The sequence below is a fragment of the Mytilus californianus genome, unplaced genomic scaffold, assembly GCF_021869535.1.
Source record: "Mytilus californianus isolate M0D057914Y unplaced genomic scaffold, xbMytCali1.0.p SCAF_1, whole genome shotgun sequence".
Taxonomy (NCBI): Eukaryota; Metazoa; Mollusca; class Bivalvia; order Mytilida; family Mytilidae; genus Mytilus; species Mytilus californianus.
In genome coordinates, this window is record NW_026262581.1 from 51988011 (window position 1) to 52110147 (window position 122137).

The 122137-nt window shown below is 32.2% G+C and overlaps 3 protein-coding genes and 1 long non-coding RNA gene across 7 annotated transcripts; 2 read left to right on the top strand and 2 right to left on the bottom strand.

Annotated features, from left to right (window-relative positions):
• Nucleotides 1-29047: 29047 nt before the first annotated feature.
• Nucleotides 29048-76297, bottom strand: LOC127720964 (fibropellin-1-like). 4 transcript variants are annotated; one of them, XM_052227701.1, is made up of 13 exons: nt 76060-76297; nt 74765-74919; nt 72834-72966; nt 72399-72550; nt 70560-70684; nt 69987-70109; nt 64295-64756; nt 62831-62980; nt 61664-61735; nt 59851-60013; nt 58641-58830; nt 58127-58221; nt 56940-57550 (listed from the first exon to the last, which is right to left on the bottom strand). In XM_052227701.1, the coding sequence occupies exons 1-13, from the start codon at nt 76102-76104 to the stop codon at nt 57247-57249; spliced, it is 2169 nt and encodes a 722-aa protein (XP_052083661.1). In that variant the 5' UTR covers nt 76105-76297; the 3' UTR covers nt 56940-57246. The 4 variants fall into 4 exon arrangements, with proteins under 4 accessions (XP_052083657.1, XP_052083661.1, XP_052083667.1 ...); XM_052227697.1 differs by lacking the exon at nt 56940-57550 and adding an exon at nt 29048-31043 and having other exon boundaries at nt 61664-62980; XM_052227707.1 differs by lacking the exon at nt 61664-61735.
• LOC127721052 (uncharacterized) lies at nt 41430-48410 on the bottom strand. Its single transcript, XM_052227738.1, has 4 exons — nt 48307-48410; nt 47593-47747; nt 43678-43810; nt 41430-41605 (listed from the first exon to the last, which is right to left on the bottom strand). The coding sequence occupies exons 1-4, from the start codon at nt 48349-48351 to the stop codon at nt 41450-41452; spliced, it is 489 nt and encodes a 162-aa protein (XP_052083698.1). The 5' UTR covers nt 48352-48410; the 3' UTR covers nt 41430-41449.
• A 7071-nt stretch (nt 76298-83368) lies between the features above and the next one.
• Nucleotides 83369-100816, top strand: LOC127721063 (monoacylglycerol lipase ABHD6-like). The gene is made up of 9 exons (XM_052227750.1): nt 83369-83427; nt 87888-88030; nt 88910-89069; nt 89863-89979; nt 94665-94797; nt 95257-95435; nt 95734-95788; nt 96300-96400; nt 97421-100816. Exons 2-9 carry the CDS (start codon nt 87912-87914, stop codon nt 97583-97585), a joined length of 1029 nt encoding a protein of 342 aa, XP_052083710.1. The 5' UTR covers nt 83369-83427; nt 87888-87911; the 3' UTR covers nt 97586-100816.
• A 226-nt stretch (nt 100817-101042) lies between these two features.
• Nucleotides 101043-107987, top strand: LOC127721074 (uncharacterized). The gene is made up of 2 exons (XR_007991062.1): nt 101043-102210; nt 105746-107987. It is a non-coding gene; the product is annotated as an uncharacterized LOC127721074 (long non-coding RNA).
• Nucleotides 107988-122137: the final 14150 nt, after the last annotated feature.

Genomic DNA, 122137 nt, shown 5'->3' on the forward strand with positions numbered 1-122137 from the left:
TAAGTGGTTTTTGAGTAATAAAATTTTCAAATTTTATAATCAATCCGGTCAGTGTCATCTGCCAAAATGTTGAGAAAATGGATGAGGGGTAAAAAGAAATGATTTTACCAAAAATATGTACATCCCATATCAATTTTTTCTTTTTAAAATTCTTAGATATGTATTCTTTCAATCATTTATAACAAAGAAGTTGAAATGATATACTTTTTCTTCTAAAAACAAAAAAAAAGAGAAAAATCCAAACTTACAAAATTGACAGCATGGTCAATTTGACATGAAAAAGCAACAAAATTTTATAAATTAAAGATATAATAACTTTCTCCGTACTTGTTTTTATTGTATTATCAGATTATTAAATATAACAATTTTTGTATCAGATGTATTATAAGCCTTTAATAGGTCATTATATCAGCCTAAGAGCCGAAAGAGCGAGGGTTGACATCGTCTGAGGGTTGTGAATACATCTGATATGAAAACTATTTTTAAATCATATACTTCAACTTCGAAAAGTAGCATTGCATGGACATGTTTTACTTTGAAAAAAAATAAAACAACCTCAACTTCGCAATGTAAATATAGATTCTTACATTGGTACCAGTTCATTATCAGATTCAACAATCGAGATAGTTAAGTTTTCGAATTTTAAAGTCCGATGCTCGGTGTATTTTTGTACTGACATAAATATATTTAAACATTTTAGGCTGGCCTGATTTATGAAGTTGTACAAACAGTGCGGCTTTAGTACAACTATCATAGAATCGATTCTTTTAACGCTATGATTTTCATTTTTATAATATATGCAAAGAACCTCCTTAATTATGTTTTGTCTTTCATTCTAATATGACGTTCTTCAAACGCTTTGAGAACACACCCGTGGTAAAATATGAATATATTGTTTGGGCTGTTCGGATCATACTCCCAAGTCATATTCTTTTTATGAATGAACTACTTGACATCATTGAACGATGACGTAAGAATATAAGCATTTTTATTGGAAAATGCCCGATTGTGTAACCGAAAGTCATCAAAACAAGGAAACATTAACAAACGATGATAAAATGTGTTATAAGCCTTTTTTTTTTTACATATTAGTAAAATTATCATTTAAATTCATCCAAACCTATCTAAATACGTTATTGCAAATAGTTTAAGCATGTCACTAGTTCAGTTTGCTCCGTTCTTTTACGTCAATATAACAGTATGTTTATTTACGGGAACGGCAAATATTTGCCTTCACCTAGAGCGCTTCGATCCAAAAGAATTGCCGTATTTGTCAGTGGCGGATCCAGAACTTTTTGTAAGGGGGGAGGGGGGGGGGGGGCGCTGACAGACCTAAGGGGGGCCCGCTCCAGTCGCGCTTCAGTGATTCCCAATATAGTCAACCAAATTTTCCCCACGAAAGGGGGGCCTGGGCCCCCAGGCCCCCCCCCCCTGGATCCGCCTATGATTTGTCCTATAAGAACAGAAATGATTCATAGGGGCTTGAATTTATACTGATTTTACCACAGGTTGGCTCTTTATGCCGATATTTTACCCCTCGCTATCGCTCGTGGTAAAATATTTAGCATAAAGGGCCAACCCGTGGTAAAATCAGTATAAATTCAAGCCCCATGAATTATTTCTTAAATATGCTACGTCGCGGAATCAAGCCTTCAAGGTCATAATTATTGATTTTAGCATCTTCTTAAATCCATTTAGCATATGCTAAATTGTATTTCAGCATATGCTAAATGCATTTTAGCATATGCTTAATTCATTTCAACATAAGCTTAATTCATTTAAGCATAATTATCCTAATTTCATTTCAGCATATGCTAAATTCAATTAAGCATATGCTGAACATTTCAGCATATACAATAATATTGACACGGAATCAAGGTCATAAATATTGAATTTAGCATATGCTAAAATGAATTCAGCATATGCTAAAATAAATTCAGCATATATACTGAGTTATTGTTTCTTGTTTTCATTGAAAACGTGAAAAATTGTGTTTACCGTAATTTTCCGACTGACGGCGAACTGGTTATAGTTTATTGAACAAGCGAATCGGTTTATGTCATTTAATCTGCACGGCTCGGATGGCCTTTTTGACTCGAACGAGGTAGGAGTTCGGGTTAAAGGGTCATCCCGACTGTCCATATTTAACAACATATAACGATTGACTTGGTAACCCAATAATTGTATTTACACATGACACAGGCAAAATCTCTTTGTTTTTACTGTGCTATAATCTGGATAATGCACAGCTAAGGTAAATCTTAAATCAGTGTTTCAAGGTCAAACTAGATAATTATTTCTTTTTTTTATAATTTCTGCCAAAAAATTATATGTACAAATATATTTTAGAATATCCAAATACTTGAAATCTGAATTCAATTAGTTTTGTGCTCAATGGAATTTATTACGACTTTTTTCAATATTTATTACTTTTTAGTGACCATTTTGGAATAGAATTTAACGAGCTTCATATTGAAGGAAGTACGAAAACACGAAAAAAAAAGACTTCGTTTAGATGCAACATGTCTTCAAGATTAATCCCCGAAAATATACAATTGAAAAGGGGGGAAGGGGTTAATATTGAAAATTGAAACTTTTTTTTTAATCTGTTTACTTTGCACCATAGATTTAGGCAGATATCTCTTCGGTTAATCGTCCTCTGAGCACATTCTTGAGGGGAAAATGTGAATAAATCTAACAGAAATAATTAAAGATTTGCTATTAAAACGCAATTCTCCGAATAATGTTACAATTTAGAGGAAAGTCTGAATATAAAAAAAGTTAATAATTTAAAAGTTACCAACCTTTTACTACTTCGAGGCGTATTTTTCACTTTCTTTACCATGAAAAAGAACTTTCCCAGGAGCTGTGGATTTAATATCGTCCGCATATTTCCAAAACGTTCATTTAAATTGATGGCGTCATGTGTGAACATTGCGATAAGCGATGACAACCTTGAGTAGTTACTACTATTACATTTTCATATAAGCCCGCTAAAGACGATTTCATTTCATACATTGCATGCTTTTATCATACCATAAACCTTATACATTACGTACTCTAAGTTCTTTTATCTACATTTTGATTACATCTCCTAATTTATAAACCCCATCACCGGTTGTCGTATGTCATATCTAATTTGTTTTCGTTATTTGGAAAATCGTGTCTAAATGACAGAGTTTTGAATGTTTCACTTTTGCGTCTCGGGGCGATTTAGAGCATGCCATTTTGTGTAACCACTTGTCTGTTGTTAAAGACTATAGGTTGACTCCTCAGGGGTCTTTCGGTTAATTTTGTCGTTGTGTTGCTATTTCATTGACGTATACAGAACACCTCCTTTTATTCCTAATCAAATTTTTGTGGATTTTCAAATAAGATTTGTCTATCATTTCAAAATAAAAATGGCCTTTTAATAGCTATAAATCAGCAAACTTTTTTCGTTTTATTTTCTTTCATTCTAACCAAAAGCAACGAACAGCAACACAAGGTTATGCATATGGCAAGCCGTTTTACTATTAATAGTTTATCAGATATCTTATATAGTTTACAAGATATCTTATATAGTTTATAAGATATCTCATATAGTTTATAAGATATCTCATATAATTTTCTTTATAAGATATCTTATAAGTTATCGTATAAAATATATGAGATATCTTATTAAATATATCATATCTTATATATAAAAAAAAATCATCAGATATCTTCTTAACTTTCTAAGATATCTTCTATACTTTAGAAAATATCTTATAAACTTTAGAAGATATCTTATAAAATATATAAGATATAGATATCTTATTTATTTTATAAGATATCTTATAAAAACTAGATTATATAAGATATCTTATATATTATATTTTATATATTATATATCTTGAAGTTAGAATAAATAGTAAAACGGCTTGCCATATTTGCACCTCATGCGATATATGCTAAATGTTATTTTTGTAATGTTCAGGGGTCATTGTAAAGATTCATTTTCTAAAACATAGTTATACATTACTTCCTTCAGTCACAAAGAATCCCTAACTAATGAAGCTCTGATTGTCTCAAATAAGAATGTCGGTTATCATTATCGAGGACATAAAAGTATGGTTACAGTATATATAGCCGATCTACACCGATATTATTAGTTCGAACCGCGCACTTGGCACGATCTTATGATTGACTAGGATTGACAGTTTCCCTGCCGATCGTCAGTGGTTGTCTCCTGTCCCTCCGGCTCCCTCAACCAATAAAAACTGGTTGCCACGAGATATCTCTGAGTGTTGAAAATGACGTTAACAACCAACGATCAATCAATCAATCATAAAATATGTATAACAGCCACTGAAATTTATCAATTTTAAAAACATTTTGTACAAGTTATTATTATGCCAAACAGGACAAAAATTGAAAAAAAAGTGGTTCAAACAACAATAGACTTTACTGTTGACACAGGCATATTTTTCGGCTCTTGTGTAATTTCGATAGTATAAAGCGAATCTTGATTTTTAAACAATTTAAACGAGGGAGCCTATCAGCAAAAGTTAAGCTTTCAACAAAGTGGAAAATCTTGATTTATTGTCAAAAAATTATAACTTTGTATCATATACATTGTTTTGTGATCTTGTTTGAGCTATGTACCTACCCATTTATATCATCTAGACATATTATAAATTTGTGATCGCAATCAGAGCTTTTTATAACCCAACCCGTCCTGTCACAAAAATTACCGCCAGCATCTAAACCTCGTCTGTTCTGGAAACTGACCAAACGGAGCCATATTCGATCTCCTACAAAAAAATGTTCTATCAGATATTTTTTATTCACAGATACCAAAGAAGATCCCATCTTCTCATCTAATTCATATAAATATAATTATTTTGGTTAGCTCAAAATCAAAATGTGTTTGTAGAAAAATCAAAATAATTTAAATTTCTTAGATGACTTCATAGAACCCTATTCTTTACAAATACCCCCGTGAATGTATCAATCTATCAATAAAATATTTTCACTGTAATTTTCTCTCTAATGTCATATTCACATTGTAATAGTTTGTGTCTGTCGTATATATATATATAGGTTTGAACGTTGTTTTCAATTTAGACTTGTTTATATATATATATATATATAGAAGTCTATAAAAAGGACCAACCAGCAAATTTACTATGTACCGGATCGTCTAGAATAGACGATACTGTGCAGATAAGGAAAAAAATTATATAAGTCTAGAGATTTGCACAACGATACTAATATAAGATGGTATTATACGAAGATGTTGTCAACACGATTTATTAACAACATCTTCGTATAATACCATCTTTTATTTGTATCGTTGTGCAAATCTCTAGACTTATATATATATATATATATATTTAACGTCTTATGAGTTTGAATGTCCCTTTGGTATCTTTCGCCTCTCTTTTAATCCTTCTGTTGTTTCAAACACATTATGACGTTCAAAATAGATATCAGTTAGCCTCAGAAATCTGTTGATGGTAATATTTTGGTAGGAATTAGAAAATTCCACAATTAGAAGCTTAATTTTATTCATTAAAGTATGACCAGTTAAATTAATTTATCTTAAACTTTCCAATGCAAAATAGCTTATTTACTCACTCTAATAAATAAACACAAACACGAAAACAAATACGTCCATTTCATTTTGTGGAAACACTTTTTAGTAAAAAAAACTAGACTTCTAAGATTAAGACCGTGCACATTCAGTAATGCCCCTTAACGATTAAGTGTATTTCCTTCCTGTTTTTATACTACCGTAGTTTTAAATTAGAATGAAAATCAAAACTTCTGTCTTGGGTTAACACGCGTTTAGTACTACTATTCTTATTTTCTACATAAGAATAGAGGGACAGTACGTTTAACTTACTGTTATTGTAAGATGAAAGAAAGAACACATCAAATGACTAAATATTATTTGAAACATTGTATAAATTTTAATTGAATAAAAACAAATTTATACACCAAAATAAAGAGTGAAAAAATTAAGATAAAAAAGTGTTCAATCGGCGAAGTGCCTGCGAGTAAAACAGTTGACTTCTTGTTTAACAGTTCATTCAGATATTTCTTGAAGTTATATTTCAAAGTCGACATATTGTGTTTCGTAAGGAAAATCAAAAATGCGTTTACTATAATTTATATTTGTGAGTAAAATTCACTTTATTTGTTAAATCATGTAACGATAACTACCATTTAATAATAAAAATTTCCATTACTTCCATACTTTAGGACGACTTGAAGGGTCATACCTTTTTCAATTTACAATAAAACTAACTTTTCATCGGTTATCTTATTAGTCACCGGACCATACGCGTACTGTTGAACATATGAATATATGTTCTGGACCATATGAGAATTCGGACCATGCGCATATACGTATACTCATATGATCTATCAATACGCGTCTGGCCGGACCATATGAGTATTTGGAGTCTATATGGGTTTTTCTTTGTATGCATGATATTTGTTAACCCATGATCAATGCTCCTTTTTCATACTTGTGTGCTTTTTTTCAGCAAGTAAGAAAACCAATAACCTTTTATTTTTCCAAATAAAACATATTAAGTAAAGATAATCTATGTAAGAATTATAACTTCTTACACTGAAACACACAACATTTTTTGCAAACCCAAAACGACGTTTAATGACATATTTTATCTCTGACGTACCTATTTTCTTGCCTTCGCTAATGTCAATTGAAATGGTGTTTTTTGTTATCTTGTTACTTTTTCGTCCTTTATTAAAATAATTGAATTATACTGTAGGTGATTAGACGGCTGCTTTCTAGTAGGAAAGTGCGCCCTACGCCCTATATATTTAAATAGATCGACACATCAACTATAAGAGGAAAACAACGGAACAACAGAAACATTGAACTGCAATAAAAACAAACGCCAACATACATAAAAAACGGACTATTTGATAACAACTGCCATATTCCTGACTTGGTACGTGACATTTTATAAAAACTGACAAAATCTCCAGAAGGATATTCCATGGAACACACAAACCGAGTGCTACAGTGTTCTGTGGACACCTCGGAAACCCGGGCGACGTCCTAGCCGATATGTTCTATGCATTGTTGTCTATCGTGCATAAAGGAGAGTCTCGATGGGGTTTACAGAATAGAGAATAATGGACCAAACCTACAGAAAAAGGGACAACAAATAATTAAAGAATAGAGAAAGAAAGGGCCAAACAAATTAGAGAATAGAAAACAACGGGGTGCTAAAATATAAGAAATAGTGGGTACAAAATATAGAGAATAGAGAAAAGTTATCTAAAAAAAGTAAAGGATATAGAAATGAAGGACCTAGCTCCTATCGAGACCCTCATAAAGTAACCAAGTTTATGTTTATTTACATTTATATTGCAATCAAACGGAATCTTTGTTTCATGTTTCGAAAATTGTTGCGTTTTGAATGAATTATCGTTTAAAATTTGAAACAATTAATCATTTTTCTATTCCAGTCAATTTAAAGTAGAAATAATATTTCACATTGCGTTATAAAAGCGTACAGAACTATTAAAAAAACAACTTTTATTTTATTTGTATAATATATATTTGTTATAACTTATTTTGTTGATTGGTAACATGAAACAAAAATTGTAAACGATCAAATACAACCAGTTCAAATGAAAATTGAAAGTTCACCATTTTAGCACGGATTATAGAGAACAATTTCTACTTTTCAACTCGGAGCTTAGATAAAAATGAAGTATTTTCTATTGCCGTATGAAAAAGGAACATTTTGTTATTATTTTCAAAATACAGATGGAGGCATAATGATCGATAGACTATAACTACATATGTAATAGTAAAGAGTAGTACGACTTGCATGCTTTGTAGATCGTATAAAACATTGAGATCCTACTCAGTCCTTGTGACCTTAAATCTATGCCAAAAATTTTAACTTTAAGTTGGTTTGATTTATTCCAATCCATTTTTAAGAAGCACAGCTAAAATACAAACGGAAGGACAAGTTGATCTCCACAGAGATTGAACCAAAAATCGTCGGGCTCTAAATGTGACGACATTTGATAATAATCTTTAATAATGGATATTTTTTTAAGGAGTTATGCATGCACGTGCCTTTGGTTCAAAGTTAGTTCTTATGTAATATGAAATGCAAAGTCGAATACAATTTTCCATTCCTTTAGTTCTACTGACTTCTTGTACTCTGAAATATAAATATAGACCAGTAGTTATTTCGATCGCCATTGATGTGGCTTCTGTAGACGAAACGCGTGTCTGGCGTACCAAATAATAAGCCTTGGTATATTTGATGAGTTTCACCGATGTTCAAATCTCATAATTCAAATTAGAAGACAACATTTTTAATCAAGGCAAACAAAGACTGAGGAAACCGCATGAACTCCAAAAGGATTGAGTCCAAGTAAGTAATAGTCCCCTGATATGCATGGATCACTTACTATTTGAACACTCAGCCAAAATGTCACAATAAAAACGATAGATACTGAATAAGTGATCAGTGAGCACACATGTTTATAGAATAATACTTAAATTGAAAATGATAACATTAATTATAGAAATATATTGACAGAACAACAGGCGAAAACAACCATCAATGCCCGATTCATCCTCATTCAATAAAAAACTAAAAGTTCGAAAAGCCAAATACATAGTTCGTAATCAATACCAAATGGGGATACAAAGAACAGACAAAAGTTAAACCTAAGGTAAATCACGCCTTTAAAATTACAAATGATTGAAATGTTGTTTTAAGTAGTTTAATTTTTTCATTAACCTCACTTTTTAGTGTACCTTTTTATTAGTCGTTCCAGCCGTGGCGGTAAAAAGTGGATCACCTTGAAGTTATGTAGAAATGTAACATAACATACAGTTGACGGTATGTGTTTAAACATGCCAAAAAATCGTGTAAGTCAATGAAACAAATGACGATGAATCCAAACAAATTATCTTTATTTATGATTGTTTACGTCCAACATGTCTAAGAAACCCCAGTGAGCGTGAAATTCAGAAAATTACAGAGACGAAATAATGTGCCCATTTTTAGAGACTAGTCTGACGAACAACTAAAAACAAATTTCAAAAACTAGTACTAGCATCTTTATCAGATCTCAGATTTATCAAATAGAGATAGTTTAATCAAATTATCTTATATAATAATTTAATTATATTAATTTTAAAGTTTTAGAGTTTTGTTAAAAAAAAAGATTTTCTCTTAGATAAAACCACACCTATACTGAGAGTAATTAAACCTTATTTGGGTGCTTCTTGTTTGGCATGTGTTTTTTTTGAAACTTTATTTTCCTAAATTCCTAAATAAAAACTACATAGGTTTCAAGGTTACATACAATAGTTATATAATTATCTTTTTAAAGAGAAAACTACAGCCAACAAAATCACTTAAATTGTTTAACATTATATTAGAAATATATCTATTATTATAATTTGGAATATATTATATATAATGTATATCAAAAAGGGATAAAAAATTAAAGAAATTAAAAAAATTGTTCTTCTGATTAGTGGTGAATTATAAAGTATTACCTTCTGCTTGGGGCAAACTCATCAAAAAGATCACACCTGGTAAGAGAGTATTAAATTCTAATTTGTACATTCATTCAAAATTGCAACATCCTGTTTAACTTAAATCGCAAGGCCTTTTGAATCCATTAGATAAGTAATACACGAGTTTAAGAAAAATAGTGCTTTCTTTTTACCTGTAAAACACACATCGACTGAGGTAATTAAACCTTATTAAAGTGTTTCTTGTATGCCATGTCTTTAATTTTGACAAAAATTATTCTAAATTTAATTGAAATAAATTTTTACTGTAACTTTGGAACACATTTCCTTTTTTAAAAGGTTATTAAGGATTGCTATGGAAGTTCTATTATCATGATTATATTAAATTCTTGGTTTAACAAAACATAGGTGTCATTTTTTAAATTTATGAAGTTGCTTTATATACTATTTTATATATATTTTAATAAAAAAAAAATGTTAACTGCATTATTAACTAAACTCAACTGACACCATAAATCTATACTAGGCTAAAGTTAATGGTGAAAATTGTCCAGTCACCATAAAATATATCTGAAACATTCAGAAAATTTGGAATAACATTGAAAATATTAGTCTTAATTCAGTTTTGAGATTATTTGATCAGCTTGTTTTATTTTTTTTTAAAGGTGATATATATATGTAAGTGATGATGAATATGGTGTCGAAGTTATATTATGTTTATTGTGAAATTTTGGTTTCAGTGCTATATTGAATACATTTTTTATTTCAAATTGTTGTTCAAATTTCTAGCCAGGGGAAATAGCTGTTGTTAAAAACAGTTCCTAAATTGATGAAATACAATAGATAGATACAAAAAATAGGTCTAGGTTGGTTAAAATTTGGTCAAGTATGGTTCAGACTAGGTCGAGTATGGTTCAGACTAGGTCGAGCATGGTTCAGACGCGTATAAAATGGTTAAGTACTGGTCGAGTAAAGGTCAAGTACAAGTTCAGACTGTTAAGTATGGTTCAGACTACAGTCGAGTACTATCAAGTAAATTTCAGACCAATTCAGACTGGTCGAGTAAAAATCAGTACAGTCGAGTACAGATATAGGCCATTTCAGACTTTTACTGGTTTGTAGTGTTGTAAATGTTGAGTGGAAAAAGAGAGACTAAAGATACCAAAGGGATATTCAAACTCACAAGTCGAAAACAAGCTGACAATGCCATGGCAAACATATAAATGCGTTAGCCTATAATGTTTACCTGTGTTAGCTGATATATGTATCATGGAATATATATACATGTACTTTTGCTAAATGTTACTGCAAATTAATCCTCTAAAGCATTTTCAGTTGTCATTTAGAACCAGTTGACTGGTTTCATTGTTTCTGTGTTTTGACTAACAAAAAACATTCCAACTATGCCATTGGTCAGTTTTAAATTTGATATTAAACGTGTCAGAATGATAAAAAAAATGCGGAATTTACAATCTCACTTTCCTACTTTTTTCTAATAATAAAGCTTTTTGTACATACCAAGAGCCAGTTTTGAGTTGATATCAAATCCTTCTTTTTTCATTCCGCTTGCCTGTAGACACCTATTTCATACCAGGGCATATCCGACATACCACCTCCAAAATACAACGTGAGCCGTACCTGTATGATAAATATTAAATATAATGAATTGATAGCTCATGTCATTTTGTTTTATTATGAGGCCAAACTTAAAATATATTTTGTTTCCCCTTCCGGACCCAGATTTTATTTAGTGGGTAGGTAGGTAGGTAGGAAAAATATTTAAATTATATTTATGAAAGGAAATGTACCAAAATGTCTTGAAAACAACTATTTCAATTTGAAACGTCAAAACAAAACTTTTTGAGTAGGGCCATTTTTCTTGGGTAGGTAGGGGGAGGGGAAACAAATAAAATTTTAATCTATGCCCGACTTGTGTTAAAAATAAACAAGGATGTGTCAACATGACTCAAATATCCCTTTACCTGTAGTAACCAAAAAAAAATATCTACAAAAAATTTTTGGACAGCACCCCTCCTAGGAAACGCATTTTAAAATTTTACCCCCTCCCATTTTCATCCCAGATCGAAGATGTGTAGAAAGAAAAGGAAGAGAGGCTATTGGGGTAGGTTACATTTATAAAATATGAACCATATACCCTCTCCGTTTTACTAATAGGTGATTCTTACCTTTTTATTTAATAGAATTCTGAATACCACTCTTTTAACCTCATAGTTATCAATAAGGTTAACGTTACATGCCATCATGCATACATTTGTACCTCTGAGCACTGAAAGTGCCAAACTTATTTCTTGCTCCTTTTAGGTGTTTCATATTTTAAGCAGTGTAATAACAGCCGGTGTCAGAAGCTAAGTATTTGAGCATCACAGCTCTGGCTCATCCACATTTTTTATAGACAGGCCATTCTATAAAACGTTTCATGAACCAGCTTGATTTTTGGCTGCGCTATCGCTCTACTGTGAATTTCCTACGAGGGTTTGGATTGAGACAAAAATTATAATGAATATATTATGAATCCAATCATATTCCTACAAACTTCACATGGTTTTAATGGTTTGCTAAAAAAGGAAGGGTGCTAAAAATAGTGTTTACCTCATTTCACCTACTATATCCTTCAGATGGAGTAGGGTGTTGCATCTATTGCAGAATAGTTGTTCAGCTAGTACCTCTAACTCAACAACCCTCCGACCTTCATTCCATAAAATGTTTTTCGTGTGCCCGATCTCAGTAGAAACTGTAACATTGGAGGATATGTTCTCAACTATCGGTGTCTCTTCGATTATTGTCGGTTCCAATGCTCCCCTCGTACCGTAATCATGGTCTCCCCATTGAATACACGTACCTCTTTCGTTCAAAGAGTGCAGACGTCTAGATCTTTTGAATTTATCGTTCTTTATAAAGCGACCTTATATAGTTTTGGCTCTTCTTTATAGGTTTCTTTTGTTCATATAGTTCCCCAAGTATTTTTACATCCCCTGCTTTCAAATTAAGGTTTTGAGCGTTCCTTGTGACAGTAAGACTAGAAAGGTGCTTCGGACGCACCAAATTTATAAAGTGATGATGTCTTTTATTTAATACTGCGATACAAGCTCCACTGCGAAGCGCGTCTAGCGTAACAAGTTATAAGCCTTGTACCTTTGATGAGTTTTTACAACTACTGGGTCGACAAATAAAGTACGAAGTTGAAGATCATTGAGGACTCAAATGTCCGAAAGGTTTTTCCAAATACAGCAAGGATAATCTATTCCTGGGGTAGACAATCAAAGTTTTGTAAACATTTAATTTATGATTATGACCATAGCAATGGTAATTCATGTCACACACAAGTATTGACTACTTGGCTGGTGAAACCCTAGGGGAGGAAACCTCAACCAGCAGTGGACCGGACCCAGTGGTTGTAAATATACTCAACATAGAATAATATCATTGATATGTTCATTTACTGTAAATTGACGGTTTATAAAATGTTGAATTATTAGGAGCACAAAGATGTCCTTAGCCATACTATCAAACTTTTCTGAATTTTTGACTTGCAATGTTCTTCAACTTCGTATTTCATTTAGCCTTCGACCTTTGTTTATATTCAAGCGCCTTATGAGGCCGAAACGCGCGTTTGGTGTAACAAATGATGAACCTACCGATCTTTGATGATATTTTACATACCTATTATTGTTATGGATATTTTGTTTAAGAAATCCATGAAACTTTCTGTGAGACAATATCTCATTTTCAAATTTGATAAATCGTACGTGAATAATGCAAAAAGTAGGTAAGCTTATACTCATGGTGAAAGACTACAGAGTTTTCATCTTTAACTGAACTCTAATTTTCGAAACAATGAATTTCCATAATTTGTTCTTTGAAAGTGTTTTGATGTTCTTTTTTGCGATAATTGGAATAAATACATTTATAATAACAATATATGTTCTGTTTGTTTTCTTAAAATGAAAGAGAAAACATCACTATCTATATCGACATCTTAAATGAAATAAATCTCAAATATATTACTCTACGTTTATCATGATATATTATTGTCCATGAAGATATTTACATCTGATAGCGTTGCATATGAAATTTCAAAATGTGATAATCATGATTCACTGAAAAGCATTAACATTAGAATTCATTAAATTATCCTGTTCTTCTTGTGTTGCTCTTTGATAAATGTAATTTTCAAAAGCCAATGGCTGTTCTACTTGTGTCTGGTCTGTTGGCAATGTGTTATCTTGTGGATGAAATTTCAATTGATGTTCTGGTGTTGCACTCTGGTAGATGTCATTATCAAAGGCTAATGATGGTAACGTTTTCATTGCTCCATGTCCTGGCTGCCATTAAAATGTGTTGTCCATATATAATTGTCCATCACTAACATGTCGTTGCTTCTTCCTACAGATATAGAAATGTAGACATTATATTGATATATGTTGTGTTATCATTCTGTACAAATTATAATTTGTATTTTGACTTTGTACAAATTGTAATTTGTCCAAAAAGTGTTTTTACAAATTATAATTTGAACAAAAGTTTACTAAAATTCACTTACTGCTGGTGGACTATCAGTCCCCGAGGGTATCATCAGCTCAGTCAGTACTTCGGTACTGACATGACTTATAACAAAGTTTTCTAAAATTGTCCGTTTATAAATTTTGAAATTATAAAGAAACTAAGATTTCAACTTCCGCAGGCAAAGTTGACCTTAGATGAATTTGGCTATTTGTTTTAGGTATTTTTGTCATATAGCTCTTCAACTGTTTCGGTACTTATACATCCCTCGGATTTCAAATGTTTGGCATTGAGCGATCCTGATGAAGGTAAATCCAGAAAAGCGCTTCGGACGCATGAAATTATTAAACGTGTTGTTTTCAATTTTTTTATACAATAATTTATGATATGGATTTGGTTAAAAAAGCATTGATGCACACTATAGAATTTGTATTTAATGACAACACATTAAAACTAATTAACGAAATACAAAAATAGTTCTTTATCATTAGTTTCGAGTAGTTTGAGTGAATTATGGCATCAGGAATTGCACAAAATCTTCTGCTTTTTACATTCACATTTAAAAGTGCTGCACCCCTTTGCATTTACATGAAAAAAAACTCTACCACCAGTTTTTAAAAGCTTTTTAACTGCTTCACGTAGCGAAAGTTGAAGCTCAGGAACCGTTGCTGAGAATAAAAAAAAATCATATCAGCTTCAATTTGGTTGCTAGACAAATATCCTGTTAAAATTTCTACTGCTGTTCCAATGCGGTACCTAATATCTCCAGATTTAAAAATCATGCCTAATATATTTCGAGGATCAGTTGGGACACGATCATACTGAGGAATAGGTATAATGACATTATCCCCCACAGCAAGTTCTGATAATTTCCAATTCGTTTTCTTGGTAAGATATTCGGCTTGCATCTTTTGGCCAGAGAGTACACGCTTCCCGGCACGTATGGTCTGTATTTCAATTAAAGTGTCATCCTGATTGTCATATATAAAATATATAAAAACCATCATTCCTATCATGTTAAATTATGTTAAATTATCATATATCCTTTGTACAAATTATAAGTAAATTGTAGTCAAATTTTTGGACAAAGTTAACATACAAATTATAATTTGTACTTTTTTTGGTGTACAAATCATAATTTGTACAAAATGATAACTTGTACACAACACAATCATTCAGATGAGTATAGAAAGAAACTAGAGAAAAAATATTTAAATATTTTACGCCAAGTTAAACGGCAAATAAACCCTCTGATAAACATGTCAACAATGACGTTGTATTATAGAGAAATAGTCATCCATTAATGACGTTGTTCATGACAACGTTTAAGTCTTGACAAGTCCAATCTAAACAATTGATTAAGAAGGTAGTACATGTACAACACGGTGCCAGTTGGAATCGTTTAATGGTAAGTAATGGCATTGCTCTTTCCTAATTAAAAAAAGTATTTATATTATTTTCAATTTAATATCATAGTAAATAAGAGTTGTAAACAAACAAATTTCTCAAAATAGGTTCTTCCCATAAAAATAATGTTAAAAGTATAACAAAACATAACATAAGCAGATAATGAATCAATTATGCGAGAATAGCACATGAACATAATTATATATTACTTTAATAAATAACAAAAAACATCAAAAAGTAGGAAAACCATAAATAGAAAGAAAGAAATTGCAATTTATGGACTACTGGTAGTTACCGATTATATCTAAGTAGAACAAAAAGTATCTAGCTATGAAGACAACCAATCCAACTTCAATCATTAATAAATACCAATTGTCCTTAAACCATGCCTGGAATAAAAAAGATAAACTCATCAAAGATACCAGGCTTAATCTTTATTTGAACTTGGCAATCATATCTCATCTCCTTATTATTATATTAAAAGTTATACTTGAAATTAATACTGTGGATTCATTATTATTCGTTGGATACCAATTTTCGTGGGTTTCGTGGGTACAGGTGAACCACGAATTCAAATGTTCAACGAATTACAAATGTTAATTTGGCTTTGTATGCAGAGATTGGCAAAACCACGAAATCAAATATCCACGAAAATGCAAGTGTTCCTCAATCCACGAAAATTGATACCCACGAAAATAAATGAATCCACAGTATTCATATTCATGCTACAAACTGATTTAAAATGAAACAACGGAAAACGATAACTAAAAAATGTAGAATATCATTTCCACTGGAACAAATATAACAGTATTTATTCCTATCGGAATAAACGGTATAGCATATTTGTCCCAACAGGAACATATATTTTGGCATTGCTTATAACAAAGCTTGCAAGGGAACTTGTTAGGCGGAACAAATATACGTTGACAGCATAGTACACAGTGCATGTTGCTTAAGTGGAATTTTGGAGGGTGCTTTTTCTTTTTATCTTCAACAATTAAATAACATAATAAGCGGAAAAACTCCTAATTAAAGAAGCTTACTTTGTACTTTGAAAGGCCAATACATTTCAACAAAACACTAAGAATTTGCAGAAAATATAAGTATAATAATATAAGTTTGCACTTTTGTCGTTCGACAATGGCTTCTGGTTGTCTTAAGCCAGCAATACTGCCATTGTATAACTTAAATGGAAAATCACTTTCACCATTTGTCATAAGGCTTCTTAAGTCTTCTGAGTTTTCTCCGCATACTTTTGTACCGTTGATTGATAAAGATGAAGACACATTGGATACCGTGTCTCTGAAAGAAATCAAATACAATCGATAACATTTCGTTCTGCAAATTACTTTTGTAGCCATTAAACATATGATTAATGCACGGGAATTCAACTTCGAGTTTTCGGCGAGAATTTTGTTACTTAATCGTAAGATATCTGTGAAGTGCATTGTGTCTAGTTGTCATTTCATCTTTTTTTTTTATTTTGGCCATGGAGCTATATGTATCGTTTGTCATCCGATTTAAGATCTTGTACTAGCACTGACCATTCGAACTTTTAGAATTAGTGCTAGTTTGTAAATTAGCGCTTCGGACGCATGATTGTTCAATCAAGGGAGAGCAAAAGTGTGGAATACTCAACTTAAAACATATTTTTTTTTACATGATTTATAATATTTTATAGCTTACTGTGTGATTTAGTTGTTGGAATATTAATATGTTTTCTTTGAAATACTGATTGCATTAATGATTATTGTGCATTTAGATTTACTCTCTTGTCATCAATCTGCAGAAACATTCAGCGCTGTCTTTAGTTGATAATGCAGGTTTTCTTTCAAATGTGCATTTTTTAAGTTCTTTGTTTTACACATTGACAAACTGTCCAAATGTTTTCGCAAGAGAGGGGCTATTAATTGGTTGACAATTTTTGATTTTGCTTAAAACAGATAACTGTATGTTTAAAATACTGATGGCAGATGACAGCAATTTAGATTATCTTAAATGAGACAACAGAAAACAGTGAATTTAAAAATTAAAAAAACAGTTAACAGGGGTCATTTTTTTCACAATAACAGTTAACAACAATAATTGACCATATATGCAAGGTTTTTCTATTACAATCATGAAATATAAAAAAAGTAAAGATTTAAAATTTAAGAAGCTAAATGATAACTGTGAATCTGATTTTTTCCCAGTATACATCAGAACATTATGTATGTTAAGTAACTGTAAAATGAAGACTCTTTTTTGTTTGGGCATTTGTTAATTTGATACATTGTACCTTCATAGATATTCTTATTCTAGAAAAAAAATGAAAACAACACATTATAAATTGTATGCGTCCGAAGCGCTTTTCTGGATTTACCTTCATCAGGAACGTTCAAAGCCGAATATTTGAAAGCCAAGGATGTACAAGAAACGAAAAAGTTGAAGAGCTATATTACCAAAAAGGACATAAAAAAATTTAGCCAAATCCATCTAAGGTCAACTTTGCCTGAGGGAGTTGAAACCTTAGTTTCTAATAACTTCGAAATTTATTAACGGACAATTTTAGAAAGGTTTGTTATAAATCATGTCAGTACCGAAGTACTGGCTACTGGGTTGATGATACCCTCGGGAACTGATAGTCCACCAGCAGAGGTATCGATCCAGTGCTGTAAGAAAGAAAACAACAAGTTATTAATTTTATACGTCCGGAGCGCTTTTCTGGATTTACCTTCATCAGGAACGCTCAAAGCCGAATATTTGAAAGCCAAGGATGTACCACAAATTTCACATGGCTTGTAATAATAAAGCATTCCAGAAATTTTAAACTTAGTTTATAGTTTATTTTTTCCTTTGACTGAGTAAATGAAATAAACACAAGAAATTTCATCCATCCGAAGGAATTTTCAGGATTCACCTTTATCAGGAACTCTCAAACCCGCAAAAAAAGACCTAAAGAGAATTGATAAATTCATCTAAAAAGAGAAAACTTTCCTCCTCATATTCTAAGAATTTACGGTATATTCAGAAATTATTGTATGCATTTATTGTTGCAATTTTTGAAGAATGGACAAACAGGCACGGATCTAGCTATTTTGTAGAGGGGGTTGCAAATCCCCGGAACACCATGAAACGTTCACATACTTAAAAAAAAAGGGGGGGGGGTCCCTGGATCCGCTTATAGACAATAATCCGAGATTTAATATTGCGATTTCAGGAAAATCTACATAAAGATATATGTACCAGATATCAGAATGAGAGTTCTTATTATTGTCATACTTACCCAGTCGAATTATTTGCATTAATAAAAACCTTGCAATAGTTTCTGAATTTACAGAACCCTGTTTTACATGATAGTTCAAGTAAAACAAGGGACACTTTTTACAAGGTTATTTTTCAATCTTTATTTATAAGAAGGCTTGTATTTGCTTTTCGCTTCAACTGATTTTATTTTAACTCCGGTAAAGGGGAAATAACTCTTATTTTCGAAACACGATTTTTTCAAAAATACTCCATTTTACAGGTATTTTATCAGCAGTTTGATTAATATAAATATTTGAATATCATTTTTGGTCATTAAAATGTAATGGCGGTAATATAAAGATGTACGTGAATTATATTTTAGCAGTTTAAAACAATATTATACAGTCTTCGTAAATATACCAGACATTTGATACTGTCTCTGGTCCAAAATTGTATAGGCTTACAACAATTGAAAGATTTCTTTTTAAATATCTCGAGAAAGTGTGCGTTCACACACAAAAATCAATAACAAATAGTAAACGGACGGTTGACAAAAAGCGTACCTTCATAATCCAAAGATACAGAATCTAAATGTACAAAATAAGATATTTTTATTCCAACTACAGGGCCCATGATGAGCACATTAATTTATAGCCATGTTTTTTAAATTGAGCAATACAAATAATTAAACAATCATACATAATTATGAACATAATCAACTTAATTTTATGATTTCAGGCCACAGCCAGATCAGAGTCATAAGCATATATGTTAAAAAGTATACGAGAGTGATTGAAAAAAATTTTGAAGATATCACTTCAATTGATTGCCCGAACTTAAACAAATAAGTACTATTCTTACTCAACAGTGCAATTTAAAAACAAAAAGTCTAATGTTTCATTGCCACCCTTTTCCCTGTGAAGAATCGGGATAAATTAGCTGCTTTTTTTATAATTTAGATCTATCAAAGCAATGAAACAACAACATTTCAGAAAGGTTCAATCAGAGGTTTTTCACGACACGGACCCCCTTTCTTTCTTTGTTTTAGATAAATGGGGGTTCATTTCTACAGCACCTGTATTTCCCGACAGGTAGAAATAATTTAAACAGGCTAAATACCAGTAAATTTTACTTGAGGAAATAAAGTCCAACATCGAATTAAAATCAGTGGTTTCACGCTCACTATATAGAAGGTAAACTCACAAAGTACGTGAAACTTTACTGTGATTAACCTGATTTCGGACCATTTTTCCCAAAGCGTGTAAATAAATATTATACAAAGTTGGTAGATTCTCAAATTTTATATACTTTTCTTAAAGCTAAATGGGATTTCATTATTAACCAGCGTTTATTGCAGGGTCTAAATTATATAATATAACGTTATATACATGTATTTTGATCTTTAAAGGTACAGAAATGGATTTTCACATCCTCGTCCTTTGATCTGTTTGATATGAATCATCGGTAATCATACCACATTTCGGACTGCATGTTCATGATGTTGTTATACTATACATGAGGACCAATGAATACGATATACGAGGGTTTGGATGGGGTTTCAAGAATAGAGAATATTGGGTTAATACTTCAGGAAAAAATGGGTCAAACAAATAAAGAATAGATAATACGATAGTAACCTGTAAAAAAGATTGCTCCCAGGCATATAGACTGTTCAAAGACGGAGATGCAATGGATAGGCAAACATACCTAGTTGTATTCTAGGGCAATATCAAACTGTGGTCTATATCTAGGCCCGCGATTAATTTTCAAATCTGGAAATGGTTTCTAAACAAGGAAATCATTAAAGCATAGTTAATTGAATTGCGTAGATAACCTTTTCGATATTTTCTTAACATTTGTTTTGGTTTTTCAAATTTGTTTATAAATTTTATGCATAATATACATTTCACAATTTTTTGTGTGAAATATTGATCACTTAACAATTCATCACTTACTTTTTCTTCGAGACTCTAAGGAACATTTTTGGTCGAATATTGATCATTTGACAATATCTTTCAGTATCAGATAACGAACCTTAAATTGTAGTTTAAAAAGCACTCAAACGGTTTCAAAATAGGAGACATAATGATGAAAGAATTAACTGTTTTCATGTTTTAGTCTAACAGTACCTTAATTCATATTTGACAAACTCGGACTTTTTAAGAAATGGGACAACATGTTTGGAAAACACTTGTGTTTTAGTGCTTTCCCCACAAAAAAAATTCTCCAAAATTACCTAAGGAACAGAAGTACATGCATCGTGGAAATAACGTTAGAATTGACAAATTGTACATCTTTTAGTAAATTGAAAATATCTTAAGTTTCAGTATCAAATTATAAGAATTGTACAACTAAAAGAGCACTTTCTAACCGAGCCTTAAAATGTGCATTCCATCAACAGTGGCACCAAATGTGCATTTCGAAAATTTAACCATTTTTGAAACAAGTAAATACCAGCAGTTACGTGATTGTAAATGATGAACATTGAAGGATTGATATGCGTTCATCTTTCAGCAGCAAAAGTTACATGTTAATTTACTTAGGACGATTGAATGTTAATTTTTTACGATAATCTCATCATTTATACCAGGATTAAAATTGTGTTCATACTAAATCGGTACAATAAATTGTATTTTCAAAACATGTCAAACAAATAAGCGTTCATAGGAAAAGTTGGCCCCTTGCACATTGTACTCCTAGGTGACCGCTTTGCTTAGAGACAGCAGCAATTTTAAGTTCGTCCTTTGAAATTAGATCGCTGCCAGAGAACATTTATCTTGATGAAACAAGAGAAATGGTACTTAACATGTTTTAAATGCTATTGAAATTGTCAAATTTTTAACGTTTTAAAAATATCCATGGAGTGTGATAAAACTGTAATTACATTTCGTCAGAACTGTTTATTATTCTAAAACAGGAATATAGTAGAATGCAACGAATAACATAATAAATGAAAAGGACACAGAAAAGTTTCTTGATAAATCACTTGACATAAAACAAATATCTTATCCTATTTATCATTTCAATTGAACTTGTGCTATCGTTGATATGATATATATCAACATAGATCATTACTGTCCATTTCAAGTTTTTTTCTATTTGCAAAAATAAACAACACATCATTGAAGGTTTCTTGTAAAGAGCAAAGACCAATAAAGGACAATTTAATCGTCTCTCTGCCAAATATTTTGTTCTTTTTGCTTTTGAGAGGGGGTTACGTCAATGTTAAGTGATTCGCAGATGTAAATAAAAAAAATTATATCAAACGCTGTAATATTTGGTTTCTTTCTTCAACCTCAATACATTGATAAAAGGATAACATTAACACGTACATACTATTTTCGGTAAGTATGTGTTATAGAAACATGATCGAAACGGTTGATAGGTTTCCTTAATTGCTTTTAATGCAAACTAGCAATTAGTTTCTTATTTTGATTTTTTTACAGTTGAAATAATATAGTATGCAAATCAAGAGTTTACATGCCTTGCTTGCAAACTTTGTTTGGTTGTTTGCTTAGGCATTGTAATTAAGATTGACACTTAAATTCAATGAGTGGGCTGATTAACAATCTGTTTACTATATAAAAAGATTTGATTGGATAATGGATATTATATTATTTCCAGTCAGGCACTTAAAGGGTATACAGAAAAAATAATAGTTAGATAAATGTGAACCAATTTTGAAAACTAATTAATAATAATACTATTTTTACAGTAAAGCAAGATTTGATGGTTTGATTGTTTTTATTTGATATGATAATGAAAAGTTTTACTGCATACAATTGCTTCATTCTTAATATTGGAAGATGAAACTTGTTCCGCCAGTAGGATAAATAGGAAACTTCTTAATACAGAGTTCTGTACTTTTGTTATTAGACCTTAGTATGTAACCAATTTAAATTAGATGTAACTCTTTTTGAAACTGTTTACCGTGCACGCATCTTGTAAGATTGTCAATCAAGGAAACTTGATACTTTCTTCTGTACTATGTTAAAAGGACCTCACCTGTGCTTGCAGTGGCGGATTCGGGGGGGGGGGGGGGGGGGGGGGGGCGGGAGGGGGGGGGGGACTTAGAGGGCGTACGCCGGAACACCATGAAACGTTCACATAATATGATGAAGACATAATCTTTCAATCAGTTTAATTGAGGTCTGGAGCTGGAATGTCAGTAACTGCTAGTAGTCCTTTCTTAATTTATGTATCATTGTCATTTTGCTTAGTTTCTTTTGTTACCTATTCTGACATCGGACTCGGACTTCTTTTAAACTGAGTTTTACTGTGCGTATTGATGTGTGTTTGTTTATTCTACATTGGCTAGAGGTCTAGGGGAGGGTTGAAATCTCACAAAACATGTTTAACCCTGCCGCATTTTTGCGCCTGTCCCAAGTCAGGAGCCTCTGGCCTTTGTTAGTCTTGTATGTTTTTTAATTTTAGTTCATTTATATGTTTCGGAGTTTAGTGTGCCGTCGATTTTCACAGAACTAGTATACATTTGTGTTTAGGGGCTAGCTGAGGCCCGCCTCCGGTAGCGGGATTTTCTTGCTGTGTTGAAGACCCATTGTGGCCTTGGGCTGTTTTCTGCTCTTTGGTCAGGTTGTTGTCTTTTTGACACATTTCCCATTTCCCCATAACCCACGAAACACCCCCTCTCCGCTAATGATTTCCACTCTCCACATAATTAAATTAAGGGCCTATGTTCTATTTTGCTTCATGCTCAGGAGATATATGACATTGTTCTCGCACTTTTTTCGTAAATAATATTTTTCAATGAAAGCTCATTGTTCCTAACGCTACACACGAATTGATATCAACTAGCCATTGTTGAAAAAACACAAGTGTTCCATATCATGAATTAATCTATCTAATCCGGATGTCGGAGCGACAAGCGTTCTAAATCCCTGTGATATTTTGAATGTTTGGCCGTCCAAATAACACAGAATAATGCACCCTCTATTCCTAGTAGTCAAATAATCACAAAATAAAATGAAGTAACATTAAGTGCTATACATAGTCCGAGATTAAAATTAAATGACGCAAGTCCGCCGAGTTTAGCCAAAGAAATTCTATTAATATCATAATTAGCCAAGATCATACTAATTCGGATCAAAACAGAACTCTTCGTTCAGTTCATCGTAAAGCCAAGAAGCCAAGATTTTAGCCAAAGTTTCATTCAATAGTAATGAAAAAATAATAACATTCCTTTGCCCTTTCAGGTTTATTCATACGTTTGTTAACATTTTTATCAGAATTAAACGGAATCTTTTTGACATGTGTAGATAATCTGTGTGTTTTGATTGAGTTCTCATCACAAAATAGAAATAAGTTGAAAAGGCAAGACGATCGATTATATATATTATTCTCTTCCAGTCATTTTGAGGTAGAAATTATCTTTCACACTTGATTCATGTACATAGATTCGGTTTTATTTTCTACAAATCCTTACAGAAGTTATTTTTATTATTCATTTTTTGGTTTATCTAAGCAAGGATTATAGAGAAGACATTGTAATTTTCTTTTTAACCCGAGTGCAGGATCAGAAAGAACTACTGTTTATTGTCGCAGTTGATAAGCGAGTCCATATAAGTTAAACAAGCTTTCGTTGGTTGACATGAAACGTTTTGTTAAAATTCTCAAATTTAAAAGTTTATATAGTTTCTTAAGGATAAGTAGATTACAACAGATTATAATGGAAAATAAGTAGAATAACAAAAATACCGAACTCCATGGAAAATTCAAAACGGAAAATCCCTTAACAAATGGCAAAACGATGACGTATGTGATGACATCAATCCAAAATTACGACTTGTATGATTTTGGATTGACTAAAAGATGTAGATTATTGTCCTTAAAACGCAGACGACTGGGATAAGTCCCCAATATCATCATTTTTATTTCACTTTTTTGTAGTTAATTTTTAATACAAACTTTTTTTATTCTATTTCTACTTTTGTTTGCTTTTATTCATTCATGTCATTTAACAGTTCTTCGTTTAAATATAAACTCATCATAGATACCAGGATTAAAATTGTGTACGCCAGACGCGCGTTTTATATATATTTGACTTTATGACAATAGCTGCAATTTTGTGATGTGTAGTTGTTGAGAGATCGAATAAACGAAACGATTTTTCATGAATCAAAAGTAATAAGATACATTTGATATAGAGTTCATCTGTAGAGGGGTCTGCTTGTATGTCTGTCTCTTTCTCCGTTTTGGTTATTTTTTTCAAATCTCAGCAAGAGACTGGGCCAATATACAAGAACATTTATCACTTAATTCAAAAATATCCCTGACAAAAACTTAGTATTAATGATAAAATAATGACATTTAACACAGATATGACATTTGTTACCATGGACAATGGGTCTTAAACAATACACTTAGACTGTGACTTTAAATTTCATTCTATGAATTCTATTCTTATTCGTGTCATACCCATATGTTTACTCGAGATCACCCCCAGTTTTTGGTGGGTTCGTGTTGCTCAGTCTTTAGTTTTTTTGTTGTGTTTTATGTACTGTTGAATGTCGGTTGGTCTTTTTCTTTTTTAGCCATGGCGTTGTCAGTTTATTTTCGACTTATGAGTTTGAATGTCTGAGTTTGGTATCTTTCGCCTCTCTTTTACTCGATAAAAACATGCAGCATGAAACTATGGTTCAGTTCGTGAAGTTATTTATTTTTGAAAGAACTAGTTGCCGTCGGATTGATTTCTTTCAATGATCGTGTCCCAATCTAACTATTGCATATATAAAAATAGAAAGTGACCAATTAGACAATAAAAATCATGAGTCGCAAGAAAACGAACAATATCGTGCTAAAAACCGCAAAATGACGAATAGACTAACAGCGGCCCCTAAAACAATACATAGAAAACTAAATACACAGTAAAATGAACGCCACTAGATACTGAGGGTGATCTTAGGTGCTTCAGAAGGATAAGTAAATCTTTTTCATTTGTGCAAATCTATAAATCTGTTTAACTTTTGATAACTTGTGTCAAATCATATTTGTTATATATATAATACCAAAGACAAAATATGTTGAAGTACAAGTAGGATTGTGACCTTGCTCTACAATCTAAATTTTTAAAAAGAAAATAACACTTCATAAAGTTTCGTCATAATTGAAAGACAGTGACATGAAAGTACATGACTACATGAAGAGCCATGCATATACATGACCAAATGATAAATGGAATAGCAAAATCCATCTGAGGTCACTTTTCCTGAGAAAGTTGGAACCGTAGTCTCAAAATAGATTCAAAATTTATCAACGAAGAATTTGTGAACGGTTAGCTTAACCTTTTTGGCGTCACATTACATAGTAGTGCGCTATAGTAACCAATCATTCAAATTATCACCATCGAACATGATGAAGCACACTTAATACATAATTGACACGATGTTTACTTATGAACCAAGGGTCTCTAGAATTAGAATAAGTTTGTGACTTTGACCTTAAGCTTCATTTACGATACATTTTCTAGTGGATAACAATTATACAAAGTATCATCATTTCAAACTAAGAGGTTCTTAAGATATACATCGGAAACGATTTATAAAAATGTGCCCATAGGGTCTGCAATATGAAGTAACGTTTGTGACCTGCACTTCAGACCAAAAAAAATTGCCTTGTTGCCGCACGTCTTAAATTGATTAAACTATGATTATTTCCAAGTCATTCTCACAATGCACAGTTGAAATACAAAAAGTTATCTTTAATTTATATACATCTGTTTCTATTTAAAATTACATTATGCAATACAAATATAAAATACAGAAATTTTTGTAAAGCTGCTTATTTTTATTAATACTTCTGTATACACGTACAGGAGGTCATCTATGATATAAGGACCCAAACATATGAAACAGGGATTTTAAAACAAATGACACCGAGAGCGATGGTATTATTAAACAATCAAATTATATTTTCACTTTTAGTTATTGCTAAAAAAACAATTTGATTGTTTGATTCGAGCGTCACTGATGAGTCTTTTGTAGACAAAACGCGTGTCCGGTGTACAACATTGTAATCCTAGTATCTATGATGAGTTTTAACAAATATAACGTAACTAGATTTGTTCTGGTAAATGGAATAAAGAAATTAGTTGTAATGTTGAAAATGGAAAGTTTGCCAGTACAAATGCATCATACTTTGATAAACTCTGGTACAGTCGCTTAATTGGAACTTTCAAATATCACCCAACTATGGTCTGGAAGGTAATCCAAGAAGTTCAAATTTGCTCAAATTGTAGTCTAACTGTCTGTTTTTAAGGGTCACACCCTTGAAGTAGCAACTGCTTCGGTTTTATGTAAGTAAAATTATTTAAAAAATTTCAGTTTCTAAATTAAGTATTTTTATTTTCAAAACAATATTTGCAACTTGGATTAATCCAAAAATGAAAACCGATACCAATGAAAACACCTTATCCACACTTCTTTGTACAAGATATCTCCATTTCTTGTTCATTTTTCGACATAAAAAAGGGAGACAATTTGGAAAATGTGTCAAGCAACTTTAATCTCGTCAGAATATTTGATTTTGGGATATAATTGTAAAACTTGTTTTGTATATGTAAATGTATTAACATTAGAATGAAACTGAACTAAGGTAATTTACAGTCGGGCCAATATGCACACAGTGTAAATTTTTATACATGCATACATTTGTGTTACAAACACAATAATTGAAGATGTTCGTAAGTCTTTCCTCAAAGCATTATACTGTAGTTTATATAAAGCTAAGGATCTGGAATCATATAATTAGATAATCTGATTATGTATACAATACGTATTCCTTCTATGTGATCACCTTTACTCACAGGAATAGATTACCTTAGCTTTATTTGCCAAAACCTTTAGGAACTTTGGGTCCTCAATGCTCTTCAACTTCGTACTGTATTTGGCCTTTTTTTAACTTTTTTTATTTTTCGAGCGTCAGTGATGAGTCTTTTGTAGACAAAACGCGCGTCTGGCGTATAAAATTCTATTCCTAGCATCTATGATGAAGTTATTCACAGTTTACTCGTATGAAATAAATAATAAATTTGATAACAAGCCTTAAACGTATGGCCGGTCTGTAGCAATTTGAGAAACACCGAATAAGATAAGGCTATTGTATATCAAAGGATTAACAAGTGGATATTTCAACCCTTAAGAAGAAAAAAGAAACTAACATTCACAAAAGGTTATCTGAAAAAAAGATATAACTGAATATTTGCAATGTTAATATACACTGAATTTGTAATCTGTCACAAACGTATCCTATATATAGTTTTTAATCGAAAAAAAAATACACAGCTTTCCTGTTTCAAATGTATTTGAAATTTAATCAAACCATAATGTTTAAATTATACTGGTAGGTAAAGGTATCATTTGAAGATTTTGAAAGAATTACTGAATTATGCCCTGTTCAATAATCATGATAATGTACAAGATAGACATTTACGGTTTGAAATATGAATGTCCAGTTGATAGCATGAAGTTATACAAAAAAATTTGCTTCGCTCGCACGATGTTTTAACGCACTTAGTTCGGAGTTCATGTGATTCCCTAAGATTTTTCTCATGGTTTTTGTATCATCAAAAATGATTTACAAGTTTTGAACATTGGTAAACTACTGGTGCTCTTTTAATTGTTTTTGTTGAAAAAATATTTGCATAGAAAATTATAAAGGTTCCCACACACTCAGACAAAGTCGACCTTTTTAGGGTTCCTTATGGTCATATATGTACTTGAATATTGATACAATCTAAATTACATGTGTTTGGTTTGAGCGTACCTGATGAAGGTGGTTCCAGAAAAGCAATCCAAACTTGATATTGTCTTGGTAATAATGTTTGCTGTTTACTGTTTTTCTTTATTTAGTACAGTTCTGGCAAAAATTGCAAAACAATGGTAAAAATCGTACTTATGGGGGAAATAAACCCTAAAAGGAGACGATTATGACATATTGACACATTTTTAGATAGTAATAATCGTAATTAAAGGGTACATACTCATACAAGGAGTTGATTTACGATATCTGCAATGTCTCTTATTTGTAGATCTTGGAAAATCGTCATTCAAGGGAAATCACTTCGATAAGAAATCGTCTGACAGTTTTGGTGTAAATAGACAGTAGGTAGATCTCAACATTATGAACATTTCTACCGCTGTCAGATTTAAATTGATTTATCTGTTTATGTTGGTTTGCAGGCGAGATCATTGGACATATTTTGTAAACTATTATCCAAATGATAATTGTGGCCAAGTTTGGTTAAATTTCGCTTAGTAGTTTCCGAGGAGAAGACTTGTGTAAAAGTAAATGGATGACGACGACGACGGACGACGACCACCAAGTGATGAGAGCACCGCCAAAAATGAAAGTGTTTTGTGTGTACTATTTCTTTAATAATCAAAAATGGACATATTCATAATTACACAAAATGTTCAGATTCTTCTAAAAAAAATGTTACAAAAATATTTATAGAGTGTTAACTTTTGTTATGGTTGTAAATGAGCATAGTTACAATTGAAACCGTTGTACATGGACATGTAATATGGAAGAGTAACACAGTCACTGAAAAGCTTCGTTTTTTACAAGGATTGGAGAGAACTCCAAACTAAAGTAGCTGTTAGGAACGAATAAAATTTAATCACATCTAATATTTGGAATAATAAACAAAAGGTTGGTAATCAAAGCCCTCTGTGCAAAAAATGGACTGTAAAATTAGCCTTGGTTAATTAATGATTTGATTAACAATGATGAACATTTAAGAATAAGAATCAGAATTGTACTTGTTTAAAATCCAAACAATAGGATTGTTACTATAGAAAAACATATAAATAACAAAACGATTATACATTTTACTTATACTGCTAACAATGATAATTAATATATCACATTCTTCGCAAGATAATATAAAAACAAATTTGTATTCATTACTCATTGAATTAAACAGGGAACAATATTAGAAATTTCATTAAACATTTTGATCCTATGTTTATTCAGTTATGTACATGTTATGATAAAATCGAATTCATCTTCCAACTCTTTATGACATGAGGGACATATTTTATTTTCTAAGTCTGTTTTATTGTATCGAGCACGTTCAATAGCTAGCATACTATTACTTATTCTTATTTAATGAACTGGCAAGAATTTCGAAAAACAAATACAATTGGTTCCAACTTTCTTATATTCCAGAATGTAAAATGAAAAGTCTTGATATTAAATGTAATCAGATTTTTAAGCCTTATGGGCCAATTATACGAAATACTATTACAATATTTAAAATGTACTAAATGATCAATATGTACAATGTTCTAAAATATAAATCAACAAATATCTCATCACAGAAAAAGTGGTCTTCAATCCTAAATAGACATAATATTATCTGGAATAAAGTGTTTAGAATGCCATTTTACATAACTTGAATTCAAAATTACAGTGGCCAATACAGTATCACTTACAGAATTTTGGGGACATATGAATTTCTCTACAAAATAAAAGTTATACAAAACAATAAATGTACTTTCTGTATTGACTCAATTGAACACATTTTCTTGACTTGTTCAAAATTATTTGACGTATAGGAAGAGCTTAATGGATGGATATATATACAAAAATGCAAATTGAACTACCACTTTACTTAGAAACAGTTTAATTTAGGATCTTCGAAAAAACTGAAAAAAAACTACATAAGAAACCTCATTATATTGTTAAAATTTTATATATACAGAACAAAAATACAAAGCGGACAAGTAAATATAGTAACTTTAAAAATTGTCTTAACGAAAATTTGTTAATTGAAAAAAAAAATCCTGTTTTTATAAAACAATAAAGCATTGCAAAGAACGTACTCCTGCTGGAACCTCTGGCTCCGACTAAAAGAATAATTATACAAGTATCATCACAATTCAGACTGCCTGGGTTTTTTTACCATTATTATTTATCCACAAGATTGTCAAATAATTAAAACAAACCAACTTTATGTATTTGTCTTGATTTTGCCGATGTAACTATAGACTGATTATCGTAATTATAACATACCATATTGATACATGCATTTTTGCCAATAAATAGATTACAAAAAAAAAGGAAAAGCTTCGTCAAAATTGTCAAAACTCAACAATTCTGTAATTGTCTTGTTCTTTAGGTTGCGCTATGATGAATATCATGTTCAAGAGCTAAAGGATTGGCTGTTCTGGTACTTGTTTCTGGTCAGTTGGAAATATTTTATCTTACTGACGGAATGTCGATTAATGTTCCGTTGAAGCAGTCTGGTTACGGACATTATTAACGGCTTGTGATTGTAGTGTCTTCGTAGCACTGTTGCCTTTGAAATGAACTGTTCATATATACAATCTTAATACTGGAATGTCGTTGTTTTTTACTAAAAATATAGAAAATATGGACATTATATAAAAATAGAATGCTCATTAATGTAGTTAAATATGGCCGTAAAAGCGTTGACCGAAACACTTATTATAAAAGCTTCATACAGATATTTTGACGCTTTTAGAACCCTAAAAAATTACCATACCAATAAAAAAGTATACCATTCTTATAGTTATATTCAATTCTTAAACTATTACGTCCCGAGATAAATATAGTTTACATTGTGTTTTAAATATTCCTTTGAACTGTTGTAACGCTGTGATTGGTATTACTATAAACCAATCCAATCGTGAAATTTTGATAGAAACATTAAAGCTATGTCATTATAATTATATCTTTATAAATTTGAAGATAATTTTTAATAAAATAAATAACGAGTAAATTGTAACAATAGAAAAATAGAAAACGCAAAATGAAAACAGCAAGAGAGTTGATCGCAAATAAATGTTACAAAAAACGAACATCATCAAAATTTTGATTTTAAATTACATAAAAAAAATGTTCATTAAGTAAAAAATAAACTTAATCTACGGACTATATATTTTACCGATTATATCTAAATAGAACAAAAAGTACTATAGCTATCAAGACCACCAATCCAACTGCAATCATTATTAAATACCATTTGTCTTCCAACCATGCCTGAAATCATTAAAAGTTATACTCAAAATCATTATTCATACTGCAAAATATGTTTACTGCTATTGAAACACCAACAAACTTGTTATCATAAACCATGTAATATAACTTTCTAATAGAATACAAACAACTTTGAAATAGAAATCACAAGAGAACTACACAGAGAGTGTTGCATGAATATTGATTAACATAAATGTGAATAAATGATAATAGACTGATTGTTGGCTTTGAACGCCCCTTTCAGCACACTGAGTTATATCATGGCAGTCTTTTTTCTATTTGTGGAAGAGCCGAAGTACACAGAGAGAACCACCAAGCTGATCTAACCCAGTGTTAAAATATTTTTTTTTCCATCTATCTTCAAAGATAAGATGCCACAATAAGCGAAAACACGCCTATAGATTCTTATTTTCTACTAGACATAAAGCAAGAAACAATCAATTAGTCTTAGTTTCTACCTTTAAAGAGCATACGTTGTAATTTGCGGAACAAAGAATAAAGTGTACATACCTTCTTAAGAATTTTTTCCCGTTCTGCTATATCTTCTGGTTGTGTAAAGTCATAAATACTGCCATTGAATATATTAAATGGAAATTCACTTTCATTTTTCTTTATAAGACGTATTAACTTTTCCAAGTTTTCCCCGCACACTTTTGTACCGTTAATTGATAAAGATAGCGAAACATTGGATATCATGTCTCTGAAAGAAATAAAGCAACATGGTGGATGAAACTTCGCTTAGATTGACAGTCTTTAAACCATTTGATTTAATATGTTTGTTTGAACTTAAACAATGGTAAATGGTACAGAAATGAACTGTCCACACTTTCGGAGCATATCGGTTGACTTTTGGAATATCAATTGTAAAATTCTTCATTAACATTTCATCATCTTTTCTGTAATGGTGTTGGTTTTTCTCTTTGATATGTGTTTTGCCATCTCGGTATCTTCTTAAATTTTAAGATACGATTGATCTGTTAAAGTGTAAATCAATGGAATAATTTCAGTTTTTATGAAAATTATGTGAAATTAACAAATTTTAAAACAAACAGAAATATTGAAATTTTCGATTTTAGAAAGATCACCAGAAAAGGCAAAAACAAACAACAAACGATGACATTATAACAAAAAAATGTACTTATGTTTCAACATATCATAGTTGACTCGTTGAACCGTGCTATTCAAACGTTCCTTTTAAGGTGCTCTTTCTTAAACAAAAGATGTGTATTCTCAAAAATAAGAAATTGAGACGTAAATAATTTATTCATATAAACGTATTGTATCAAATTCAAAGTACATTAAAGCAATTTAAAACAGTCTACACAATGTAGTACGGATACTCAACGTTTAGGGGACAAAACATTATTAAATATCAGTAATTTCAGAACCAATGGAAGTCTTTCAAAAAAAAAAAAAAAAAACGACTGAACGAAACGTATTCATGCATAAAGGTAATACACTGCTTTCAACAAAATACTTTTTTATAAACAAAAAACATAGTTTATATACCCTTTATTGGTCTCTAGCAAATCTGCGGATTCATCTATATTTAAAGAATCTACATCATATCCTGTATATTTATGAATAAGCCATTTTATCTTCGAAACAATCTTCTTTCTAACGGCGGATGTTACATTTTGGTCCAAATATATCACAAAATTGTCGTTAACGCCTGAAATATAATTGGAAAAAAAAAGTACAAGGAAACTGAAAGGTACAGATGCTATTTATAGTTTAACGTAAGCTTAAATTACAAAACTTTCAACGTTTTCTCACTCTGTGTTACTTAATAATATTTCAAAATCGAATGCGCTCTGGCGTCTAACGGCCCCAGCAAGTCGCCAAAAAAAGCAAAAAAGCTGTCAGACGTCGGAGCAAACTCAGACAAAATTTTACTTGCTCCAGTTTAAAAAGTGAAAGAAAATAAAATGAAACAAAATAATTAACATAGTCAGGAAGTATATATACATATAATGCATAGATATTAAAATGTTCTAGGGAAGTTTCCATATTTTTTTTAATCAAAAATATATGGAGAACATACCGTTACATACTATTCCGCTGTCTTCAGTTTGAAATGGTAGTATTTCTTGTTCACAGTGTATACCTTTGAATCCGGAATGACAGTTGCATAAGAATGAATTATTAGATGATGAAATGCATATTCCATTGTATGAACAACTGATGTTTTGACAAGGTTCAATTTTATCCGCGCATATTGGTCCCACATAGTATTGAGGACAAAGGCATTTGAATTGTCCAATTTCATCAATGCATGTTGCATTTCTATGGCATGGTTGTGGAGAACATTCATTTATATTTTTTGAACAATCTCTTCCCGTAAAGCCATACAAACACTGACACAGGAAACTTCCAATAACGTTCAAGCAAGTTGACCCATTTGCACATGGATCCTGAAAGCATTCATTGATTTCTTCACATATTGCTCCACTAAATCCCTCAGGACACGTGCAGCTAAATTCACCATCATTGTTCTTACATTCCCCTCCATTTTTACAAATTTTGTTATCACACTCGTTAACATCAAATTGACATAATGTTCCATTCGAGGTTTCAGGACATTGGCAATAAAAGCTCCCATAAGTATTGACACACATCCCGCCATTACGACAAGGATCACTGTGACATTCGTTAATATCAAGATCACATACGTTGCCTTTATAACCCTCTGTACACTGACACGTAAAAGCACCGTTCAAATCAAAACAAGATCCGTTATGAAGACACGGATTTCCTGAACATTCGTCGATCTCCTTATGGCAAAGCTTTCCAGTATATCCCATTTTACATTCGCAATCGAACCTACCGTCGAAGTTCCTACATTCTCCTCCATTTTTACAAACATCGTTCTCGCATTCATTTACGTCAGATTGACAATATATGCCATTCCAAGAACCAGAACACTGACAATAGAAACTTCCATTTGTGTTGACACAAATCCCGTCATTAAGACAAGGGCTGATGTTACATTCATCTATGTCAAGATCACATACGTTTCCAGAATAACCCTCTGTACAATGACACGTAAAAGCACCGTCCAAATCAAAGCAAGATCCGTTATGAAGACACGGATTTCCTGAACATTCGTCGATCTCCTCATGGCACAGCTTTCCGGTATATCCCGTTTTACATTCATCTATGTTAACATTACACACGTTACCAGTCCAACCATCAGTACATTGGCATCGAAAACCACCGATCGTGTTTTCGCATGTTGATTTATGTTGGCATATATTACTTTCACATTCATTTACATCAGTCCCACATAGATGACCACTCCAACCCTTACCACATTCGCAATGAAACTTCACGTCGTTAGAGTCCATCACACATGTGCTGTTATTCAAACAATGGGTTTTCTTGCATAAGTCAGTTAACGAGTCACAATCTTCGCCACTGTAACCATATGGACACGTGCATTTGTAATTGTTTATAAGGTCTACGCATGTCCCATTGTTCTTACAAGGAAAACTGGCACACTCGTTTATTTCTTTTTCGCATTGTCGACCTAAAATAATATATTTTTTTTTATTTCAACATCGATCATGTAGTTGACAAGATAAAAATAAGGAGATGTGGTATGATTGCAAATAAGACAACTATCCACCAAAGTTCAAATAAAGTGGATATAAGCAATTATAGGCAACCGTACGGCCTTCAACAATGATAAAAACCCATACCGTATAGTCGGCTATAAACATGTTAAAGACCCCGACATGAAAAGTATGAATCAATTCAATTGAGAAAACTAACTAATTTATAACAAAACAATTTACGAAAAATAAATATGACAGACATGAACCAACGACAACCACTAAACTACAGGCTTCTGACTTGGGACAGGCCCATAAAGAATATGGCGGGATTAAACAAGGTATACTTAATTTTTGAATGGTCAAACATCAGCCTTTATGAATCTCAATAGTTAAGTTTTGTCACAATAATGAACAATAACATAAAACTTATCTAATAGCTGTTGAGGTATTATAGCAATGTTGAGGTATTATAGCAATGTTCAGTTAGCATATTATGGTCCGAAACATGACACTAAAAGTTAAACCGTGCAGAACTTTACGAAGAGTGAGACTAATTAGGTATTGAATTAATTCTAAATGTGATATGAAACATACCTGTAAAACCATCGTTACAAACACAACGATATGTTTCCCTGGTGCTGTAGCATGTAGCTTTGTTTTTGCAGGGTGCACTAACACAAACATTTTTCCTAATATGACAGTATGTTCCAGTCCATCCTGTAATATTGTTGAAATTGCCAAAAAATGTAAAGGACCTATATGCAAAACAGAACTGAATTTTTAATCATGTAATGTTTTCTTCTCTCGATCAGTTGGAAAGGAATTGTGCATTTTTATTGCTTGTTGGAGTAACGTGCTAATGATTTTTTAATTGCCTCAAAAACTCGTGCGTATTATTTCAAATGGATAACATTATCACATGTTTTATGATGATCTTAACATTTAATTGTCGTTATCTGTTGATTTTTTTTTACATAAGTCTTTTACTTTTTTTACTGGATAACGGACTAATTAAATTACTAAATATTGATAGGTATTAAAAAACTCAAGATACCAAGCTTATAATTTGTATGCAAGACGCTCGTTTTCTCGTCTACATTAAATTCATCAGTGGCCCTTGACTCAAGACAGTTGGGAGGCCAAATTAGTTACGATGTTTAAGGTCCTATAATCAAATCAGAATTGAATCTTTAATCCATGTAAAGTTTTTCTATCGATCAGTTGGGAATCGATTGCGTATTTTTGTGACTTGCTAATCATAAATTATAAGTATTCTACCCAAGGAGGATACATAAAGAGTACATAAACCGCTTGCTATTCTGACAACTCTTATAATCCTTAACAAATGTTAACTGTGCGCAAGCTTTCCGCATAAATTCATATCAAACAACTGTTTTCTCCGTATGCCTTTATCGTTTACTTTATATGTACTAAACGACATGAGGACATCAACACAACAATTATTTGCAAGAAAAATTGTTTGCAACATTATATGACATATTTTGGAATCAAATACCATTTGTAACATTGATACAAATACCAACCTGATGTACACCTTTTGGCACCGGTTATCCGGTTACACGTGTATTTTGAAGATGGTACGCAATAAATGTCACATCCTCTGCCATAATAATTTGGATCGCAATACACCGTCATATTTACAGTCATACTACAATGAAAAAACAATGAAATGAGAAGAAAATGGGTTAAATATTGAACTGATCTCATAGTTTGCACTCCATATCAGTTTTTGGAAAAGGAAGAAAACCAACAATTTTGAAATGTGTCTCGTTATAAGAGAGGCGTAAACTTTTCAATATGTCTTCCGACGTTTCTAAATGAAAGTACCAAATTACTTTGATTCTAAATAAATGGCTTGGTCATGATACCATTTGACTTCAATTTCTAAAACAGAATAATAAAGTACTCGTATCACACATAACTGTTTTATTTAAGTTTTTATAATAAAAATTGATAAATTTTGGAAAATGTTAGTATTGTGGCCTATGGAAGAATAAATACTACCGCATTCCCTTTAAGAAGATAGATCCAATTACATATCGAAGGCATACTGATTGGGCAATGTACAACTTACGCTTTTAATTTACAGTATTATTCATGTACTTTCTATTTAAGCAAATTATCACTTTTATTTTTTTTTAAGATTAAACTCTCAACCTTAAGTGGAACAGGAGCAGCTTATATTTAAGGAACACCTAAGTTGAGGCCCGATGTTCGGTTTAGTTCAGTTATTTGTTTTCTTTTAGTTTTTATATATGGGTTGGTTTTTTTTCTATCGTCTTTTTCTATTTGTCATTGTATTATCTGTCTTCTTCGGCTAATTATTTAAAATATTCTGATTGGTACTCCTTATTTTGTTGTAATTAGGGAAAGAATTACCAAGTTTTTCCCAAAGATTTAATATTATGTTTGAAATCAAAAGAATACTTAAAACTCATATCTTTAACTGTTATGTAGGTGTGTCGTTTTCTTTCCATCCAATAAACCTTGTAAATAAACCTTGTCAATGAACCTTGTAAGCACAACTCCTCCTCCAAATTCTTTGTAGATTATATAATATAATGAAGTATAACAGTTAAGTGTCTCATATTTTATTTAATGTAAATCTATATTTATTTAACCTTGATTACCGGCAGCCTAATGAATATTGTTGATTCTCTTCAACAACACACATACAGTCACGCATACATGCATACAAACATGCTGGCATACATTCACAACCAACCAGATAATCAGGTACCTGATGATTTAAAAGGAGTTAAGTTAGTCATATATTTTATTTCTTTATGGTCAGGATACATACTTCGTATTGTAAACGAACAATAACTCAATATCTCTAAGTAGATCTATCATCTTATGCTCAACTTCTTTGAGGTGTAATACCACCAAATCATAGCACGCCACGTGACAACCGGTTTCATACGAAAAAGTGTCGAAAAAATTATTCCCTTGAATTTGACAGTTGTAGGAAGTTAACCCTGTATTTCATTGCAGAACAAAAATATGAGTCGTAAACATACAGCTAGGGTGCTTCAAAGTACCATTCTTTTTTCATTTGGTGTTTCTATCAAATATTTTTGGAAACTTGAGGTTACGTGGTTATTAAAGTTTGTACACAGGAAAAAAAGGGTGAAAATTTGATCGATTAACTTCCAGTGATGGTTATTATCTTATATGCAATGAAATATTATGTGAAATTTTGTCTGTAGTATACTGGACAGGATAAAACTTATCTCATGCCCAGTATTTTTTATTAGAAATAAATTCTGCACATTTTTTTTGAAAAGTGTCAATTTAACAAAGACAAATAGGGGAAAATCAATGGTGGCAGTACTCCTTGATATCATTTGAAGATGTACAAGAAAGAATATAGTGTATTTTCAAATAATTTTATTGAAAAGAAATACACTTCTCCATTTTTTTTCTTCGAGAAGGCTATATATAGCAGTTTTGTTAGACTAGTAAGATTCAAAACATAAAATATGATTAAAGGAAGTTAAAACGCTTGATCTAAAAATTTCATCTCCTTTTTTATCTAAAAAAAGAGACGAAAGTACTGATAAAAATACAAAATACTTGTTTAAAGTGGTTAAGGAAGAAATTAATAGTCCTTAACATAAGTCTACATCTAATATAACACTATTTTATATTTTTTGTTTACAGAGAAGTCACTACGCACGTTAAGCTTTCGTGCCTACTCATGCTCAACTTCTCTCAGATCATTTTAATATGCACATGAACTTTAATTTTTTTTCATTCTGTCAATTGCAGTATATATATTTAAATATCCAAGTTTCGTTCTCAATGCCACTTAAACCAGGAATCCCGCCTGTTTTACACCAGTTTCACTTTTTTCATCACTTTGCTAAAGACATGTATTTTTTACATTGGTGTAATCTAATATTGAACTCATATAAATTTGTACATAAACATCTGCAAAGCTCTTTTCTTGTAGATTACGGTATTTAAGACAACTGTTTCCGCTTTCACATTGGGTTATATACTAAATAGAAGCGTGATTGTAAAAAAAAAAATTTTAAAATCTCTCATAGCATGAAGAAAGGATTGTACATAGTTAAAGATAGTTTACAATTATTCCAAATGAATCATTTTACTAAATTCCTGAACTAAACACGTCATTAATATTTTATAGTAGGTCAAAATAAGTAGTAAATGTGTGGTTTTAATATCGTATTCATGGTGTGGCATTCGTAACATCATCTCATTGTTAAGTCAACAACCGTAAACGCTTATTCTCCTTGTTTTTTTAAGGAAAAAGCTTTGATCAATACTTTCCCTCATCTTTTTCTTCCAGTGGACGTTAAGCAACGTTAAGCAACCAACAATCGATCAATCCGCAAGTCCCGTATCTTGTAGGTAATATGCGTTTTTCTATGGAATTTACCTAATGTTTCTGCAGTAAAATTTCTTGCATGCCCAGCTTCTGAACGGGTAGGTTCATTACATATGGATTTCCGCCTTCTCGTGTCCAGTTATTGTACAAATACGTTCGATTTCTTTGAGCTATTTATGTTAATTTCGAATGTTTTTGAGTTCAAAAGACTATGATCATTGATGTTTAACCCTTGGCTATTATTTTATTTATGTTTCCAAGTGAGATAAGGGAACTGTTTGTGATATTTTGTTTTCGTTTATTGTTGTATAAAACAGGCAGTTGGTTTGACTATTTTGACAGTTTTTGCAGTTTTGCATTCGAAACCCTATTGCACATATGTAAGGCAAAATTCAAAAACATAAATAAGGATATTTGATATGCTTAGTCTTGTGAAAATCTGAGGGATATAATCAATTAGATATACCATACTTCTTTTTTCTAATCCAAGGGGCAAATAAGGCCGACTTTTTCATATGTTTTTCTTTACATGTGATTTTGTCCATTCATGGATACTGACCAGTGTTACACATCGATCGATGCTGTTTGTTACAGTTTCAAAGGTTGAAATGTTTTATATTCGTATGTGTTATCAGATCATTAATGGGTGAAATAGATTTTATATGCAGATAAGAACATACTGGTGATATTGCACCTTTTATCAGTGACTGTAGGGGAGTATCTAGGTTGTGTGATGGAATTCGTAGTTTAATCTACCGCTATAATTAAATATATTTTTCATCATAAGGATGAAATTGTGTATGCCCTGTCTACAATAGTTGATGGCAATATAGGTTTTGGGTTGTTCGTGCGTCTGTTTGTTCGTTCGTCCGTCCCTAGATAAGCTAATTTTTTGGTTAAAGGACGGTTTAAGTTGTGGTGTAAGTAAGTTTTAACATGAAGTTGTTGTAGCATCAGCTTGAAACATTGTACATACGTTACACGATGTGAAAGTTGTAAAATATACTAAGTATGCCAAATAGAGTTTTGACTTTATTGAACATGAATTTCTGATAGGGTGAGCGGTGTCCTAGTAAGATGTTTTCGTAAAGACAGTAGTTGATTTTTTTTTATTCATGTAAAGATGTGTTGGCTGAGTCAATAGGTATGTATCTATCCTTTACTGCATTCCCTATAAACATCTGTTTCTTTATAAAACTAAATGACTTTGACACTTACTTTCTTCCTTTTTGTGATCATAAGTAAAATGTATTCATAGCTACCAGGCTTATAATTTAGAACACTAGAGGGAGGTCGGTTGTGACTACACTCGACTCGATAATTACTGCAGCTCGAATTGGTGCAACGGTCATATTAAATATTGAAGAATCGACCATTTAAAACCCCCCAAAAAAACCAAACAAAAGGCTGTCAAAAATCTAGCTTAGGCTATCTATTCCTGTGTGTAGAAAAATCTAAGAGTTTTAGATAATTCAACTTTTTATAAATAGTAAATATAACTTAAAATGACACTAATTATATGTTCAAATATATCATGTCAGTACCAACGAACTGACTGCTGGGCTGGTGATACATTCATGGACGAAACGTCTATACTAGTAGTAAAATCGACCTAGAGATAATAGGAGCAGAAAATTAAAGCAGTTGGGTTTTGTTTGCAAAACAATTCAGTGATTCTTAATAAAAATTAAAGTAAAAAGAATTATTTAGAATTTAAGTGTCAATTGAAACATATTTTTGTATTTTTGCTTTTTAGGAAAAAATGTGTAGCTTCGGGGGTAGGGGAAGGACTGTTCTTCCAAAATTAAATGGCAGCTCCCTAAGGGTATCTTACCTTACTCTGTTGGAAAGTTTCAAAGTTTTAGGTTTTGCATTTGTTTCATTGTAATATGGTCTCTCCATGATGTAGTGTCCGGTCATAGAATCTACATAATCATCTTCTAAAGTATCGTGGTCGTATACATCTATTTTTAATTTACAAGATCCCTAAAATAAAGAGTGCTACTTAGAAAAAAATGTTAAGCAGTTTCATAATGTATCATTTGTTGCTAAAACAAAAGTAATGAGGGTAAATACGAAAAACAGAAGAATACCTGAATAGACATTTGTAGGAATGATTGACAAAGAAAAGGAACTTTGTATAAAAAACAATTGTATTAGCTTTGTATCATTGTTTTCCTTAAATCTATTTTATAAATTTGGTGCAAAACATATAGACAGTGATCAAATATTACAAACAAGTTCATTGAGATCACTTTCTGCCTCCCTTTCTATAAAATGGCGAATTTTAACATGATGCGAGCACTCAATACTTCCTCTGTAATAGAACAGCATAAGAACAAACTGTTCAAAAAGACACAAAGTGCCGATCTAAGAGTATTCGCATTTACTGAAAAGCTACTTCAAAGTCAATTAAAACTAATAAATATATCATGTTTTCCAAGACTAAAATATCAATCAGCGCACGTCCTACATATTTAGTGTAATGGCGTCATAAAAATTCAGAGAAAAGAATGACCTTATGCAATGCCAAAACATAAGGATCTACAGGTGTAGTTAGTGTTCAAAATGGTATAGCAATACATATTTAGTAATGTTTTCATTTATTAATAACAACATCGATGTTAGTACATGTACCAATAAATACAATATTCAAAGATCTTAGTACAGTAATAACATATTAATGACCTTTATGAATAAGTTTATTCAAATGATCAATAAGTTCACATTTTTCGTATCTAAATTTACGGAGCCCCGACTCTATAAACTACACCAACAACGTATAAAACAGATCGGGGGTCGGTTGGTTGCCTGTTGCAAGGCAAAATTTCTACCCTGTCCAATATGTCCCCTTTTGCAGTGACAGTCAAAATGTTCTGCCTTTCATTCTGGACGACCTACATTTAAGAACCTATAGTGTATCGGTTGTAAATTTGTCCTCAGTCGGAATATGCATGAATTATTTACTACTGGACATTAGGCAAGCAACGATCACTCAATAAAACTAATTTCTTGATGAATATTTAAAATAAGGCTATATGCATTTGCTGGTATATTCTAAATATAGTTTAACAACTATTTGATTCTAAATGTATAATTGTTGTTTCAAAAGAGCTTTTAAATAAAAGTGGTTACCGATGTAAAAAACACTATTGATGTCAGAGTTACTTTTTAATTGTTCTTGTCTCACTAATCTTCCAACAGTTTTTATAAATTGTACCATGCAATGAATGTGTAATGAACATACTACCAGCAATGTTATGCTTCTGCTTTCTTATTTTCCTGTACAAATGATAGATAAGTATTCTACATATAATAATACACAGGACAGTTGCTTCTGAAATTTCCTTCATCAAATAGATTTCGGAAGCCAAATGCATCAAAAGTCTTCAAAGTAAGTCGAGTTAAAAGAAAGATGGTATACGAAGAGCGGCTACAATGGTCCAAAATCAACTTTGCTTGATAAAAAAAATCACATTTCGTTTTAAAACTCAATGGATGACAGTTCCCAATAGACATGCACCATATAAAAGAATCTTCTTACCCTTCCAAAGAACCGTAGATCACCCCAAGGTTTCTGTGAAGTTCGTGTTGCTTAGCCTTTAGTTTTCTATATAGTACACATACATTTTGTGAACTTGTTTATCTTTTTGTCGTTTTTTGATTTTGACATGACTCTTGTCAGTTTTTTTCGACTTGGGATTTCCCGCCCTTTTTTTTTTTTAGATCATGCCATTACCATGATTACTGAAGCAAACAAACTACATTAGCTTAAGTACAAGAGAATCTTAAATCATAGACACTTAAGACATGGACCCCTTTTTGTGGTTCATTTCTTTTTTTGTTTTTTTTTTTTAATATTTTTTAAATTTTTATTTTTACTTTTTCCTTAGGACTCTTTCTATATTGTTCAGCTTGTATTTCTGCATTTAAGAAAAAATAACTGAAATGTACAGTCAATTCATTGGAAACAAATTCACAAATCAGTGACAAAAAATAACGGGACCACGCCCAAAGAACCTCTGATTTAAATTGCGATACTATGGAATTCTTCTTACTGTCCATTTGTGAAATGAGAAAGTCTTTGGATTTGAATAGAGTCTAATATCTTTCCCAAATGTGATATAATCTGCGTTACGTATAATATCTGTACTCCAACGGCCATAGCTACACACGTTCGTGCTTTCATATCTGAAATATAAAACGAATATCTTTTAACAGTATTCCAACAGCATTTCTGTACTACATTCTTCCGTCAAGGCTGGACAACAAATGTAAGTGATGCGTGTAGAACGAGAGGAATTCTTTTCGGTATACTTTGCTATTTATTTTATGTTTTTGATATCGGTTATACCGATCTTTTAGAGATAATCACTTTCTCTTTGCTTGTTTTCATTGTATTATCAGATTAATTCATGACAACTTTTATATCAGATGTATTATTAGCCCTAGGTCGTGAGCCTAAATCACTAGGTTTTTCGATTTACTAAGAATTTTCAACGGTTGAAAATTCTTAGTATTTCGAAAAACCTGAACCCCCAGGAATAAATTATCTTAGCTTTATTTGGTAAAACCTTTCGGATTTTTGGGTCCTCAATGATCTTCAACTTCATTCTTGATTTAGCCTTTTAACTTTTTCAATTAGAGCGTCACTGATGATGTAGACAAAACGGGTGACCTTGCGTACAAAATTTTTATCGTGGTATCTATGATGAGTTTATTTACAACCACTTGGTCGATGCCACTGCTGGTGGAGTGAAACTGTTCACAAAACTTTTATTTTTTTCGAAACATTCACAATGTTCTACCTTAGGAAAAGATTACATTAGCTTTATTTGGCAAAACCTTTTGGAATTTTGGGTCCTCAACGCTCTTTAACTTCGTACTTGATTTGGTCGTTTTAACTTTTTTTATTCAAGCGTCACTGATGGGTCTTTTGTAGACGAAACGCGCGTCTGGCGTACAAAATTTTAATCGTGGTATCTATGATGAGTGTATTTGATATCGACAGAGGGTTGTTAATACATCTGATATGATACTTCAACTTCAAAAAATAGCACTGTATGGAAATGTTTTACTTTGAGAAAAAATCAACCTCAACTTCGCTATGTAAACAGCACGTAAATAATATAGGCATTCGTATACATTAAACCGTAGAAAACTTAAATGCACTTATATTTTCTAATGGTTTAACAACGTATTTGTGTACTGACCAAAATTTATTTAAAGAATTTAGGCAGGCCGGAATTGATGAAGCAGTACAAACAGTGCGGCACTTTTGTATGGCATCGATTCTATTAATGCTAGACACTTAAAACAGAATCCATGTTTTATATGATTTTCATTTTTACAATTTATGTTCATGTTTCCTCCTTATTTTTTGTATTTTAATATAGTGCATGCGTGTTTCTTGTTTTCATTGAAAACGTATAAAGTGGAAGTATCTTTTTCAGTAATTTACCGATCCATACAATAACCAGTGTTCTCCATTTTTCACTAAGGTAAGGTGGGTGTTTTGAAAAAATCACTTGCAACCGGTTGTTTTTTTTGTTTAAACATTTCAAACCGGGTTTTATTTTACTGTTTTTGGGAACACAAAAAGAAGGATTAGTATTGTATTAACATTTAATAAAATTTAACCGTTCTTCTGCTATCACTGCTAGCCTTTCATTTGACAAATTAGTTTTTCGCATCTCGGATAGCAGATATGGCTTTTGCAGGACTCCAGTCTCCTGCATATGCATTGCTTATCGATCCAAGTTTCTGTCCTGTTCCTCGCTTTAGTGTTGTATTTTTGGCACAGAAATATCCTCCTTCTGTGCCGATTAGCCATTTAAAGTCCTATTCATATTTATCAGCTTGGGAACAACCCCTCAAATGAGGGGTAACCTCTCAATGTAATGACTATCCCTTTTATGAGGGGTACATTTCACGAGATACAAATGAGCACATATTTATTTTATTTACAGAAACTTTTCCCAAAGAACTATACATCTATCTTGTATTATATGGTCAAAACATGTCCAAGAATTTTGTAATATTCCTGGACTTCTATCTTCTTTATCATTAAATGGGACCCTCTTTTAAAAAAGTTGTTCCAAACATAACAATTTTTTCCCCTTTTAAGTTAAAAAATCTAAGTTTTTCTCTTTTCTTTTCTTCAACAGTATTAACATGACCTCTTGCCAGAGAGACAGTCCCTCATTTAAGGGATATCCCTCATTTGGGGGATTGCTCCCAACCTGTTCATCTTCGCGATCGCTTGCGTGCCTTTTCCGTTGTTTTTCTACTTTTTTTTTAATTTCAACAATTTCAATACAACTATCCGTTTTAGTTGACTTATTTGGCCTAGAATTTTCCTTATCACCATCGTCATCTGCCTTTCTCTTCCCCTGATTAATTAAAGAAAACATTGAAATTTGACGATCCTTCATTTTTGTCAATGAAAACAAACAGCGAGGCGCGATTAGTATTTAAGTTTTTACGGTGCGGAACCGAAAAAAATCCGGAATTTGAAAAAAAGCCGACCACCTTCTAAAATGGAAAGGTGGTCGGCTTTCAAAAGAAGGTGGTCGGCACACCCGCCTTAAATGCCGAATGGAAAACACTGATAACATTGCGAATAGACATGCGATAATAACCGGAAAGTTACGAAGAATTGTCACGCGATGACGTTACGAACAGACACGCAATAATAACCGGAAAGGGACGAAGAATGCGATAACGTAACGTTCGTTTAGTTTTCTAAGGTAGCAATACACAGTTAGGAAAAAAACTAAAATTGACACTCATAATTTTTAACCAACCTCTTTCTCTTGCTTTCTAACAAATAAGGCTTTATATTTGTGTTATGCATGTGTATATTTATGGAAAGAGCATCTTCCATAGATTTGATTTCCAATAGTTATAACGGAGAAATATAATCTCTTCTTGGTGTAACCATGGCAACAATCTGCATTTATTTGATACAAAATATTGCACAAAGGATGGTGAAAATGTCACCAAAGTCCCCAAAACTTGGTCCAAAGGAGAATTTCAATCCATTAGAGTGATACCTTTCCTGAAACCATAGACATTTATCTATCAAGAGTTAAAAAAAAATCATATGCGTTTCTGCTCATTTTTCCATAAAATTGAATTTAAAAGTTCGAAGGTCAAATCTTTGTTGAAAAACACTACAATTATTTCTGGACCTATGGGCGGTATGGATGGGAAAAAAGGGACTGTCAAACAGAAAAATGGCCTATAAAACATGCAAAAACAAAATCTTGATGTTCATATTAACCCACTTGGAAGGCTATATTATTCTTTAACTATCTAAAAATCAATTTTATTGTACAAAAACTTTCATATTTAAAAAATTCACCATGGCCAAAATGCGAACCTAAACTTCTAACTGTGTATTGCTACCTAAACATAATTTTACAATTTGCGCAAATAAAAATCAATTTCGGTTTTCGTTATAGTGGAATAGAAAACATGGTTTAAGTAGTTTATCTACATACGTTAAGCCTCTCAAAACTGAGGTTGCGAATTCGAAAACCGCATATAACAGGAGCGTTCGACTCCGATCGATTACCAGTTTTCCTGTCGAAGGTCAATTGATCTCTCCGGGAACTCAGGCTTCTTTCACCAATAAAAACTGGTCGGCAGAAGATAGACAAGAGTGCCGAAAGTGGCGTTAAACACCAACAATCAATTAATCAACCAATCTATCAATCATAAAGGTATGATTTAGAGCTATTGAAACTTTATCAATTATCAACAAATTTTGTATAAGTTATTATGGCAAACAGGACATACTGAAAAGAAACACAAGTGGTTTACACAAGAATATTTTCTCAAACAATTCAAACGAGAGAGCCTAAAAGTTAAGCTTTCAACAAAGTGGTAAATTTTAATTCATTATCACAAATTTAACTTTGTATCATATACATTGTTTTGTGTGATCACGTTTTGAACCATATACCTACCCATTTATGTTATCTACACATATTATAAATTTGTGATCGCAATCCGAGGTTTTAACCCCCCAATGATGGTCACACAAAAAACCGGCAGCATCTAAACTTCGTCTGTTCTGGAAACTGACCAATTTGAGCCATATTTGGCCTCCGCATTCGATCTCCTAAAAAAAAGCGTTCTATCAGACAATTTCTATTCACAGATAGAAAAGAAGAACACATCTCATCTAATTCATATAAATATATTTTTTTTAGTTTGCTCAAAATCAAAATGTGTTTGCAGATAAAACAAACTAAATCAAATTTCTTAGATGTCTTCATATAACCCTATCAATTATAAATACCCCTGTGAATATATAAATCTATCAAAGTGAATATTTTTACTGTAATTTTTCCTCTAATGTTATATCCACATTGTAATATTTGGTGTATTTCGTAAATAGATGTACTGTTTATCTTTCTGTACATTTTATACAAACTAAGTTTAAAATCTGTTAAATCAAATACAAAGCTGTGCCATATGCACAGACATTTTGTTAGAAATTTTATTCGTTCAAAATTGATATCGATTAGCCTCAGAAATCTGTTGATGGTAAAACTTAACAAATTGATGGTAGCATTTAACAAATTCCACAATTAGTGGGTTAATTTCATCAATTATAGTATGATCAGTTAAATTAATTTATCCTAAAATTTACAATGAAAAATAGCTTATATACTCACTCCCATAAATAAACACATACACAAACACAAATACGTCCATTTCATTTCGTGGAAACACTTTTTAGTAAAACAATAAAAACTACACTTCCATCATTAAGAATACGCACATTCATTAATGTCTCTTAACGATTAAGTGTATTTCCTTCCGTTTTTATACCACTGTCGATTTAAATAAGAATGAAAATCGAAACTTCTGTCTTCGGTTACCACGTGTTTAGTACAACTATTTTCTACATAAGAATAGAGGGACAGCATGTTAAACTTACTGTTATTGTAAGATCAAAGAAAGAACACATAAAATGACTAAAAACCATTTGAAACATTTTATAAATTCTAATTGACTAAAACAGATCTAAACACCAAAATAAAGAGTAAAAAAATAAAAACAAAAAAGTGTTCAATCGGCGAAGTGCCTGTGAGTAAAACAGTTGACTTCTTGTTTAACGGTTCATTCAGATTTTTCATGAAATTATTTTCAAAGTCTACATATTGCGTTTCGTAAGGAAAATAAATAAATGCTTTTACTTTGATTTATACTTGTGAGTAAAATTCACTATATTTCATAAATCATGTAACGATAATTACCATATGATTAAATAAATAAAAAATGCCTTTTTAGAAACTCTTACTTTATGACGACTTGAAAGGTCATAACTTTTTCAATTTAAAATAAAAGTAACTTTTCGTCGGTCATCTTATCAGTCACACGGACCATACGCGTCGGACCATATGAGAATTTTGACTATGCGCATATGGTCATGACCATATGCGTATACTCATATGATCGATTCATACGCGTATAGTCGGACCATATGAGTATATACTCGTTTGGTTATTAACAGGCCGGACCATGTGAGTATTGGAGTCTATATGTTTTTGATATATGCATGATATATGTTCCTTTTTCATACTTGTGTGCTTTTTGATCAACAAATAAGAAACCAAACAAGTAAGTTCTGGAAACAATATACAACTTAAAAGGATATAAGATGCGACGGCAGCAAGTAAGAAACAAAACAAACACGTTTTGGACACAGATGTTTCCTTAGAATATTTTACATCAATTACTTATTTTCTGAATAAAACATAAGTAAAGATAAACTATGTAAGAATTTTAACTTCTTACGCTGGAACACACAACTTTTTTTGCAAACCCAAAACGACACAATTGAATGACATCTTTTATCTCTAACGTTTTGTCTGCATCTGATGTACCTGTATTCTTGTCTTCGCTAATGTCAATTAACATTGTGTTGTTTTTTTTTTATCTTGTTGACTTTTTCGTTCTTTATTAAAATAATTGAATTATACTGTAGGTTATTAAACGGCTGCTTTCTAATTGGAAAGTGCGCCCCATATTTATATAGATTTACTTCAGAAAAGTACTTAGGGATGTTTTTTAATAAATTTTGTTGTGAGTTTTATAATTGACTTCTTGTTATATATCCTTTTATAAATCCTAAAGTTAGCACATACTTACAACTTCTCGTCCAATCAAATTGCTTGAATTTGGCTTCTAAGTTTCATAATACATACTTTTCCCGTGTACTAAGTAACTATGCATGAAAGATCACAAGAGTAAGATTTCAATGTATCGTAATCAAGATATTAAAAATTAAAAAGTGTTCCTGGCTATTTTAGAATAACATTGTGTGTTCAAAGTAAAGGTTAATCTATGAAAAGGTATGTACCATGAAATTTAGAGCGAGGAGCTTGCCCTAAGCACTTAATTTCAAAGTATTTACCTTTTCATAGACTATCCAATTTAGCACATATTTACAACTCAAAAAATCTTTTATTTGGTATATTGTTAGTTTATTTTGGTTGACAACTTGTATCACAGGCGTTTGTAAATCGGAGTTCATTAACTAAGTTTACTGTTTTGTAAATTTACTCACAAGTATAATAGCTATCATATTTGTTCATTTTGTGACAGTGATTTACCAGATCATAGTTTATAAATTCAGAAAACACAATTTGGGACATTGGCGGTTTATAGGTCATTCTCACATAAAATTATGTGATTCTATAAGGTCCTTGACTCCAGAATGAAAAGATGGTAGCTGCTAGTGTGTATCGATATAGAGCGGTGTCTTGCTACATTCTTTACATGGTACATGTTAAGATGACAAAATAAATTCACTGCAAAATTAAAACTATAATAAGTATGTAAAATATAGATACATGTAAATAAAGGCAACAGAAGTATACCGGTGTTCAAAAGTCATAAATCGATTGAGAGAAAACAAATCTGGGTTACAAACCAACCGAGGGAAACACATCAACTATAAGAGGAAAACAAAGGAACAACAGGAACACCAAAGAGCAACAAAAACAAACGCCAACACACATAGACACGAATTATATAAAGTCTAGCGGATACGCATTAGAAAGCAACAACCAAAAGATCAAATACTATAGTTTGTTTTGGTTTTTTTTAAGTAAAAACTCAAAATTTTATTAGAATATATATTGATTTGGCACGTAACCTATAAACATTATCACGGTATTTCAATTCATGATGAAATAGATCTATAATCATCAAGTTCCATAGATTTCCCTTCACAAGGTTTCATAGTACATTTTTGCTTTATGTGTACAAAATTAATTGCATGATGGATGATAAAGTACCGCCATTATAAGATAGCGTTGTACACTAATCAACGTATTTAGGACCATATTTGCTATTTCTTTTTTAAATGACAGAAATTTGTAATTATCAAAAATATTTTTTTAAATCAAAGATTTGAATAGCAGGATGGATAAAAATCTATGTGAAAACTAATTACAAACATTTTGTTTTTAATTTAGGACACAACATGATATTCCAAAATAGCCAGCGGCAATATCTTGGTAATTCATCATCCATGAAGTAACATTGTACACAAAAATGTAGGTACTATGACACCTTGTGAACGGAAATTCAAGCAAGTTGATGATGATGATGATGATGATGATGATGATGATGATGATGATGATGATGATGATGATGATGATGATGATAATGATGAGGAGGAGGAGGAGGAGGAGGAGGAGGAGGAGAGAAGGAGGATGATGAGGAGGAGAGGAGAAGGAGTGGAGGACGATAATGAATAGAGCAACATTATACAATCATTGTTGGCAAATATGAAACCCTTTGTTTTGTTTGTAGTTGAAAAAAAATCGTCAAAACGTCTTTGTACCTTTATATGATAGTAGCTTGTGGTAAAAGTGAATAAAAACATAATGATCCACCAAAATTGTGACATCAGTATTAACAGTTGATTATTTTTCTATTCCAGTCATTTTGAAAATAGAAATAACCTTTCACATTTGCGTTATAAAAGCGTACATTATTATTAAAAAACAACTTTTATTTTATTTGCATAATATGTTTTTCTTCTTACTTATTTTGTTGATTGGTAACATGAAACAAAAATTGTAAACGATCAAATACAACCAGTTCAAATAAAAATTGAATGTTTTCCATCTTAGTTCGGATTATAGAGAATAATTTGTAATTTTCAACTCGAAGCTTATATAAAAATGAAGTATTTACTATTGCCGTATTAGGTTATCACAAGAAACATTTTGAGATCCTAATCAGTTCTTGTGACCTTATATTTATGCCAAAATTTTTAACTTAGTTTGTACACACCTTTTTGTGGGTTTAACAATGATTTATTTCAAGCCATTATTAAAAAGCACATCGAAAATTCGAACCGAAGGACAACTTGATCTCCACAGAGATTGAACCAAAAGTCGTCGGGCTCTAAATGTGAAGACATTTTATAATAATCTTCAATAATGGATATTTTTGTTAAGGAGTTGTTATTTCCACGGCATTATGCATGTTATATCTATTTAATATGAAATGCAAAGTCGATTATGATTTTCATTTCTTTAGTTCTCCAGTCTTCTTTTTCTCCGCAATATAAATATAGGCAACAGTAGTTATTCGAGCGCCATTGATGAGACTTCTGTAGACGAAACGCGAGTCTGGCGTACCAAATAATAAGCCTGGTATCTTTGATGAGTTTTCACCAATATTCAAATCTCATAATTCGAATTAGAAGACAAATCAAGGCAAACAAAGACTGAGGGAACCGCATTAACTCCAAAAGGAGTGAGCCCGAGTAACTAGGAGTCCTCTGATATGCATGGATCACTAGCTATTTGAATCAACACTCAGCCAAAATGTCACGATATAAACGATAGATACTGAATAAGTGATCACTGAGCACACATGTTTATAGAATAATACACAAATTGAAAATAATAACATTAATTACAGAAAAATATTGACAGAACAACAGGCAAAAACTGCCTTCAATACCCGATTCATTTTCATTCCCTCAAAACTAAAAGTTCTAAAAGCCAAATACATAGCTCGTAATCAATACCAAATGGGCATACACAGAACAGACAGTTAAACCTAAGGTAAACCACGCCTTTAAAATTACAAATGATTGAAATGTTGTTTTAAGTAGTTTAATTTTTTCATTGACATCAATTTTTAGTGTACCTTTTTATAAGTCGTTCCAGTCGTTGCGATAAAAATTTGATCACCTTGAAGTCATGTAGAAATGTAACACAACATGCAGTTGACGGTATGTATTTAAACATGACAAAAAACGTGTTAGTGAATGAAACAAATGACGATGAATCAAAACAAATTATCATTATTTATGATTGTTTACGTCCAACATGTCTAAGAAACCCCAGTGAGCGTGAAATTCAGAACATTACAGAGACAAAATAATGTGCCTAATTCTAGAGACTCGTCTGACGAAAAAATGAAAATAAATTTCAAAAACTAGTACTAGTATCTTTGCAAAAAAACAGAAAAAAAAAACAAATGAGTTTGGGTCGTCTTTTGTCGACTTGTAAATGGTGAGTGGAAAAAGAGAGACTAAAGATATCAAAGGGATATTCAAACTCACAAGTCGAAAACAAGCTGAAAATGCCATGGCAAGCATATAAATGCGTTAGCCTATAATGTTTACCTGTCTTAGCTGATATATGTATCATGGAATATATATACAGGTACTTTTGCTAAGTGTTACTGCAAATTATTCCACCAAAACATTTTCAGTTGTCCTTTAGAATCCATAGTATACGTGTTTTGATTTTAATTTTGCCATTGGTCAGTTTTAAGTTTGACATTTTCCTTGTCGTGAAATTTGCAACTAGATAGGATATCAATATCACACACCAAGTAAAGCACATAGTAAGCAGACTATTGTCGCATTTTCGATATGATCGGTGTTATTCCGTTAAAGATTTCGAATGTATTCACACCCATGCACATGCATTGAAATCAGTCATATCACACGTGTATGTATATAACTTGGATTAATGATATTTAAACTGACTTTTTGTACATTTTCATATACTAGAATTGCTTTTCTGTGTATAAATTATCGATTTAAATTCGTTTTTTTTTATCTTCATAAATCACTAGTAGGATTCATATTAACTTGAGGAATGGGAAATACTCTTAAAAAAACAGAAGTATAGTTCCCAGAGTTCTCCTCTAAAATAGAAAACAAAACATCCAAATAAAAAAGGATATCCAAAACAAATGACACTGAGAAGGAAATACTGTTACATAATTAAATTATTTATATTATATTGAATTGAACCAACTTAACGAGCATTGCGTAACTATGTAGTTATGGTTCCAGGTAAAAAAGAACATATATGTATTTCTATTTGTATTCATCTGATGAGTTAAGCCTTTTTCAATTATTTTTATAGTTTGTTCTTATTTTGTACTGTTACACCACTGTCCAGGTAAGGGGGATGGTTGGCGCCTTCAAACTAGTTTAACCCCGCCACATTCTATGTCAGGAGCCTGTAATTGAATGGTGATTGTTGTTTTTTGCTGTTTATCATATTTGTTTTTCGTTTATTGTTTTGTATAGTGTGTTCTTGTGTTGTGCTGTTGTTGTCCTGGGTTAGGGGGAGGTTTTGGCGCCATCTAACTAGTTTATCCTCGCCACATTCTGTATATGCCTGTCCCAAGTCAGGAACCTGTAATTCAGTGGTTGTCGTTTGTTGCTGTGTAACATATTTGTTTTTCGTTCATTATTTTGTACATAAATTAGGCCGTTAGTTTTCTCGTTTGAATTGTTTTACATTTGTCATTTCGGGACCTTTTATAGCTGACTATGCGGTATTGGCTTTACTCATTGTTGAAGGCCGTACGGTGACCTATAGTTGTTAATTTCTGTGTAATTTGATATTATGTGGAGAGTTGTCTTATTGGCAATCATACCCCATCTTCTTTTTATATATAATTGCTTTAATATTGAAATGACTAGTCGGCTATTAAAAATGCATCATACTGAAATAAAGTTTGGTAAAGTCGCTTCATTAGAATTCTCTTGTTCACCCTACTACAGTCCTAGAGGAGCTAAAGCTGCAGAAATCACGATATCAAAGGCAAATCTTTTGCAACAAGATACACTTTCTATTGTTATTTGTTTGTAACTATATATTTCTTCAATTTCACAACAGCACAAATTTGCTTCTATCAGTAAGTCGGTACCATCGCTAGTGAACTGTCAGTCGTGTAGGTTACCAACCGCCCCGTAGCAACTGTTTCAGTTCTAGGGAAATTCAAATGAAACATTTTGATTGCAAAATTTTAGATTCTAAATTCAGCAATTGTATTAAATAAACATCTGGGTTTATCCAAAAGAAAGTAACATGATCGAAAATCAAAACCATTTATCTATGAGACATTTATCTATGTAAACAACACTTCGTCATCTGGGAGAAATAAAAATTTATTATAAACAGGAAGATTTATTCGGGAAAAACGTTTTTTGATAAAATCTTCTGGGGTATTTTTACTGATACTTTTATGTACACTTCCTGGAGCATGCCATCGCCACTCCTTGTTCACTAATTTGTATAAGAGTTAGGGAATTTTGTAAATGTGTCACTTATTTTAATCAGTATAAAGAGTTGCAATATTCTTTAACATTAAACTGTTTCCTTTAGTATTATTTACAGTATGTGAGTTTTATCAATAGATTTTATTTTTATCATAAACAAAATAATTGAAGATATCGTAAAGTTTTTCCTCAGAGATTTTTACTACAATATGATTAAATGCGATTTAATACAACCAATGCGTTTTAAGCTTTTAATCTTATGAGAAACTACAGCAAATTTGATATATACTAGCAACTATTTCAAATTTCAAATATGTGCGCAATTTTACCAGACCGTAATGTTTTGATTATATTGTATGGGTATGTGCAAGTCATATTTGTTGATTTTGGTAGACTTGCACATTATGTCCCGTGCCATACGGTGATAGGTAGACATTTACGGTATAGAATTATAATGGTTCAGTACTGGATAATACAAAAAACAGTGCTTCGCACGTATACTGTAATACCTCAATTGAATGTGCCCAAAATTAGGACTCTCACTATATGTATAACTTACCTGAAATGCTCGTATGGCGGGTGATGCATGCATAACATGGGATGATAATATGCTGTCGACGAACCTAATCGCTCTCCGTTTGGAGTCCATGTGATTCCCCAAGAGTTTTTCTCTTGGTATGTTAATGAAGGTTCAAACTTCTTCAGGTAAAGTTGACCTTATATAGGTTTGGCCCTTCTTTTTGTGTTTTTTTTTTCATATAGTTCCCAAAGTATTTATACATCCCCTGCTTTGAAATGTAGGTTTTGAGCGTTCCTGGTGACGCACAAAATTTATAAAGTGATGACGTCTTTTATTTCAGACTGCAATGCAAGCTCCTCTGATGCATATTATGTAGATCAAAGCGCGTCAACCGTAACACGTTATATGACTGGTACCTTTGATGAGTTTTTATCACTTGGTCGATGACACTGCAGACGGACGTTTCATAATCAAGGGTATCAGCAATCCAGTAGTGTTGACATGAATAATAGATCGTTTCGTCTATAAAAGACTAATCAGTGACGCTCGAATCAAAAGGTTAAAAAATCTCATTAAAGTACGAAATTGAAAAGCATTGAGGACCCAAATGTCCGAAAGGTTTTGCCAAATACAGCTATGATAATCTGTTCCTGGGGTGAAACTCCTTAGTTTTTCGAAAATTCTAAGTTTTGTTAACAGTTAATTTATGATTATGACCATATCAATGATAATTCATGTCAACACAGAAGTGTTGACTACTTGGCTTGTGATACCCCGGGGAGGAAACCTCCACCAGCAGTGGCCTGGACCCAGTGGTTGTAAGTAAACTCATCATAGAATTATTTCATTGATATGTTCATTTTCAGTAAATTGTCGGTTTATAAAAGTTAGTATTATTAGAAGCACTAAGGTTTTTCTAACCCCTGACAAAGATGTCCTTAGTCGTACTTGACTCAACTTTTCTGAATTTTTGGCTTGCTATGTTCTTCAACTTCGTGTTTCATTTAGCCTTCCAAATTTTTTTACTCAAGTGCCTAATGAGATTTTACATACCTTTTATTGTTATGGATATTTTGATTAAGAAATCCACGAAACTTTCTGTGAGACAATATCTCATTTTCTTTCTGTGAGACAATATCTCATCTTCTTTCTGTGAGACAATATCTCATTTTCAAGTTTAATAAATCGTAAGTAAATAATGAAAAAGAAAGTAACTTGTACACATGGTGAAAGACTTTTTTTTTTATTTTTGACTGAACTCTAATTTTCGAAACAATGAATTTCCATAATTTGTTATCTGAAAGCGTTTTCATGTTTGTTTTTTTTTTGCGATAATTAGAAGAGATACATTAATAATAACAATATGTGTTCTGGGTTTTTTTTCTTAAAATGAAAGAGAAAACATCAATATCGACATCTTAAATGAAACAAAACCAAAATATATTACTCTACATTTATCATGATATATTATTGTCCATGAAGATATTTACATGTGATAGCGTTGCATATGAAATTTCAAAATGGGATGTTAATGAGTCACTGAAAAGCATCTTCAAAATTAGCAAAATTAGAATTCATTAAATTATCCTGTTCTTCTTGTGTTGCCCTTCGATAAATGTCATTTTCAAAAGTCAATGGCTGTTCTTCTACTTGTGTCTGGTCTGTACGGAACGTCTTATCTTGTGGACGGAATGTCAACTGATGTTCTGGTGTAGCACTCTGGTAAATGTCATTATCAAATGCTAATGATGGTAACGTGTTCATTGCTCCATGTCCTGGCTGCCATTGAAATGTGTTGTCCATATATGATTGTCCATTACTGACATGTCGTTGTTTTTTACTACAGATATAGAAATGTGGACATTATATTAATATATATGTATCACCATCAATCAGGGGAGAATAGAAAGGAACTAAAGAAAGAAATGTTAAAATTTGTTTACGCCTAGTTTAACGGCAAATAAACTCTCTGATAAACCTGTGTCAACAATGACGTTGCATCACAAACAAATATTGTTCCATTAACGACGTTGTTCACGACAACGTGATAGTCTTGACAAGTCCAATCCAAACAGTTAATTTAGAAGGTAGTACATGTACTTTACGGTGTCAGTTGAAATCGTTTAATGGTAAGTAATGTCATCGCAATTTAAAAAAAAAACGTATTTATATTCTTTTCAATTTAATATCACTGTAAATAAGACTTGTAAACAAAAACAATTCTCGCAATAGGTTATTCCTATAAAAATAAAAGTAAAAGCATAAAAAATGACATGAGCAGATAACAAATCAATTATGGAAAAATTTTAGATGAACAGAATTATATTTTACTTTAATAGATAAAAAACATTTCAAGAAGAAGGAAAAACAGAATTACAAAGAAAAAAAATGCAATTTATGGACTACAGGTAGTTACCGATTATATCTAAGTAGAACAAAAAGTACTATAGCTATCAAGACTACCAATCCAACTGCAATCATTAGTAAATACCAATTGTCTTTAAACCATGCCTGAAATGATTCGAAATAAACTCATCATAGATACCAGGCTTAAATGTTATACTTGACATTAATATTCGTATTCATGCTACAAAATGTACAAACTGATTTAAAATGAAACAACGAAAAATGTAATTGATAAAATATAGAATATTATTTCCACTGGAACACATATTACAGTATTTATTCCTAACGGAAAAAACGGTATAGAATATTTGTTTATAACACAGCTTCCACGACAACGTGAGGCGGGACAAATATACGTTGACAGTGCGAGTACACAGTGCATGCTGTTAAAGTGGAATTTTGGAGGGTGTTTTTTTCTCCAACAATTAAATAACATAAGCGGAAAAAGGCTTAATTAAAGAAGCTTACTTTGTACTTTTAAAGACCAATACATTTCAACAAAACATTAAATATAGTTTGCATACCTTCTTTGGCATCTTTTGCCGTTCGACAATGGCTTCTGGTTGTCTCAAGCCAGCAATACTTCCATTGTACAACTTAAATGGAAAATCATTTTCACCTTTTGTCATAAGGCTTCTTAATTCTTCTAAGTTTTCTCCGCATACTTTTGTACCGTTGATTGATAAAGATAAAGAAACATTGGATACCATGTCTCTGAAAGAAATCAAACAAAATCGATAACATTTCGTTCTGAAAATTATTTTTGTAGTCATAAACCATATGATTTATGCACGGGAATTGAACCTAGAGTTTTCGGCGAAAATTTTGTTGCTAAATCGTTAGATTTCTGTGAAGTGTATTGTGTCTAGTTGTCATTTCATCTGTTTTATTTTGGCCATGGAGCTATATGTCTCTTTTGTCAACCGATCTAAGTTTTAGTACTAGCACCGACCATTCGAACTTTTAGTGTTAGTGCTAGATAGTAAATCCAGAAAAACGCTTCAGCCGCATGAAATTCATAAAGTATTGTTTTCCTTTTTTACAGCACTGGGTCGAGACCGGTGTTGGTGGGCTATCAGTCCCCCAGGGTATCATCAGCTTAGTAGTCAGTACTTCAGTGCTGACATGATTTATAACAAACCTTTCTTAAATTGTCCATTTATAAATCAACTCATCATAGATACATTTATATATTTTTAAGAAACTACGGTTTCAACTCCCTCACGTAAAGTTGATCGTAGATTGATGGATTTTACTTTTATGTTATGTTCTTTTAGATCATATAGTTCTTCAACTGTTTCTGTTTTTATACATCCTTTGCTTTCAGATATTCGGTTTTGCGCGTTCCTGTTGAGGGTAGATCCTGAAAAGCGCTTTGAATGCATGAAATTTATGAATATTTTTTTTTTCTTTCTGCAGTGTTATTTCAGTATGTGTACTTACAGAAAATAAAGAGTCGCAAGTTAATTAAGTTATTTGTATAAATGCATACTATTAATTTCAGAACACATAACACGCAGTTCTTGAATAACTTTCACAATGGAAACCCACAATTGTTTAGTCAAGGAGCTTGAGGACCAGACGAGCCTCCATAAAAAATGGTCAATGTTTCATAGTTGTTGTAGGATTATATATAAACTCATTTACTTTGCCTGAAGGCAACATATTCATTCATAAGACTAATACACTGCTTTATGCTAAAAATCATTCCGCAAAGAAAAATATGATGTATACCCTTCATTGTTCTTTAGCCATTCTGCTGATCCATATATATCCAAAGAATCTACGCCATATCCAGCATATTTATTTATAAGATGTTTTACTCTTGAAACAATCTCCTTTCTAACAGCCGGTGTAACTTTTTGGTCAAGATAAATCACAAATTGATCATTAACACCTGAAATAAATTTTGAAAGATAAATCATAATCTAAAACATACACAGGCTTATTTTCGTGTTAAAGGTAAACTCAAACTAGATGTATATAATAAATTTTGAAGTATGATCACTTTATCATTTTAGTGTTTTCTCTTCCCTTCTTTCGTTTCAATTATATTTCAAGGTATTAGGAAACTTGATAACTTATGTGTTAACATATGAATATAAATTCAACCTCCAGACCACAACAACAGCTGCGTTCAAACAAAATCACAATATTGACACCAATCATTTGAACTAAGCATGCACACCAGTGAAAGATAGAAATAGATTTTACAGATATTAATTAGACAAATGTCAATGCCCAAATATATGTTGTGATACATGATCATGTGTTTTAAAACATAACCCATTCACGTGTTAATCGATTTTCTTCAAACTCATCTGTTCAATTCAAATTTGAAAAAAAATATAGGTAGTATATTACTTATTCACCGATGAAAATGCTTGATTCGGGTGACTTAACCTTTAAATTATCCGACTTCTACCTCAGCAATTTCGGATAAAAATTAATATTTTTCTCAAAAAGCATTTCTTAAATCAAAATGGCCCTTGCCTCTCGAAAGAAATAGGAAAACATATGTACGATTAATGCTGTAATTATAGATAATCTCATCATGGATACCAGGATTAAATTTTATATTTAAGCCGACGCGCGTTTCGTCTACAAAAGACTCATCAGTGACGCTCGAATCAAAAAAAGTAAAAGGCCAAATAAAGTACGAAGTTGAAGAGCATTGAGGACCAAAATTCCTAAAAGTTTTGCCAAATACAGCTAAGGTAATCTATTCCTGGGGTAGAAAGGCCTTAGTTTTTCAAAAATTCAAAAGTTTTGTAAACAGTTTGTTTATAAATATGACCATATCAATGATAATTCATGTCAGCACAGAAGAAGTGCTGACTACTGGGCTGGTGATACCCTCGGGGAATTAAAACTCCACCAGCAGTGGCATCGACCCAGTGGTTGTAAATAAACTCATCATAGATACCAGGATTAAATTTTATATTTACGCCGACGCGCGTTTTGTCTACAAAAGACTCATCAGTGACGCTCGAATCCAAAAAAGAAGCTCATATGACGCAAAAAACGCTCTTCATAATATACTTATCTTGTGAAAGTTTCTATTAATTTCAATCATTTAATACAAACAAAATTTGTACTATCCTGCAACTTGACTCATAAACATGTTAGTCGATATAGATTATAGTGAAATAAAAAAAATAATTGTCATATTTCATATGATTTAGAACATTCAGTCATAACATAGAGACGAAGAAGAAGATGCTAAAATTAAGAGAAATATTTAGAAATGGAAGGACCAAGACATATATATACTTCTACAAACAGTCATACTCGTGTATGTGCAAAGAATAAGAAGAATAGACAAGAAAATACCATGATATGCAGTTATTTGAGAGTATTGTGACGGCACCAGTGAGAAAAGCTGACATTGTGACTTGCTACACTTAATTACAAAAAGTAAAAGAATACAGAATAAAACGAAATATTCAATATACTCTGAGAGTATGTATTTGAAGCTCGAATATGAATAGTGTCCTTTTAGTCGTTTCGATATTTGTATGCAAGCAAAAATATACAGGGAACATACCGTTACATACTAGCCCGCTGTCTTCAATTTGAAACGGTAATATTTGTTGTTCACAATGTTTTCCTCTAAAACCTGTATGACAATGACATAAACCTGAATTATTAGATGCAACGCAAAGTCCGTTGTTTGAACAAGTTATGTTTTTACAAGGTTCGATTGCATCTGCGCATATTGGTCCCTCATAGTATTGAGGACAAACGCATTTGAATTGTCCTAATTCATCAATGCATGTTGCATTTCCATGGCATGGTTGTGAAGAACATTCATTTATATTTTCGGAACAATCTCTTCCCGTAAAGCCATGCAAACATTGGCACTGGAAACTCCCAATAACGTTCAAGCATGTAGACCCATTTGCACATGGATCCTGAATGCATTCATTGATATCTTCGCCACATGTTGTTCCATAAAACCCATCAGCACACATGCAGCTATATCCACCATCTTTATTCTTACATACCCCTCCATTTTTACAAATGCCGTCATCGCATTCATTGACGTCATATTGACAAAATAATCCATTCCAGGCATCTGGACACTGGCAATAAAAGCTTCCATTTGTGTTAACACAAATTCCACCATTACGACAAGGACTACTGTGACATTCATTGATATCAAGATCACATACGTTACCTGAATAACCCTCTGTACAATAGCACATAAATGCACCGACTAAATCATAACAAGAGCCGTTATTAAGACAAGGATTTCCTAAACATTCGTCTATCTCTTTATTGCAAAGCTTTCCAGTATATCCCCATTTACATTCGCATTCAAACCCATTAATTTTATCTTCACAAACGCCCCCGTGTAAACATGGAAAACTTGCGCATTCATTGATGTCAATTTCACATTTGGATCCAGAAAATCCATCAGCGCATGTGCACAGAAACCCACCATCAGTGTTCTTACATACCCCTCTATTTTTACAAGCATCGGCTTCGCATTCATTAACGTCAGATTGACAAAATGAGCCATTCCACGCATCAGAACACTGACAATAATAGCTACCATTTGTGTTAACACACATCCCGCCATTACGACAAGGGCTGCTATCACATTCATTTATGTCAACATTACATATGTGACCAGTCCAACTCCCAGTACAGAAACACATAAATGCACCAACTAAATCATAACAAGAGCCGTTATGAAGACAAGGATTACCTTTGCACTCGTCGATCTCCTTTTGGCATTTCAATCCAGTGTAACCTTTCGCACATTCACAAACGAACCCATTTATTCTATCTTGACAAATAGCACCGTTCAAACATGGTGAACTGTTGCATTCGTCGACATCGACTTCGCAGAGCTGTCCTGGAAAGAGAACCAGTAATCAATCAAGAAAATTTTTAATCCTGGAATCTATGATGAGTTTATTTATATTTTCTTTCAACATTCTATTCATAGTCATGTAGAAAACGTGTAATATATAAAACAAAAAGATTGACTGGCATCACCAAAGTTAAGAGACACTAACAATCAACAGACAGGTCGTTCAGAAAACAAAATATATGAAGGTGGACATTAAGCAGTAACATATAGACCTTGGGATGTGTTTTAGTTGATTTTAGTCTCTGATGCATGATTTTATTATCAATTGTTTCTGGCTTTTAACTATCTTTCAGTAACTGTGAGTACTCTCAAATCGTACTTTTGTGTTAATTCGACCTGTTACACAATTTGCAATGCATTTTTGTTATTCAATGTTTACTTATTTTGTGTTATATCTCGTTTCACTATTTTTAATATGTACCACCTTTGGTAAGTATTTAGAATGACGTTAAATTTTCACTGCTGTTCTCGTACTATGAACAACAAATTTATTTATTTTGTATTAAATATCTCCGTACTCCTAACAACAAAATTATTATATTTAAATTTACCTGTGTACGTAATTATATTTAACGCCATTTTGTCCAAGGTTATAGTTGTCTTATTGACATTGTGTCATAGATCAAATGCATTCGTTTAGTGTATGTTTACTGGTTATTGTTAATATGTCTTTTTGATTGAGTTAAGCCATTTTAATTGATATTTTATAGTGTGTCTTTCTATGTTGTAATTTTACACATAATATTTTAGGGTAGGGTGAAGGTTGGCGCCTGTTAAAACGTTTAAACCTGCTTAAGCCTGTTTACTTTTTACACGTTGTGACTTGGATGGAGGGTTGTCTCATTGGCACTCATACTACATCTTCTTATTTCTATTGATAGCATGTCTCAATACAAAAATTAAAGTATTTTATGGTAAACTCAATTATGAAGTACCTAAACCGTTTATTCAAATATGAATCTGGTGTCGGAAAAGTGATATGTGTGAAACATTTAGAAAAAAAATGCTTTGTTATGAGCATATTTAAACGATTTTAATCTTGCTTAACGATGTGAACGACAATTTAGTATTTCTATACAGACCTCTAAAATGTTAAGTTTTCATCCAACTTTCTGCCCCTCAAAGTGAAACTTTATCTACATCTCCTCACTTATAAGAAATATTTAGAATGTATTCAATAGTGCATCTTACTTAAATCGAAAAGACCTCGTTGCACAATAGTTGGATAAAAACGAAAACTTCTTGACGAACTCATCAGTAAAACACAAAATATGACAGATTGTGTTGTGTACTAACCTGAGAAACCCGCTTCACATGAGCAATAAAATGACCCATTTGTATTTTGACACGTTGAGTTTCCATAACAGTTGACATTTACACATTCATCAACATCTTCTTCACATTCAGCTCCAGTCCAGCCATCCGTACAGTGGCATCGAAAACTACCGATCGTGTTTTCGCACGTTGATTTATGTTGGCACTTATTACTTTCACATTCATTTACATCAGTCCCACATAGATGACCACTCCAACCCTTACCACACTCGCAATGGAACTTAACGTCGTTAGGGTCCATCATGCATGTGCTGTTACTCAAACAAGGATTTTTCTTACATAAGTCAGTTAACGAGTCACAATCTTCGCCACTGTAACCATATGGACACGTGCATGTGTAGTTGTTTATAAGGTCTACGCATGTCCCGTTGTTCTTACAAGGAAAGCTGGCACACTCGTCTATCTCATTCTCGCATTTTAGACCTGGAATAGCACAATATATTTTAGGTACTAATATATCTAATTTGTTTTATGAATCTAGACTTGAGATTATAAATCAATTTTCATCAAAAGAAATAACAAAATATTGAAAATATAGTATCACCAAAAACAAATCACTATTCATAAGCAGAATAAACCAGAGCTCGAGGACGCAAAACACCTATGAGTAAAAAGAAACAAAATGAAGTAAGGCATAAATCTTGAATCTTTTCTCAAATACCGAAGCCAAAATTCAGACAATATTTTAAAAGCAATGGTCATCCGCTTGAACAAATAAACTGAGCAGTAAAATATCAAAATAAATATGTAGAAAAAATGTCTGTGGGTTATATATGTGTCTGTTTAAGTACATTTCTTTTTCGGATTGCAGTTTTCCAAAAAACAGAAATATGACCTACGTACTTACCAATTATGATAATATTCATAAGTGTTTCTGTTCATATTTCAACTTAATTTTTAAGATAATACTTATGTCATCCTAAATCACGTCTGGAAAAAACGAGATCTTAAAGATATAAACATCTATAAGCATGCTCCAGAAAAGGACCATTTTCCTCCTGTGTCAAATATGAAGGTAGACTACCAATTTCAATTCAATAATCATCTCAACGTACCTTATTATATAAATGTACAGAAAACATTAACAAAATTCCCGAACACCAAGGTAAATTCAAAAAAGGGAAGTCCATAACACCTGACAAAATCAAACGCACGACAATATCAACGGAACGAATGGGAAACAACTCTCATATTCCTGACTGAGTACAAGCATTTTCTGATGAAAAAAGTAGATTAAACCTGATGTTATAGCTAGCTAAACCTCCCACTTGTGTGACAGTTGATATAGTTCCGTTATATTAACAAATTTGGGAGAGCATCCCAAACAGACATAATTATAATTTGTTAACGTAGCAATAATTGGGATCCAGCAGCCAAAACTGTGTTAACATACAACATCACTGACACACAAAACAACTGACTTAAAAATTCAAACAAACAAAGACATAAATCTGTCAAAGATGCCAACAAAAGTTTTGTTACAGTTGATAGTATAACAGTATATCAAAGTATAATAACAACAACAACATATATAATAAAGTATATTATTACATTGGTAGCATTGAATTACATTGATTTCCCAGTCAAATAAAAACCGATAATTTCACATGTGAAATAAACGTGGTTATTTCACTCTCTGACGTCATACAACAATAGGCGTTGTCAAGACGTCGATAACGTCGGATCAAAACAAATTGTGAATGCGTAGAAAAAAGATATAGTTCCTTACATTTTCTACATTAATTTCATTAAAAAAAGCCATTTGCCAATGTAATAAAAAGAATAACTAATCAAAGAATTCAAATATCGAAAAATATTCAACTCGTGACCGAACAACACTGATAATTAACTCATGCGCTACGCGCATTCGTGAATTAATGTGTTGTTCGGTCACTCGTTGAATATTTTTCTCTATTTGAATTCTTCGATTAGTTATTCTATAAATAACATATATACTTTCACGATAAACTACCAAGCCGCATCAGTAACGCCCAAATCCAAAACCCCGGTAGCTGAGTGTACTAATACCGAGCCACGTCAAGAGACCTGCGACCAATAGGAACATAATAGTGTTGATTAAAAAAGGTAAAGCTGTTAAGTAAATAAAATGATACACAACGTCAGCGACTAGAATCTGTAACTCAAGACCATCATGTATAATTTGTGTGGAAGACATTGGCTATTTACCTATTAGGTCTTTGTACTTTCCGATGAACTTTTTGAGAAAAAAAAGAATGAAACAAAACCCAGGCTCATTTTTCTCTGACACCAATGACGTTATACAAAGTTTGAGTAGCAGCTTCAAGCTCTTGAATACCGAATGAGTTGAGAAATGTATACTCCATACGCGTTTGAATATTGCTGCTAAGGTGAGGGAAAATATTAGCGTACAAATGTTATTTATCACACGTCGAAGCGCAAATGCTGTAACCAATTAAATTTCGCGAGCGATTTATTCGCGCAACTTAAACATCGGAATTTTGGTTTGTGTTACAAACCCGATATCGGGATTCGGGTTGAGACATGAAAATCGGGATGATACCGCCAAAATTGTAATTGTCGGCAGATCAATTTAAAAAATTACTTTCGCGTATTTATAAATCGTCGATGATATGTCAAACTTAGATCATCCATCTATTACGAAAATGAATCATGTCAAAGCCGACTATAAATGGCACATGAAAAATGTTTCTGCGAAAATAATTTGTTTTGTAGTAATCAAAACTCTCGAATATTTGTGGTGAAAGAAGACCCCTTAGTATACAAACATCACATATCATGCGATTTCAGAGATCTATTGTGTAGAAAAGGTTGGAATCGAGAAAAATCTGGTTATACCAGAATGTCAGTCGTACTTTATAGTAATATATTTAGATTTATCATACCAATGTTCAGATGATACATGTACTAGTATATCACAAGAAAAATATGGGTTAAAAATAATCGGATCACAAGTCCAGGTTAAAACAGGAAAAATATGGGTTGGAAATAATCGGAACCATGTAATATAAATGTAATGCAGAATGAACCCAGCTGCGTCGACAGGGCATGCATCTCTTAATAACACTCCTTAAATACAATTAAAGCAATCTGGAATCTTTGATAAGTTTTTGAAACTGTATTCAAACCTTTTAATTTTTGCATAGTAAAGGTTTACCATCGAGACTCGATATTTAGTTTTCATGGAAAAGCATTCAGAGCACTATGCAAATTAACCCGAAATTTCGAGTTATACCTATGGGGGACCCTTCATTTCTTTATTATTTAAAGAGAGGCGAATGATACCAAAGGGACATTCAAACTCACAAGTCGAAACTGAACTGACAACGTCATGGCTAAAAAGAAAAAGACAAACAAACAGCAGTACACAAAACACAACATAGAAAACCAAAGACTGAGCAACACGGACCCCACCAAAAATTGGGGGTGATCTCAGGTGCTCCGGAACGGTAAGGAGATCCTGCTCCACATGTTGCCCCGTCGTTTTGCTCATGTTAGTACAAACCCGGTGATAAGTCTAATTTGGTAGGGCACATTCGGTGAAAAGGGCATATGGCGTTTATATCTGTCTATATAATTAAACGATATCGATTTTGATGAGTTTTTACTGAGAGAGGAATAGTCTTAGTCACAAACTACTCGATCAAATCTGTGAATACCGCCTGAGAGTGTTGAAGTTGTAAGATCGTTATTACGATTTGGTTGGTCGGAGCATTAACCTTATTGAACATTTCTCTATATTCTTCATTCATTTTTTCCCTTATTCTCTGTTCTTTATAATTCACCACCCAATTATTCTTTATTCTTTATTTTTTTTGGCCTATTTTTCTCTGTTCTTTCCTGATCCTGATCCTTAGGTCAATATATAGTTTGACACAACTGGTCTCTTTGTGCTAGCTTGTTTCAGCTTGGTACTGTAGTTTCTCTGAGTAATGTCACATTGTATACTTAGGTTAAATTGTTTAGGCGCAGGATCGGAATTCTTCAGCGCTAAGGTTATCTTGGAATCGCCCTGAACTCTTTAAATATTCTCCTATTATATTCGCTGTTCTCTCGTATGCCTCTTTCTTTGCTGGTGCTAGTAGGGTCTGGAGATCTATTGGGATGTTATGTATCTCCAGCTGTTTTTTCATTTCTTCTAGTTCCTGGTGGTATCTCGTATAGTGAAGTAGAAAATGTTCTGTGCTTTCTTCTTCACCACATTTGCAGTATGGCGTGAGGGATTGGCCTATCTGATGGCGGTATTTATTAAGCCTATTGTAGCCTGTTCTAAATTCCGACATGATTTACCCTATAACTGGATAATCAAGTGGATAGGTCTTACCTACAATAGGAACTAATGCATGTAGTTGTCTCCCAGTTTCACTTCTAGTCCATCTATTTTGCCATTTAAGTTTTGTTGACATCTTGACAAAACTTTCACATCTGACATTGTTATGACGTTGTACTGGTCATTTAGACTTGCGGCCTCCTGTGCTGCATCTTTTGCTAACTGGACCGCTATCTCGTTCCCGGCTATATTAGCATGGCCTGGGATCCAAGATAGGATAGTTTGTATGCCGCCTCTCAGGGGGGTTCCAATGCTTTCTTTAATGTCTATGATAGTGTCGATGTAGTTAGTTGACTTCCAGTTGAGAGTCAAGATGCCAACATCTGTCTGGCTATTTGATAGAATCTTTGCTTCAGTGAACTGTTCTCTAAGTGTGTAAATGCAGTGTTCCAAGACCATAAGGATAGCTACTAGTTCCGTTGAGAGTATGGAGCCTCTGCTAGCTACTGGTCTTTTTAAGCTTGTTCCTTGGTGGTTCTCAGTATATATTACTGCTCCTGCTCCACATGGTCCTGGATTTCCCGGACAGGGGCCATCTATAAATGCGATAGCTGTTGAATCAGAGCTTTCTCCTATCAGTTCTTGTACAATTTGCTTGCTTTGGGCAGTTTGTTCTGCGGTTCTGTTTTTCGAGCTTCCCAATCGGCTCCAGTAGCTTGGTGCTCTCATTAGCATAAAATCCGCTCCTGCCTTGTAGGTAAACTCTGGCTCTATAAGTTTTATATCTACTTTTGTTGTTTTTTGCATGTCGATGGCTTGATTTATAGCCTTACCAAATAGAGATTCTCGTCGTTCATATGTATCATTGTTGGTAAGATACTCCCCCATCTGTTGTTTGATTGGTTCGGATATGTTTTTGATTGTATTTTTACTATTACTCGGACTGAGATTTCTTCCATTCGGAGGTCGATTGGTTGCATATTGGCCTCTACTTCCATTGCTTCTCTACCTGCTGTTCCTGGTAATCCAAGGCAAACTGATAATCCTTTTCTTTGTATAGCTTCCAGTTTTTTCATATTTTCCAATGATGTTATCTGCCAAACTTGGCACGCATATTCAATGATAGATCGTACCATTCTGTTATAGATTTGAAGTAGTTTTGTTCTTGAGATTTTTCTTAGGCCTTTTATTTCTCGTATAGCATTTAACAGCCCTTCACTGTTTATCCATTACTCTATATTCTGTAAACCCCATCCGGACCCTCACCTATATGTGTCTTTAATATTTCGGTATCGTTTGATTGTTATCGCATTATACCTTGCATCTTAATGTATACATATTCCGGAAATGTTAAATGAATTATGAATTTGATCTGAAACTTACCTGTATAACCTTCTTTACAAACACAAAGATAGGTTCCCATGCTGTTGTGACATGTAGCCTCGTTTTGGCAGGGTCCGCTCACACATGCATCTTTCTTTACATCACAGTCTGATCCAGTCCAATCTGCAATGATTGTTGTATTTGTAATAATTTGTCTCTGTCTTTTACTCAATGTTTAATTTAATTATTAATACTGATATATAATGATATTTTATTTTTCTCGGTAGATAGCAAGTACGTCAATTTGTATGAATATATAGATTTCGTTTCATTATTATTATTATTATTATTATTATCATTATTATTATTATTATTATCATTATTATTATTATTATTAAATTTTTATTGTTTTGTAAACGATTATGTATTTTTTTCAAAATGATATCATAGTCGTTATTATAAAAGTATCAGTTTGTCTAGTCTACCTTTGGCATTTACTACATTTATTGATATGATAAATGACAACATGTACATTGGGTCAGTAATATATACTGCAGAAAAAATTCGTCAGTATGGTCATGTGGTCTGTTATCAGATTAAATACCATTTGCAACATCAATGCAGACAACGAACCTGTGGTACATATTTTGGCGCCGTTTATCTTGTTACATGTATATTTCTCAGATTGTTTACAATATATGTCACATCCTCTGCCATAATAATCAGGATCGCAATACACCTTTATCTGAACCGTCATTCTACAATGAAAAAAAACACAATTAAAAGGTCATAAAATAGTTTCAGAACAGATCTCATACATGCAGTTGAAAATCCCAATCGATCATCAAAAAGAAAAGGAGAAAGGAAATAAAAACAGCTTTTCGGAAAGGCTTTCTAATATGGGAAATATCAAGACATTTAACCATGTCTAGCATGAGATTCTGGAAGAAAAAGAACACTCTAAAAAATCTTTAAATTTCTCTTTCTGATGAACTGATGACATCTTTATATAACCCATTTCTTTGTGACTAATTGCATCTCATATATATTCCAGTAAGATTTAAGTTCCAGATATTACACAGTCAAGAAGGTTTGGTTCATATCGACATCATTTTCGCTGGGCAACTCAAAACATGGATCTATGACAAAGTTGAACGGACTGATTTTAGCTTCCTATTAGCTTTTCATTCTTGGGGAGGTAAAATACTACCTGTCCCAACATATGGCGTTTATCTGTCTATATAATTAAACAATGTCGATCTTTGATTGGTTTTTACTAAGAAAGGAATAGTCTTAGTTACACACTACTCGACCAAATCTGTGAATAGCGCCCGAAAAGATCGTTATTACGGTTTGGTTGGTCATAGCATTGACTCGGTTTTATATTTATATACTATTGTCCATCTGACATTGTAAAAAGTAAAATAACAAAAATACCAACTCCAAGGAAAATTCAAAACGGAAAGTCCCTTAACAAATGGCAAAATCAAAGCCCAAGCACACCAAACGAATGTAAAACAACTGTCATATTCGGTACAGACCATTCCTTATGTAGAAAATGGTGTCTTAGACCTGGTTTAAAAAAAAATGGCAATTGCTTACATCCACTTCATTTTAACTTTCAAATTGGTGGATAGTTGTCTCATTTGCAATCATAACACATCTCCTTATTTTTATAAGGTAGACACTCTATAGACAAAGCACATTAGCAAAAATGAAAGACAAGAATACAAAACTAAATGACCATAGCACAATAACACAATGGCGGGATGTATAAATACCGAGTCACACCAAAAGGATATTACCAAAAATGGACTAAATAGTAAAGGTTAAAAATATACAAAGACAAATAAAAAGAACATTATAACAGTTTCGACATTTTGCCCATTTTGCCCGCTTTGATACTTGCTACTGGGTATTACTTTGAAATCGACAGTTGTTTAATTTGAGCATAGTATTGGATGCTTATCCTATCTACTTGCAACTATTGTCTCATTCCATTTAATTCAGATTGATTTGAGTCAAATGTGTCTGTTTTTGTACACGGATTTTATTTTTATGTACATAACCTTTTATTTCCGAATACTTTGAATGCAGTTGATCCAACCAAAAGTTCATAGTCCGATATTACTCTGACGTACAGATTCCCGTTTTTAGCGCTGTCTGGAATCGTCCGTCTAAAGATTAAAGACGGTCCCAGCGAAATATAAAAGAGGTCATCGAATGTCTGAGCAATCTCAGACTATAAGTACACAAATTAATTTTGACATGTGACTTTTCTCCTTAGTAATATATAAGTAAGAGAGCCATGATGATCATTAAAGATGTTGTGCTTTTTTTGAGAAAATAATGCTGCTTTTAGAATTTAAAAGAAATGTTTAGAAATATTCTGGAGAAGAAATTTCTGGCTATAGGGAACGCGTAGTCAATCCATACAAAAATATTTTCATGCTTCTTAAAAGTATAACTTACCTAACCCTGTGTGAAAGACTCAAAGTGGTTACTATTGCCGTTGTTTCATTATAATCTGGGTTATATTTAAAGTAGTATTTAGCCATATAATCTACATAATCATCTCGGTTATCGTCGTCGTCATATATATCTATCTTTAACTTACAAGATCCCTGAAACAGAGATGATCATTCATTAAATATCTTCTTGGACTCATATTTTCATTTTAAGTTACAAGACGGTTAACTAGGGGCGAATGTGTTGCATCTTAACTTGTTTCAGTATAAACCTTCTATTTATTTGAATAAGAACACGTTTATAAAGAAAAATGAGCTGAAACATCCAGAAATTTAATTCAAAATGTCACTAATGATACAAAAAAAATATGGCGGGTCGATGTCCAAATTGGCTGTGACTTAAATTGCAAAAATATAAAATATAATACTTATTACTTACACTCCATCTATTAAATGAGAATGTCTTTGGATTTGGAGAGGAGCCGATCCTACTTCCAAATGTGAAAGAATTTTTGTTAAATGTGGTAGCTGTACTCCAACGCCCATAGCCACACACGTTTGTGTTTTGTGGTCTGAAACAGCAAAATAATAGTATTATTGATAAATCAGTTGTATACTGGTACCTTTTCATTATGCATTTTAAAAACAGCAATACAAGCAGACAATCCATATTAATCTTCAGACGCACGCGGCTCATTCTAAATTTCTGCATTTTCACAAATCTTTAACTGTGATTAAAATCGAATTAAAACCGCCGATATTGGAAGTAAGTAGGGAGGTAATACCTCATTTCAGTAGATTGAGAACGATGAGTTAGCCTTCGAAAACTGCGAAAAAAGTTTGATATGATATGATATTGTTTGTTATTGTGTTGTTAGTACTTTGTTTTCGTAATCTATTATACTGCTGTTACAAAGTAAATTGTCTTTCTTCACTGAATTTTACTGTGTTCTTTGATAACCTTTTGGTCAATATTCAATAGGATAGGGCTAAGGTCTCAATAACTAGCTTAACACCTTATTGTCCCAAGTCAGGAAATATCGTTAGTAATTTCTTTGATTATAAATCAATGTCTATGATTTTGTCATCTAGAAATTTTATATTGATGGCTTTGATAGTTTATGTTGAATATTCGCAACTTTCTGAGGTTGACAATATTGTATAGACTGTTTTCTTCTTTTTCTTCTAAGACCTCCTAATTCATATCTGTGTTTTGTGAAGTTTGTTTTGCTATTTAATTGACGTGAACTCCACATATTTTATTCATCTTAATTATTATGAATATCAAACCACTAAACTATTGATAATTAATAATTCATTTGTGTCAACCAGTGGTTTAAACGACAAAACATTGCACCTTAATTCACTTAAAATATGCGGATTAAAATAAAGACATTTGATATTGAAGGGTCTTAGATGGACAATGTCCGAAACATGACGAACCCAAGTGCTTGACATAATAACTACAATCCGGAAATAATCAGTTGACTGATAAGCCATTTCTGTTTACATTAAGACAGTTTTCAGAACAACAAAATGTTATGTCGCACCAGTAAATAAATGGAATAAAATAAAGATGTGCAAAGAAAGAAGTACTATGTATATCGTTAATGGTCACCATTTGTATTTTTATTTTTATTAATGCAATCAATCCATTTTTTTAAAAAATCGTCCTAAAAAGTTCAGTTTATACAAAAGGGGCACTCAATACAAAATATAAATTTCTGGAAATTATTTAATTGTATGATGAAAGAACATACAATTGACACGAGGGGTTGACGAGTAAGATAGCGGACTTCTGAGTTTTCCAGTGTTTTTTGGGAGTTTTTTTGTTTTTGTTTTTGTTTTGTTTTTGTGGTTTTCCGAATGCTTAATCTTTATCATAATATTTATGTGAATAATATAGTTTTGTACTGTTTGTTTTTGTTGCTTGTACATTAGATTATATATCTGTATTTTTTTTGGTTTTTTTTCTGTCTTCGACTAATGTTATATCGTGTCAGTATATTATGGCATCTTCTTCTTCTTCTTACGAGCAAACATTTGACAAACAAGAAAAAAATAATAAATTTGAGAAAAAAACTCGCAGATGAAGCGAAACGTTATGAAAGTTTATTGCAGTGGCCGATCCAGGGGTTTCCGGGGTTGGAACCCTTTTTTTTGTTTGACAACTAATGCTTGTGTATAGGGACATTTGATTGTAACCTCCCCTTTTTATATAGCTTGCACGGTGTTGGAACCCCCTTTTAAAATGGTTAGATCCGCTTTGTACATTAAATATTGACAATTTAGTCCTAATTCTACTCACTTTGAGAGTGGCCGGGCATTAGTTTCTTGTTTAATTGCATATGGTTTAACACGTGTACCTACCCATTTATAGTATCTAGACATATAATAAATCTGTGGTCGCAATCAGAGCCTCTTATGAAGAACTTCCCGTCACAATAATGATTGTTAGCTCCTTTTCCTCGACTGTTACTGAAATTAACCAATTTGAGCCATAGCTTGCCTCCACACTCGATCTCCTACAAAAGTGTGTTTTTTTTGTGAGAATATAATAAGGAATTCTTGTGTTTATGATTTCCCTACTGACTCTATTGTTATGCCTTAAAATGCTTACCCTTAAACTTTCGTCGGCATATTTACTAGTGAATTGTGACAAAATTCTAGGCCCCTCCATATACTTCGGGTAAAATACAGGCAAACTTAAAATGGTTGTTGCTCTGTCTTTGGTGTTCTATATATGTAGGGTATGGTAGACTGTTTGTTTGTCTTTATCAGATTTTCATCGACTAATGAATTTTGATTGTCACTTTTGTATTTTCTTTCTATTCTACTTTTCTATCCTATATATTTTTCTTGAGCATGTTAAGGGAAAAACTCTAAACACAGTCACACATACCTTTGTTTACCTCTTCGATTCTATTCACAGATATTGTAAATTTAAGTGTTTCTTTTACAGATATTATTAAAGGATGTATGCACTAATTGTACATTATAATATATTACATTTCAGGACAGCTGAAATCCATTTTATATTTATAACTAACATGAAATAAATTAAGCAGCTTCCTTAAAAATTTCAATAAAGAGCGTACATCTTATGAATAACAAGATGTGTATATGATATATCAAACTTCCATGTGGACATTGTTCTTTTTTCCTCCCTCTATACGTAGATCAGAGAATGGAAACGGGGAATGTGTCAAAGAGAAAATAATCCGACCAAAGAGCAAAAAACAGCCCAAGGCCACCAATGGGTCTTCAACGCAGCGGGTAAAATTTCAGCTGGCCCATAAACAATAATGTATACTAGTTCAGCTAAATACATTGGAATCGAATCCAAGCTGACTCTTTCCGAATTAATTACATTTTTCCACAAATTAACTTTGATGTAATAAATAGAAACAAGACGGGGACAAGGCTGCGTCATCATCAAAGATATATATATATATGTTGTTAATTTCATTCGTACATTTCAGACAAAAAAATATTATAGCGTTAAACATTTGCAGATGGTATAACTATTTCAAACAAAGCGGTGACATTTTACGATTTCTAAAATAATGTTAGGCTAATAATATCACTTGTAGGTTAACCTATAATAAATTTAATAAGATCTAATATCCTTAATTTTCAAAGACAAAAATAACTTTTTTACTCACCACCATAAATAAACACAAAATTAAAAACAAATACATCCATTCCATGTTGATGAAACTGTTAAATTGAGGTCAGAAATGCTCATTCACAATTGTCTCTTAACAATCATATTTATTTAAGTGTACGCTATTTCCTGTCATCCAATTTTAAAAATTCCGCATGTACTCCATATTAAGTGGAAGGCCGTACTAGATTATCATGTTTTTGATCGGATGACAACTTCGCTTTTGTTTATTCGTGTCAGAGGCTGAGGTTAGAGGTCAAAATCATTCTGCGTGTAAACTGATATGATCTGATGTTATTAGTCATTACTTGGGGTTTGTTTTTGTTGACTTGAGAAAAACCTCAAGTACACATTAAATTAGTTTGAGATGGTTCCATATGGAACGCCACAGCTGTCTTATGTGGAACTCTGATATTACTTTATGTTGTTTTATTATTACTTGATGATATTTTGTCTTTACTTAATATGGTTTTGACATTACGTAATGATGTTTTGATATAACTCAATATGGATAGACATTACTTAATGATATTTCGATATTACACGATATGGTTTCGTATTGACTTGATATAGTTTTGTCATTACTCAATATGGTTTTGTCATTACTCGATGTGGTTTCACCATTATTTAATGTGGTTGTGTCATTAGTCAATGTGGTTTTAACATTACTTGATGTGAATGTGACTCAACGTTATGTAGTTGTTTCATTACATGATGTGGTTTTGTTATTTCGTAATGATGATTTGCCTATTCTTTATATGGTTTTAACATTATGCAATGATGTTTCAAAATTTGACGATTTTACACTACATGATGTGTTTGTTTCATTATTTGATGTGGTCCTGTCATTCTTTGATGTGGTTATCCCATTACTTGATGAGGTAAAACCACGTGACCAATTCGGAAAAAAATATGTTCTATTTTTAAACAGATTTCAATACATCGTTTGTTTAATGTGCTTTGGATGGGTATCGCTATCCATTGAGTTAAAGTTCAAATTAAAGTTCGAGTGGTTGTTCAGAGTTATTTGGTATGAAAAAGGGGAACGGCAGACAATAATAAGAAAAAAGTATTAAAAAGTTTACAGTATTTCGGACATAATTGGGATATCACCAAACCACTTGGTCCTGTTGTTTTTATCCTAAGTTCTCAAACGGAAGCAGTATTTTTGTAATAAATTTGTAAAATATTCCACGGAACCATGTGTCTCGCCTGATATTGCTGCTTCATGGAGGTTTACAAATTTATCATGTCAAAACAGTTTAATTCGGTTTTATTTAACGAAAACAAAACTGTATGGTTTTCAACAATGAGCAAAACCCATACCCTATAGTAAGCTATAAAAGGTCCCGAAATGAAAAATTTAAAAAACTAGAAACCTAACGATCTATAAATAGATACATAGATACTTTATTCTCTAAAAACTAAATACAGGTTTACAGAGAAACATACAATATAAATACAGATACAATAGTCGAGGTAAACAAATACAGTATGATATTCTAAAAGTACAAAATTATGATGGCATACATGTTTAGTAACATGTATAATGAAAGGTTAAACTCAATAGAAATAAAAAAATGGAGATGGAGACGCCGACGCCACTATCGACGACGAAATATAGGTTTGTTGTGTCTCATTGCCGCTACATTGATGTCGCAGGCTCGACACAAATCAAAAGACTTGAACTTTATTGTTAACAAATGAAACACTTCAAATCAACTGACACTAAAGTTACAGGGAAACGGGGGGAGGGGGGCTCGGACTAAGCGACAAAGCATCAATACTATAAATTAAGAATTCTCCGATTTTTTTTGTAGAGTAAATCATCATGAACTTATACGAATATCAATCTTTTATTTGTAATCAATTGAATTCCCTGATCTACCTCGCACTAATTGAAAAATAAACTTTTTGGAATATCTGTTTCACATGTGACGACGGACATGTTCCAGCGGTCGTAACCATAATACCGTCATCTTTTCCTTGAATGTAAACTACCAAATAAAACCAAATCACTGGGTTTGTACTTTCTCGAATAACACGACGGGTGCCTTTCTGGAGCATCCGAGATCACCCCGATGGATTTATATTACCCAGTCATACCGATCTATTGAATCAGCCAAATGAAACTGTTTTGCATGCCACCGCAACTGAAAGTTGGGGGGCATATTGTTTTACCCCTGTCTGTCCGTCCGTCCGTCCGTCCGTCTGTCCGTTCCATTATGGGTATATAGTTATTCCGCATAGCTCCTCCTACAGTTTGAATCCTAGGAAGTTTTCTCTTTACTGTCTGTTTGTACATATATTGAAGGTGTGCATGTGGTCAGGGTTTAATGTTTATCAATATTTGCTCTTTTGAGAGATAGTTGAACTTTGTAATTTTTTGGGAAATTTACTTGCATAAGAAGAGCGTTTCCAGATAACTCCTCCTACAGTTTGAATGCTAGGAAGTTTTCACTCTGCTGGCTGTTTGTACATATATTGAAGGTATGCATGTGGTCAGGGTTTTTATTTTTATTATCTTTTGCTCTTTTGGGAGATAATTGAACTTTTTTTGGTCATTTTTGGGGTATAAGCGGTTAAATGAGTTGAGTGCGGGGGCATCACTTTGTTTAGTTTACATTTTTTTCTCGTGTTGTGCTGTTACACAACTGTAGCAGTCCGATGTAAGGTTAGGATTTAGCGCTCACATACATGTTAAACCCCGCCATTTGCACTTTCTTTATGTACCTGCCCCAAGTCAGGAGCATGAAGTTCAATTGTTGTCGTTGTATAAATGTGTGTTATTTTTTTTTTGTAGATTGTTTATTTATAAATAAGACCGTTTGTTTTTTCGTTTGAATTTTTTCACATGGTGCATGGTGGCCTTTTTTAGCTGACTATACGGTGTGTTGAAGGCTGTACGGTTGCCTATACAGTTGTATATGATTTCTTACATCCACTGCATCTAAACTCTGGTGGATAGTTGTCTCATTGTCAATCACACCACATCTAGCTTTATTTCAACTTCTATGTTGCGTTTTGTATACGGTAATATTGTTTATCTTTTGTACGCATACCCCGGAGCCCTCTTTTCGGAAGCCCGAGCAAAAGTCCTTGTTCCGCGATAGAAAATTTAATAACGAACTCATATAAAATAGCTCGAATTTCAACTCATAATCTTAATTAATCTAAATGAGACTTAAATTCGAATCTTACCCAAACTCTACCTCAAAAAGTGACTCAAATTTAATGTTGTAACTAGAACTCTACCTTTAAATGTGACTCAAACTCGAAGCCCAACTCGAAACTCAATGCTAACTAAAACTTTAATTCTAATAATGACTTGAATTCGAAATCGAAGACTAACTCAAAGTTTAACTCAAACAGTAACCCGAACTCTAATTCGATGGATGGCCACACTCATCCAAGGCACATACAACATGGAAATCTATCCAAAAATAGAACAGGTTTTTCCGAATTGGTCACGTGATTTTACCTCATCAAGTAATGGGATAACCACATCAAACAATGACAGGACCACATCAAATAATGAAACAAACACATCATGTAGTGTAAAATCGTGAACATCATTACGTATTGTTAAAACCATATAAAGAATAGGCTAATCATCATTACAAAATAACAAAACCACATCATGTAATGAAACAACTACATAACGTTAAGTCACATTCAAATCAAGTAATATTAAAACCGCATTGATTAATGACACAACCACATTAAATAATGGTGAAACCACATCAAGTAATGACAAAACCATATTGAGTAATGACAAAACTATATCAAGTCAATACGAAACCATATCGTGTAATATCGAAATATCATTAAGTAATGTCTATTCCATATTGAGTTATATCAAAACATCATTACGTAATGTCAAAGCCATATTAAGTAAAGACAAAATATCATCAAGTAATAATAAAACAACATAAAGTAATATCAGAGTTCAACATAAGACAGCTGTGGCGTTCCATAGTTCCATGCCTTTTACTTTGCTATGGCTCTACATATAAAGGAAAAGAAAAAAATAGCAATCAGTAGTAAATTCAAAGACTATAATACAATACAATGTAATATATGTCTGTGGTAAATTTAGTAAATAAACAGAGTTAAAATATAATTTAAAAATGGTACACTTTGAAAAAAAATAAACAACATGAAAAACGACTTAATTATGTATTAATCTATTGCGACAAAAAAGAAAGTGTTGAATAAAGTCTGCATGGTCCGACATAGTTACCATGGTTACTCAAATTCAATCGTACGACAATAAAAATAGCATGACTTTTTACAATTTGTTTGCAATGGCTAAATGAGGTCCTTTTTATTTCTCCATAATCATATGATTTTATGTTGTGATATCACCCAATCGATATGTGTGTTTCCTATCCTTTAAATCTTACATTTAAATAACTAACAAACAGAAAAACACAATTTTACGTATAATACGATCCCAACTAAATTTGGAGAATAAAAGCCTATCCCACCATTTTTTTTTTTAATAATTAAAAAGCTAAAAGGGCAGGCTAAATCTATAGTTCATAGTTACAGCTATACCTAAACTTCATCATAAAGTAAGATCATTTCCATACGACATATTATTTATTAGTCATGGTAATCACATACTCTCATGTTACTTGAGATCAGAGACATATATACTGTTAATAAAAAATAAGGTTCTAAAATAATACATTGAAATAAAAAAATGTACTACGACAACTCAATAGTAAAATTTATGCTTTCATTTGGGATGGTAAACCCGACAAGGTAAATCGGGAGCTTTTATGTCAAGAATACTGCAGATGTGGTTTAAAAATGATTAATTTGAGAAATTTTATACAAGGGCTAAAATTGACCTGGGTTAGAAGATTATTTAATGCAAATTCAAAGTGGATCAAATTATTTACTGCTACACAAATTATGAATTTTACAGAGTTGGCTTATTTTGGAACAACTAAAAATTAGATAACGTTTTTTGGAAAGAAGTTATTTGTGCCTGGAAAAATATGTCGAGACTCCGACATCCTCACTATTTTGAGGAAGTCATATCTTCATCTATATGGAATAATGAGAACATTAAAATTGATAACGTCAGTGTTTATTATAGAAGTTTGGCACAAAACGGGGTATGGACTGTGAATGACCTTCTAGATGAGCAAGGAAATATATTGTCCTATCAAAATTTTGAACGGCTATATACTTTTAAACCCACATTTTTACAATGTTATGGTATTAAGTAGCATTAAAAAATGGTTACAATCTATGGGAATCAACACTGAAAGGAAAAAAAACAACAAGCTTTGTTACCTTTTAATATTAACATTTTTTTCAAGTCAAACAAAGGTTCAAAAGACATGTATAATATTTTAAACCAAGGTGAAATACCAGTTGTTATTGCAGCTGAGCGAAAATGGGAGGGTATATTGAATAACGTTGTAGGAGATTGGAAAAAAATCCATAATTATGTCACTAAAATTTCAAAAAATACCAAGCTCTGTTGGTCTCAATACTGAATTATTCACCGTAGTTTAGGTACTAATACTTTACTTTTAAAAATGAACCTTGTACAGTGTAATTTATGTACATTTTGCAAGGAAGAACCAGAAAGCATAGAACACTTATTGTGGGGCTGTCATATTGTAGCAGACATTTGGCACCATCTGAATGCTTGGATTTTTGAAACAACACATATTGAAATTCCACTAAATATTGGTATAGTCATGTTTGGTCTTTATGCATGATAACTATAAACTAAATTTTATAAAAAATAAAGTCATTTTACTAGTAAAATATTTCATCTACAGATCTAAGATGCAAGAGGAAAAACCTCATATAGAGGGACTTAAAAACTATATCAAAGAAAACTTAATTTTAGAAAAGCATATTTCCTAAAAAAAATATGAGTGCGAAAGATTATAACATGTACTGGAACCCCGGCTGGGATAAAGTCATTAATTAATTTAATAGTGAATTATTATGTATAAATGTGTTCCGACCGTGCAAGGGCTGTATAGCCAGTCAAGGTCGTTAAAAACTTCCATTTGTTGGAAGGGAAATGTGCATACATGTAACAACGTCATTAACACTAAGGTTAAACACCTGAAACAGTGTTTCGTAGATGAATAAATAAACAGATCATATATTTCACTTGAAAATGTCATTCTAGGAAAACATTGTGCTCTTCCCTGATTCAATGTCATTTTGACTATGCATGTGCATGCTGGTATGAAGGTATATCAAAACAAATGAAGAATAAACTTCAAGTGGCACAAAATAAGATTGTGAGATTTATTCTGCAATTACATCCCAGAAAGAGTGTGACATATATTGAATTCAAGAAATTGGGCTTTTTAAAAATTAGTAATAGAGTCAAACAACTAAGACTCAATCATGTTTTTAACATTTTTAACAATATATGCCCAACTTATTTACATACTATTTTTGTTAAAAATGAAACCTCTTTCAATACAAGATCTAGTAGTAAAAACTTTTATATACCAGGAATTAAAGGGTGTGAATCAACCACTTTCTTTTATAATGGAATAAAAGACTGGAATTCGTTACCAGACATGATTAAAAGTTGCTCTAAAAAATATAATTTTAAAGTGTAGGTGAAAACATTTTTGAAGGATAAATTTAAATCCATCTTTAATAGTGAATTTGTTTTTTATTAATTATACTGGGGCTTTGACCATTTATCTGTGATAAATTCTAAATGATTTGTGCTTGTATTTTCTATGTGTCAACCCTTGGTGTAAACTGGAAGTCTTGTTATAAAAGGACCCCACTGGAAATAAGTTTTACTAACTTTTGTGGGTCATCCTAAGATATTAGGCTACAGTGTAAAATCTAGTCAAGTTAAATTTCACTCATTTTTAATCTAGTTTAAATATCATGAAAATTTTCATAATTCGCGCAAAATCTCCCACTGAGGGGGAGATCTCCCTCTTTGAGGGTTTCAGAGGTTGGCAGGTATGATACTTCGTCCATATATATATTGTATTCTGTTATATCATATCGTATTAGTATTACTATTTTTGTTTACTCTTATTTGCTTGATCATGCTTATTTTTCTTGCTTGCTTTATTATGTGCCACTATAGATAATATATGTAAATGCCTGTCAATCCATGATGAATAAAAAAATATATATAAAAGAAAGAAAGAAAGAAAAATCGATTGTAAATTTTTGTAAATACTTTATCGTGTACTCAATGATCTTTTCGAAATGGCTAGGTAGTGATAAAATTCCGAAACCAGTTGTCCGTTTACAGTCCTACGATTATCTTTAGAATTGGACTTCCTGTCGTTTCGTTGTTTACAAACGCTTTTTATTCTTCTTATTTATTTTCTGTTTATAATCTGTAAGTACAATTCTGGCAAGCTTTGTTTGTAAAAATACACATTTGCTGCTGAAAACTGAACATATGACCAATATTATTTTTTTGCATTGCTTTTTAAACATAAATTTAAATCACGGAACGTTGTTTTTGTCAGTTTGTCACGTCACAAATTTTCATTTGTACATGCACACCATATTTAAGGTGTGACTGCCAACGCCTACCACGTATGCATGATCATGATTACCCAATACTACATTCACAATAATTTTGCTGTTTTTCTTAAAAGTGCGACAGGATTATCATGATTATTGAGAATTGAACCATTCTTCCTAAATTGTAAATAAAAAAAATTAAAAAGATTTTTTTTGTGCTGCTTCTCCCCTCCATTTTACATTTGTTAAGTGGAATCCATGAAATACCATCAAAACCAAGATAAGCCTTTGTAATAGATCGAAAAAACCTAATATATATGGTCAAAGCAAGGTGACATTTATGATCGATGGAGACTATAATTTGTTGAAGTCTATCATTTTTATACGACCGCAAAAAATTTTTGTGGTCGTATATTGGTATGACGTTGGCGTCGTCGTCGTCCGGCATCGTTGTCGTCCGAAGACACATTGGTTTAACTCTAACTTTAGTTTAAGTGAATGGATCTTTTTGAAATTTTACCATACGGTTAAATACCACAAAAAGAAGGTTGGGATTGATTTTGGGGGTTATGGTACCAACAGTTAAGGAAAAAGGGGCCAAAAATAAGCATTTTCTAGTTTCCAGACAATAACTGTGGAATGGTGTATGGATCTCTCTGAAATTATACTACAAGTTTCCATACCACAAAGGGATGGTTAGGATTTGCTTTGGGGGGTTATGGCTCAAACCGTTTAGGAATTAGGGGCAAAAAAGGGGGAAAACAAGGTTGTCCTGGTTAATGGACAAATACTTTAGTACAAAACATAATTTAAAGCAGTGTAAGGGAGAAAAATCAAATACCTCATTGAAATTATCTCCCTTACACAGCTTTTAAATTATGTATAAAGTAATGGTTAATGAACAATAAAGATAATTTAAAACAGTGTAAGGGAGGTAACCCAAATACAACGTTTTGGTTACTTCCCTTACACTGCTTTTAAATTATGTTTAAAGAAATGCATATTTATAAAGAAAGACCAGTAAAAATATCTGCAAATGTTGCATCTTTTTTTTTTTACAAAAAAATCCATATGAAAGATTTGACACTATATTTTTAATTCTATTATAAAATAGATTAAGTTAGCACTATGGTAAATTTAAATGGGTAATTATGGTTGCAAACTCCATTGGAAATTTGAATTGAGATTATGACCATATCTTGAGGGAAAGAATTTTTTTGGGGAAAAAAGGGGGGGGGGGGGTAAAAAGAAATTGTGGGGGGTCAGTTTTTTCTCATTTCAGATTTCAGAAATTAAAAAGAATTATTCTTCAAATATTATTTTTTTTCAAATTTCAAATATTGAAAAATTTCAAGAAGAGTAATCTTTAATTGCACAGTATGGCGCATTAGATTTGTAAAATCTTTGATCACATTTATTAATTTGTTATGCCGAATCTAACAGTGTATTTAGATTTTTAATTTTGGGTCCAGTTTTCAAATTGGTCTACATTAAGGTCCAAAGGGTCCAAAATGAAACTTTGTTTGATTTTAACAAAAATTGAATATATGAGGTTCTTTGATATGCTATATCTAAACATGTATTTAGATTTTTGATTTTTGGCCCAGTTTTCAAGTTGGTCCAAATTGGGGTCCAAAATTAAACTTTGTTTGATTTCAACAAAAATTGAATATATGGGGTTCTTTGATATGCTGAATCTAACCATGTATTTAGATTTTTTATTTGTGGACTCCACTATCAAATTGGTTCATATTGAGGTCAAAAGGGCCCAAAATTAAACTTAGTTTGATTTCATCAAAAATTGAATTATTGGGGTTCTTTGATATGCCAAATCTAACAGTGTTTTTAGATTTTTAATTTGGGTCCTGTTTTTTAAATTGGTCTACATTAAGGTCCAAAGGGTCCAAAATTAAACTAAGTTTGATTTTAACAAAAATTGAATTCTTGGGGTTCTTTGATATGCTGAATCTAAACATGTGTTTAGATTTTTGATTATGGGCCCAGTTTTCAAGTTGGTCCAAGTTGGGGTCCAAAATTAAACTTTTTTTTATTTCAACAAAAATTGAATATATGGGGTTCTTTGATATGCTGAATCTAACCATGTATTTAGATTTTTTATTTGTGGACTCCACTATCAAATTGGTTCATATTGAGGTCAAAAGGGCCCAAAATTAAACTTAGTTTTGATTTCATCAAAAATTGAATTATTGGGGTTCTTTGATATGCCAAATCTAACAGTGTTTTTAGATTTTTAATTTGGGTCCTGTTTTTTAAATTGGTCTACATTAAGGTCCAAAGGGTCCAAAATTAAACTAAGTTTGATTTTAACAAAAATTGAATTCTTGGGGTTCTTTGATATGCTGAATCTAAACATGTGTTTAGATTTTTGATTATGGGCCCAGTTTTCAAGTTGGTCCAAGTTGGGGTCCAAAATTAAACTTTTTTTTATTTCAACAAAAATTGAATATATGGGGTTCTTTGATATGCTGAATCTAACCATGTATTTAGATTTTTTATTTGTGGGCCCCGCTATCAAATTGGTTCATATTGAGGTCAAAATGGTCCAAAATTAAACTTTGTTTGATTTAATCAAAAATTGAATTATTAGGGTTCTTTGATATTCCAAATCTAACCGTGTATTTAGATTTTTAATTTTGGGTCCTGTTTTTTAATTTGGTCTACATTAAGGTCCAAAGGGTCCAAAATTAAACTTAGTTTGATTATAACAAAAATTGAATTCTTGGGGTTCTTTGATATGCTGAATCTAAACATGTGTTTAGATTTTTGATTATGGGCCCAGTTTTCAAGTTTGTCCAAGTTGGGGTCCAAGATTAAACTTTGTTTGATTTTAACAAAAATTGAATATATAGGGTTCTTTGATATGCTGAATCTAACCATGTATTTTGATTTTCGACATTGGACCATAATAGGTAAATTAAAAAAATTCAAGTTCTTAGACCACATTCTTTCTGTGTCAGAAACCTATGCTGTGTCAAATATTTAATAACAATCCAAATTCAGAGCTGTATCAAGCTTGAATGTTGTGTCCATACTTGCCCCAACTGTTCAGGGTTCGACCTCTGCGGTCGTATCAAGCTGCGCCCAGCGAAGCATTTTATTACTCATTTCAATCGTATTTTTACTTCAAAATATTGCAACAATTTTTGTTGCATATACATGTACGCAACTTCCATGTGTTTCCATATGGAAGCCGTAATATTGCAAAAGATAAATACATTTGTAACTCTAGTAATTTAATCATGTTAGTAGGTCATTTTGACTGTCAATTTTATTTTTCCTACATATTTATACTTATATTCATTTTGTTCATCATTTGTACATGTAATAAAAATGTCTGTTTTTAAATTTTTTCTAATGATCAGATGCTGTCCTAAGGAAGAAATTTTTGGTGATTGTTATAATGTACATGTTGTTTTCATGTTTTATCTCATTTTAATTCCCCCCCCCCCCCCCCCCCCCCCCCAAAAAAAAAAAAAATAGAATAATAGATATTTTCAGCTCAGTTACATTTGTACATGTAATTGTAGATTCAGATTCAGATTCAATATTTTATTATAGTCTCACCACATATACAATTACATATATTTACACAATAAAATATTCATACAGGTACATGTACATAAAACAGATAACAAGAAACATTACATTAACATTGTACATGTATGTGCCAATCTTAAAAGATTTGTGAGAGACTGTACAAGCAATATTTAAATACAGTTTGATAATGTACATATTATATATAATATATATTTGTTTAAGAATATCACAAAAATACATTTCCAAAAAAATATCTTTTGTTGACATGTCATCATAATCCAATTCTGGGTAGTAGGTATACATGTACATGTAATCAAAGACATATATTATTCATTAGTTATAACTCCCTGAAAAGTAGAAAGATAATTATAAACTGAAACTGTAAATTTAAAAATTAAGCCAACAAAAAAATGTGTTCATTTAGGATTTTCTTACATAACTTAAGTGTCTAAATTTTGACCCCTTTTGCTGGGATTTGATTTTCATATGTACATGTATGTTGTTGTATGAATATATGCAAAATATTTATGAAAAACCCTACTTTAATATGCAATACAAATTTGAGATATATATGAGTGATTTGTCTTGTCTTTATTGTTGTGCTTTTTATAGTTATTCAAATCTGAGAAATCTCATTCTGCACATGGCTTTACCAGTTTTTCGCCCACTTAAAGTCTTTCCACAGATAAAAAAAAAAATAACAAACAACAAAAGTAAAGGATATTGATTTGTAGTTTCAAAACAAAACTATATTTGATCATATTTTTTCAGACACCATAAACAAAGGAACAGATAATGATGCCACTTACAGAGTATTTATTGTATTCACTGGGTATGATGGCCACATCATTGACTGCTGCTTCAGTTCTTATTTACATGAAAAGACCTGAAATGTTTGTACAGGGATATATGAAGTAGGTTTTCATTTATTAAGAAATCGCTATAAATGCATGATATATACAACTGGAAAACTCTTAGGATTAGTGGATTTTACTGAAAATAGAATAAAAAATTTACATCATATTTTTGTACAACACTTTGGGTTTCTTGTTTAATTGAATACTTGCAGGGAATTTTATTTTCATTACCAAACTACTTATAATTTATTTAATTTTATTTAAAACAAATGTTTGAGTATCACTTATAGCAATGTATTTTGTGAGGATCTCCTGTTATAAACTGTGTCTGTCAATTGAAATACATTAGTTATTTTTTTTATCTTTTTTTCCTAAATGACAATTCCATTTAACCCTAAGAAAATATTCATTTCGCATCATATGACACTGTCGTACTGCAGAATAAAATACCTAAAAATGTCTTATGATATTTTGCTCACCTCAAATGTTGGAAGCTGGGGGTTCATTTCAACCAGACACAAAATTTCTCTTTGCTGCATGCCAAGTAGAATACTTAAGGAGCGAAAGCAAAGAATTGTTATAATATACATGTACATTTTGTACTCACAGTCATGACAGTGAGAGCCATGTGCCTGGTTGGTGAAATGTCTACCCCGTGGGACTGATATCTTGTGAACTAACACATTTAAAATCAAACAAAGACATTTGGTCTTATACTCATATCTCATTAATATTTTAATTTCCTGAACATGGATGTAATATTTCCTGCTGAAGCTTACATGTAATAAGCAGCCATCAATCAGTTATTAAAATCAACATTGAACAAGAATTAAGCATCCTTGTTCGTGCAGATTTTGTACTTGTACAATGTACATTGTAAAGAATACTTGGAACCATTGTGTTTACAGTACAGTATTTAACCTTTATCTACAACAGGTTGGCAGTTTTAGTCAGTGGAATGAGAATTAAGAAGGTCAACATTAGAGATATGACAATAGCATATGGTGAAAGGGGAGAGAAGAAGAAAGGGCAGTCAAGCATTTTACTGCTACACGGATTCTCCGCGGATAAATTTATGTGGTCTCCTGTTGTAGGGGTAAATGTCTAATTATCTTGATAATCATCCAGAATATACATGAAATATTTGCCACTGGATGTTAAGGGAACATCAATCAATCAATCTTTTTGTTGATAACTTAACAGTTCTGATATGATGAAAGTCACTAGTGAAGTCCAGCGGCAAATATTCTTGTATATTTTGGACTATTTTTCATATGCAAAATATTTCTTTTTTCTATCCATTTCAGGCCTAGTAGAATTAAGGAATTATGTACTATTATCAAGTCTTTTCTTTGTGTGACCATTTTGATAAATTTTGTTTACTTTTTTTGTTTTAAGAGGTACTTCTAATTATATGAAAATTAAGTCATTTATTATTTTTATGATGGAAATATAATATTTTGATTATTGTACAAAGCAATTGAAAAATCAACAATTGTTGTAAATAAACCTAAGAGAAGAGAGGGTTATAAGACCCCTTTGATGCCCTAAACTATGGTCAAAGTTAATTTTGTTCTACCAGAACAGATAACTTTGCACCTATTTTATGATTTAGAAAAAGAAATAAAAACATCATTTATCTTGCAATGTCATTTAAACATCTGTTTTGAAAAGAAATGATAAGAAATTTTTTAATTTTGAGCATGTCTAAATATTTTTTGTTTTTTTGTATTTTTTTTGTATTTTTTTTTGGTGGGGGGGAGGGGGGTAAGAGGGTACATGTAGTTAAGGTTGTGTAACTACCCCTAACATCATTTGCAGGAATGATTCTATTGAAATTAAACAAAACACTATACTCACTCTGACAGTATTTATACCTATATTTGCAGAAGTTACCAAATGACTTACATGTAGTAGCTATGGATCTACCTGGACATGGAGACAGTGATGTTCCTCCTGACGATGAAAATCTGTCATTTTATTCACAGATAGAAAGAATAAAACAGGTTTGTGTCAAAAGTTGAAAATTTTATGAATATTAGTTACTTCTTAATATTTCATGAAATTTAATTAAATTTTCTCTTGTACATCCATTGAAGTTGTGTTAATTCTTTCCATACTAATCGAGATAAAGGAATGCATACCATAATTGATCACATGATGGTTGCTATAACATCAGGGTTTTCAGGGCAATATTTAAAAGCATAATTCTGTTAACTTTGGATTTCCTAGGCAAACTACACAACAATGAAATAAGAATAAGAAGATATGGTATGTTTGCTGATGAGACAACTCTCCACAAGAGACCAAATGAAGTAGAAGTTAACAATTATTGGTCATCATACACATTAAAGTACATGTATATTGTGGGGGAACTTCACAAATGTATGTCATGTAGAATGAAATTCATGTGATTATTATTCTCAAGCAAGATAATTTTTATTTTTATACGACCGCAATTAAAAATTTTTTGGTCGTATATTGGTATGACGTTGGCGTCGTCGTCCGAAGACACATTGGTTTTCGCACTCTAACTTTAGTTTAAGTGAATGGATCTCCATGAAATTTTACCATAAGGTTCAATACCACAAAAGGAAGGTTGGGATAGATTTTGGGGGTTATGATACCAACAGTTAAGGAATAAGGGGCCAAAAATAAGCATTTTTATAACTTCCAGACATAACTTGTGTGTTAGTGTATGGATCTCTCTGACATTGTACCACAAGGTTCCATATCACAAAGGGAATGCTGGAATTTATTTTAGGGGCAATTGCCGCAAAATTTTAGGAATTAGGGGCCAAAAAAGGGGCAAAAAACAAGCATTTTTCTAGTTTCATGATAATAACTTGTGTGTAAGTATATGGATTTTTCTGAAATTGAACTACAAGGTTCCATATCACAAAGGGAAAGCTGGAATTGAGTTTGGGGGTAATTGCTCAAAACATTTAGGAATAAGGGACCAAAAAGGGGCCTTAAAACAAGCATTTTTCTAGTTTCCAGACAATAACTTGTGTTCAAGTGTATGGATCTCTCTGAAATTGTACTGCAAGGTACCATACCATAAAGGGAAGGCTGGGATTGAGTTTGGGGGTAATTGCCTCAAAATTTTAGGAATTAGGGGCCAAAAAGGGGCACAAAACAAGCGTTTTTCTAGTTTCAGGACAATAACTTGTGTGTACGTGTATGGATCTTTATGAAATTGTACTACAAGGTTCCATATCACAAAGGGAGAGCTGGAATTGAGTTTAGGGGTAATTGCCCAAAACGTTTAGGAATAAGGGGCCAAAAAGGGGCCAAAAATAGCATTTTTCTAGTTTCCAGACAATAACTTGTGTTCAAGTGTATGGATCTCTCTGAAATTGTACTGCAAGGTACCATACCTGAAAGGGAAGGCTGGGATTGAGTTTGGGGGTAATTGCCTCAATATTTTAGGAATTAGGGGCCAAAAAGGGGCAAAAAACAAGCATTTTTCTAGTTTCAGGACAATAACTTGTGTGTTAGTGTATGGATCTTTATGAAATTGTACTACAAGGTTCCATATCACAAAAGGGAAGCTGGGTTTGAGTTTGGGGGTAATTGCCCTAAACGTTTAGGAATAAGGGGCCAAAAAGGGGCCTAAAAACAAGCATTTTTCTAGTTTCCAGACAATAACTTGTGTTCAAGTGTATGGATCTCTCTGAAATTGAAATGCAAGGTACCATACCACAAAGGGAAGGTTGGGATTGAGTTTGGGGGTAATTGCCTCAAAACTTTAGGAATTAGGGGCCAAAAAGGGGCAAAAAACAAGCATTTTTCTAGTTTCAGGACAATAACTAGTGTGTAAGTGTATGGATCTTTATGAAATTGTACTACAAGGTTCCATATCACAAAAGGGAAGCTGGGTTTGAGTTTGGGGGTAATTGCCCTAAATGTTTAGAAATTTGGGGCCAAAAAGGGGCCTAAAAACAAGCATTTTTCTAGTTTCCAGACATAATAACTTGTGTTCAAGTGTATGGATCTCTCTGAAATTGTACTGCAAGGTACCAATCCACAAGGGGAAGGCTGGGATTGAGTTTGGGGGTGATGAATCATAAGGGGGTTCAAAAAATTTAGTAGAGGGTTTTTTTTTCTTTAAAATTTTCCATTTTAAATTGGTTATTTCTGATTTATATATAAGAGCAAATAATAATGATATGGTTTGAATAGGTAAATTAAAAAAATTTAAGTTCTTAGACCACATTCATTCTGTGTCAGAAACCTATGCTGTGTCAAATATTTAATCACAATCCAAATTCAGTGCTGTATCAAGCTTGAATGTTGTGTCCATACTTGCCCCAACTGTTCAGGGTTCGACCTCTGCGGTCATATCAAGCTGCGCCCCAGCGGAGCATTTTATTGTTGAATCTATAACATTGTTTTAAGAAAAAAATCTTTAAAAAAAACATTGGCCAATCAGCTAAAGGATTAAATGCAAACAATATAAATGCATTATAATTTTAGTTTCTGTTGATTACTGTTTTAACTTACACGTTGTTATCATGCATATACCTTGTCATATGGCAGATGACCTTTTCTTTTCTGTTTATAATGATTCTTTTTCTATGCTTCAGTTATAAGCATACTTTTAACTACATGTATTGCCCTTTGACTTAACCTGATAATTTTCAGTTTACATCCTCTTGATATTATGTACTTATATTTTGGATTTGCACAAGGTAAAGCTGTTCTCAGACTTGTTTATGACATCTATAAACTATATCTGTTGGATGTATACTGATTGGTACCTATGTCTGGGAGAACATGATTTATTTATTAGTTTTTATTGGCTTTGAAATATCTTTCGGTAACTGTTAGTACTCATAGATCTTTGTGTCCTCTTTCTTAATGATATTTGTTTTTGGTGCTCAGCTCAGGCACAGTCACATTCTATATGCGCTTGTCCCAAGTCTGGGGCTTGTAGTTCAGTGGTTGTCCTTGGTTGCTGTATGTCATATTTGTTATTTGTTTGTTGGAGCCATTGGTTTTTGCATCTGTATTGTTTCACATTTTGTCAAATTTGGGTCTTTTGAAGCTGACTGTGCTAGCTGTGAAGGTTTTGCTTGTTGTTGAAGTCTATTATAGGGTGACCTAGAATTCTTTTAATTTGCTGCAGTTGGATAGTTGTCTCAGTGGCAATTATACCACATCTCCTTATTTTATATATATAGATATAAGAAGATGTGGTATGACTGTACATATATGCATAATTTATGCTCAACTTCAGCGGTCATTTTACATGTACAAATGTATGCGTGACTTTTGGCTCATCAGTCATACATACATGTTCATCCGAGTCGATACGACATGTATATTCTGTTTTTTTAATACATGCACTATTTATGATCAACTTTACTTATTATCAAACATGCACAAATCGTCCTCAACTTTACTTTTTTTCATATATGCATAAATCTTAGTCAGCAGTTTATTATAAGCTTTTATGTATATTATTTTATATAACTACAGTGTTCCAGCTAGGCCGTTTTCAGAAGGCGCGGCGCCCGCCCTTTTTCAGTTGCACCCTGTGCCCTTTTTAACGATTTCGAAGCGCCCTGTGCCTTTTTCGTTGCACCCTGCCCTTTTGGAGATCGATGATGTTTGATTTTGCCCGTTTTGTTATGATCCGCCATTACAGATTAATGCGTCCTTGTCAACATTGAAAAGTTAAAAATAGATTTACCTGTGTGTCAATAACAGCTGATCAGTGTATACATAATATGTATGTACTACTAGGATCCATTAATTACCGGTGATTTTAACTCATTAAATAAAAACTATATAACATTCTGAGTTTGTTTTTCTTGTCTTATTTACAATCACAATGTCTAAGTGTGAACGACGATTGAAAGAGGAAATTAAAAAAAATAAAGTGACGAACAGAAGTTTAGCCGACATTTTTAGCACTACGTGAGTTTGTTATATTTTATATTTTTAATTTTGACAGTTACTATTTCCATTTGATTGAAAGTGAATCCAATAGATGATGACATTCTACTGAATGAATGGACATCATTTTGTGAACTTATAGGGGACAAGAGCAGTCATGATAGAACAATCATGGCTTGCCTTAAGTTTTTATCAAACAGTAATTTAGGGTTAATTACACTTTACCCTAACATGATTCACCTACTCAGCACAGCTGCTGTGTTGCCTTTGAGCACAGCAGAGGTAGAGAGAGTATTCTCACAAGTTAAACTCGTTAAGTGTGACCACAGAAATAGGATGAAGCAGGATACATTACAAAACATTTTACATGTTAAACTTAATTGTGACAAGCAATGTTTTAATAAATTGTGTGACAAGGTGCTTGACAATTTCTTCAGTACTAAAGATAGAAAGATAAAGTTCTATCTAGGCTAATGTCATTTTGATTGTGATTGTATATATATATGTTACCTATGATCAAAGGAATAAAACAATGTTTGATTTACATCTTTATTAAAACATGCCTTTTTCAAATTATCTTTCACACGTTAAATGTGCCCTTTTGAGGATTGGCACCCTGCCCTTTTGAAATCCTAGCTGGAACACTGAACTAGCAATATATATGTGTCTGCATTTATCCACAAAATTTTTTTAGATGTACAAATATATTTCTTTTTGATATACTAAATTGTTAGTTTAAATATGAATAAGAATAGTAGTATTTTCAAACAAACTGTCTTTATAATAGTTTGTAGTGGCCATTGGTCTTGACAGTGATCCAATCCATATAGTTGGACTGTCCATGGGTGGTGCATTAGCTGGTGTATTTTCTGCTGAGTATCCTCAAATGGTGGACAGAGTAACCATGATGTGTCCTGCAAGTAAGTTATAGCATACTACACAGGGGCAAATCCAGGATTCTTGAAAGGGGATGTAATTCCATAAAACGGATTAAAACCGCAGAGCAAAGGAAGGCTAAAAATATTTTTGACAATTTGATGCTAATAAAATATTTAATAATTTTTTTGGTGATTAAAAGGGGGGGGGGGGGTTGCATTGTCTCTGGGAAATGTGAACTGACTTCTGTATATATATTTCCAATTACATTTAGTGTTTTTATATGTTTGGCATCTTATGATAGCTCAGTATCACTTGCATGTACAATTTGATTAATTTTCATAGAGGGAGATGACGTTGTATAAAGTTATATAGAATCTTACCGAAAAGGAATGGGCATTATTGTACTTTTATATTATTTATTTCTCTGAAGAAGGGACAATAGTTTTATATAATATTGCAAATATATAATTTTAACAGCAGTAATTTTATATATTTGAAAGTGAGGACACCCATTGAAACAGATGTAGCAGTAAAAATCCGAGAGATTGTGCAATCCATTCTTGACACTGGAAAAGATGATGCTTTACATGCCTGCCCGTTAATACCTAAAACTCCAGATGAAATGCAGTTATTATTAGATTTTGCACAATTCCATAAACCTATATTCATGACAAAACAGGTGAAAAGATTATCTTAATCCTATAATTTAATTTTTGTGTAATGCATAATAAAAGGTTTTGCAGAACAGATCAATACAATTTTGAAGAGACATAGATTTAATTTTTCATGTTTTTTTTTTGGGGGGGGGGGATTGTAAATCAAGATGCTAATACATAAAACAGTGATTATTAAATCACACAACATTAAAATTGTATCTTACAACTATTTTGTCACCTTACACCAAGCAATTGTCATTTCAAATACATTTGTACTCATAAGAATAGAAAGCAAAATTAAACTTGGTTCATAAATTGCAGATTATACAAGGGGCAGTAGATATGAGAAGACCATACAACAAATATTATTACAGATGTAAGTTTATTTAACATACACTTTAAATTAGATGAATTTATTTATACAAGTGATGTTATTGCAGAATTTGTAAAATCTACAAAAAATATTTTGACTTTTGTTTACTGACTTCATGGAACTCATCATAGTTACCAGGATTGAAATTTTGTACACCAGATGCAAGTTTCGTCTTCAAAAGACTCATCAGAGATGCTCGATGTTGAAGTTTCAATAAATAATATATTGAGACAAATTATTTAATATCAATATTTTGAAGTGTCAAAAATAGAATCTAAGTAATTTCGGAGATCAATTTATGGTGTTTATCATGTTCATAAAAGTTAATGTAAAATCAACATAATTTATTTTTTAAGGTAAAGGGAATAAAATGAAAAAACAAATGAAAGTCATGCTTGGAAAAATATTTATCATACGACTTTAGCTTTTGTATAATTGTATAGAATTTAGAATCTTTGATGCCACTTTTTTTTTAAAGTATAAACTTCCTCAATTTTTTTTCTTGTCATTTCAGTATTTAAAGCCTTAGCAATGTTAGAAAACAGCCAGTTATTAGAAAAGATTGCTGACAACATTACAGTTCCAACACATCTTGTCTGGGGAGAAGATGATCAGGTATTAATTAGTTCAAACTTTCAAAATAAGATGTATTTTGAGATGCATGTAAATTCATAAAATTCTCATGGTCTTGACAAGTTGTAAAAGAATTCAAGAGACCAGAACTCCAAGATAAGACAGGCAATGCCTAATTTCCTGATGGACAAAAATTATTATAAAAATACATCCTCCTGATTAAATTCTTGACATCGAACAGGTGCTTAAATCCTGTGGCTACTGTATGTTCTGAAATTGTTGAGAGGTTTTTATTATTGAGTATAATGTAACTAGGTGAGTCTCCAAATAAGAAGAATTTACATTCTGATATCTGATACATATAACTGTTTGAAGATTTTCCTGAAATTGCATTAATTAATCTTGCATTTTTGTTCAATCTTCAAAAATCACAATAAAAAATGCACACAATAATTTCTGAATTTACAGCATGTTAAAGTAGTTTTCACTATCAACTAGGTGGTGCTTCTGGATTTGGCATAACTGACATCAACAATTTTGAAAGTTTTTTATTAAGTCTGTTTAAGGTGACCAACTAACTATAAATTGATAATATTTTGTATGCTGTTGTATTATCATTGGTGCATCTCATTTCAATATAGTTTATGTTACTCCAACACATCAGGCATTGTTTATTGATTTTGAAACTTGTTAAAATGTAAAAGTTTTGGATTAGGTCATTTAAAAGTAGAACCATTTATTGTAAGTTAATGTTATTTTATATGCAGTTATATCAGCATTAATTAGCACAACTCATTTCTATGGAGATTATTTGGCCCTGTCCCCTCAGTCATGACCTATTGAATTTGAATCTTTTGCTTAGTTCTGTGTCAATGTGTTGCCATTTAGATTTCAACATGTGCTTTATACTATTGAAATTACACACAGGCAAGACAAATGTCTGTGTCAACAGTTAATTTTATGTTGCCTTATTGATATATACCTTTCTTTTTTTTCCCTCTTTCTTTATTCAGTCCTTACAAAATTTTATGCTGATTGTTTTGTAACTTTCTCTTGTTTTAGGTAATACATGTATCAGGAGCAGAGGTATTAAAAGGAAAACTTCCAAATCTACAACAGGTTGACATTATACCAAGATGTGGTCATGCTATAAACCTTGACAGACCTGGTGCTAAAACTAAAAGTCTTCTGAAGTTCAGGAAGAAACAGATAAGAGTCCAGTTATGATGAAGAGAAAGTTTTTTATATAACCAATTCTGTGATAGAAAAATGTTCAAAGTATTTTATATTTTTATAGACTGGTCATTTTGAATTAAGCTTTATAGGTGTTCAAGTGTTTGTATTTCTAAATGTGTTCAGATAACAAATACAACCTTAGGTGTTTGAACATATTTTCATGTTTCTCCTTTCCATAGGTTGTATAACTCATGGCATGGCTCCAAGTAACAAAAAAAAAATGTCAAAATACAAATGGAGGCTTCAACTATCATTAGGTCTTGACATATGGTAAAGAATTAACTTGAAAATTAGATAAATGTTATTTTTATTTTCTTCTGAGGAGAATTTTTTTAATATAATTATTCTTTTTTACTCATTTGAATAAAACCAGACAATTTTAAAACCTTTCATACATTTGAAATTTTTAATTTGATTGCATTGTCAGAACCAAGATTTTATATCCTGAAACAAGAGTTCATCTTAACCTGGTTTATTGTTTCAATATGGTTCAGATTATACAGTATTCCTTGTAAAGATGAAAAAGATAATTAACCATTTTCCTGATTTCAGAATCTAAAGGATTATGGATCATTTCATTGTCTGTACCCAAAATGAAAATTACGTCACATCATTGGTTGAATTCCCATTGTTCAGGATGTTGTAACTTGTAAGCCAATTGCAACTTTCTGGTGTACTCCTTACAAAATATTACCCAGAATTCATTAGATTCTGAATCTTCAAATTGTAAATAGGGTTCAGTAAGAATTCCCATCTATGCTTTAATCAAAGTTTTGTAATTTTTTTATTTTTGACTATGCATTCATTCATGAATGCATGAGAACCAAGAACCATTTTATTCTTCCAAAAAATCCAAATGATATTTTTAACAGTAAGTAGACAAAGCATAAGTTTATATTCAAATTAAAAATACATATGTGCCAGCAGTTTTTATTAATAATACCACAAAATTGTAATCTACAGGATTTCAGTATAAATATATTCTAGTCAGTTATGATACTGTATTTATTTTTTTATGAATATTTGTGTAATGTGCAACACTAAAGTTAAAGTGGATTTTTTTAGCTTTCACCTGTTTTTTTACAGTCCACTATGTATATGAGTGTAAATATCACAAGCGTCATGTTACATGGGGAAGATGATATTAACAAATTAATGACTTTTTGTAGTACAAAGCATATTATGATATCATCATTTTCAATTGGTCATGGTCTATTGATTATTTTAAAATAAAATAAATCACCATGCAGAACAGAAATCATATAAAAATCAACAAAAGAAGCAAATTTCTATTTAATCAAATTCATCTTCTTTAATAAGTTGAAGCCAATCAAAATGAGCAAATATATTTTATAGGTTTTAAAAATGTAAGTTATTGTGAATTTTAATACTTAATTTTTGTAACTTTTAATTTGGTATTTTTATATTTTTATTGGAAAAATGGTTTTTGAAAAAGATGATTATAGTCATTAGAAGGCAGTATATGAATGAATGGATTCTTACACAACATTTCAAATAACAGACACTTCTGTACTTGAATATAGGGTTTCAATCAGTAATTGTTGATCCAAAATGGCATTTAAACAACTTGGTACCCAATAACAGCACTCTGGTAGTTGTGTTCATAGAAGCAGTTTTAAAATTTCTCAATCAGTTAATTATGTTCTGTTCAGTATTGTTAAAGCAATCAACAATCATTATGTAAACTTGATTGTCTCCTGTTAATTCTCAGTTACCCAGTTCAAAAAAAAAGACTGAATGATAGGAATTTAATTTACAGCTGTTTGCCTATATAAAGTAAATTTTCTGACAGAGGTCAATGCGAAACATATTGTCCTATTTATCTCTGACATGTGAGTACAGATATTTGAAAGGAACAATCATTTTCACATCTCTTTTTTTATCAATAGTCCCAGGGTTATGTGTTTTATCATGTAATTCTTTTACTTTCATGAAAATCATAGTGCATATAGTATTCAGCATGGTAGAAGTATGGAAGTCATGATGATATTGTTGTTCCTGAACTAATCATGAATTTCTAATTTAAATTTAGATTTAAAGTTGTTGGAGGCAACACTTAAGTTTTATTTTATCATTCTTTATTTGTAGATATATAAAAACGGTTTTAGTGGCCATTTTATCATTCAATTGAACTTCTCATTTTGCATATTAAGGAAATCAACATAATTATGTTGTCCGAGGCTTTTCTGAATCATCTGTTTGATACGTTCCAAAAATCCATGACGACAATTGAAACATTAACATAACCATTTTGAATTTAAAGAAAAAGAAGATGAAAATTGAAAGTTTGAAGTAAGGGATAGTTCATTTAATGTTTTACCCAACCATGACGGACAGTTTCCGTGTTAACCACTAATAGTAAAAAGGAAACTCATAAATGTAATGCAAAAGAAGGAAATGATATATGAAATCATATTGAAGGATTAATCTGATTTCGATGGAAGCTAGATATGAAAAAAAATTCAGATTGACATCCTGGATGTGTTATTTCCCAGATGGAAGTCTTTAAAATAGCTTTAGTTTAATTGTTATTCATAAATTTAATGTGTTGTATTTTTAAAGATTGTAAGATTGTCAGAGAGAGGTTTCATTGAACATGTTTTTGCCAAGATGTTTGTTTTTATCCAAAGTCCAATGGAATATCAAAAGATATATGTAATATTTTTTATAGCACAATTCTAATATGAAGTTCTTCTTTCGCTTTGGAAACAAAGCCATGTTCTAATTCCAATAAAACATGGGCTGCACATGATTGACGTCACAATTGAAATTACAATGTCAGCTGTGTTTTGAACAACGCCAGGAATCAAAATGGACATTTGTATTGGTGTAGCTCGCTAGGAAATTAAAAATCATTCTAAAAGTAAGTTTACATGTATCTGTTCATTTGTTTATCGTGAAATTGTTGATTTTCTATAACGTTTTGGCTTCATCAAATCAAAATGGATGCCTTTGAACGTGTATTATAGGTAGGCTTCGAAGTACAAAAGTTCTAAATTTTCCTATAAGAATCGAAATAATTCTATCATGCCATGTTCTATGCTCATTTTAACATGGGTAGGCATTATATTTGTCAACATTTTACACCTGGCTTATGCTCGGTACATGTATAAAATATTGACAAATATAATTTTTTCCCTCTTTTGTTAATCTTCCCTAACACCTTCATCCAAGGGCAGTATGTTTAAGGAGTTATTGCCCTTTTTTAACTCACCTGACCTGAAAGGTCAAGTGAGCTTTTCTCATCACTTTGCGTCCGTCGTCCGTCGTCCGTAAACTTTTACAAAAATCTTCTCCTCTGAAACTACTGGGCCAAATTTAACCAAACTTGGCCACAATCATCATTGGGGTATCTAGTTTTAAAAATGTGTGGCGTGACCCGGTCAACCAACCAAGATGGCCGCCACGGCTTAAAATAGAACATAGGGGTAAAATGCAGTTTTTGGCTTATCACTCAAAAACCAAAGCATTTAGAGCAAATCTGACATGGGGTAAAATTGTTCATCAGGTCAAGATCTATCTGCCCTGAAATTTTCAGATGAATCGGACAACCCGTTATTGGGTTGCTGCCCCTGAATTGGTAATTTTAAGGAAATTTTGCTGTTTTTGGTTATTATCTTGAATATTATTATAGATAGAGATAAACTGTAAACAGCAATAATGTTCAGCAAAGTAAGATTAACAAATAAGTCAACATGACTGAAATGGTCAGTTGACCCCTTTAGGAGTTATTGCCCTTTATAGTCAATTTTTAACCATTTTTCGTAAATCTTAGTAATCTTTTACAAAAATCTTCTCCTCTGAAACTCCGTGGCCAAATTAAACCAAACTTGGCCACAATCATCATTTGGTTATCTAGTTTTAAAAATGTGTGGCTTGACCTGGTCAACCAACCAAGATGGCCGCCACGGCTAAAAATAGAACATAGGGGTAAAATTCAGTTTTTGGCTTTTAACTCAAAAACCAAAGCATTTAAAGCAAATCTGACATGAAGTAAAATTGTTTATCAGGTCAAGATCTATCTGCCCTGAAATTTTCAGATGAATCGGACAACCCGTTATTGGGTTGCTGCCCCTGAATTGGTAATTTTAAGGAAATTTTGCTGTTTTTGGTTATTATCTTGAATATTATTATAGATAGAGATAAACTGTAAACAGCAATAATGTTCAGCAAAGTAAGATTTACAAATAAGTCAATATAACCGAAATGGTCAGTTGACCCCTTTAGGAGTAATTGCCCTTTATAGTCAATTTTTAACCATTTTTCGTAAATCTTAGTAATCTTTTACAAAAATCTTCTCCTCTGAAACAACTGGGCCAAATTAAACCAAACTTGGCCACAATCATCATTTGGTTATCTAGTTTTGAAAATGTGTGGCGTGACCTGGTCAACCAACCAAGATGGCCGCCACGGCTAAAAATAGAACATAGGGGTAAAATTCAGTTTTTGGCTTTTAACTCAAAAACCAAAGCATTTAAAGCAAATCTGACATGAAGTAAAATTGTTTATCAGGTCAAGATCTATCTGCCCTGAAATTTTCAGATGAATCGGACAACCCGTTGTTGGGTTGCTGCCCCTGAATTGGTAATTTTAAGGTGATTTTGCTGTTTTTGGTTATTATCTTGAATATTATTATAGATAGAGATAAACTGTAAAAAACAATAAATGTCGGCAAAGTAAGATCTACAAATAAGTCAACATGACTGAAATTGTCAGTTGACCCCTTTAGGAGTTATTGCCCTTTATAGTCAATTTTTAACCATTTTTTCGTAAATCTTAGTAATCTTTTACAATCTTCTCCTCTGAAACTACTGGGCCAAGTTAATTATAGATAGAGATAATTGTAAGCAGGAAAAATGTTCAGTAAATTAAGATGTACAAACACATCACCATCACCAAAACACAATTTTGTCATGAATCCATCTGCGTCCTTTGTTTAATATTCACATAGACCAAGGTGAGCGACACAGGCTCTTTAGAGCCTCTAGTTTTACTACTTTTTATATGACTGCAAAATTTTTGCGGTCATATAATGGTATGTTGTCGTCATCATCGTCCAAAGACATTTGGTTTCCAGAAAGTAAACTTATAAGTATGGATCTCTATGAAATTGTACCACAAGGTTCCATACCTCAGAAGGAAATTCCGAATGTTGGGATTGATTTTGGGGGTTATTGTCCTAACTGTTTAGGAAAATGGGTCAAAAACAAGCATTTTTCTTGTTTCAATACAATAACTTGTGTATAAGTGTATTAATCTCTATGAAGTTGTACCACAAGGTTCCATACCTCAAAAGGAAGGTTGGGTTTGATTTTTGGGGTTATTGCCCTAACTGTTTTGGAATTCGGGGTCAAAAAGGGGCTAAAAAACAAGGATTTTCTGGTTTCCAGAAAATAACTTGAGTATAAGTCTATGGATCTCTATGAAATTGTACCACAAGGTTCCATACTAAAAAAAGAAGGTTGGGATTGATTTTGGAGGTTATGGCCCTAACCAAAGTCTTAGATTCTTGGGGTTCTTTAATATGCTGAATCTAATTGTGTATTTAGATTTTGGATGTTAGCTAACAGGCCCCATTTTAAATTGGTCTACATTGAAGTTCAAAGGGTCCAAAATTGAAATTTTGTTTGATTTTCTTAAAAAAAATGAATTATTGGGGTTCTTTGACATGCTGAATCTAACCATGTATTTATAGGTTTAGTTTTGGGCCCTGTTTTAAAATTTGTCAGCATTAAGGTCCAAAGGGTCAAAAATTGAACTTTGTTTGATTTTAACAAAAATTGAATTCTTGGGGTTCTTTGATATGCTTACACTAAACATGGATTTAAATTTTTGATTTTTGGCCCTGTTATCAAATTGGTCCACATTAAGGTCCAAAGAGTCCAACTTTTGTTTGATTTCATCAAAAATTTAATTCTTGGGGTTCTTTGATATGTTGAATCTTACCATGTATTTAGATTTTGGATATTGGACCATAAAATGTCAATGTCAAATTTCTAATTTTTAAGGGGGAGGGTTGAGATCTCAAAAAACATGTTTAACCCCGCTGCATTTTTGCCTTTGTTAGTCTTGTATCATTTTTAATTTTAGTTTCTTGTATATAATTTAGAGTTTAGTATGACGTCCATTATCACTGAACTGGTATACATATTTGTTTAGGGGCCAGCTGAAGGACGCTTCCAGGTGCGGGAGTTTCTCGCTGCATTGAAGACCCATTGGTGGCCTTCGGCTGTTGTCTGCTCTATGGTCGGGTTGTTGTCTCTTTGACACATTCCCCATTTCCATTCTCAATTTTATGTGTCAAATATTTATTCACAATCCAAATTCAGAGCTGTATCAAGCTTGAATGTTGTGTCCATACTTGCTGCAACTGTTGAAGGTTTGACCTCTGCGGTCGTATCAAGCGGCGCCCTGCATTTATTTAATGTTAGGGTCTGTAATACATCTGACTGAGAACCTGAGTTAACCCATGGTTTATCTTGTGGGGTTCCTGATGCTCAATCTATAGTTTTTGTCTTGCCTTGACGGAGTCAAAATGCGAGACATAGGTATGCTGTTTCCGGCGTCGTCAGCGTCAACAATGTATTAGTTTGTGATTAGGTCTAGTTCTTGGTGAACCGCTAGTGGTAGGTCAATAATATTTGGTATGCAGTTGTATTAGCATTGGTACATCTCATTACCATGGAGATTATTTGGCCCTTCCCCCTCAGTCAAGGTCTATTGACTTTGAAACTTTGCTTCGTTTACATGTATTAGTTTGTGATTAGGTCAGATTATGGGGAACCACTAGTAGTAGGTCAATGATATTTGGTATGCAGTTGTATAAGCATTGGCACATCTCATTTCCATGGAGATTATTTGGCCCTGCCTCCTTATTCATGGTCTATTGACTTTGAAACTTTTGTTTTGTTTTCATGTATTAGTTTGTGATTAGGTCAGTTCAACGGGAATCGTTAGTGGTAGGTCAATGATAATTGGTATGCAGTTGTATAAGCATTAGCACATCTCATTTCCATGGAGAATATTTGGTCCCACCCCCTCAGTCATGGTCTATTGACTTTGAAACTTTTGCTTAGTTTACATGTATTAGTTTGTGATTAGATCAGTTTAAGACGAACCACTAATGTTAAGTCAATGATATTTGGTATGCAAATGTATTGGCATTTGCACGTCTCGTTTCCATGGATTATATAGCCCTAACCCTCATCATGGTTCATTGACTTTGAAACTTTTACATAGTTTACAAGTCAATGTTTGTCATGTTTGTGTTTAGGTTTGTTGAAAGGGAACGACTTATGATAAGTCTATGGTATTTGGTATGCAGTTGTATTAGCATTGGCACACCTTCAGTCATGGTTCATTGACTTTGAATATTTGCATAACTTACATGTTAAAGTATTGCTATTTTAATTTCAACATTTGCATTACCAAAAGTACAAAAAGGCGAGACATATCTCTGTGTTAACAGTTTATCTATGTAATGTTTTATGGATTGTTTGTCTTTTCGTTGTTTTTTGCCATGGGTTGTCAGTTTTCTGAACTTAAATTACCAAATGTATTTTCTTACTAAAATCTTAGACCATATATCATGTATATAGTGACTGTATTTCAGCAACACTGTCAGAAATCTTAAGCAATTACAATTGGACAATTTTTAGACATCTTGTATCTGCAACTCTTTTTTAACCCTAATTGTATTGTGCACTTCTAGTTTGACTTGTTCATCAGATTGCCTTTTTAGCTCACCTGACCTGAAAGGTCAAGTGAGCTTTTCTCATCACTTTGCGTCCGTCGTCCGTCGTCCGTCGTCCGTAAACTTTTACAAAAATCTTTTCCTCTGAAACTACTGGGCCAAATTTGACCAAACTTGGCCACAATCATCATTGGGGTATCTAGTTTAAAAAATGTGTCCGGTGACCCGGCAAACCAACCAAGATGGCCGCCATGGCTAAAAATAGAACATAGGGGTAAAATGTAGATTTTGGCTTATATCTCTGAAACCAAAGCATTTAGAGCAAATCTGACAAGGGGTTAAATTGTTTATTAGGTCAAGATCTATCTGCCCTGAAATTTTCAGATGAATTGGACAACCTGTTGTTGGGATGCTGCCCCTGAATTGGTAATTTTAAGGAAATTTTGCCGTTTTTGGTTATCATCTTGAATATTATTATAGATAGAGATAAACTGTAAACAGCAATAATGTTCAGCAAAGTAAGATCTACAAATAAGTCAACTTGACCAAAATGGTCAGTTGACCCCTTAAGGAGTTATTGCCCTTTATAGTCAATTTTTAACCATTTTTCGTAAATTTTTGTAATTTTTTACAAAAATCTTCTCCTCTGAAACTACTAAGACAAATTTAACCAAACTTGTCCACAATCATCATTAGGGTATCTTGTTTAAAAAATGTGTCCAATGACCCCGCCCGTGAACCAAGATGGCCGACATGGCTAAAAAATAGTACATAGGGTAAAATGCAGTTTTTGGCTCATATCTCTGAAACCAAAGCATTTAGAGCAAATCTGATGAGTATAAAATTGTTCATTAGGTCAAGATCTATCTGCCCTGAAATTTTCAGACCAATCAGGCAACCCGTTGTTGGGTTGCTGCCCCTGAATTGGTAATTTTAAGGAAATTTTGCCGTTTTTGGTTATTATCTTGAATATTATTATAGATAGAGATAAACTGTAAACAGCAATAATGTACAGCAAAGTTAGATCTACAAATAAGGCAACATGACCAAAATTGTCAGTTGACCCCTTAAGGAGTTATTGCCCTTTATAGTCAATTTTTAACCATTTTTCGTAAATTTTTGTAATTTTTTACAAAAATCTTCTCCTCTGAAACTACTAAGACAAATTTAACCAAACTTGTCCACAATCATCATTAGGGTATCTAGTTTAAAAAATGTGTCTGATGACCCCGCCTGCGAACCAAGATGGCCGACATGGCTAAAAAATAGTACATAGGGTAAAATGCAGTTTTTGGCTCATATCTCTGAAACCAAAGCATTTAGAGCAAATCTGATGAGTATAAAATTGTTCATTAGGTCAAGATCTATCTGCCCTGAAATTTTCAGACCAATCGGGCAACACATTGTTGGGTTGCTGCCCCTGAATTGGTAATTTTAAGAAAATTTTGCAGCTTTTGGTTATTATCTTGAATATTATTATAGATAGAGATAAACTGTAAACAGCAATAATGTACAGCAAAGTTAGATCTACAAATAAGGCAACATGACCAAAATTGTCAATTGACCCCTTAAGGAGTTATTGCCCTTTATAGTCAATTTTTTACAATTTTCATAAATTTTGTAAATTTTTGTAAATTTTTACAAAGTATTTTCCACTGTATCTACCGGGCCAAGTTCATTATAGATAGAGATAATAGTAAGGAGCAAAAATGTTCAGTAAAGTAAGATCTACAAACACATCACCATCACCAAAACACATCACCATCACCAAAACACAATTTTGTCATGAATCCATCTGTGTCCTTTGTTTAATATGCACATAGACCAAGGTGAGCGACACAGGCTCTTTAGAGCCTCTAGTTTTTTACATTTTTGCCCATTATCTTGAAAACTATAATAGATAGGGAGAAACTTTAAATTGCAAAAATGATCAGCAATACAAGTTCTACAAATTAACACATGGTCGAACTCGTCAGTCGTCTCCTTATTAGAGTAATTGCCCTTTGATGACGATTTTGACCAATTTTTTGCGTTTTTGCCTTATATCTTATAGATTACAATAGATAGATAGAATCTTAAATTGGCAAAAATGATCAGCAAGACAAGATCTACTATGTAGACAATATGGAGGAAATCTTCCGATGACTCCTTATTGGAGCTATTGGCCTTAAATGACGATTTTTACCATTTTCTTGCATTTTGCCTTATGTGATAAAATTTATGATAGAAAAATAGACACTTTTAATCACAAAAATTATCAGCAAGGCAAGATCTTCTATTAAGTCCAATTTTGCCGATATAGTTAGTAGACTGTCACTCTTTACAGGAGTGATTGCCCTTAAATGACGAATTTTTTAACCTCTTTTGTGTTTTGAGCAAAAACTAAAGAAGATAGAGAGAAACTAAACAGACTAAATAATCAGCAATACAAAATCAACAAAACAGAGATTTTTGTCATGAATTCTATTCTCGTCTACAATGTTAGAGAGTGTCCTTTGTTGAATATGCAAATAGACCAAGGTGAGCAACACAGGCTCTTTAGAGCCTCTAGTTTTACAGAGGTTTTGTCTTTCTTTTGTTATTTACATTCTTTTATTGTTTGTATATGCTCAGGAACTAAATCTTGCTTCTATAATTAAAATAAAATAAACAAAATGTAATAAATATATAAAAATCAAATGTGTTATTTTCTTAATCACAGAACATTTTACAACATCAACCCATAAAACCTGGTAGTATTATGTTATATGTATTTTTTTATAGACCAAAAACTGAGTCATAATTTTAATGAGCGAGCTTAAGTGGTGACAATTCATGTCACCCGACCCAGACATCTTGTACTATACAAGCAAACTGAATTACTATATCCATCCAATAACTAGTTTGTGTTTGCAAGGCAAAGAAGGGCTAAACATTCTTATGACTGATTCAGCATGAAAATAAGGTTAAAGTGTGTAATTATTTCTTAGAAACTGACTTAACTTTTGCAAGACCATTACCCTTGTTACTTAGGTGATCACATATTTGATTCGCTGATTTGAAATTTGACGTAGATTGAATCAATTATAAAACCATAATAAAAAGTGAATGACAAAATAATATTTTTTCATAAATGCTATTTAAAGAACATATTTACTCAGCCATGGAAAATTGAACCCCTTCTATAGACCTCGAGTTTCAAATTGTCATAGCTATTCAAACTACTTTTTAAAGCAATAATAATCCAGTAATGAGTATTTGATGTGAATAAAACATCTTAGAAATGATGTTGAAACATTTTTACTTAGCCATGGAAAATTGAACCCCCATCAAAATTTCTATTTATAACAGTTATACCATTATGTTATGTTCCAGTTAGCGTCTCTAATGAATAAACAGAGGGGTTCAACTTTCCATGGTGATTAAATTTTCCATTCAGGGGGGGGGGGGGGGAATCACTTGTCGTTAAACAAGGTCAAAGAAGGCAGATCATTTAATTTCACATTCAGATACATTGATGATGTTCTTTCCATTAAAAATCCAAACTTTTCTGATTGAGTTCCATTAATATATCGATCTCCAGAACTAGAAATTTAAGAAACAACAGACACGGCTTCCTCCGCCTCATTTTTAGACTTACACCTCGAATTTGACATAAGCGGTCATCTTAGTACCATAATCTATGACAAACGAGACGATCTTAATTTTGAATTATATATTTCTCCCATCTTGTATACCAACTTCACCTGCATATGTCATATACATTTCCCAACTCATTCGGTATTCAAGAACTTGCAGCTGCTACTCAGACTTTATAAAATGTCACCAGTGTTGAACCAAGGTTATGTCAAAGAATAACAACTATGTCAACATAGAAAAACAAAATGGTATATAGACATTCTATAGACAAATCACATTAGCAAAAATGAAAGGACAAGAATACAAAAAAATGACCATAGCACAATAACATGGCAGGATATATAATTACCGAGCCACGCCAAGAAGATATTACCAAAAATGGACTAAAAAGTAAAGGTTAAAATATACGAAGACAAATAAAAGGAACACTATAACACGTAATTAAGATGAAAATCAACGTTAGTACCTTTACTTGAAGACCATCATGTATTATTTCCAAAAATAATATTGAATATTTATCAACAAGGTCTTGGTATCTTCCGATGAACTTGTTTAGAAAAAGGAAGAGACGTTGTGATATCTTTATCCATTTCAGGTGTGCGCTTACTGCTTTGTTTTTTTTAGATATAAACCAAAAACCTATGTTATATGTTTAGCCATGGCAGCCATGTTTCTGGACGGATAAGAATATAAAACAAAAACTTAATTCTATATATTTAAAAAAAGTTTACGACGGACGCTAAGTGATGGCAAAAGCTCGCAACCCATTTGAGGCAATGTGAGCTAAAAAGGAGATAAGTTTCTAAAAAGGAATATTCCACTGTTGTCGTGTCGTTACAACAATCTTGTTAACTTTTCCACGATTATGGCATAACTATAAGCGACTTATTTGTAGATTTATATAAAATATGAAATTGAAAACAACAGCTTGCTAATACTCTTTGTATATTATTGAAACGAAATTCTATTTTTGGTGAATATTCAAGAAGTAGTAAAGGTCATTTAAAAAAAAATAGTATATAATATAGCAAGCTGTTTTTATTAATATCGCCAAACTTTATTATGATAATGAAGCGGTATATAAAACGAATCTGCAGATTGACTGCATTCTGTGCTATAATATTTTGGCTACTAGCATTTAAAATATTCGGAGATATGGATAACCTTGACCCAATTTTGATACGAAATGATAAAACATCTACAGGAGAAAGACAAATTAGTAGCAGGAATGGTGCATTTCGTATTATCAGGATATCAAACAAAACAACGGAAAATCTTATTTCTAACAAAAGGGATGTAACTGTTGTACAACAAACTAATGAACAACATTTTAACCAAAATATAAAAATAGACAACATCATACTACAGGATAAACATGTTCCACGGTTAACTGATAAAGAAATGGAACATATAAAACATGCATTTGAAAATTCACCTATTGTATTAAAAAAATACAAGTTGATATTCTTTTGGAATGAAAAGTCTGGCTGCACATACTGGAAAAGCCTCTTTTATTTTATACAAGGATTGAAAAATAAAGATGTGCATAATAGTCATCTTCTTTCTTATCTTGTACAATTCAATCACAACGAAATAACAGAGATGATATTTGATAATTCTTGGACAAAAGCGGTATTTGTGAGAGAACCGAGAGAGCGAATACTGTCGTGTTATCTAGATAAAGGATTTAAAAAGGCTTTTATGGTGCATTACTGTAAACGCACCCCGAAATCATTTTTGGATTTTTTAAAGCTCATAAAGCAATGTAAAGGTTCCCACTGGGAGCCTCAGGTAAAAGTACCGAGGTTTTTATATAAGAATATGATGATTGGTAAAATGTCTGACATTTTTACCTTTACTGAACAGCTTCTTACAAAAATTGGAGCTTGGAATGAAACTGTTAACGTTTGGATGAATTCAGAAAAGATTGAAAAGAGAGCAAGGCCTCATGCGACAAACGCTAAAGATAAATTGTTTCAATATTACAATGATACCAAAATTCAAGATATAATTTTTGAAATGTATGCTGATGATTATGATGTATTTAACTTTGAAAAAAAATATTTTGACTTTAACAAAAATCTTCAGAAACGTTAAAAACACTATCGTAGATTGATGTATGATGGACAACTATTTCTTCTTTTGTTGAAAACAGTTCCATGTTTCTCATGCCGAAATCTAATTTCTAATTGCCTTTTTCATAATGAAAACGGACTATCAGACATTTTCTTCTTTCAATTAGTTTTGCACAAATATATGAATAACTACATTAACGATTTTAACATTTTACAGCATCAGATGCCCATTTCGACAATCAATATCTCTTCAGTGCTGCCCGTATCCGAATGATTTGATCATTCAAAACCTATGACGAAACCATAAAAATAATATAGCAATCTACGAAAGGAATTTATATTAAGTTACATTTGAAATAAATTGATACTTTTATCTTGCATTACATTCATATTTCAAATATTCGATCAATTTCAATCTTATTTAAATTCTTCAAATTTCAGTTTGGTATATGGAGTTATAGGAATGACAAAATCAAAACCAAATGTAACAAATTTTTAGAACCACATCAGTTGTGGTACTTTCCAAGTGTTTACCCGCAGAGTTTTCCTTCATTGTGAATGTTTTATGACTTCCAGAAGTATCAGTATTACTATTTCAATGTAAAACAGTGCCCAAATTTGCCCACCAGACAACACTACATATTTTTAGATTTTAAAGATACACATGCGTCAGCTGTCTCCCACCAGTTTTCAAAACTGCACCAGTCGTTATCAACATTCGATCACCAGACAACTCAAGTCTGTGTCCACACCTGTTCTTTTTAACCCCAATAAAAGTCAAAAATTAATATGCACATCGACAAAAATGCACAAAAACTTCAAACTGTGGAAAATTTCACAGGCGTCCTACTCAATCTTTTGGAGATTATGAGTTTAAAAAAAGTATTTCACAAAATTTTTTGTTTATAACAAAAGCTTATTTTTTCAAGATTGCTTACCAATGTTCACTAAATTAGAGAAGCAGGTATCACTTACTTGCCATATTTAGTAAAATTGATACAATGCAATTAGAATATTTCTGATAGTTAAGATAAAAAATATCAACAAATGGGTACACATTGTCATTCAAGGACAAGAACTAGTTAAGATAAAAAATATCAACAAATGGGTACACATTGTCATTCAAGGACAAGAACTCCTTTAAGTCGACTGACGATATCAATCATGTTGATTAATTAGTAGATCTTGTCCTTATGTTATTTTTTTCTATATACAGTTTCTCTCTATCTACTATGATTTCTACTTAAAAATTGGAATAAAAAAAGGCGACAATCATAACGGGGGTATTTAGTTTAAATTATGGGTCCGATGATCCCATTTGTCAACCGATATGGTCGACATGGCTAAAAATAGAACATATTGGTAAAATGCCAGATTTGTCTTTTTCTCTTAAATCGTTATAAACAGAGGATATATGACAGAACAGAATTGTCCAGAATGATAAGATCTACCTACTGTCTATTACTTCAAAAATGAAACGACGACTCTTTAAAGAGTTAATGTCCTTAAAGAACGAGTTTTACCATTTTTTTCATTATTGCCTATTATTTTGAAAACTATATTAGATAGAGAGAAACATCAAATAGCAAAATTATAAGCGAGACGTGATCTACAAATTAGTCAATTTGGCTGAAATCGTCGGTCGACTCCCTTAAATGACGAATTTTACTAATATTGGCGTTTTAACTTATTATCTTGCAAACTATAATAGATAAAGAGAAACTTAAGAAAGCAAATATGATCAGCAGGACAAAATCTGCAAAATCGTATATTTGCCCTAAATCGATGGTCGACTCCTCATATGAGTTATTTCCATTAAATGACGATTTTAACCATTTTTGCATTTTGGACCAAAACTTTAGTAGATTAAGAAAACCTGTGATCAGCAAGACAAGATTTTGCAAAAAGGTCAGCAATGCAGAAATTGTAAGGTCAACTCCTTATAGGTGTTATTGCCTTTAAGATGATTTTACCCATTTTTTTTATATTTTTGAACTATAGTAGATAAAGAAAACTGTAAACAGAAAAAAAAGTGGTAACAAGATCGACAAACAAGTAAACAATGTTGAAATTATCGGTTGACTCATGAAAGGTGTCATTGCCCTTGAATGACTTTTTACCCTTTCTATGTGTTGGGCAAAAACTAAAGAAGTTAGATAGAAACTGTAAACAGCAAAAATTATCACCAAGATAAGATCTACAAACAGGTCAGCAAAGCCCAAGTCCTTTCCTTATACAAGATATTGCCCTTGAATGAAGATATTTACCCATATTCGTATTATGGGCAAACTTAAAATAGATAAAGAGAAACTGAAAACAGAACGAAATTATCAGCAATACAAGTTCTACAAAAAGAAATCTTAGTCTTGTGTGATATTTTAGTCTTCAATGTTGAAATTCACATAGATCCAGGTGAGCTACACATGGTTTTTGGAGCCTCTAGCTTTTGGATACAATATCAGTTTTTCATTATTTAGATAATTCGTATTATCCAGTGTTGAAAATTCTCAAACATACTGATATTGACTTAAATTGCAATATGTTGCTATTTTCAAAATCGATTTGTTAGTGTTCTTTTGCAATTAACTTTAAAGATTTTAAGCATCTGTACTCTTTGGTCATTTGAACTTTAAATAAGCACTAATGGTGAAATTCTGTCAAATCTATACACTATAATCACATCTTATCACATGAAACAGTGGATTTTTGTTAACAAATAATGCTTATTATTAGAATAAGATATAGTATGATTCCCAATTATCCAACAGAGAACAAAGGATGGAGATATAAACAGCTATTATGTTCCTCGTTTGGGGCCTCTAATGGTCAATGCTTAGAACATTACCTTCCTTGTATTAAATTAAACTTTAAAGATTCCACTATCAAAGCTTTGTGAAGTCACAGATTTGACCAGACGCCATATTTGATCCTGAATTATCACCAACATCATGTTTTGACATGTTTTGACATTTTGTTATCACAGAAAGTTTGGAACATTTATGTTCTGAATAAAGATAACCCTCAAATAAGATAAACAAATCATTATATTTTGAGTATATATTGTTAAAATATACTTTTTCACTATTTTGGTCTTTTAGAAAATGTTGTTTGTGCTGTATTTAGACCCCTCTACCAAGAAATTTGTTTTGCATGCACACGTATAAAAATTGCGGTTTTTATCCAACGCAATCATAGGTTTGAACGTTGTTTTCAATTTAGACTTGTTTATATTTTTTCGTGTGGGCTTGTATTATATTTGCCTTCGGGTTTATATAATCCGTTCATCCTATTTCGACTCTTCAAAATTCAAGAGTCAATCCTAAATTGAGGTAAATTATATGGCCTTCAAAATACCGTTTCGATTCCTAACATCACTGAAGAGACATTAATTGTCAAAATCCGGATATGGTGTACAAATTTTTGCACCTTATGTTTGCGGTATACCATCTTTTCCGCAAGTTTATTGTTTTTCTTTTTGGTATTAAATTAATAATTAAGATCCATTTTGTTACATCTGGTGATCCGTTTAGATGGCAATCGCCATGCCAGTCAACAGGATTTAAAAACATCCGTTGTTCGACCTGCTAGTCAAATGCGTGTTGTTAAAATATACTTTTTCACTTTTTTGGTCTTTTGGAAAATGTTGTTTGTGCTGTATTAAGACCTCTCTACCAAGAAATTTGTTTTGCATGCACACGTATAAAAAATGCAGTTTTTATCCAAAGCAATCATAGGTTTGAACGTTGTTTTCAATTTAGACTTGTATATATATATATTACATTCTCATTTGCTCGACATTATATTCACCCCAAAAAGCTCTTTAATTACTTATACTGATATAGTATGACATCTTTTTTTCAGAAAAAAATAGACCGAAGACTCAAATGGCTGTGTTTCTTAAAAAATGGAGAATGGTGTTCGAATATTTTAAAGATATATGGACATTTAAAAAGTAAATTTTGTTGAAAAAATTACTAAGTTCCGAAGTGTGGAAAAATTCCTAAAACAAATCCATAATAACAGGTGCACAACTTCAATATCTTTACAATCATTCTGTGAAGTTTAAAGAATCTGGGTTAAATAACTGTACGAGGCGTTGATTACAGAAAATTTTAATTGTCTTTTGTAAATTTTGTTGAAAAAATGACTTAGTTACCAAAGCTAAAAAATAGGAAAAAATCCTTCAAACAATTTCATTATATCAGATGAACAACTTCACCATCTGTGCATCTTTATGTGAAGTTTCAAGGATTTGAGAAGAAAAAAATACACAAATTCGTATCGTCTTTTGTGAATTTTGCTGAAAAATGACACTGTTCAAAGTCTGGAATAATGGTGGAAAAATCTTCGAACAATTCTATAATATCAGGTGCACTTCACAATGTGTGCAATTTTTACATTAACTTTTGGAGATATATCTGGGTTACTAACTGTTGTAGTTGATTACACAAATAAGTTATACTCTTTGCCCTGTTCCCAAACCCATTCACCAGACATCACAATACTATCAATACTATAAGTAGATTTTGAACTTTGCTCAACAAGACCAAAAAAGCACATCATCATACAAGCTTATATTAATCATGCATATGGTCTATACACATTAGTAGTGGTTACTTTTTAATATCAAACCGTTTCACAAAATTGGTTCAAGTAGTTGTCTTGATCTTAATCTAAAGGCAAGTTTTTCATGTCATTTCTGAACATCTTTTGATTAACTTTCAAGAGGAAATACAGCAATTTATTAATGTTCCAATGATAACTTGGTTATTTTCCATCATTTTATGATAGTTATAATTTTACAAACTTTACTTTAACCAATGTCACTAAAATTGAAATATGTTTCAGCCATGAAGTCAAGTTTCAAAGGTTTATCGACTTACTTTTTAAACATCACTTGGATGGAGAAATTCATTAGAAAGAACAAGAATCAGATTGTTTTCATCTTTTTTTATATATATATTTGTCTTCCATAGACTAAATATAGATAATATCAATACAGATGTAAGACTAAAACCAATCACTCTACATTTCTATATTTCACAGACACTTGTATTATACGATAGAAATGTTTATATTAGATATATACAAATCTAATAAAATAAAATATTGTCGGATTCATAATCTGATATCAATAACAATTTAAAAGGCTAGGAATAAAGCTCCGGCTTGGTTTATCTGCCTTTGACCTCATTTTCTTGGATCATGTTTATGTTTATTTGATACTTGAGGTAAAACTTTATATTTAGGACTATCAACATAAAATCAATGGTCAGTAAAGCAGGCGAGACATTTCAGCGTGTGCACTCTTGTTATTCTGTTCAGTAAGTTATTATTAAAGCAATCAACAACCATTAATGTAAATTTGATTTTTTACTTAGTAACTGAGTTTTTAAAAATGAAGGGAGGAAAGGAAATAGATTTATTGCGTTCGTGCATTTTGTGTTTTAACTTTTTTCTCATTAGACAATTGTTATGAGTAAAAACAAAATGAGTCTGGTCTTATTCGGAGTGTCCAGTATTATCATCAGTCATATATGTTTTATCTTAGTTTAAAAATAGCTTGATGTAAAGTCTAAGTTTTAGTTTTTCCTCGTCATTGAATTTCTGACCTGCCTTTTGGTAAATCCCTTTATGTTTGTGGGTAAATTTGAAGTTTCCGAAAGTTATAAAACAAGAATCTGTTTATATCTAAAATATTAATTTATATCTTGTTTTCCATATTTTGTTCATGGAGGAACGGTTTAATGGTGGTTAAAGAAAATCGGGTATTAATTCTTATTACATTTATATTACATTAGTTGCAATGAAATGCCATTATTTCCCATTAAAACAAAAACTGATAATTTCACTTCTCTGACTTCACGCAAGAACGGGTGTAGTCAAGATGTCAAATTCAAAGGAATTGAGAATGTGCAGAAAAAGATACAGTTCCTGGCATGCTATGCTTTATTTCCATATAAAAGTCAATGTAGTAAAAAGAATTACTAATCCAAGAATTCAAATATAGAATAGTATGTAACTCATGACCGAACAACACTGTTCAACTTTGGCGCTACACACATTTGTGAATTAATGTGCGTTCTTTGACTGGATGAATATATTGCTATATTTTAATTCCTAGATTTATCTAGTTATTCGATAAATAATACCCTGTTTTTTCAATCTTGTTATATGATCTCATCCTTCAACATTTACCAATCTTTCAAATCCTTGTATTACAGAGATATTATCTTATTTTTGTTATTCATATTCTTTATTGTTTGTGTATGCTAAGGAATTAAATCTTGCCTCTATAATTAATCAAAAATAAATAAATGTAATAAATACATAAAAATCAAATGTGTCACGGAACATTTTACAACATCAACCCATAAAACCTGAAGTATATGTCATATGTATTTTTTTATAGACCACAACTGAGTCATAATTTTAACGAGCGAGCTTAAGTGGTGACAATTGATGTCATCCGACCCAGACATATTATTCTATACAAGCAAACCGAATTGCTATATCCAATCAATCACTATATATAGTTTGTCTTTGCAAGGCAAAGAGGGGGTTAAAATTCTTAAGTTGACTGAATCAGCATGAAAATAAGGTTAAAGTGTGTAATTGTTTCTTAGAAACTGACTAACTTTTGCAGGACCATTACCCTTGTTACTTAGATTATCACATTTCCGATTCGTTGATATGAAATTTGATGTAAATTGAATCAGTTATAAAACCATAATAAATAGCGAAGAATAATATTTTTTTCATAAATGCTATTCATCAAAGAACATATTTTTAAACATATTTACTCAGCCATTTAAAACTGAAACCCCCATCTATAGACTTAGATTTTCAAATTGTCATAGCCATTCAAACTTTATACAGTAATAAGTACTTGACGAATAAATAGGTTAGAAAATATTTTTAAGCGTGGTTTACTCAGCCATGGAAAGTTGAACCTCCTACCATGGAAAACTGAACCCCCCCCCCCCCCTTTTCCTCAACCTATAGACCTCACATTTTTAAATTTTCATAGCTATTCCAGATATGTTATATAGTAATAATGCATAATAAGTATTTTGTATGAATAAAACATCTTAGAAATGATGTTGAAACATTTTGACTTATCCATGGAAAATACAGCCCCCCCCCCCCCCCCCCCCCCCCCCACATCAGACTTTCAATGTATAACTGCATTTTAAGACTACGTATACCATTATGTTATGTTCCAATTAGTGTCTTGAATGAATAAACAGTGAGGTTCAAATTTCCATGGTGGTTCAATTTTCCATCGGTGGTTCCATTTCCTGTCTGGGTCCAATCTATCATGGGGTTAAATTTAAATACGACACCGGTTTTATAACTAGCTAAACCACCCACTGTGTGTATAGCTCCTTTATATTGACAAAATTGGGTGAGCAACTCAAACAGGTGTAATTTTGGTAAATGTGACAATAATTGGGATTCAGCAACCAAAATGTTCAATGCTCTCCAATTTCGTACTTTATTTGGCCTTCTAACTTTTTTTTATTCGAGCATTTCTTATGAGTCCTTTGTAGGTCTGGCGTACAAAATTAGTATCATTGATGAAGGTTTTTTTTATAAAACATATCAATGAGCGCAAAGAAACTGTTTCTCCAAGAAAGGTATATCGTTGTATTTTCTCCATTAAAGTAAACTGTTAATGTTTATATCATTTGCAAAGGTGTTTAAACCATTGCAATGCTGTGACAAAAACATTTTCCTTCCACATTTAACTCTTTATATTTAGACACAGAAGCAAGACAAGCCCCACTGCCAAATCGCCCCAGACCAACTCGACACACTTACAACTAACTCGCCCAACTATTGAAAAGTAGTAAATTCCCGCTGAATTTAGGCTTGTCAACTCGCGCCTAACGAAAAGAAGGCATATCCCGATAAATTAAGGGCTGCCAACTCGTCCAACTTATGAAAAAGAGTAAAATCCCGATGTATTCAGGCCTATCAACTATAAAAGGTGGTCGACCTAATATCATCGGGACTAAATTACATTTCATAGTACGTAATAAATTTAATTATTTGGAATACAATACGGCATATTTCGTTATTAGTGAATAAAAAGCCAAAACATGGTACATCGTGGAACAAGTGATCAGTATGTTGGAGTTTTCTTATTGACAACATATTTGTTGAATTTAAAGGTAGTCCTTTTTAACATATTGTCGGTATTCCTATGGGGACAAACTGTGCGCCTCTCCTTGCCGACCTCTTCTTATTTTCATATGGGTCGGAGTTCCATTAGACACTTGTCAAAACAAGAACAAAGAAGCCAGATCATCTAATTTCACATTCAGATATATTGATGGTGTTCTTTCCATTAACAATCCAAACTTTTCTGATTGGCTCGATTAAAATATCCTCCAGAACTAGAAATTGAAGAAACAACAGACACGGCTTCCTCGACTTATACCTCGAATTTGACATAAGCGGTCATCTCAGTACCAGAATCTATGACAAACGAGACGATTTTAATTTTGATTTACTGGATAAATTTCCCCCACCTTAGCAACAATATACCAACTTCACCTGCATATTGGATGTACATTTCCCAATTCATTCGGTATTCAAGAGCTTGCAGCTGCTATGCAGACTTTATAAAACGTCACCAGTGTCTAAGAAGAAAGTTGATGAACCAGGGTTATGTCAAAGAACGTCTCTTCCTTTTTCTAAAAAAGTTCATAGGAAGAAGCTAAGACCTTGTAAATGAATATTCCGTATCAACTTCACAAATAATACATGATGGTCTTCAAGTATAGATTCTAGATACTGACGTTGCTTTTATCATCTTAATTACGTGTTATATTGTTCTTTTTATTTGTTTTTGTATATTTTTAACCTTTATTTAGTCCATTTGTGGTAATACCCTTTTTGCGTGGCTCGGTATTTATACATCCCGCCATTGTGTTATTGTGCTATGATCATTTTTGTATTCTTGACTTTCATGTTTGCTTATGTGCTTTGTCTATGGAGTGTCTATATGCCATTTTGTTTTTCTTTGTTTACATAGCTGTTTGTTTTTATAGTGATTTAGATTATAACACAATGTTGACTGTTGTATCCCAATTTTTGACATTTCTACCTATTATGTCTGTTTGTTTTGCTCACACGTTGTTGTCAGTATAATGGAATTCTATGCAGCTGTCGTACAAGTGCGAAGGAAATGCCTGTACCAAGTCAGGATTATGACTGCTGTTTTCCATTCGTTTGATGTGTTTGAGCTTTTGATTTTGTCATTTAATAAGGGACTTTCCGTTTTGAATTTTCCTTGCAGTTCGGTATTTTTTTTATTTTACTTTTTTCATACGTGGGGCGATTTGGAAGGCCCAATTTCAGCAGGATTTAACGTTTTTTTATGATTGGGGCGAGTTTGCAGGCCTAACTTCAGGGTGATTTAAACCATTTGCATAAGTGGGACGTGTTGGTTAACATGAGTGGGCCGAATTGGTAGAAATATGGACGAGTTGGTAGAAAGTTTGGGTTGACTTGGTAATGAGGCGATTTATCGTGGATTCTTATCGCACGTGTTCCGTGCGATTGGGTTATCCGGTTTTATATTGCTGAAATTTTTCTGTTTAATGGCAAAAATGAGGATCCGATGTGCCTGAATCGCTCACTTGGATTTTTTTTTAAAGATCTTTCATTAATGATTATTTCTGCTGTTTACTGTTTTAACATTCCATTTCAAGTTTTTTTCTATCGATCATGGTTTCTGCCAAAAAAAACTAAAAGAATGAATAAAAATCATTTTAAGGACAAAAACCATTATAAGGGGTTAATTAGCAATTTGATCAAGTTGACATCAATTATTTGTAAATTTTAATTTGCTGAACATTTTTGCTCTTTCTCTCTACTTATTATAGTTTCCGAAGAAAAAAACGAAAACATTTGGAAAAAATCATTATTATTAGTAGGTCTAGTTTGCAGAATATCTTTGCTATTTAAAGTTTCTCTCTATCTATCATAGTTCCTGAAACAAAATAAATCATCAAAATCGTCTTTCAAGGGCAATAACTCGTATAAGAGATCAATTTGCGATATTATTCATATTGACCTATTGTAGGTCTTACTTTGCAGACATTTTTTGCTGTTTAAAGTTTTTCCCTATCTATCATAGTTTCTGCAAAAAGCTAAAAAAAATAATTAAAATCGTTTTTCAAGGGCAATAACTCTTTTAATGGGTTAATTAACAAATTATGTCATGTTGACTTATTATTTATAGGTCTTACTTTGCTGAACATTTTTGCCTTTAAAATCTGTCTGTGTCTATAATAGTTTTCAAGATAATAACCCCTCAACTGAGACATTTCTTCAAGAATTACTATTTCAGGGGCAACAACTCCAAATCAATTTGTCTGATTTGCCTAAAAATTTCATGACAGATAGATCTTGACCTGCCTCTTGATAGCTTTTATATTTCATTTGTGATCTTACTGCTTTATTTTTTATATATAAATCAACTGCATTTAACACCTATGTTATATCTTTAGCCATGCCAGCCATGTTTCTCGACGGTTAAGAGTATAAAACAAAACAATAATTCCAGATATTAAAAAAAAAATTACGACGGACGCCAAGTGATGACGAAAGCTCACAACCTATTTGAGGCAATGTGAGCTAAAAATGAAATAAATAATGAAAAAGAATATTCCACTGTTGTCGTTACAACAACCTTGTGAACGTTTCCGCGATTATGAAATAACTGAAAGCGAATTATTTGTGGATTTGTATATAATATGAAATTGAATGCAACAGCTTGCCAATAACCTTTGTATATTATTCAATGAAATTTTAGTTTTTGGTGGGTATTCAAGAAGAAGTGAAGATCACTTTAAAAAAATAGTATATGATGTAGCAAGCTGTTTTTATTTATATCGCCATACTTTATTATGATATTATCATATAATGAAGCGGTATATAAAACGAATCTGCAGATTGACTGCATTCTGTGCTATAATATTTTGGCTACGACTATTCAAAATGTTTGGGGATGTGGATAACTTTGACCCAATTTTGGTACAAAAGGATAAAACATCTACAGGAAGAAGAATAATTGGTAGCAAAAATGGTGCATTTCGTATTGACAGGGTATCAAACAAAACA

What these genes read in the sequence shown, in the direction of transcription:
- LOC127720964 (XM_052227692.1), bottom strand. Translation starts at nt 76,104, where the DNA reads ATGGAATGGATGTATTTGTTTTTAATTTTGTGTTTATTTATGGTG. An exon ending in CGCCAAAATATGTACCACAG is followed by an intron (nt 70,110 to 70,559) that starts GTTCGTTGTCTG and finishes CAATCATTGCAG; the next exon opens with ATTGGACTGGATCAGACTGT. An exon ending in CAGCGGGCTAGTATGTAACG is followed by an intron (nt 60,014 to 61,663) that starts GTATGTTCCCTG and finishes AATTTATTTCAG; the next exon opens with GTGTTAATGATCAATTTGTG.
- LOC127721063 (XM_052227750.1), top strand. Translation starts at nt 87,912, where the DNA reads ATGATGCCACTTACAGAGTATTTATTGTATTCACTGGGTATGATGGCC. An exon ending in TTTGTACAGGGATATATGAA is followed by an intron (nt 88,031 to 88,909) that starts GTAGGTTTTCAT and finishes TATCTACAACAG; the next exon opens with GTTGGCAGTTTTAGTCAGTG. An exon ending in CAACAAATATTATTACAGAT is followed by an intron (nt 95,789 to 96,299) that starts GTAAGTTTATTT and finishes TTGTCATTTCAG; the next exon opens with TATTTAAAGCCTTAGCAATG.
- LOC127721052 (XM_052227738.1), bottom strand. Translation starts at nt 48,351, where the DNA reads ATGAAATGGACGTATTTGTGTTTGTGTATGTGTTTATTTATGGGA. An exon ending in GTATGTGTTTATTTATGGGA is followed by an intron (nt 47,748 to 48,306) that starts GTGAGTATATAA and finishes GCTTTTTTTTAG; the next exon opens with GAGATCGAATGCGGAGGCCA. An exon ending in TGTGTAGATAACATAAATGG is followed by an intron (nt 43,811 to 47,592) that starts GTAGGTATATGG and finishes TTTATATTTCAG; the next exon opens with ATATGAAAGCACGAACGTGT.